This window comes from Schistocerca nitens, chromosome 2 (genome assembly GCF_023898315.1).
Source record: "Schistocerca nitens isolate TAMUIC-IGC-003100 chromosome 2, iqSchNite1.1, whole genome shotgun sequence".
Taxonomy (NCBI): Eukaryota; Metazoa; Arthropoda; class Insecta; order Orthoptera; family Acrididae; genus Schistocerca; species Schistocerca nitens.
Genome location: NC_064615.1, coordinates 993,039,163 through 993,161,058, shown reverse-complemented (window position 1 = coordinate 993,161,058; position 121,896 = coordinate 993,039,163). Strand labels below are relative to the sequence as shown.

Sequence of the window (121,896 nt, the reverse complement as noted above, 5' to 3'; positions counted from 1 at the left end):
AATGATGCATACCATATTTTGCAGAGCTGTGTGACAACATTCGTCAAGTGGAACTCAAGAAAAATTAACTTTTCATTGCCTTGAAACAAGCTCTAACATTTTGCACTGTGAAGCTGCTTGAAAATATTGGTCAATACACCATGTCACATAACACAGGAAATAATAAAATTGCCTTTTTATGGATGTTTGTACACATATTGTATCATCTCATAGCATTGTGATATAAAAATAAGTTACAAGTTAGTTAGAGAGTTCTTTGCGGCATGAAACATCAAGAGACTAAAGTGATACATTAAATTTCAGCTGTTCTTCAAAACACAACAATGAGAACACATGGAAAAGCAATTCTATCATTCAATGCTTCGTATTTACATTTATCACTTCTTTCAAAAATGAACAATTCTGAATGTCAAGCATTTATTGTACATAAATTATTGTGAGGGTGAATCAAAAAGTAAAACTACAGAACACCTTTATTTGGGTCCCATTTCATTACACAAGACCAGGGATCTGAGTACCACTTCTCCCAACAATGTGCCCTGCGTGTTGAGCATTATGCAGTCCCCCTTAGTAATTCATTAAAGAAGTTATTCAAGCTTCTGCCATACAATACTGAGCTTATTTCCATTTTCATGAGCCAAAAGTTGGCAGGTGACTCATCACTATGTTATAAAAAATTAAAAAGAACTTTTCCATACATGTTTCTTCATGTTCAGATAATTGCTGTTTCATCCAAAGATGTCAAGTCTGAGCTTAAAATGGAAAGACTATAAATAATAATAAAAAATGGTACTGAAACAAATGTCTTCTTTTAGGGAATTTACTTTTTGACTTAGCCTCATCAATAACACTACCATCACTAGTCATATATCAGTTTTTATTTGTATTTAATATGTTAACCAGAAGAGACACTTATACTTGTTTGGGGCACATGATTTTTTGTATGAAAGTGACACAGGATGCTTCTTTCATACAACAAGTATGTAAGTACTGTAAGACTACCTGCATCCTCTGATACTGTACATGACATGGGGCACATGATTTTTGTATGAAAGTGACACAGGATGCTTCTTTCATACAACAAGTATGTAAGTACTGTAAGACTCTCTGTATCCTCTGATACTGTACATGACATCTACACTGATTATCAGTAAGAACAGCATTTATAGAAGACTATGGTACACATTAGTTATCACTTTATGCCTTTTTATTTACTTTTGCAATCTATTTGCTTAAAGTATTGTGATGGTTAGGAATCCGCAGAAAATAATGGTTTGGAGTCCATAGAAAATACTTAGCACAACATTCGACAACAACTATATAAATATGTGGTTAACACGTTAAGAATTCAAAATTTAACATATTTAACATTGTTGGTTAAGGTTACAGTGTAGTTGTGTAACATCATAACAAAAGGTGTTGGCATTTAATGATACTCCAATTATTTGCTGCCGATCAACAGTAACATAAATAAGAAATATGCGCAACCCACAATTATTTTGTAGACTGCTAGGTTTCTTGATCAGTATTATATTTCAAACATATCAGTTCATTTTCTTTTACACAGCAAATTCAAAGTGTAGCACAATTTTAAAATTTTTCTTTGTTAGGCTATTTAGTTGTTTCAATGAATCAAAATAACAATACAAGTAATTTGGATCTGATGAGACTCAAATGAAAAACAAAATTCAAAAGCAATTAATAGGTAGACTACACCTACATTAAAAACCACAAATTAGTGGATAGTATGCTTGTAGCCTATATCCTGTCACAAAGCTACCAAAATCACAAAATATGTAATGCCCTTAATGACAATAACAACAGATTTCATCAGAATGCACCTGAAAACAAATTTCGATTCTGTAATAACAAATACCGATTCCATTTGCAAACTTGATCTATTTGACATTATTTCAACACTAGTGTTTAAACATTTAACCTGCCAGACTCAATCTGAAATGCAGTCCAAATTATTTCCCTCTTAGCCTGTCAGAGTGACAGAGTTATAGTATATTACACATATACTACACACAAAGGTCTTAAAAAACTTCTGAATGTTCTAAAAGTTTACTATTGATTCAAGATGAACTGATTCCACTGAGGTACCACCAGAAATTCATTTGGAAACTTTCTTATTTTTAAACTGAAAATGCAGACAGTGGTATACAACAATTAACACCACTCATTATGATAAGCACATAAGCTGCCATTACAGTTTTTCTGTACATTCTGGCAATGAAACACAAAGTCCACATGCGACTGAGGAACCATACACCATAGTACAAATACAAACAGCTTTGAATAAAACACTGAAATACTGGCATGACTAATGCAACTGCCCTACCAAGCATGATTACTGTTTTGCTAGTAATAATTTAGCCGTGTGCGTTATGAATGAAGTCTTTTCAACAGTAGCGGAACAACATTAATCTTTACCTGTCTAATTGTTTCAATGGTCTGACACAGTGAAAGAGACTGAAAACCTCCTACAATGATGCAAAAATGGAGATGACTATGGTGACCACGTATAACTTTGGATGTATGGAATGCATGGGCATATTTACACAACAAACTGTCTTAATGGTAAAAGTGAGCTTTGCAGAGTACATACTCCAGAGTTCGTGTAAAATCTGATACAATATGCCACACATTTTCCTTAATACTAAATGAATAATGAAATACTTCTGAAGGAAGAAAATCAGTCCCTGTTATATCAGTTCAAGACATGACCCAAACTATTAACCATTAAAAATGATCAATATGAAGTTGTCAAGTTTCACAGCTGTAAAGTTTATTCTTCACCCAGCTGCATTTGTTAAATACAACTGAGATAAGTAAGGCACAACTAGTAGCCTCATTTTGTCATCTTTTGCATTCCTGTTGATTTGTTTTCTTCAATATGTTTGTAAAGAGTAGAAATGTGCATGAATCATTATTATGAGCCCTCATGAACCAAGCATTATTAATTTGTGTTCCTCATGTTAGTCACTGAGCAGGGATATAACACTTCTCATCTTGAAACTGATTAAAGCTGTGGAGATGACTAGAGACATAAAAATGCAGACATATGAATTAGTCAGCTATGGCTGTACTCTTAAGTACAGCATTCCCTATGAACAGCAATGAACAGCATATCAGAAATACTGAATAACCTGCTAAGCATTATTTGTAAGAAATAAAGAAAGCACCAGATACATTTGTGTGTGTGTGCAGCATCAAATAACATAATTTGAATGTTTTAAAGCACAAGCCTTCTCAAGTAAACAACCATATTAGAAACAAAATCTCTGTCCATAATATCATCAAACATTTCATACATGCTCATTTTCTCTTCCTTACTGAATACATATAAAAAATTAGGAGCTATAAACCTGTGTTAAACATACAACATTTCAGGTCACCTTGTAACAAAAGTATGTCCAGTGCTTTAGAAGTAGCACAGCATGGTTCCAACGTAGTCAGGAAATTGCTATAAATGCAAGCAGTGTTTGAAAAGTGATTAAATCTTTGAATTTGTTAACAATATAATGAAAGTCTAACGTCTCTTCTTTCCTGTGAGCCAATTCTCCATTTTTTATAAATTAATTACAACACTCTGAAACAGTTTTTGTTTACAGTTAGCATACTCCTACAAATTTCCTCAAACTTACAACTGCTTCTGCAGCAAACTGATTCTTAACAAAATTTAGGTTTTGAGGAAGGCTATAATCAGTCTTCTTTATTGTGCTGCTTATCACTAACTTCTTCCTGTATAAAGTTTAGGCCAGCTCATTCCAAATTTCATGCACCAACCACTCATACAAAAAAGATTATGTAACAACAGAATAACCAAAATATTTGGTTCACTTTAACTGCTCCTTCTCTGCCACGAGACTTACATGACATGCATTACCTTACATGCGGAAACGCTTCACAATATCCAATATAAATATAGACATCATGTATGTCCACCTCCACAAGAAACTCCTTTTCATACACAAATTCACTATATTACAGCACCATTTGAGTTCTTTTTCATGATGGGTGGTGTGTAGCACGACCTTTCTTGCTGCTACCAAATGTAAACCAGGTGCCCATTTTTCGGCCCAGCGAATTACTTGAACTGTGACTTGTTGATGAGGATAGGTTGTGAAGACTTGCATCAAGGTTATTCACAGGGTGTGAAGAATCACGCTTGTAACTCTTCCCTAGAAAATAATACAGATACAAAATTATCGTTCATTTCGGATAAGTCAAAAATATAGTGCTCAGAAATGGTAGAATGCAATCACACTTGGCATTAGATAAATATCTTACAATTACACTATGTCTTCTAAAACATCTTTTCTGTATCAAGAATTTCTTTTTAATTTATCATTTTCAATGTGTTTATTCTAAATGTTGCCTTCATTATTTTCAACTCAGTTTACAAAACTCTTCTGTTATTCATTCTTGCATTCATTAAATGTGTGTCAGAAATGGATGCTGCTCACAATGAGATGCAATGTTTTGAGGTTTTAAATTTAAGTCCGATTTATTTTTACTTTCAACATACAACTGTTAAGGCAGTAGAATATAACTAACCTTTTTAGCATACAGCCACAGAATAAAAAACACTGAAATTCAGACCTTTAAATGCAACTTTACAGAGTTTTAGTATCTCATGATTAAAACTAACAATTATTTGCTAATACATAAAATCAACAGATCATTGGCAACGTTTTTTAAGCAATGAAGCAAAATATTCGCTATGGGTATATCACTGAATGGACCCAGAGAATGAAGTGGAAGAGCCACATTATGATATTTATCAAAATGCAGCTATATGCAAATACTATATCATAAATAAAACAAAGAAACAATATCTCTGGTACATTATGTGCACATACCTCGTGGTTTGCTCGGTGGCCGACGTCGTTGGCAGCGAGCAGCCATCCTGGCAAGTTGTCGGGCAGCTGGTGCGAACTCCAGCCCTTCACGAGCATCCTTATCTACAAGGCGACGTTCTTCTGCAAGAGCCTGCAGCCAGCGTGTCTTCTCAGCTGCCGAACGGCATGCGAAAACAAGCCCTCTCTCCCGACCCGAGCAGACTATTCGTACACAGTGTCTCACTGCTATTCCCAGCTGAGGATCTGTAAATTCACAGTAGAGCACTTCAGCTACATTTATTTCACATTACAAACAGCATAAAGTACCGGCAGTATACCTTTAAGTGAACTGCACATTTTCAGTTCATGTTACAAAGTGTACAACTTTGCTTCCGCCATTTTTTCCCCAACATCTGAGGCTTTAATGAAACAAATTGGTTACACATGTATCATCCAAAGTATTTTCCATCGCTGGCCACTACTTTCTCTGATATTTCAGGCAGTGTATGAATCCCACATCGAAAAAATTGTTCATCTTTTGAAGCGATCCAAAAATCGATCAAATTTGTGACTTCTTCATGAGATCGGAAGTGTTGGTCAGCCAGGCCAGGCGCCATTGATCTAAACAGGTGATAGTCAAGGACTTTCCATTTTAACTTTTCCAAGTACGCTTTGACCTCTTTTGCAACGTGGGGTCGAGCGTTGTCGTGCTGCAAAATCACTATATCGTGCCTCTCGCTGTATTGCGGCCATTTGTCTTTTAATGCTCTGCTCAGACACATTTATTGTGTTCGATAATGAGCATCTGTGATTGTTTCACTTGGTTTTAACACCACATAGTACACAATGCCGAGCTGGTCCCACCAAATGGAGAGCATGATCTTACAGCCATGAATATAAGGTCAGGCCGTTGACGTGGAAGCATGGCTGGGATATCCCCATGATTTTTTGTGTTTAGGGTTATCGTAATGAACCCATTTTTTGTCCCCCGTCACAATGCGATTCAGAAATCCCTTCAGTTTTTGCCTCTGTAGCAACCGTTCACAAACACACAAATGCTGTTCAATGTCTCTCTGTTTCAGCTCATGTAGGACCCAAGTTCCTTCTTTCTGAATCATGCCCACAGCCTTGAGTCGTTTTGAAATGGCTTGCTGTGCCACTCCCATTAATCATGCCAGTTTCTCTTGAGTATGACGCGAGTGTTTACTCAGCAATGTCTCCAATTCTGCATCTTTGAAAACATTCTCTCTTCCACCGCTATGCCAGTCTACGGCATTAAAATCACCGTTCTTGAAGCTTTGAAACCACTCACGACACGTTTTTTCACTAATAGCGTCCTTACCATACATATATGAGAGCATTCGATGAGACTCAGCTGCTGTTTTCTTCATATGGAAACAAAACAGTAACACCTCCCACAAATGAGAATTAGGCTCATAAACAGACATTTTTGATCTAGAACAACTTCATGATGCAGACACAAATCGACTAATGTTAGAATGAGGTTATGTTGACTGAGGTCCAAGCTAACTGCGTGATATCTGTGATCTGTTTCTTTCGACCGCTACTTACCGTTGTCACCGCCTACCGGAAGCAAGTTGTACACCTTGTACATCAATATTTTACTAATTATTACAACTACAAAAAAATGCAAGATCAATACATAATAGTTTCACGGGGGTACATTGTGTCAAATCCAGATCCACTTTGGAGATATGCAGTTGAAAATCAGAAAGCTATGCCATAATAATTTCAGACAAGTGTATGAACACCCCCTGAAATAGATTTCATGCTAATTTCACTATGTCTGGCAATACTGTAATCAAATCTGATCACAGTCTTCCAAGAATATGCAACAGTCCAGTTAGTTCAAGATGAACTTTTGCGGTTTTCCTAATCCACTTCCTGAGAATACCAGAATGATTACTACACAAGGTCAGAGCTGATTCTTTCTTGGATCTGTGCAACCTTGAAAAATCTTTACCCTTCGAAATTTCAGACAGGAAACTGACAATGTTTATGCCACAGAATGACACCACCTTCTTTGCGAGTGGTCAAATAAGTCTGGCTCTGAGCACTATGGGACTGAACATCCATGGTCATCAGTCCCCTAGAACTTAGAACTACTTAAACCTAACTAACCTAAGGACAGCACACAACACCCAGTCATCACGAGGCAGAGAAAATCCCTGACCCCGCCGGGAATCGAACCCGGGAACCCGGGCGTGGGAAGCGAGAACGCTACCGCACGACCACGAGCTGCAGACTCAAATAAGTCTAATAAGCCCTTGAGGTATTACAGGATTTGGAAAAAAATCATTCCTCATCAGCCCTTATTCGCTCCAGAGGCTACACTGATGCAATAGCTCCATACTTCACAATCCTATACAGCCCCATTTGCTCGACAAAAGATCCGAACAAAAAGACTGGAAAGTTGCACAGGTCACACCAATATTCAAGAAAGGCAATAGGAGTAATCCATTAAATTATACATCCATATTATTAACATCGATATGCAGCAGGATTTTGGAACATATGTTGTGTTCGAACATTATGAATTACCTTGGCGAGAACAGTCAACTGACACACAGTCAACACAGATTTAGAAAACATCATTCTTATGAAACACCAACTAGCTCTTTACTTACACAAGGCGTTGTGTGCTATCAAAAGGGATGTCAAATTGATTCCACATTTCTAGATTTTGACATTGTACCGTACAAGTGGCTTGTAATGAAATTGTGTGCTTATGGAATACCGTTTCAGTTATGCAACTGGATTCAGGATTTCCTGTCAGAGAAGTCACAGTTTGTAGTAAGTGACAGAACGTCACTGAGTAAAACAGAAGTGATTTCTGGCGTTTCAAAAGGTAGTTTTATAGGCCCTCTGCTGCTCATTGTCTACACAAATGGTTTAGCAGACAACCTGAGCAGCTGTCTTAGATTGTTTGCAGATGATGCTGTTGTTTATCATCTAGTAAAGTCATCAGAACACCAAAATGAATTGCAAAATAATGTAGATATCTATATGGTACAAAAATTGGCAACCAACCCTAAATAATGAAAAGTGTGACGTCATCCAGATGAGTGCTAAAAGGAAACCATTAAACTTCAATTACATGTTAAATCAATCAAATCTAGAGGCTGTAAATTCAAGTATATATCTATGAATTACAGTTGTGAATAACTTCAACTGATAACAACACATAGAAAATATTTTGAGGAAGGTGAACCAAGGACTGCATTTTACTGGGAGACTTAGAAGATGCAACAGATCTACTAAAAGAGACTGCCTACGCTATGCTTGTCCATCCTATTTTGCGGTACTGTTGTGCATTGTGGGATCCTTACCAAATAGGATTAATGGAATACATCAAGAAAGTTCAAAGAAGAACAGCACATTTTGCATTACTAAGAAATAGGGGAGAGAATGTCATGGACATGATACAGGATTTGGGGTGAACATCATCAAAAGAAAGGTGTTTTTCCTTGTGGAGGGATCTTCACACAAAATTTCAATCACCAACTTTCTCCTCTGAATGTCAAAACTCTTTGTTGATGCCAACCTATTCAGGGAGAAATGATCATCACAATAAAATAAGGAAAATCAGAGCTCATATGGACAGATTTAGGTGTTTGCTTTTTCTCTGCACTGTTCGAGATGGAATAATAGAATGGTTCAAATGGATCTGATAACTATGGGACTTAACATCTGAGGTCATCACTCCCCTAGAGCTTAGAACTACTTAACCTAAGTAACCTAAGAACATCACACACATCCATGCCCGAGGCAGGATTCGAACCTGCAACCGTAGCAGTTGCGCGATTCCAGACTGAAATAATAGGGTATTAGTTTGAAGGTTGTTCGATGAACCCTCTGCCAGGCACTAAGTGTGATTTGCAGAGTAGCCACATGGATGTAATGTAGAGACACAAGGGGCGAATACGATTCTTCAAACCCAAACCCCAGGATGACAGAGACTGACTTATAGTGAGTCCTCATTACAGGTGAGTCTCTCTCAACTCCTCTTTTTTTAACCTTACCCAGTCTGCCCCACTCTCTTCCCTGAGAAAAGAATTAATAGTTCTAAAAGCTAGGACTATGTCATCATTTTTACTTTTAGGCATATCTATCGGCAGTACTAAACATTTCATCTTCTGGAGATAAGTACAAGTCAGAAGTTTAGTCTCATATTTATCAATTGTGTAATTACTGTAGATGTGTGGATGGACCAATTCCTGAGGATTCTTCCAATGAATCATCTGGATCTCCTTTACTTGTGAATAGTTTTATGTGATCATTCCATTTTAAATCACTTTGTATGCAAACTCCTAGATTTTTTGTATGGATATAACTGCTTCCAGTGATTGTTCTGCAATCATGATATCATCCAATAACGGGGCTTCCTATTAAATTTATGTCCAGAATCAATTGCCAAGCCATGCACCAAGCATATTCTGCACGTCTTCCTGAGTTTTGGTGCAAGATTTATTGTTGCAACAATGCATATGGAGCACACAAAATAATTACATTTACAGATCAGTAGCACAAGCGGTGTTGAGGTACCAATTTTCAAACATTGAGAGTTCTCAGTATATAACAGTATCATCCACAAAAATCTGGAAAAAATCACATCTTGAGTGAAGTGGAAACCTCTAAAAGGTAGTACTATTTTTTTTCCTGGCAGTGTATATATTATAAAAAGTAATGATCCTATAACACTCCCACGGACTATGGCTGAAGTTATTTTTACACCTAAAGACTGCTCTTCGTTGGGGATAATAGGCTGTATTCCATTTTCTAGAAACTGTTCCATCCAATCACACAGCTGGTCTGAGACTTCTTATACTTGTATTTTGTTCATTTGGAAACATTGCAGAACTGTATCAAACACCTGGAGACCAGGGATTGTTGTTTCTGAAACCCATGCTGATTCCTGCAGGGGAGATTTTTGTTTTCCAGAAATGTTGTTAATACTCGAGCATAAAATGTGTTTGGCAACCGTTCTCGAAGACGAGAATGACCTGCACTTTTTTCCATTCTTTATGAACACTTCACTCCTCCAGCAACCTACCTCATACTTCTGCTAGAAGAGGAGCAAGTTATTTCACATACTCTATTTACATGGGATTGCTGAAAAATAATGCCTCAAATTTTTTTATGTGGAATCTATTAAAGATTTTTAAATAAAACAAGTGTTATTAGCATTCTAAATCTTTAATCTCCACGTCTACATATTTGCAGCCCTCTGTTGCTAGAAGGCTCCGAACTGTAGCACGAAACACAGTGGTATGCAACATAATTACGTCAGCACAAGAGAAACAGCATGCTATAATCTAGTTTTGAATCCAAAGAGTTTATCCAAACATGGAGCATCCTCTCCTTCAGCACGACAATGTGAGACAACACATCTGCAACGATCCAGCATCTGAGGTTCGCTGTTATCGATCATCTTCCATTCAGTCCTTATTCAGTCACATTCGATTTTCATCTGTTTCCAAAACTTAAAAAATACCATCAAAGACTTCATTTTGATACGGATGAAGTGATGCAAGCAGAGGTGAGGTTGTAGTTCCATCAACAAAGTCAAACATTCTATACTGAAGGTATCAACAAACTGGTCTCTTGTTGGGAGAAATGTGTTTGTCATCAGGGTGACTAGGTTGAGAAATAAATATGTAAACATGAAGAATAAAGATGCAGAATGTTGATATTTGCTTTTATTTAAAAAGCTTTAGTTTCCACATAAAAAATTTGGAGGCATTATGTTTCAGCATTCCCTTGCCGAATCATATTGGTATCCTATCAGGTCCAGTAGCCTTTCCTCTGTTGAGCAATTTCACTTGCTTTTTCTATCCTAGGGTCACTTATTTTGATATCTGTCATTTTGAAGTTTGTTTAGCAATTTAAATGACAAACGACTGTATGATCTTACACAGTGAAATAGTTCCGGAAATAAACAATTAGTGTTTCAGTTCTCTGTGTCAACCTCCGCTTTGATGTTTTTTGGGTCATGGAGTATCTGGACAGATGGCTTTGATCCATTTACTTATTTAACATAAGATCAAAGCTTCTTAGGATTTTCTGTCAAGTCAATAGATACAATTTTACTTTTGAATTCACTGAAAGCCTTACACACGGCTCTCCTTACGCTGATTTTGACTTTGTTCAGTTTTTGTTTGTCTGTGAGGCTTTCACTACTTTTAAGTTTGCACTGAAGCTCTCTTTGCTTTTGTAGTAGCTTTCTAACACGGCTCTCGAAACACAGCGAGTCTTCCCTGTCCCTCACAACTTTGCTCAGCACAGACTCATCTAATGTATATTGTACTATATTCCAAAACTTTGTCCATTGATACTCAGTATTATCAGTGCTGGACTACTTAGGAAATCTGAGATCCGTTTTCTGTTGCTCTTGTTAAGCACAAATATCTTCCTGTCTCTCTTTATATTCCTGTTTATTGCCATTAAATGAAGCTTTAATGGCTTTATGATCACTGATTTCCTGATATTGGCTAACTAAGTAGAAAGTTCAGGTCTGTTTGTCACTATGAGATCCACATATTATCTTTGCAAGTCAATTCTTTGATTAACTGCTCAAGATAATTTTCAGATAACGCATTTAGAACAATTTCACACAATTCTGTATCTGTATTACCCACTCTAATCACTTGAGTCTCCCAGGCCAATACATGAAAGTTGAAAATGTGTGCAAATTATTCTCCAAGTTTCCCTTCTAATGTTATGGAATGCTTTTAGAAAATAACAAGACATGATTTCCATGTTTGTTGACAGGGAATGAAATAAATGAGATGTAGTACAGCTGTGTGTGGTAATTCACTTGCAAGTACAATACTGACAGACAAGGTAAAATATAGTTATATGTTCTGCTTATATCAGCAGGAAATGGTTATTACAATATTACTGCATACAGATACACAGACAATTATTGCATTGGCTACATAAAGCCATCAGAAACAGAAATTTGACAACTAGCTCTCTATTCTCACTACTACAAAGGAAAAGGTCACTTTTTAATATAATGCAAGACAGGGATCTATTACAAATTAGATCAATGACCTTAACTGGATATTCACTACATACCGAGAACACCCTAAATAAAAAGGAAGACTGGTGTCTAAGATCCCACCAACAGACAAGGTCATTGGAAAGAGGGCAAATGCTTACGTAGGGAAGGAAGTCAATCATTTCCTTTTGAAGGGAATCATCCTAGCATTTACCTTAAGTGAGTTGGAAAAACGATGGAAAGGCCTAAACATGGATAGTCGGTTGGGATTTTGAACCTTCATTCTCCTGAACATAAGTTCAGTGTTCTAACCATTGTACCACCTCATTCGGTGTGTGACCAACACATCATAAAAACTCCGAAACATCATTTGAGACCCGTTTGGGTTGTATGGTGATTGTTCCTTTCTGAAAGTGACAAAATGTCATAAATCTAATTTGAATTCTTCATATGTAGCCAGAGCAGCATATTATGACAATGACAGCACTCAGGATGACATAAAAAGTGAATAATATTAGCACACAAGGGCAGAGTATGGAAAAAGGAGGTGGCATCTCTATAGACTACAAAGGTAGAAGTCATGCCCCCAAAATACTATGTGATTCCAATGTTCTTCTGACTTGAACCTATCTGTGCATACTTCATGCATTCCATTATCATCATCATCATCTACTGAAGCATATCAACATTTTCACCCAAGATATCCCTCTAAATTTTGCACAAATCTATCCGAGGAGCCAGCAGCTTCTCTCAGGGTAGCAGCTCTCCTGGCCAATTTACCATGTCAAATTTAATTTAGGAAGCAAATATACTTTACAGTAGTTTAATGATTGTTAATTATTAATGTACTTTCCAATGGCTACTGTGCTTATGACAGATAAAGGTAACAATTTACTCTTCACTGAAATATAAATAGATATCATTCAGATATTTCTTATCTGAAAAAAGAAAACTCACCTTTTCCATCAGGCACATCAATAACCTCACTTGCATCCAGAAGTATTCTACCCTTGTAGACAAAAACGTTTCTTTTCAAGATGTCCTGAAAAAAAAAAAGGGTAATAAACATGTACATTGATACAAGGGCTATTCAGAAAGTAGATTACATTTTTGCCTGCAGCAACAATGTGTGGGGGTAACACAGTCATACTGTTATCTGAGCATTTGTCTGTTCAATCAGTATCCAGCCATGCTAACATGAGGTTCATCTCATTTCCCGTTATTTCACAATAAAAGTTTTGAACTGTCTGCAATCGAAAATCTTGCAGTGCAAGTTGTTAAGTGCTCTCAGTAATGAGGTTTTTGTTGGCAAAACACTATAAACTGATTGAAATTTATCGGCAACTTTGTGAAGTGTACAAAAGTAACATAATTGCTGAAGGTGGAGTCTGCTCATGGTTCATTACGTTTAAATGTGGCCAAATTAATGTTCATAATAAAGAGCACGGTGGACGAGCAAGCATTGTGACTCATGAACTGGTTGCAAAAGTTTATGAGAAGAGTCAAAAAAATTACTGTTTCACAATGACCCAGTGACTACCACCTGTTTCCAAAGATTAAGACCTGGCTCGCAACACAATGCTTTGACGATGATACAGAACTGCGGGAGGATGTAACTAATTAGTTGAAGTTGTGTGGAGACTATATTGAAAAGTAGTATATCAGTGTTGTTTTCAAATGAATAAAACCTTTCTTGTTTCCTATAATTTTTTTAACACCAAAACGTAATCTACTTTCTGAACAGCCCTCATAGATTGCCTCTTGAGCCAAAATGCTCTTGATGATGATATTTCTCCTGCACTACATGAACTCTTACCTTCTTGCAGTAGACAAGTTGATGATCAAACAGAAACAAAGTTATGTTATTGGTCCACATTCCAGTTGTCACACGTATTACTTCACCATGGTGAATTAATTGAGAACTGACTTCTATCAGATCTTCTCCCTGAAATAAATATTATGTACTAAACAATATCAACGGATAATCCATTTTATAAAGAAAAATAATCCTATTATTTTTAGCATAAATTACACAAGTCAGCTGGATTTAACAATAGTGGCTACAGCAATGACAGAACTTGATGATGTTTCCAAATAATCCTTTATCTACAATCAGTCTCAATCTTCCTCTATGGACATCTTTTCAGAAAATACTATTAATACACAACAATATCATACAACACAACAAGTTCCTCTAACTTTCTGCTCATCTGTTACTACAGCATGCAAGAGTCACTGCTATCATTGCTACAATGTCCTGTTGTATTGATGTACTTACTTCCCAGCCTTCTACTCTCTGTTGCCAAGCAGCAAGCTTCTCCAGGCTCTCCATTCTACGTTTCCGCTCATTTATAAGGACAGCCACATTCCTCATTGCTTCAAGAGCTTCTTTAATTTTTTCATAATCAGGATGATCAACCTGCAACAAAACAAGTTTTCTTTACTTTTTGAAATAAGCTATGTAATTTAAGCAACAATTTTAAAATATCAGTAATCAAAGAAACACCCTCATCAAAGATACATACCTTGGTATACTTCAGAAGCTCTGCAAGCTGAAGAGGGTATTTGCATATCCTTTGTACTGGAGTGAGAAGGTAGCCATCCAGTGGAATTTCTATAAGACCACGCATGAGCCTACAAGCTTCAAAGAACTTGCTGTAGCTGTTGTGCTGATACAGCTCTTGAAGTGTTGCAGTAGCCATAGGTTGACTGTTACAATACTCAGAGTATATTCGAAATCCAGACCTCTGAATAACACACACACACACAAAAAAACATATTATTAGGTCAAACTCAACGGGTGAGATCGCAAGCTCAGCCTCTGCCCCTACTGCTACACATATATGTGCATGTGTACATTTTTATTCACTGTTTTAACATAGAATTCATAAAGGATGATAATTAAGGATTTTAAGTAAAGACTTAATACATAGTACAAAGCATGAGGAATAGATTAGACAACCTACCAACCAGTATGTGAAAGCAAGTGTACCTGATGTCAGTTCCAGTTTGTCAGTTGTTTTCTGCCATGTCACTTTAATTTTACTCAGATTTCTTACAGTTATTTCCTTGCACGCTAATTTCTTTGATGCCTATTTCTCAATGGGCAGTTTCTATTCCAGGGTGAATAATAATTGCAAAAAAAACTACTTACAGGATCACAGGTCTTACAAAACTGGCTAATAAGCTTATTAGACATTATTTTGTGTTTCTGCTGTCTATTCTTCAGTCACTGAAGGAAGCTGTGCTTTTTCTTTACTATTTACTCTCACCCAATTGTTGTATCTTCTACATTTATTTTACCAGTTCATCTTTCTTTTGTAATTTCTCAGGCTTTCAATTCTTGCTGGCTGCTGCCAATGCAGTGTTAATTTCGACACCATCATATCCTGCATAGTATTCTAAGACCATGGTTGTGCAATACTTGCAAAATTCCATCTCCTCCAATTTTTGACAAACCCTTTTTGTCATAATTTTATCAGTCATTTGGATTCGTTTCTCCAACAATGGAAAACCCAGGATTGAATGCAACAATATTATGGAAAGGAAAGTTGCCACTCACCATATAGCGGAGATGCCGAGTCTCAGATAGGCACAACAAAAAGACTGTCACAAATAAAGCTTTCCGGCCATAAGGCCTTTGTCAAAAATAGACGACACACACACACACACACACACACACACACACACACACACACACACACACACACACACACACACACACACACAAAACTGCAGTCTCTCAGGAACATTGGCTACAGTTGCCTGAAACTGCAGTCGTGTGTGTGTGTGTGTGTGTGTGTGTGTGTGTGTGTGTGTTGTCTATTTTTTATGAAAGCCCAGGCCTTATGGGCTGAAAGTTTTGTGACAGTCTTTTTATGGTGTCTATTTGAAACTGAGCATCTCCGCTACATGGCAAATGGAAACTTTCCTTTTCATAATGTTGTTGGAGTCATTTCTGATATTCACAAAATTTCTACCATATTGGGATAAAAATAAAATAACAATTTACAAGAATTTTTTGAATGATTCCATTCTTAATAACTGTGGAATAAGTTCACAGAAAATTATATGTAAAACTGCTTTAAATTTAGTTATAATGCACGACTTACAAGACAGAATGTGGAAAGTGTAATTTCACAGCCACTAACATCACCACCATCACTCCCACTGCACCATTCCCAATTCAAGCAAACTACATGTTAGCAGTTAAAGTAATTTTCTGCTTTTAGATTTATTTCTCCTTACAGTTTTCACATCCTGTCAGTACCAATTGAATACCTCAATTTACTACAGGAGGAAGATGTGACCAGTGTTTAACATCCCGTTGATATCAAGGTCATTAGAGGCGGCACGAGGTCAGATTAGGGTAGGATGGAAAAGGTATGCGACCCTTTCAAAGGCGCCGTCCAAGCTTTTGCCTTGAGTGATTTAGGGAGATCTTGGAAAACCTACATCAGGCTGGCCAGATGCGAGTTTGAACCGTCGTCCTTCCGAATATGAGTCCAATCAATGTGCTAACCACTGTGCTACACCACGCACTCCCTCTGATAGAGCCTATCTCCGTTTTAGGATTCTTATTCCACACAGAATCCTTAGTAACTGTGCAGAATCTGTCTGAATTCATCCATGTTCCCAACAGTGTTTTGTGACATACTGTTTGTGGCAGCACTTTAGTGCAATCCTGAACAATCTGCAGTTTTGTTTTCTTTGCAGTTATCAAATTTCAGATCTTCTCAGCTAGCCAGTAATTGTTGGCACTGCATATGTATTCATGTTGATAACTGATGTTATTGTCTTCCCTAGATATGAACTCCCTCTTTATAAACTTACTGATTGTCCCACTGTGCTCATAGGCAAGATGCTTGAACCACACTGTAATGTCTTAACTTGGCTCCAATGCTAGGTGTCTTCTTGTCGTAAAACCTTTTCACCAGATAATGGGCTCCATGTAACTTTAAGACCCTAACACTGATTTGTCCCTATTATGGCCTATCCTCCGGAATTATCACCTCACCTAAATATCTCAATTTCTTGACTTTATGTATTCTTCCATACTTGGTGCTCATACACTTGGGTTCATAATTGAGGTTTGGCACATAATAATAAGTTTGCAAACTTACATGTGTCAAAAAACATTCACCAATGCAAGATCGATGTGGAGCATCCCAGTCCACACATTGCTCAAGGTCTTCCAGAAAGTTCGACTGGAATTGTAGCAACTCTTCCAAATTCCCAAAGATGGTGTTAATCTGCTCTGGGGAAAACATATCTGTTCTCCTCTTACATTCTGCAAGATAACCCTGCAAAATAATTAAAGAATGCCAATGAAAATTTTATGCAGCTTTTCATTTTCACAAGTATAATAGTATTTTAATCAGAGACAGCTAAAGAAGTTGTATCAATCAGGCTGGGGCAAAGCCACAATGAAAAATTTTCGTAATCACCATATTTTGGAAGCAAACCTTCTGTCAGTCACAAAATGGAGGAAATGTGAGTGAATATTCTAATAGTGATTGAATACACATTCCACGTGGGAAAAATATATCTAAAAACACAGATGATGTGACTTACCGAACGAAAGTGCTGGCAGGTCGATAGACACACAAACACAAACATACACACAAAATTCAAGCTTTCACAACAAACTGTTGCCTCATCAGGAAAGAGGGAAGGAGAGGGAAAGACAAAAGGATGTGGGTTTTAAGGGAGAGGGTAAGGAGTCATTCCAATCCCAGGAGCGGAAAGACTTACCATAGGGGGAAAAAAGGAAAAAAGGACAGGTATACACTCGCACACACACACATATCCATCCGCACATACACAGACACAAGCAGACATTTGTAAAGGCAAAGAGTTTGGGCAGAGATGTCAGTTGGGTGGAAGTAAAGAGGCAAAGATGTTGTTGAAAGACAGGTGAGGTATGAGTGGCGGCAAATTGAAATTAGCGGAGATTGAGGCCTGGCGGATAACGAGAAGAGAGGATATACTGAAGGGCAAGTTCCCATCTCCGGAGTTCTGACAGGTTGGTGTTAGTGGGAAGTATCCAGATAACCCGGACGGTGTAACACTGTGCCAAGATGTGCTGGCCGTGCACCAAGGCATGTTTAGCCACAGGGTGATCCTCATTACCAACAAACACTGTCTGCCTGTGTCCATTAATGCGAATGGACAGTTTGTTGCTGGTCATTCCCACATAGAAAGCTTCACAGTGTAGGCAGGTCAGTTGGTAAATCACGTAGGTGCTTTCACACGTGACTCTGCCTTTGATCGTGTACACCTTCCGGGTTACAGGACTGGAGTAGGTGGTGGTTGGAGAGTGCATGGGACAGGTTTTACATCGGGGGCGGTTACAAGGGTAGGAGCCAGAGGGTAGGGAAGGTGGTTTGGGGATTTCATAGGGATGAACGCAGGTTAGTCTGATGGAACCAAAGGAGTTGAGGTTGGAGAGGAAATTCTGGAGTTCTTCTTCACTGTGAGTCCAGATCATGAAGATGTCATCAATAAATCTGTACCAAACCTTGGGTTGGCAGGCCTGGGTAACGCAGGTTAGGTGGACGGCGGGAAAGACACTCTTGGTGGAGTGGGGAGGATTTCATGAAGGATGGATCTCATTTCAGGGCAGGATTTGAGGAAGTCGTATCCCTGCTGGAGAGCCACATTGAGAGTCTGATCCAGTCCCGGAAAGTATCCTGTCACAAGTGGGGCGCTTTTGGGGTTCTTCTGTGCGAGGTTCTGGGTTTGAGGAGATGAGGAAGTGGCTCTGGTTAATTGCTTCTGTACCAGGTCGGGCGGGTAGTTGCGGGATGCGAAAGCTGTTTTCAGGTTGTTGGTGTAATGGTTCAGGGATTCCGTACTGGAGCAGATTCGTTTGCCACGAAGACCTAGGGACCGTTTGATGTGGAATGGGTGGCAGCTGTCATAATGGAGGTACTGTTGCTTGTTGGTGGGTTTGATGTGGACAGACGTGTGAAGCTGGCCATTGGACAGGTGGAGGTCAACGTCAAGGAAACTGGCATGGGATTTTGAGTAGGACCAGGTGAATCTGATGGAACCAAAGGAGTTGAGGTTGGAGAGGAAATTCTGGAGTTCTTCTTCACTGTGAGTCCAGATCATGAAGATGTCATCAATAAATCTGTACCAAACCTTGGGTTGGCAGGCCTGGGTAACCAAGAAGGCTTCCTCTAAGCGACCCGTGAATAGGTTGGCGTACAAGGGGGCCATGCTGGTGCCCATGGCTGTTCCCTTTAATTGTTGGTATGTCTGGCCTTCGAAAGTGAAGAAGTTGTGGGTCAGGATGAAGCTGGCTAAGGTAATGAGGAAAGAGGTTTTTGGTAGGGTGGCAGGTGATCGGCGTGAAAGGAAGTGCTTCATCGCAGCGAGGCCCTGGACGTGCGGAATATTTGTGTATAAGGAAGTGGCATCAATGGTTACAAGGATGGTTTCCAGGGGTAACAGACTGGGTAAGGATTCCAGGCATTCGAGAAAGTGGTTGGTGTCTTTGATGAAGGATGGGAGACTGCATGTAATGGGTTGAAGGTGTTGATCTACGTAGGCAGAGATACGTTCTGTGGGGGCTTGGTAGCCAGCTACAATGGGACGGCCGGGATGATTGGGTTTGTGAATTTTAGGAAGAAGGTAGGGGTGCGGGGTGTAGGTGGGGTCAGGAGGTTGATGGAGTCAGGTGAAAGGTTTTGTAGGGGGCCTAAGGTTCTGAGGATTCCTTGAAGCTCCGCCTGGACATCAGGAATGGGATTACCTTGGCAAACTTTGTATGTAGTGTTATCTGAAAGCTGACGCAGCCCCTCAGCCACATATTCCCGACGATCAAGTACCACGGTTGTGGAACCCTTGTCCGCCGGAAGAATGACGATGGATCGGTCAGCCTTCAGATCACGGATAGCCTGGGCTTCAGCAGTGGTGATGTTGGGAGTAGGATTAAGGTTTTTTAAGAAGGATTGAGAGGCAAGGCTGGAAGTCAGAAATTCCTGGAAAGTTTGGAGAGGGTGATTTTGAGGAAGAGGAGGTGGGTCCCGCTGTGGCGGAGGACGGAACTGTTCCAGGCAGGGTTCAATTTGGATGGGGTCTTGGGGAGTTGGACCATTAGGAGTAGGATTAGGATCATTTTTCTTTGTGGCAAAGTGATATTTCCAGCAGAGAGTACGGGTGTAGGGCAGTAAATCTTTGACAAGGGCTGTTTGGTTGAATCTGGGAGTGGGGCTGAAGGTGAGGCCTTTGGATAGGACAGAAGTTTCGGATTGGGAGAGAGGTTTGGAGGAAAGGTTAACTACTGAATTAGGGTGTTGTGGTTCCAGATTGTGTTGATTGGAATTTTGAGGTTTTGGGGGGAGTGGAGCTGGAACTGGGAGATTGAGTAGATGGGAGAGACTGGGTGTGTGTGCGCAATGAGAGGAGGTTGAGGTTTGCTGGAAAGGTTGTGAAGGGTGAGTGAGTTGCCTTTCCGGAGGTGGGAAACCAGGAGATTGGATAGTTTTTTGAGGTAGAGGGTGGCATGCTGTTCTAATTTGCGATTGGCCTGTAGGAGGATGCTCTGAACAGCCGGTGTGGATGTGGGAGAGGAGAGTGTAATCTGGCTAGGGCGAAGGCATGTTTGCGGAGGGAATGTAAATAAAACTTAATGGGGTCGTTGTGGGGATGTTGTGAGGGTGACATGGTATTAGAAGGTGGAAAGTGTAACATGAGGCTGAAATGAAAATGAAAATAAAAATATATGGCGAGAGATAAGGTGAACTAGAAAGCAACTGGAGATCTGATGTGAAAAAAGGCGAAAAGGTGTTGGTTATAGCTGGGCTATGTTGATCCTGTGGTGAACTTGGGTTGGTAGACAACGATGTGCACAAAGGTTATGTGGTTGTGTTGCCGCCAAAACACGTTAAAGGGTGGAGCAATTCGAGAAAATTTAGAAAAAACTACGTGTAAATGTAATGGTTTTGTGGTGGCAGATTGTGAAAATGAGGCTAACAATTGTCTGACGAAGAAATAATGACGATAAAACCTGTGGGAAGCGGCTGAAAAAGATCAGTGACGTGGGAAAAACAGAAATGGAAAAAAAGCGAAAGTTATTGGAACTGGCCAAAATGACTGTTTAATAGCTGAAAGGAACTGTTTGTGAACTTGAAACGGTGGATTTTGTAGCAGCAGTATTGTTGAAAGCGGAATACTGCTGCTTCCCACAGGTTTTATCGTCATTATTTCTTCGTCAGACAATTGTTAGCCCCATTTTCACAATCTGCCACCACAAAACCATTACATTTACACGTAGTTTTTTCTAAATTTTCCCGAATTGCTCCACCCTTTAACGTGTTTTGGCGGCAACACAACCACATAACCTTTGTGCACATCGTTGTCTACCAACCCAAGTTCACCACAGGATCAACATAGCCCAGCTATAACCAACACCTTTTCGCCTTTTTTCACATCAGATCTCCAGTTGCTTTCTAGTTCACCTTATCTCTCGCCATATATTTTATTTTCATTTTCATTTCAGCCTCATGTTACACTTTCCACCTTCTAATACCATGTCACCCTCACAACATCCCCACAACGACCCCATTAAGTTTTATTTACATTCCCTCCGCAAACATGCATTCGCCCTAGCCAGATTACACTCCCATATTTTATTTTCCCAGGCTTGTCTGACATTTGGCATTACCGCCAAAGGCCTCACACTTAAAGTTCCCATCTCTGGCTGTAATCCTTCTTTCCATCAGTCCCTATACAAGTTCCAAACTGAACAATCCATTGCCCTCACCCACCTAATCCTTCACCTACACATCAACTCAGCCAATGAACACACCCGTCAACTCCTATCCTTAATAAAAGTCCTCAATCTTTCCTCTCCCACATCCACACCGGCTGTTCAGAGCATCCTCCTACAGGCCAATCGCAAATTAGAACAGCATGCCACCCTTCACCTCAAAAAACTATCCAATCTCCTGGTTTCCCACCTCCGGAAAGGCAACTCACTCACCCTTCACAACCTTTCCAGCAAACCTCAACCTCCTCTCATTGCACACACACCCAGTCTCTCCCATCTACTCAATCTCCCACTTCCAGCTCCACTCCCCCCAAAACCTCAAAATTCCAATCAACACAATCTGGAACCACAACACCCTAATTCAGTAGTTAACCTTTCCTCCAAACCTCTCTCCCAATCTGAAACCTCTGTCCTATCCAAAGGCCTCACCTTCAGCCCCACTCCCAGATTCAACCAAACAGCCCTTGTCAAAGATTTACTGTCCTACACCCGTACTCTCTGCTGGAAATATCACTTTGCCACAAAGAAAAATGATCCTAATCCTACTCCTAATGGTCCAACTCCCCAAGACACCATCCAAATTGAACCCTGCCTGGAACAGTTCCGTCCTCCGTCACAGCGGGACCCACCTCCTCTTCCTCAAAATCACCCTCTCCAAACTTTCCAGGAATTTCTGACTTCCAGCCTTGCCTCTCAATCCTTCTTAAAAAACCTTAATCCTACTCCCAACATCACCACTGCTGAAGCCCAGGCTATCCGTGATCTGAAGGCTGACCGATCCATCGTCATTCTTCCGGCGGACAAGGGTTCCACAACCGTGGTACTCGATCGTCGGGAATATGTGGCTGAGGGACTGCGTCAGCTTTCAGATAACACTACATACAAAGTTTGCCAAGGTAATCCCATTCCTGATGTCCAGGCGGAGCTTCAAGGAATCCTCAGAACCTTAGGCCCCCTACAAAACCTTTCACCTGACTCCATCAACCTCCTGACCCCACCTACACCCCGCACCCCTACCTTCTTCCTAAAATTCACAAACCCAATCATCCCGGCCGTCCCATTGTAGCTGGCTACCAAGCCCCCACAGAACGTATCTCTGCCTACGTAGATCAACACCTTCAACACATTACATGCAGTCTCCCATCCTTCATCAAAGACACCAACCACTTTCTCGAATGCCTGGAATCCTTACCCAGTCTGTTACCCCTGGAAACCATTCTTGTCACCATTGATGCCACTTCCTTATACACAAATATTCCGCACGTCCAGGGCCTCGCTGCGATGGAGCACTTCCTTTCACGCCGATCACCTGCCACCCTACCAAAAACCTCTTTCCTCATTACCTTAGCCAGCTTCATCCTGACCCACAACTTCTTCACTTTCGAAGGCCAGACATACCAACAATTAAAGGGAACAGCCATGGGCACCAGCATGGCCCCCTTGTACGCCAACCTATTCACGGGTCGCTTAGAGGAAGCCTTCTTGGTTACCCAGGCCTGCCAACCCAAGGTTTGGTACAGATTTATTGATGACATCTTCATGATCTGGACTCACAGTGAAGAAGAACTCCAGAATTTCCTCTCCAACCTCAACTCCTTTGGTTCCATCAGATTCACCTGGTCCTACTCAAAATCCCATGCCAGTTTCCTTGACGTTGACCTCCACCTGTCCAATGGCCAGCTTCACACGTCTGTCCACATCAAACCCACCAACAAGCAACAGTACCTCCATTATGACAGCTGCCACCCATTCCACATCAAACGGTCCCTAGGTCTTCGTGGCAAACGAATCTGCTCCAGTACGGAATCCCTGTACCATTACACCAACAACCTGAAAACAGCTTTCGCATCCCGCAACTACCCGCCCGACCTGGTACAGAAGCAATTAACCAGAGCCACTTCCTCATCTCCTCAAACCCAGAACCTCGCACAGAAGAACCCCAAAAGCGCCCCACTTGTGACAGGATACTTTCCGGGACTGGATCAGACTCTCAATGTGGCTCTCCAGCAGGGATACGACTTCCTCAAATCCTGCCCTGAAATGAGATCCATCCTTCATGAAATCCTCCCCACTCCACCAAGAGTGTCTTTCCGCCGTCCACCTAACCTGCGTAACCTCTTAGTTCATCCCTATGAAATCCCCAAACCACCTTCCCTACCCTCTGGCTCCTACCCTTGTAACCGCCCCCGATGTAAAACCTGTCCCATGCACTCTCCAACCACCACCTACTCCAGTCCTGTAACCCGGAAGGTGTACACGATCAAAGGCAGAGTCACGTGTGAAAGCACCCACGTGATTTACCAACTGACCTGCCTACACTGTGAAGCTTTCTATGTGGGAATGACCAGCAACAAACTGTCCATTCGCATTAATGGACACAGGCAGACAGTGTTTGTTGGTAATGAGGATCACCCTGTGGCTAAACATGCCTTGGTGCACGGCCAGCACATCTTGGCACAGTGTTACACCGTCCGGGTTATCTGGATACTTCCCACTAACACCAACCTGTCAGAACTCCGGAGATGGGAACTTGCCCTTCAGTATATCCTCTCTTCTCGTTATCCGCCAGGCCTCAATCTCCGCTAATTTCAATTTGCCGCCACTCATACCTCACCTGTCTTTCAACAACATCTTTGCCTCTTTACTTCCACCCAACTGACATCTCTGCCCAAACTCTTTGCCTTTACAAATGTCTGCTTGTGTCTGTGTATGTGCGGATGGATATGTGTGTGTGTGCGAGTGTATACCTGTCCTTTTTTCCTTTTTTCCCCCTAAGGTAAGTCTTTCCGCTCCTGGGATTGGAATGACTCCTTACCCTCTCCCTTAAAACCCACATCCTTTTGTCTTTCCTTCTCCTTCCTTCTTTCCTGATGAGGCAACAGTTTGTTGTGAAAGCTTGAATTTTGTGTGTATGTTTGTGTTTGTTTGTGTGTCTATCGACCTGTCAGCACTTTCGTTCGGTAAGTCACATCATCTGTGTTTTTAGATATATTCTAATAGTGAGAGTCCCAAAGATGAGTGTCATGTCCTATAATCCTCTGCTGCAACACCATACAGAGGTGCATCAAATATGATAATTTTAGACTCTTTAATATGACTTCATATATTAATATAATTAAAATATCTATGCATGCATTTTTAAATTTTGTTTCAATATTCCAATGTATGTGCAATAACACATTAATAGTTAGTTACACGCCCACATTAGCTTTCAATGTGGAAAAAAAAAAAGAAGAAGAAGAAGAAGAAGAAACGGGGGTGGGGGGATTTAACTCCTGCTTGTTCTTCTGGTATTACATCACTGTATTTTAAACATTTTAACTATGACGTAATCCGTCTGTTTTGTAGGTTTCTCACTGAAACTACGTGTGATTGTTCCAGAAAATAAACCATTTTTAAAAAGAGGAAGATCCGTGTTGATGGCCTGGTCTTTTGAAGCAGAATACAAGCTTGATTTGGTAAGACTGGGAAAGAAATTGTCCAAGGTATATCAGAGGAACCATTCTAGTATTTGCTGTTATTTACAAAAACTGTGAAAAATATAACAAAGCCTGACAAAAAAAGTGAAGCACTAGAAGGGGAAGAAGGAATGAAATGAAACCTCATGGGCTGTGATGGTCTAGGATGTTATTTCAGTGGTTATAAAATCAAGAGTACAAAGAACTTAGCAATATGAGCACACTTATCAGTAGCATGCTTCCCCGACAAACTGATACAAAAAGGGACCTGAATTTCCCAAATGGTAATATCACCCCCCCCCCCCCCATGAACCATGGACCTTGCTGTTGGTGGGGAGGCTTGCGTGCCTCAGTGATACAGATAGCCGTACCGTAGGTGCAACCACAACAGAGGGGTATCTGTTGAGAGGCCAGACAAACGTGTGGTTCCTGAAGAGGGGCAGCAGCCTTTTCAGTAGTTGCAAGGGCAACAGTCTGGATGATTGACTGATCTGGCCTTGTAACAATAACCAAAACGGCCTTGCTGTGCTGGTACTGCGAACGGCTGAAAGCAAGGGGAAACTACAGCCGTAATTTTTCCCGAGGACATGCAGCTTTACTGTATGATTAAATGATGATGGCGTCCTCTTGGGTAAAATATTCTGGAGGTAAAATAGTCCCCCATTCGGATCTCCGGGCGGGGACTACTCAAGAGGATGTCGTTATCAGGAGAATGAAAACTGGCGTTCTACGGGTAGGAGCGTGGAATGTCAGATCCCTTAATCGGGCAGGTAGGTTAGAAAATTTAAAAAGGGAAATGGATAGGTTAAAGTTAGATATAGTGGGAATTAGTGAAGTTCGGTGGCAGGAGGAACAAGACTTCTGGTCAGGTGACTACAGGGTTATAAACACAAAATCAAATAGGGGTAATGCAGGAGTAGGTTTAATAATGAATAGGAAAATAGGAATGCGGGTAAGCTACTACAAACAGCATAGTGAACGCATTATTGTGGCCAAGATAGGTATGAAGCCCACACCTACTACAGTAGTACAAGTTTATATGCCAACTAGCTCTGCAGATGACGAAGAAATTGAAGAAATGTATGATGAAATAAAAGAAATTATTCAGATAGTGAAGGGAGACGAAAATTTAATAGTCATGGGTGACTGGAATTCGAGTGTAGGAAAAGGGAGAGAAGGAAACATAGTAGGTGAATATGGATTGGGGCTAAGAAATGAAAGAGGAAGCCGCCTGGTAGAATTTTGCACAGAGCATAACTTAATCATAGCTAACACTTGGTTTAAGAATCATGAAAGAAGGTTGTATACATGGAAGAACCCTGGAGATACTAAAACGTATCAGATAGATTATATAATGGTAAGACAGAGATTTAGGAACCAGGTTTTAAATTGTAAGACATTTCCAGGGGCAGATGTGGACTCTGACCACAATCTATTGGTTATGACCTGTAGATTAAAACTGAAGAAATTGCAAAAAGGTGGGAATTTAATGAGATGGGACCTGGATAAACTGAAAGAACAAGAGTTTGTACAGAGTTTCAGGGAGAGCATAAGGGAACAATTGACAGGAATGGGGGAAAGAAATACAGTAGAAGAAGAATGGGTAGCTTTGAGGGATGAAATAGTGAAGGCAGCAGAGGATCAAGTAGGTAAAAAGACGAGGTCTAGTAGAAATCCTTGGGTAACAGAAGAAATATTGAATTTAATTGATGAAAGGAGAAAATATAAAAATGCAGTAAATGAAGCAGGCAAAAAGGAATACGAACGTCTCAAAAATGAGATCGACAGGAAGTGCAAAATGGCTAAGCAGGGATGGCTAGAGGACAAATGTAAGGATGTAGAGGCTTATCTCACTAGTGGTAAGATAGATACTGCCTACAGGAAAATTAAAGAGCCCTTTGGAGATAAGAGAACGACTTGTATGAATATCAAGAGCTCAGATGGAATCCCAGTTCTAAGTAAGGAAGGGAAAGCAGAAAGGTGGAAAAATATATAGAGGGTCTATACAAGGGTGATGTACTTGAGGACAACATTATGGAAATGGAAGAGGATGTAGATGAAGATGAAATGGGAGATACAATACTGCGTGAAGAGTTTGACAGAGCACTGAAAGACCTGAGTCGAAACAAGGCCCCCGGAGTAGACAACATTCCATTGGAACTACTGACGGCCTTGGGAGAGCCAGTCCTGACAAAACTCTACCATCTGGGGAGCAAGATGTATGAAACAGGTGAAATACCCTCAGACTTCAAGAAGAATATAATAATTCCAATCCCAAAGAAAGCAGGTGTTGACAGATGTGAAAATTACCGAACCATCAGTTTAATAAGTCACAGCTGCAAAATACTAACACGAATTCTTTACAGACGAATGGAAAAACTAATAGAAGCCAACCTCGGGGAAGGTAAGTTTGGATTCCGTAGAAACACTGGAACACGTGAGGCAATACTGACCTTACGACTTATCTTAGAAGAAAGATTAAGGAAAGGCAAACCTACGTTTCTAGCATTTGTAGACTTAGAGAAAGCTTTTGACAATGTTGACTGGAATACTCTCTTTCAAATTCTAAAGGTGGCAGGGGTAAAATACACGGAGCGAAAGGCTATTTACAATTTGTACAGAAACCAGATGGCAGTTATAAGAGTCGAGGGACATGAAAGGGAAGCAGTGGTTGGGAAGGGAGTAAGACAGGGTTGTAGCCTCTCCCCGATGTTATTCAATCTGTATATTGAGCAAACAGTAAAGGAAACAGAAGAACAATTCGGAGTAGGTATTAAAATCCATGGAGAAGTAATAAAAAGTTTGAGGTTCGCCGATGACATTGTAATTCTGTCATAGACAGCAAAGGACTTGGAAGAGCAGTTGAACGGAATGGACAGTGTCTTGAAAGGAGGATATAAGATGAACATCAACAAAAGCAAAACGAGGATAATGGAATGTAGTCGAATTAAGTCGGGTGATGCTGAGGGAATTAGATTAGGAAATGAGACACTTAAAGTAGTAAAGGAGTTTTGCTATTTGGTGAGCAAAATAACTGATGATGGTTGAAGTAGAGAGGATATAAAATGTAGACTGGCAATGGCAAGGAAAGCGTTTCTGAAGAAGAGAAATTTGTTAACATCGAGTATAGATTTAAGTGTCAGGAAGTCATTTTTGAAAGTATTTGTATGGAGTGTAGCCATGTATGGAAGTGAAACATGGACGATAAATAGTTTGGACAAGAAGAGAATAGAAGCTTTCGAAATGTGGTGCTACAGAAGAGTGCTGAAGATGAGGTGGGTAGATCATGTAACTAATGAGGAGGTATTGAATAGGATTGGGGAGAAGAGAAGTTTGTGGCACAACTTGACTAGAAGAAGGGATCGGTTGGTAGGACATGTTCTGAGGCATCAAGGGATCACCAATTTAGTATTGGAGGGCAGCGTGGAGGGTAAAAATCGTAGAGGGAGACCAAGAGATGAATACACTAAGCAGATTCAGATGGATGTAGGTTGCAGTAGGTACTGGGAGATGAAGAAGCTTGCACAGGATAGAGTAGCATGGAGAGCTGCATCAAACCAGTCTCAGGACTGAAGACCACAACAACAACAACAACAATATCACCGACCAGATGATCACATACTTATATACGAGAGGTGCAAGGAGTGTATGACAGATATTAGGTCTTACATAGGGACTAAAGTCGACATAGACTATTACCTAGTAATCGCAAACTACAAACGCAGCTATTGTATAAAAGAATGAGGAACAGCATGACCAAAGGAAAGTTTGATATTGAGAAACTGAAGAATACAGAGTTGTGTCACCAGTATAATATTAAGAGTGCATAAAAAAAGATAGAAATTGTGCAGAAAACAGGAAAAAGTCAAGAAAATGAAAAGAAAAACAAATAAGACTCTGAAGACAGAGAAAATAAGTTAACAAGAAAGTATTAATGAAAAATGGGGGCTAATACAATGTCCGACAGCAGAAAAATATTTCAGATGATGAAACGTGAGGAATGGTCAAAGATATGAGGCATTACTTATTAATGATAAGGATGGAAATATGCTAACAGACAAGGAAAAGATTCTGAACAGGTTGAGGGAATATATTGAGAAACTGCTGAATGCTGAAGATCCTGACTTGCTAAGTAGGCACATGTTGATTGTGACACTCATCTGTATGTATTGCCATTTTGATGTTCATAATCGAGATCAGGCACTCCCAGTGCATCTTCCATAGGTCAGCCTCAGTATGTCAGTTTCTAACTAACTGGTTCATTCTCATGCCTGACCTACCGAGGCTGCACAAAAAGTGCCTGAGCTTGATAATGAACATCAAAATGGCAATACATGCTTTATACAGCAATCATAGGTAACTGTCACACCATGTGCTTACGTAACAAGTCAGCATCAAATACAGATCAATAAATTATGAGACAGTATTTCTGGCTAACCCTTCTCTTCAGGAGGTAAAATATTTAGTACTAATAAAGGATATGCAATAGTAGTGACCAGTAATTTTATCTCACAATTTATTTGTTTTCTTCCTCTGGTATAATAAAAATTACAGCTCAGTTGTTGCTTGCAGCCCCATACAAGAGTAACAAAGAGATGCAACTCATTATTATTTATCAAACAATGGAAAATCCAGGATGGAATGTAACAATATTATGAAAAGGAAAGTTGTCACTCACCATATAGTGGAGATGCTGAGTCGCAGATAGCCAAAACAAAAAGACTGTCGCAAATAAGCTTCCTGCCAGCAAGGCCTTCATCAAAAATAGACCACACACACACACACACACACACACACACACACACACACACACACACACACACACACACACACACATATGCTAAGACAACTCACACACACGACTTCAGCCTCTGGTGGTAGCTGAAGTCACACTGTGAGAAACATAAGCAGTGCATGATGCGAGTGGCAACTGGGTGGGGGGTAAGGAGGAGGCTGGGGTGGGGAGAGGGAGGAATATCAAGGTAGGAGTGAAGGACAGTGGAGTGCTGCTGGGGAGCATGCAAGAACGAGGTGGAGAGGCTAGGTGCAGTCTGGAGGCTAGACATAGGTGCAGTTTGGTGCCTAGACAAGAGGGCAGGGAAGAGGTGTGGGTAAGGGGGGGGGGGGAGGCCAGGAGGGGTGTAGTGGAAAAGAAGAGAAGTAAAAAGACTGGTTGCATTGGTGTGACCCACCCCTCCCACAGTGGTATTCCACCATCCACCGAACCTACATAATATACTCATTCATCCCTACATAGCTCCTGCTCCCAACCCTTTACCTCATGGATCATATCCCTGTAATAGACCAGATGCAAGACCTGTCCCATACATCTACATCTACGTGATTACTCTGCTATTCACAATAAAGTACCTGGCAGAGGGTTCAATGAACCCCTTTCAAGCTCTCTCTCTACCATTCCACTCGAACGGCGTGTGGGAAAAACGAGCACTTAAATTTTTCTGTGCAAGCCCTGATTTATTTTATCATGATGATCATTTCTCCCTATGTAGGTGGGTGCCAACAGAATGTTTTCGCAGTCGGAGGAGAAAACTGGTGACTGGAATTTCATGAGAAGATCCCGTCGCAACGAAAAACGCCTTTGTTTAATAATTGCCACTCCAATTCACATATCATGGCTGTGGCACTGTCTCCCCTTCTTCCCGATAATACAAAACGAGTTGCCGTTCTTTGTACTTTTTCGATGTCAACCGTCAGTCCCATCTGATGCGGATCCCACACCGCACAGCAATACTCTAGAATAGGGCGGACAAGTGTGGCGTAAGCCGTCTCTTTAGTAGATCTGTTGCACCTTCTAAGTGTTCTGCCAATGAATCGCAGTCTTTGGTTGGCTCTACCCACAACATTATGTGTGTGATCGTTCCAATTTAGGGTATTTGTAATTGTAACCCCTAAGTACTTAGTTGAATTTACAGTCATCCGATTTGTGTGACTTATTGCACAATCGAAATTTAGCAGATTTCTTTTAGTACTCATGTGAATAACTTCAAACTTTTCTTTATTCAGGGTCCATTGCCAGTTTTCGCACCATACAGATATCTTTATCTAAATCATTTTTGCAATTTGTTTTGGTCATCTGATGACTTTACAAGACAGTACATGACAGCATCATCTGCAAACAATCTAAGATGGCTACTGAGATTGTCTCCTATGTAGTTAACATAGATCAGGAACAATAGAGGGCCTACAACACTTCCTTGGGGAACGCTGGATATTATTTCTGTTTTACTCGATGACTTTCCGTCTATTACTATGAACTGTGACCTTTCTGACAGGAAATCACGAATCCAGTCACACAACTGAGGTGGTATTCCATAGGCACGCAGTTTGGTTAGAAGGTGCTTGTGAGGAACAGTGTCGAAAGCCTTCTGAAAATCAAAAAATGTGGAATCCACTTGACATCCCCTGTTGATAGCACTCATTACTTCACGAGTATCAACAGCTAGTTGTATTTCGCAAGAATGATATTTTCTGAATCCATGCTGACTACGTGTCAATAAATTGTTTTCTTCGAGGTACTTCATAATGTTCTAATACAGTATATATTCCAAAACACTACTGCAAATCAACGTTGGTGACATGGGCCTGTAATTCAACGGATTACTTCTACTTCCCTTTTTGATATTGGTGTGACTTGAGAAATTTTCCATCTTTAGGTACGGATCTTTCTGTGAGTGACCTGGTGTATATAATTGCTAAATATGGAGCTATTGTATCAGCATACTCTGAGAGGAACCTGACTGATATACAATCTGGACCAGAAGCCTTGCTTTTATTAAGTGATTTAAGCTGCTTTGTGACACTGGGGATGTCTATTTCTATGTTTCTCATCTTGCCAGTTGTTCTTGATTGTAATTCACGAATATTTACTTCATCTTCTTTGGTGAAGGAGTTTCGGAAAAGCGTGTTTAATAATTCTGCTTTAGTGGCACTGTCATCAGTGCATTCACCGTTGTTATCGCGCAGTGAAGGTATTGACTGCATCTTGCTGCTGGTATGCTTTATGTACTACCAGAATCTCTTTGGGTTTTCTGCCACATTTCGAAACAGAGTTTCATTGTGGAAATTATTGATAGCATCTCACATTGAAGTACGCACTATATTTCGAACTTCTGCAAAACTTTACCAGTCTTAGGGATTTTGCATTCTTTTAAATTTGGTATGATTTTTTCGCTGCTTCTGCAACAACGATCTGATCCATTTTGTGTACCATGGGGGATCAGTACAATCACTTATTAATTTATGTGGTATGTATCTCTCAATTGCTGTTGATAGTATCTCTTTGAAATCATTCCACAACTTTTCTATGCTTACATGATCAGATCGGAAGGAGTGCAGACTGTCCCTTAAAAAGGTGTTAAGAGCATTTTTATCAGCTTTTTTAAATAGATATACTTTGTGTTTCTTTTTGATGGTTGTAGCAGTTACGTATTCAGCCTAGCAGCTACTGCCTTGTGGTCACTAATCCCTGTATTTGTCACGATAGTCACTATTTGTCCAGGATCATTTGTTGCTAAGAGGTCAAGTATGCTTTCACAACGATTTACGCTACAAGTGGGCTCATGAACTAATTGTTCAAAATCATTTTCTGAGAAAGCATTCAGTACAATTTCAGATGACGTTTTACGCCTGCTGCCGGCTTTAAACAAATAATTTTTCCAGCATGTCAAGGGCAGATTGAAGTCAGCACCGACTTTAATTGTATGAGTGGGGTATCTATTTGAAACGAGACTCAAGTTTTCTTTGAACTGTTCAGCAACTATATCTTCTCAGTATGGGGGTCGGTAAACGACCCAATTAATAGTTTAGTCCGATTGTCAAGTATAACCTCTACCCATACTATTTCGCAGGAACTATCTACTTCAATTTCACTACAAGGCAAACTACTTTTGGCAGCAATAAATACTCCCACCACCAACTGTATTTAATCTATCCTTTCTGAACACTGTTAGATCGTCAGAAAAAATTTCTGCTGAGTTTATTTCCGTCTTTAGGCAGCTTTCTGTACCTATAACTATTTGAGCTTCAGTGCTTTCTATTAGGGCTTGGAGATCTGTTTCTTTCCCAACACAGCTACGACAATTTACAACTACAATACCGATCGTATCTACAACTAACTTACTGTGTTTTATATGCCCCCTTTTAGACAGACGCCCTTTCTGTGATTCCCTGAGGCCCTCTAACCTAAAAAACCACCCAGTCCCTTCCACACAGCCCCGCTACCTGTGTAGCCACTTCCTGTGTGTAGTGGTCTCCTGACCTATTAAGTGGAACTCAGAAACCCACCACCTGATGGCGCAAGTCAAGGAATCTGCAGCCTACACGGCACGGTCACAGAACTGCCTTAGCCTCTGATTCAGACACTACACTCAGCTCTGCATCAAAGGACCACACTCAGTTCTATCGACGATGCTGCAGATGGTGAGATCAGCCTTAATCTCGCAAGCAAGACTGGCAGTCTTTATTTACCACTTCTGCTAGCCACCCAAGACCAGAGAGAATCTCCTCTGATCCAAAGCGACATACGCCATTGGTACAGACATGAGCCACCACCTGCAGTTGGCTGCACCCTAACTCTTCATGGCATCCGGAAGCAGCCTTTCCACATCCAGAATGACTCCCCCCAGTATGCATACGGAGTGCACACTGGCTTTCTTCCACTCCTTGGCAGCCATGTTCCTAAGGGGCGCCTAGCACTGGAGTTGCAACTACCAGCAAAACCAACCCTCTGAGAAAGCTCAGATCTTCTGGGCCGAGATGCTTCCTCTGGAACAGGGTGGATGACTGCATCCGGCTCAGATACATCGTCAACCACAGATAACGCCCAAAACCTGTTTGTTAAACGAACCAGGGAGGCCCTACGATCAGCCCCTCGGAAAGTTGTTCGCTGTCTGCGAGACTTTGGAATGATCTCCCACTTGATAACGGGTGAGGTGTCAACCTCAGTGCAGGCAGTACCCAGGGCGGCCACAGCAGTGGACCAAACAGGGGACACGTGGGATGTGCTCAACGTCTCTTGCATACCCACGTCCAACACCCCACAGTGATGCCCCTTGGCAGCAGCCTCAAGCTGTGTGACGGAAGCCAACGCAGCCTGGAGCTGTAAGCAAAAGGTCACCAACTCAGCTAGCATCCGTACACAGCAATCACAGTTCCTATCCAATACTGCAGTCACTCCCATTTGAAGCTCGTAAAAATATACAACAAACGAACGGTGTACTCGGCTTATTAGCAACAGGAATTCGAAGTGCTCTCTCACTAACAGTCTAAATGACACTGAGCTTCATTAACCAAAACAAACAAAAGCCTGTACGATCCGAGGGTCGATAGCAGCGGTGGTGCGGTATGCTACACTGTTATTAAAATAAAAGCTTGTGCATATTAAGCACTTGAACACGCAAGCCATTACAAAAATAATCTAGTAACTACACAGGTATCTGTCGCTCCTACTGGAAGCTCATAAAAATGTACAACAAATAGTGTACTTGCCTTCTTAGCAGCAGGAACGTGAAGTGCTCTGTCACTGACGGTTTACCCTCCCACCATCACCTACTCCAGTCTGGTGACAAACATCACCTATCCCATCACAGGCAGGGCTACCTGCGAAACCAGTCATGTAATCTACAAGCTAAGCTGCAACCACTGTGCTGCATTCTATGTGGGCATGACAACCAACAAGCTGTCTGTCCAAATGAATGGCCACCAGTAAACTGTTGCCAAGTAACAAGAAGACCACCCTGTTGCTGAGCACACTGCCCAACACATCTTTCATTTCAATGACTGCTTCACAGTCCGTGCCATTATGGATCCTTCCCACCAACACCAACTTTTCTGAATTGTGCAGGTGGGAACTCTCCCTCCAATATATCACACATCCCTATAACCCTCCTAGCCTCAACCTTTGTTAGTCATCTTCACCCATACAGCATGTCAGAAAGGTTATGCAATTGTGAATCAAATTCATAAATTTAGTACAGCTGTGCAATCCTTACCAACGTCTGTTTCCTTCAGGTATTCTTAAAATCAATATATAACTGTTATAATTGTTTAGGCATGATGTTCATCACCATGTAATCACTAGAGATGTGCTATAAATCACTGACTGATAATGCAATTTAAGAGCTCTTGGTCATCCAAATGTGAGTAAGCTGTGGAGATTTGTTCAACAAAGTTTTGAGCAGTTTGCACTGCCTTAAATGGATCATACTATCACACCAATAGTGTGGGGAAAGTGAAACGTTTATTTTATTGAAGTGGCCACTATCTGAGCTATTCTGAGGAAACTGTATTATGTCTCTAGGATCAGTGGAAGCAGTGCCTTACAATGGATTATGCTTTTATGCTGCATTACTTGAAAGATGGAAGTGAAGTGAGGATTTTTGGTGGTGCATCGGCAACAGCAAACAGTTTGTGTGTTATACTGAGAGTTCAGATTGAGGAACTACACTCGAATTGTCAGCCAATGATTAACTTTGGTCTAGTTCTGTCTCCATTACTGATCCAATAATTACCAATCATAAAACAATGTAAATAAAGTTTTGCATTCTCTGAAAGGTTTAATAACATTTTCAATGCTCTGCTATACAACCAGTTCAACACAAAGATGTGTGAAGAAATTCATAAGTCACGCAAAGTAGAAACAATAAGTTTAATTCAGATTTAAACACAAAAAATAATTAGTACAAAAACAAACCTCTGCCACATCCGTCAGAATCTTCACAAAATCCCGTTCAGTGTTTATTAGCTCACGGACGACACTAGACCTGACCTGGTCATTAGACAAGAGGGAGACACTTGTGCGACGCCGAAGTTGAGATGTAGCAGCTGAACCTGCAGCCATGGCAGCAAGACAGTCTTCCACTGTATCCTCTTGACTCACACGTAACTGGAACAAATTATCATCAAATATTTAAAATTGGAACTAACTGCAACTAGGTACATTCACAGAAATGAACAGAAGCACTGTTAACTCCACAATTTCCTTGAAAGAAGTACCTTTCTTGCATGAAGGTGTTTTTATTTAAAATAAACACTTTACTTCACTTGCGATAGGCTAATTTCATCTCAATAGTCATTATCAAGTACCATAACACAAATATTACATTGTTTGCTTCCATGCTGACAAATGAAAGCATATTATAAATGTCATTTTGTTCTGATGCTTCACAACGCTATACGTGGCAAAACAAAATATCGCAAACTGAACAAAATTTCTGTTGGATTCAATGCAGCTATAGACCCAAGCAAAAAAACTGTCACTATGTTTCTTTTATTCTATACACTGGGCAAAGTATTTCAACAATTAAATATATTGCTGTGAATAATTTATCAAGACTGTAAATCAATTTGTGCAGTGTACAACATTACACATTAATTTAAGATAGCTGAAGAGAGAGACTTTTAGCTTCAGGCAGAACTCACCCTGACAAAGGCAGCTGGAAACCAGCCACTGTCTTCTCCTCTCGTCCCCCACCACCAGTCCCTGTTGACTGAGTCAAGAACTTCTATGACATCTCCTGCTCGGAAAGCCAGCTCTTCAGGTTCCATTGTTACATGATCCCACACTGCTTCTGCCAAGATTACCAGATCTTCATCCATGGCCTTATTACAACAAACATGAGACTTCATAATTATGTTGCCATGACATACATCTAAGATTATAGAGAAAAAGACACTCAACAAACACAATTTCAAGTTTTGATGATAGAAAGACAATTTAAATTTGATTTTTGCCACTCATCCTAGTAGCAAAAAATCTGAATTTTCTGAATATGGCTCTACTTGTGAATGTCCTCAAATCATTTGAGAAAAATTTGTTTTAACTATCACTTAGAATACCACAGAAAATTGATCTCAGATCTTTATTGACAACAATCTACTTCAGTTTTAATTATATTTAGCATGAATATAATGGATGGAAATCTTCTATCAGTGGCAATTTCCGTGATAATACTACCACAGGTCACAGCTTAGTTGAGGTTTCCTATAACGGCCACAGGTTTGAGACATGCCCATGTGAATTTCCCTCACAGCATAGCACTGCCATCAAAGGCTGTGAAAAATGTTTTCCGCAGGCCATATATAAGCAAGCATTCTTCAGGAAAACTACATATGTACATACACCCAATGACACATAAACTGCTTCTGTTATTCCACACTCCTATCACAATGTTCCCATTCCCATTCCCATTGTAAAAATTACTGACAATGTTGATGGATCACACATATGGTTTCCCTTCTCTCAGATCCCATTTGCGACTTTGTGAGATGCACAGTGAACTCCACAGCACTTTCTCATTCCTCAGGGATTGCAATATTTTGCTACCTAGACTGCTTTACACAGCAGGAGAATCCAAGATGTCATCATTCTTGGATGATGCACAGAGATCTAACAGATTGTTACTGCACATATGTAATATATATTTTGTGCCATATCATGTGATCTAGGCATTATCAATCCATGGTAGTGCAGTAGTTATCACGTGACCTACACATTGTGAATCCATGATAACAGTATTGTTACAATTACATACTAAATATTGTGGACTTCTATTACAAAAACTGCAGTAATTTGCAATTTGTAAAATCAATAATGAAATCTTCTTTCAGATGTATCCAGGAAATACTACAACAAACAACTCAATGAAATATTTTTGAAACTGTAAAAAAATACAGTTTATTTCTTAATCTAACTACAGAAAGGGGCATTGATACGTATCTGTGATGCAATGACAAATAATTATGCAAAAAAGATGTATCGACAATTATTCTACAACGCTAAGTCACTTGTTTGCTTTTGGGTTTTCTTAAACCATATCACACACTACCCATTAAAATAAAACAAAAAATAAATCTGCATACCAAGTTAAATAAAGGGCAAGTTTTGTGAGTGTTACGGGCTACTGACAGTATGAGAAAATAATGTTGATTCTTAGACTTCTGCAACCAGAAATTCCTACTTTGGAAATTAAAACACATGGAGAAACGGGAAGCAGTGCACCCTCTTTTATTTGAATTAGGAAACTAATTTTACATTTTTCAACATTATCATGAGATTACTCATTATCATTATAGTATCATCATCATCATTATTACCACCGTCACTGCCGCCACTGCTGTTGCTTGGAAAAACTTGTAGCTATATTATCTGTTCAGGCTCCACTGTCTCAGGTGCAAGAACCACTGTTTCCATCATTTGACAACTCTGCTTAAGAAAAACAGCTATGATAGCACTTTGTTGCAATTAGATTTAGGGTGCAGAACCCAGGTTTTTTTTTAAAGGATTTTGCCTCATGTGGATCGGTTGTTGTGTCATTTGGCCCCCTTGCAGGAATCAGCCTCATTTTCCTTTGACGAAATATCTGATTAATTGTCCTCTTATCATCACAAGCACACCCATGTTACTGCAGATATGTGGTTCACCTGTAAAGGAGACTGCGTACAGGCTGCTAGCGTGACCTATTCTTGAGTACTGCTTGAGTGTTTGGGATCTGCAGCAGGTTGGATTAAAGGAAGACATCACAGCAATTGATAGGTGGGCTGCTAGATCTGTCGCGTGTATGTTTCATCAACACACAAATATTGTGGAGATGCTTTGGCGACTCAAATGAGAAGGTGAAGTCTTTTCAAGGATCACTAATGAGAAAATTTAGAAAACTTGGATTTGAAGCTGACTGCAGAACAATCCTATTGCCACTAACATACATTTCACATAAGGACTACAAAGATAAGATATCAGAAATCAGAGCTCAAACAGAAGCACTTAAGAGTCATTTTCCTCTTGACATATCTCCGAGTGGAACACAAAAGGAAATGACAAGTACTGGTATAGTGTAACCTCTGCCACGCACTGTATGGTGGCTTGCAGAGTATTTATGTAGACATGAATGTACGTAGAGGGTGTCATTCTTTTGTTGGGTTGTGACTCCCATGGTACTGCTCCGGGCAGTCTTAACCTTGCTACATCAAGGTCGCTGGGGAGCCTCCCATACTAAACAATGGGCACGTTTTGGCCTGGTATGGCACACAGGGTGGAGCACCTCGTCGTGGCATGCTGCCAGTGTTCGAATCAACAGGTGGCACCACACACTGTACTTTCCCTAGGCCAGAACCCATGCCGACTTGGGAATGAATCCATACAGTTTCCGCTGGACCTTTATTGGAAACTTTCTGGCTGTTGGTTGTTGATGCCTTTTCCAATTTTCTTACACTATTCATTGCCTGTCTACCATGGCAGAAATGACAGTCAAGGTGTTATCAGTAAATTTTCTATCAAATGCATAGCTTTCAACATTGTTTCGGATCAAAGTCCTCAATTTGTAGCTCAATCCTTTGAAGATTTTTGTTTCCGGATTGGCACCTGCCACATCACGGTGGCACAACCACATTTTCATCCACAACCCAATGGTTAGGCAGAATGTCTCATGAGGATCTTCACAATGCAAATGCTTAAGTATGTCATGGAACTCCCGGTGGAAGAGGCTCTTATGTTCTTTCTCAGTTCTTACAGGACGACTCCAACTGTGGAAGAGTGTGCGGCTGAACTGTTGTACAGTCGACAGCTGCAGACACTGCTCTATCTTCTACTTCAGGATGGGCATTCTGCAGTAGCATCAATGTCATCACGATCTGCGCCTGGCACTTAGGTCTGGGTTTGGACAACACCTGTGTTGCCTTTGAGACATCAAACATAGCCAGCACACGTGCCATTTGTTAATGGTGTGCACTGACGAGCACCCTGTGACATGCCAACCCAATTAGCTGCGCTCTTGGTTGGGCATTGAGACATCTCAGCGGCCCATAGTTCTGGTGCCTCTTCCACGGCATTGCCTTTTGTTGACTGCCCACCCTCCAGCTGGGGTCTTCCACTGCTCTGGCAGTGGCACAGACACACATGGGTGATGCAGCTTTGCCTCTAACCGCCCCTGTAGTGCTGGATCTTGCGGAAAGGAGGGAGGGGGATGCGGAGGCTTCGTTGGCACACCCATGGGCACCTCCTTCACTTACATCAGATTTGCCATCCCCCTTCTTACGCTGCCTCCTCACCCCAAGTATCCCCAGCTCCCGGCCATGATGCTGCAGTTTGCCAGTCTCTCTTGTACAAGCTACTAAATGACCATGTTCCCTATTTACTTTGCTGTGTCTATTTACTTTGCAGTGACTCAAATAAAAGTTATCAGTTTATTATAACCATGTTTCTTATTGTGTTCAGAGTCAGAATACACATGGCAGACCTCACAGCAGATAGATCGATGAAATCATAATGGTTAACGCAAGTCATATTGTTTCATCTATTGGAAGAGGAAGTGATTAGTGTTTAACATCCCATCCACACAACAACGACAAGCTCGAATTAGCGAAGGATGGAGAAGGAAATTGGCCATGCCCTTTTAAAGGATCTATCCCAGCATTTGCCTGAAGTGATTTAGGGAAATCCAGGAAAACCTAAATCAGGATGGCCAGACACAAGTTTGAACTGCCATCCTACCGAATGAAAGTCCAGTGTGCTAACAACTGCGCCTCCTCGCTCAGTATTTCATTTATTAAAATGTAAAATGCAAGGGAATCACAGTTATGTCACAGTTTAGGCTTTATTGCAGGCTTATAAGCAACATCTGCAAATTACTGTATATAATATTACTTGTTCTGTGAATGGGAAACGGTGTTAGAAACATGGCACATATTTTAAATGTAGCTGCAAATGTTCAAATCAACAGGATTAATTAATCAACAAAACAGCAATTTTAAGTGTAATAGGGCTGGTTATTCATTTTGTCAACTGTTACTTGGGGGATTCTTCCAGGATGACAACATTTCAATGTTGTAGTTTGTTGCAGAGCAAAGCTAAATCAGCTAAGTCCGATCTTCCATTGGTACTTCAAACTGCCTGTGAGTGCAGAAATATTTGAAAGAATGATACTGTAACAGGACCTGTCATTTGTCTTGACAGAAAAGGGTAATAGTTTGCTGAGTGGAGACCAATGAGACTCAGTCTTGACAAAGTAAAATATTTCATACGGACATTTTCACAAAATTCCTTTTTTTCCTTGTTTGCCACTTCCTTTTGTACTAGTTAGTAAATGTTACTTCCCCATACAAAATTCTGTATTAGCAATGGCAATGCATTCCTTCAACAAGATTCTATGACAATAATGGAAAGTTTCAAGATAGTGTACTTTTAGAACATATGTAATAAAGCACTAACGCATTGAGATTCAAACCAACATGCAAAATCAAATTCATAAGATATTTCATCTTCAGTTAATAATCACTTCCAAGTGCTGGCAATATTGTGTATTAGTTCACTTAACTTAATTCTAACTACACTGCAAACAGTAAAGTGCAGAAACATGTAAAAGTTATATACACTGTACCTGTTCAAATGATTTCTTCCTATCTGAAAGAGATGCAACAGATGACTCAGAATCAGACATCATCTCGTCATCAGAAGTTCCAGTGCGGGCATCATGTTCATCTTCGCTTAACACATTACTGGTGGATGTACGAGGTTTTCTCCGCAGGAGTGGAGATAATTCATTCAAACCTAGGGGCTGGCTCAGAGATCGCCTGAGTTGTGGCCTCGCAGAACGCCGTTTTGAGCTGTAAAAAAAATTGTGATTGTTTTATCTCTGATCAGAAAATTCATGTATGACACCTCATGTTCGTTTTAACACTGACAACCTGAACGAAATTCAATATTGTGCAAGCACCACAAAATTTAAGGCTCTGCAATCATTTATATATAACCATATGTAATGAAAAAAGCTAACTGGTTAGTTAAAATAGAAAGAAACATTCCAAATGGGAAAAATATATTAAAACAGAGATTCCATGACTTACCAAACGGGAAAGCGCTGGTAGATAGGCACAATAAAAAACACACAAACACACACACAAAATTTCGAGCTTTCGCAACCCCCGGTTGCTTCGTCAGGAAAGAGGGAAGGAGAGGGAAAGATGAAAGGATGTGGGTTTTAAGGGAGAGGCTAAGGAGTCATCCCAATCCCGGGAGCGGAAAGACTTACCTTAGGGGGAAAAAAGGACAGGTATACACTCGCACACACACACCTATCCATCCACACATATACAGACACAAGCAGACATATTTAAAGACAAAGAGTTTGGGCAGAGATGTCAGTCGAGACGGAAGATCATCTGTCCAATGGCCAGCTTCACACATCCATCTACATCAAACCCACCAACAAGCAACAGTAGCTCCATTATGACAGCTGCCACCCATTCCATATCAAACGGTCCCTTCCCTACAGCCTAGGCCTTTGTGGCAAACGAATCTGCTCCAGTCCTGGATCCCTGAACCATTACACCAACAACTTGAAAACAGCTTTCGCGTCCCGCAACTACCCTCCCGACCTGGTACAGAAGCAAATAACCAGAGCCACTTCCTCATCCCCTCAAACCCAGAACCTCTCACAGAAGAACCCCAAAAGTGCCCCACTTGTGACAGGATACTTCCCGGGACTGGATCAGACTCTGAATGTGGCTCTCCAGCAGGGATACGACTTCCTCAAATCCTGCCCCGAAATGAGATCCATCCTTCATGATATCCTCCCCACTCCACCAAGAGTGTCTTTCCGCCGTCCACCTAACCTTCGTAACCTCTTGGTTCATCCCTATGAAATCCCCAAACCACCTTCCCTACCCTCTGGCTCCTACCCTTGTAACCGCCCCCGGTGTAAAACCTGTCCCATGCACCCTCCCACCACCACCTACTCCAGTCCTGTAACCCGGAAGTTGTACACGATCAAAGGCAGAGCCACGTGTGAATGCACCCACGTGATCTACCAACTGACCTGCCTACACTGTGACACTTTCTATGTGGGAATGACCAGCAACAAACTGCCCATTCGCATGAATGGACACAGGCAGACAGTGTTTGTTGGTAATGAGGATCACCCTGTGGCTAAACATGCCTTGGTGCACGGCCAGCACATCTTGGCACAGTGTTACACCGTCCGGGTTATCTGGATACTTCCCACTAACACCAACCTATCCGAACTCCGGAGATGGGAACTTGCCCTTCAATATATCCTCTCTTCCCGTTATCCACCAGGCCTCAATCTCCGTTAATTTCAAGTTGCCGCCACTCATACCTCACCTGCCATTCAACAACATCTTTGCCTCTGCACTTCCGCCTTGATTGACATCTCTGCCCAAACTCTTTGTCTTTAAATATGTCTGCTTGTGTCTGTACATGTGTGGATGGATAGGTGTGTGTGTGCGAGTGTATACCTGTCCTTTTTTTCCCCCTAAGGTAAGTCTTTCCGCTCCCGGGATTGGGATGACTCCTTAGCCTCTCCCTTAAAACTCACATCCTTTCATCTTTCCCTCTCCTTCCCTCTTTCCTGACGAAGCAACCGGGGGGTTGCGAAAGCTCGAAATTTTGTGTGTGTGTTTGTGTGTTTTTTATTGTGCCTATCTACCAGCGCTTTCCCGTTTGGTAAGTCATGGAATAACTGGTTAGTTATATACATTCCATGGGGCATCTTGTGATGTATTGTAACTACTGAGCGTGTCAAACAATGACCTATTTTGAACATTTTAACAGACCATTAAGATGTATGTTATACATTATTGGTTACATTGTTTGAAAGAACACTTCATATCATTTTATTAGACAAGTCAGTTGCTATAAATTATCTCCGTTAGGAGGCCGCAACTGTTGGCAATGCAATTTTCGGCATGAACATGCACACTTGTCATAACCTTGCAAAGAGCGTCGCTTGTTAATGGTTTGATTTTGGCATGAATGTTGTTTTTGAAGTGCTCCATAGTTATTGGTTCAGAAATCCCCACAGAGAGATGTCAGCAGTCAATAAATGGGATAAATGTGGTGGCTAATTGACATTACCAAAGTGGAAAACCAGACAGACTGGAACAATTCTGTGTAAGGCTGTTATGGATAATCCGGCTGGGTGACTAATTGTACAATCGTCTCAGAATGGCAGATACTGCATATGAATATTCTATCTATGTATTTCCTGCGTTACATACTGTTGCAACATAACAATATATCTACATTACTTTGGCAGTACTACCTGCACCATTCTCAGAAAAGTATTGACTGGTAACACCCAGCACAGACACAGAGTGCCTTTGGCACTTTGAACTGGCCTTCCATGTGTTTGATGACGATTGGTTGGCATCCAGTACCTAAAGTTTTGATTGCGCACACAGTCTGATTCATGAAAAAGGGCCTCATCAGACATCTTAAAATCATTGAAACAAATGGGACTGACTGTTGATCATCTGCAGAAGCTGCATACATCACTTGTGGCTTGCTTCCTGGTCGCTGGGCAATAACTGTTACATCAGTTGGAGCTTGAAAGGATAAAATAATTATCCAGATGCGTTATCCATCGCACACTTCTGTTCAAGATGTTAAGGACATGTGAATGCTGATGAAGTGATTGCACTGGGCTTCACTGAAAAGCAGCTGTCACTGATGCAATACTGTCCAATGCACAAACTGTTCATGGTCTGTTAGGTGGTGACTGATTTGTTGCAGATGCTGTTGCTCTTAACTGCTAAAGACATCTCCTAAAAGACTTCTGGGATAGAACCTAATATTATGACCAATGTCAACATGTCGCCAATACAAATGTTACATTCCTATGATACAATCACTACATTTGAAAACCGTTTCAATAGGGAACACACGTCATTCGTTTGACCAAAAACTTATACTAATTAGTGAGGCTTTGAACCACACTATGCACTGATACCACAACCTTCTCCCTCGGAAGCCGTGTTCAACAATGGTGCGCCATTTAAAACAGGTCACTGTTTCTGCCATGCCCTCTGTTTTTAATATGTAATTTGGCAAGTGGTAAATATTTTGTGACACACAATAATTTCTGTTTTGAAGGTCAAACCTTTACACAAATCTGTCAAATATCATTGGTACCCTTGCATATCTCTTTGCTGCTCTAATCTGTTTAAGACGCTTCTAATCCACTTGATGTCTTAAGCTCTTTATCTAGTTCAAACTTATTTTCTTCCTATTTGCCTAAAGGACACTCGAATTTGCACAATGTGAACACTGCGCATAAATAAATTTCTCAAATATGTCCATAAAATACTCAACAGGGTAATAAAAGTGTGAAAATGGTATCCATTGCATTGTATCTGCCCTCCAATCCTTATCAAACTGAATTTAGTCACTCACTACAGTGATGGTGAAGGGAATCCAGACAAAGTAATAAAACACAGTACAAGATACATAGTCTCAGCTTGCTGACATCATGATTAATGTATCATTTAACAAAAGAGTCTTCCCATTAAAACACAAAAACAAAAAATTCTATTTACAGGAAGGATGACCATTCTGATGTCATTAATTACCTACCTACATCACTGTTCTCCAATTTTTCAAAATTAATTGAAAGGATAATGTATAAAAGATTCTCTCTTTTTCTCAATAAAAAAACAAGTATTGGTTAATGGGCAAAACAGTTTTAGGAAAGACTTATGACCACAGCAGTTGAGTCCCATAGTGCTCAGAGCCATTTTTGAGTTTTAGGAAAAGTAAGTCAGTCACACAGCCATATATAACTTTTTAAAATTGATCACTAATTTCATATATAACAGTGAATTAAATTGTGGCCTGTTTTTTGAGTTATCAAAGGCATTTGATGTCAGTAGTCATAATTTACTGCTAAGAAAACTATACTGTTATGGGATTCATGGAATAGCATACAATTAGTTCCATGGAAGACTGAAATAGAATATCAGTTTCTTTATAAATTATGAGACAGAACTGCACTTGGACTATCCTGTTTCTTCTTATGCCACTCATAATGTTAATATTTTTTTCTGTCTTATCTCATTTTGTTAATAGTACCAATATTATGAAGAGGACAGTTGCTACTCACCGTATAGCGAAGATCCTGAGTCGTGGATAGGCACAACAAAAAGAGTTGGAAAAATTTGTTCACAATAGAAAACAGAAAAACACACAAACTCGTGCAAACACAACTCACACATACATGACCACGGTCTCTGGCAGCTGAAACCAGACTACGAGCAGCAGCATATAATGGGAGAGGCAACTGGGTGGAGGTAAGGAGGAGGCTGGGGCAGGAGGGAAAGGATAGCAGGGTACGGGTGGGGGACAGTGAAGTGCAGCTAGTGGGAGCAAGTAGGGACGAGGTGGAGAGAGGGTGGGGCAGCTAGGTGCTGGTGAGAGATTACAAGGAGGGCGGGGGAGAGAGGGGGCGGTAGCAGAAAAGAAGTAAAAAGACTGGGTGCATTGGTGGAATAGAGGGCTGTGTAGTACTGCAATGGGAACAGGGAGAGGCTAGACTGGTAAGGACAATGACTAATAAAGATCAAGGCCAGGAGGGTTATGAGAACATAGGGTATATTGGAAGGAGAGTTCTGTGCGGTTCAGAAAAGCTGGTGTTGGTGGGTAGGATCCAGAATGCACAGGCTGTGAAGCAGTCAATGAAATGAGGAATGTCATGTTGGGCCGCATGCTCAGGAACAGGGTGTTGCAGTTGTTTCTTGGCCACAGTCTGTCAATGCCGATTCATGCGAACAGACAGCTTCATGGTTGTCATGCCCACATAGAGTGTAGTACAGTGGTTGCATCTTAGCTTGTAAATCGTATGACTGGTTTCACAGGTAGCCCTGCCTATGATGAGATACGTGATGCTTGTGACCAGACTGGAGTAGGTGGTGGTGGGAGGATGTATGGAACAGGTCATGCATCTACGTCTATAACAGGGATATGAGCCACGAAGCAAGGTGTTGTGAGCAGGGGTTTTGCAGGGAGGGATGGGGATATTGTGTAGGTTCAGAGGGTGAAGGAATACCACTGTGGGAGAGGTGGAAAGGGTAGTGAGGAGGACATTTTTCACTTAAGGGCATGTCGAGAGGTAGTCGAAACCCTGGCAGAGAATGTAATTCAGTTGCTCCTTTCCTGGTCAGTACTGAGTCACAGGGGAATGCTCCTCTGTGGCCAGACGGTGGAACTTAGGGAGGTGGTGGGTGAGCGGAAAGGTAAGACACAGGAGATCTGTTTTTGTACAAGGATGGGAGGGTAATTACGGTCTGTAAATGCCTCAGAGAGACCCCTGGGTATATTTAAGAGGGGACCACTTGTTACTGCATATATAACAGCCACGGACAGCTAGGCCGTAGGAAAGGGACTTCTCGATACGGAATGGGTGGCAGCTGTCGAAGTGCAGATATTTCTGGTGGTTGGTAAGTTTGATATTGATAGAGGTATTGATGCAGCAATCTTGAAGGTGAAGATCAACATAGAGGAAGGTGGCTTGTTGGGCTGACTAGGACCAGGTGAAGTGAATGGGGAGAAGGTGTTCACGTTCTGGAGGGAAGTGGATAGAGTCCTCACCGTTTATCCAGATCACGAAGATGTCATCAATGAATCTGAACCAGGTAAGGGGTTTGGGATTCTGGGTGTTTAGGAAGAATTCCTCTACATGGGCCATGAATAGGCTGGCATAAGATGGTGCCATGAGAGTGTCCATAGCCATACCCAGAATTTGTTTGTAGGTAATGTCTACAAAGGAGAAAAAAATTGTGGGTGAGGGTACAGTTGGTCATGGCGACTAAAAAGGAGGTTGTCGGTTTGGAATCCATGGGTCGTTGGGAAAGGTAGTGTTCAATAAAGGTAAGGTAAGTTCCTGTTCCTTTACCACACAGTGCCCTGCTCGTCGCTATTGACGTCACCTCCCTTTACACTAACATCCCTAATGCCCGTGGCCTTACTGCTATTGGCTACTGGCTCGGGAAATCTGCTTTTGAACTTGGCTAGTGAGTTAATTACATTCCGTGGAGGCTGAGGTGAGAATGGTGGTTTATATACCTGGAAAGAGTCTACATCCGAACAAACAAGTTTTCCTCGAATGGTGAGACTGTATGGGAGTGAACATTTGACATGGAAAGGATGGCAACTGTCAAAATATAAGTACTGTTGTTTGTTAGTAGGTCCAATGTAGAGGTTAGTGTGTAGCTGGGCTTCAGTGAGAATTGGACCAACATCACGCAAAGGACGGCAACTGTCAAAAGTAAGTATTGTTATTTGTTAGTAGGTTTAATGTGGACACAAGTATGAAGCTGGCCTTCAGTGAAGCTGAGACCAACATCAAGGAAAGTGGCATGTGATTCAGAATAGGATCATGTGCAATTTAATTGGCAGAAGATTTTTATTTCACAAATTTTAACAGGTCATCCCCATCATGAGTCCATATGGAAAAAGATGTCATCAATGTACCTAAACCGAAGCAGGGGCTGAAGACTTATGGATCACAGGAAAGTGACCCTTGAAAAAATTGGCATAGGTAGGAGCCATCCTGGTTCCCATGACCCGTGCCCCTGTTCTGTTTGTATGAGTGCCCCTCAAAGGTGAAGTAGCTGTTGATAAGTATAAAGCTGATTAAGGTGAGCAGGAAGGGTGTCATAGATTTGGAATCAGGTGGTTGCTGACTGAGGAAATTTTCAGCAGCAGACAAACCATGTACCTGGGGGATGTTCGTATAGAGGGAGGTGGCATCAATGGTGACAAATAAGGGGTGTGGTGGGAACGGGTTGGACACAGATTTCAGACAATCTAGGAAATGGTTAGTGTCTTTAATATAGGGTCAAAGTCTTTTTACTGTGGGTTGCAGGTGTTGATCAACTAAGGCAGATATACATTCGGTGGGTGCTAGAAGCCAGCAACTATGTCGGTTGGGGCAAGAAGTTCTATGTATTAAGGTGTTTGTCCACGTGAGAGGCTTGAGGTTTTAAGGAGGGACTGCAGGTCAGTTTGTATCAACGGGATGGGATCTTGATAGCAGCTGCTGTATGTAGAGATGTTAGACAGCTGGCGTAGACCTTCACTAACATACTCCTGTCAGTCAAGCACCACAATGGTAGATTCTTTGTCTGTTGGGAGGATAATGATAGAGTCATCAGCTTTTAGGTAACACAACGCCTGGAGTTCTGCAGAGGACAGGTTAGCATCACATTGTGGGGGCCTGAGGAAGGGTTGTGGAGCAATGCTGGATGTGGGGAACTCTTGGAAGGCTTGGAAGGGATCAGGTTAGGATCACAGTCAGAACTGTTCAAGGGTCCTTCACCAAAGCAGCAAGATTAAATGCAGGTTATGGCTCAAGTGAGATCCTTGTATAATACAGATAATTCAGGAGGGGAGAGTGCTTCACACAAGAGGTTCCGAACACTGTACTGTTGTGACTGGTTCTTGTGATTATGAATTATTATTGGTCTGGAAGGCAGTGGTGAAGGCTGTGGGATGTTAACGTGGTGGTCAAGCCCGGTTTTCAGAGGAGGAGTGGGACTTGATGGTGTGGCACTTTAGGTAGCTGCAGAGGGACAGGAAGGGAAATACCACTCTTTAGGAGAAGGTGGGATGGCTTTTTGAGCTGAAGTCTGGCATTTTATTGCAGTTCGAAGTTGGCTTGGCAGATGATACCACCAAGGAAATATGAGCAGCAGATAACTGTATGATTTTGTAGGAGAAAAGTGTGATGGAGTGAAAATTGCTAGATGAGGCATATAGGTCTCAGATTAGTTGGGTACGTGTAAAAGATTGCTGTATTTGAACCTGTAAAAGATCTTGGTGTACAGTAGGATTACATCCAGAAATAAGGACTTTCATTGTTAAGCTTTTGGGAATAACTTCAAAGGACAAGCAGGTTTCAAGAAACAGAAAGTGGGACATTAGTTTTGATAGTGCAAAAGCATGTTTTTGAAAAGAATGGATGTAATATGTGATGGGTTTCATCACAACAAGAGAGAATGGTTTGGAGTCTTAGAAATGGTGGGAGTGGTGAAAAAGAGAAGCAGTGTGGAAAAGATAGAAAAACGGAAGAAAAGCAAGGAAAAAATTCGGAAAAAAATCATACAAAAATTTTAAGAACAGACAATGGTTTACAATAGGTAATGAGTGGGTGAGAATTTCTCGCCAGAAAATGGCCTATATAATGTTTCAGGCAGGTTTTAAGAACAAATTTTCAAGAAACACTTTCAGCCAGAAACCTGCATTTAATCATGTGAAGCACCTACTTTTCTTCACATGTAATGTCAACTGGAAACATCACTCTGCAACCCAGTGCCAAAACCCTTACAACAGCAAACCTGACACTGAAACCTGCCTTGAACAGTTCTGACCACAATCCCGACCTGATTCACCACCACTATCTCAAAATCATCCCTTCCAAGAGTTCCCAACGTCCAGCATTGCTCCACAACCCTTCCTCAGATCCCCACAACATGATGCTAAGCTGTCGTCTGCAGAACTCCAGGCTTTGCGTTACCTAAAAGCTGATCACTCTATCATTATCTTCCCAGCAGACAAAGGACCTACCATTGTGGTGCTTGACTGACAGAGGATGTTAGTGAAGGTCTACGCCAGCTGTCTAACATCTCTACATACAGCATCTGCCATCAAGATCCCATCCCACTGATTCAAACTGACCTGCAGTCCCCCCTTAAAATCTGAAGCCTCTCACAAGGCAAACACTTTAATACGTAGAACTTGTTGCCCCAACCAAACCATGCACCCCACCTTTTGCCTTCTTCCTAAGATCCATAAACACATCAATCCTGGCCACCCTATAGCTGCTGGCTTCAAGCACCCACCGAATGTATATCTACCTTAGTTGATCAACATCTGCAACCCATAGTAAAAAGACTTTGATCCTATATTAAAGACACTAACCATTTCCTAGATTGTCTGAAATCTGTGCCTATCCCGTTCCCACCACACCCCTTGCTTGTCACCATTGATACTACCTCCCTCTATACGAACATCCCCCAGGTACATGGTTTGTCTGCTGCTGAAAATTTCCTCAATCAGCAACCATCTGATTCCAAACCTATGACACCCTTCCTGCTCACCTTAATCAGCTTTATACTTTTCACTTCACCTTTGAGGGGCACACATACAACAAAACAGGAGTACGGTCATGGGAACAAGGATAGCTCCTTCCTATGCCAACTTTTTCATGGGTCGCTTTCCAGGGATCCATAAGTCTTCAGCCCCTGCTTTGGTTTAGATACAACGACAACATCTTTTTCGTATGGACTCACATATTTGTCCGGATGCAGACTTTTTACATCAATACACTACCATTCTCACCTCAGCCTCCACTAGATGTAATTACCCCACCACCCTAAGTCAAAAGCAGAGGTCCAGGGCTGTCACATCCAGTCCTGGTACTGCTGATCCCACTAAAAAACAACTTCATAGCACACCACTTGTCACTCAGTATTATCCATAATTTCCTAAAATTGTCTCCTGAAATGAGATTCATTCTGACATTTTGCCCACCACACCTAGAACACCTTTTTGTTGCCCTCCCAATCTCCACAATGTCCTTGTCAGACGCTATGCTCCTTCTGCACTCATCTCCCTACCCTATGGCTCCTACCCCTGTGACTTGTCCTATCCACCCTCCTACCACTTCCTATATCAGCCCTGTAACTGGAAAAAAAATACTAACAAAGGGAGAGCCATATGTGAAATGACACGTCATAAACCAGCTTATATGCTAACACTGTTCGGTCTTTTATGTCAGCATGACTACCACCAAATTATCACTTAGGGTGAGTGGGCATAGGCAGAGGGTATATACTAGCAACACACATTATCCTGTTGCAGAGCTTGTTCTACAACATGACAATCATGACCTCGATGCCTGTTTCATCACAGCACTATCTGGATTCTTCCCAACACTCCAGTTTCTCAGAACTCTGAAGGTGGAAATTACTGCCACCCACATGGTCTCAGTTTACCATATTTACTCGAATCTAAGCCGCACCTGAAAAATGAGACTCGAAACCAAGGAAAAAAAAAGTTCCCGAATCTAAGCCGCACCTGAGATCTGAGACTCGAAATTCAAGTGGAGAGAAAAGTTTTAAGCCGCACCTCCAAATTGAAACAAAGTTGGTCCATTGTAATATGGGACACAATTTAGGTCGAATGAATGACGATACAGCTACAGTAGTTTGGTTCGAGTCATAAGGTTAGCAGTTAAGCTTTACCAGGTAGCCATTGCTATGCATCAGGCACTCCATCCGTATTTATACGGGTGAAAAAAAAAAATGAAGTCCCATGCTTCTTTACAGAGCGTAGGGGAACGATGCGGGAGACCCGCACCGCCTTACCAGGCAAGGTCCTAATGGAGGTGGTTTGCCGTTGCCCTCCTCTGACCGTAATGGGGATGAATGATGATGATGAAGGCGACACAACAACACCCAGTCATCTCGAGGCAGGAAAAATCCCTGACCCCGCCGGGAATCGAACCCGGGACCCTGTGCTCGGGAAGCGAGAACGCTACCCTTCCTTTTTCACGTGCTTCGTCTGGTTTGAATCGATTGCTTATTTTTCTTTAATCTGGTGAATGCCGTTCTCTTTGTTATAGGTGTTTACGTCACTCTAAGCTGAAAATGCATTATTTTAATGTGGCATGCATTGTTTGTCACATTCTGATAATGAGTGTTTACGGCCTGTCGCCGCTTGCGGCATGGCTTGCTTTTGTGCGAGCTACTGCCGCTTCAAAAAAAAAAAAAAAAAAAAAAAAAGGCGTGAGAGAGAGAGAGGAATCGTCTCATTGGCGAAACAATGGCAAGAGACTGCTATTTGTTGGTACTTACACTGCTGCTTTCTTTGATAATGATCAACAAGAACCAAATAATAGACTGCGTATGATAGAAGATGTTCTGAACGAGAGTTTAGCGAAAAATTTTCTCCGTTTGAAAATCTCTGCAGACGCCTCTTTAGTACATTACATTCTGCACAGAAATTAGAGTCATCTTAGATTTAAAAATCTAGTCAATTGCCATGCTTCATTTCTGACTGTCTCACCATTACGCATAAGAATAATACGAATATAAACATGACATGATACGTATATTCTTCCGCATTTGCTGTTGTCTCACTCTGGATTCGTAGTTTATTAGGCAGACAGGATTTAAATGAGATAGCAGCAAACACGAAAGAATACCTGGCAAATGTTTACATTCGTATTATTCTTATGGTGAAGACAATAGGCCTACTGCATGTGATTCACAATTCATAAAAGTTCCTATTAGTAACCATCTCTTCTCACAGGTAGGAAAAAATTCAGAACGTAGAGTTGGCCATATTGACAAACATCCCAAACAGTCTTGCCAGTCGGATTTTCGTAGTACATTGAAATGCTGGTACATTCGAAGATGAGTAATATGGAATTTGTATTTATTTCTTTGGATAATGTATGAAAATGCAGTGGTCGAAACTCGGGGCGGAGAAAAAAGCTTGTTTTCCACCTTTTTTTAAATTTATTTACTGACGCAGAGGATTTGGGCCAGTATTTATCTTTGTGCCTGCAAAGCATGCCTGTGTAGCACTACATATATTTGACGGCAGAAGTTAGTTGTGGAGGCACCTACCAACATTTTTCAGAATTTCCGCTTACTTTGCACTCAATTCTAAGCTGCAGGCGGTTTTTTGGATTACAAAAACCGGAAAAAAGTGCGGCTTAGATTCGAGTAAATATGGTTCATTATTTTTTCTGTCTCAGCATATCTTCACAGTAACTACTCCTTTCTTCATTCAGTTTTAGTTTTCTACATCTTTCATTTTCTGACCTGTCTATTTTTCGCCATCTCCCTCCCACCGTTACATAATGCACTTCTCTTTTCACTCTAATCGACTCGTGCATGATGTTTTAGCAGTGACTTCTGTCTTACATATTAACCTGACTTCCACATTCAAGATTTCAAGTTTTCAAATCTCTTACGGTGCAGTCCCTAACAACCAGTCTTTCCTTCTAATCACGTTCGGTAATTCTCTCCTGACCCGGGGTTCTGAGTGGGTTTTCCAAACTCTAACCCTTTTCCTAAACCTCTCCAGTCCTTTTCCTTCACTCATACTCCCCCTTCAATCCTTCTGTGAGAAGAAGGAACCACTGGCTCCAAAAACTTACATACATAAAATCTTTTTTTACATGTATGTGCCCTGCCGCCACTTGGTGAGTAGTTTTTTTTATTTACAAATCTTTAACATATTGCAGCGTGTCAGCAACTGTGAAATGTACAACAATTAATTTTTTCAGCCTTCAGTTGCAAGGTAATTTTATTCGTTTACCTAGGTTTCGATTCCAGTAATGGAATCTTCTTCAGAACCTGTTTTCAGTATTTTATACACTATGTCCATATATCTGTTAGCTGCTTTACTTGCCTCGGCAGGTACAAATTTACAAATCTTTAACATATTGCAGCGTGTCAGCAACTGTGAAATGTACAACAATTAATTTTTTCAGCCTTCAGTTGCAAGGTAATTTTACTCGTTTACCTAGGTTTCGATTCCAGTAATGGAATCTTCTTCAGAACCTGTTTTCAGTATTTTATACACTATGTCCATATATCTGTTAGCTGCTTTACTTGCCTCGGCAGGTACAAATTTACAAATCTTTAACATATTGCAGCGTGTCAGCAACTGTGAAATGTACAACAATTAATTTTTTCAGCCTTCAGTTGCAAGGTAATTTTATTCGTTTACCTAGGTTTCGATTCCAGTAATGGAATCTTCTTCAGAACCTGTTTTCAGTATTTTATACACTATGTCCATATATCTGTTAGCTGCTTTACTTGCCTCGGCAGGTACAAATTTACAAATCTTTAACATATTGCAGCGTGTCAGCAACTGTGAAATGTACAACAATTAATTTTTTCAGCCTTCAGTTGCAAGGTAATTTTATTCGTTTACCTAGGTTTCGATTCCAGTAATGGAATCTTCTTCAGAACCTGTTTTCAGTATTTTATACACTATGTCCATATATCTGTTAGCTGCTTTACTTGCCTCGGCAGGTACAAATTTACAAATCTTTAACATATTGCAGCGTGTCAGCAACTGTGAAATGTACAACAATTAATTTTTTCAGCCTTCAGTTGCAAGGTAATTTTATTCGTTTACCTAGGTTTCGATTCCAGTAATGGAATCTTCTTCAGAACCTGTTTTCAGTATTTTATACACTATGTCCATATATCTGTTAGCTGCTTTACTTGCCTCGGCAGGTACAAATTTACAAATCTTTAACATATTGCAGCGTGTCAGCAACTGTGAAATGTACAACAATTAATTTTTTCAGCCTTCAGTTGCAAGGTAATTTTATTCGTTTACCTAGGTTTCGATTCCAGTAATGGAATCTTCTTCAGAACCTGTTTTCAGTATTTTATACACTATGTCCATATATCTGTTAGCTGCTTTACTTGCCTCGGCAGGTACAAATTTACAAATCTTTAACATATTGCAGCGTGTCAGCAACTGTGAAATGTACAACAATTAATTTTTTCAGCCTTCAGTTGCAAGGTAATTTTATTCGTTTACCTAGGTTTCGATTCCAGTAATGGAATCTTCTTCAGAACCTGTTTTCAGTATTTTATACACTATGTCCATATATCTGTTAGCTGCTTTACTTGCCTCGGCAGGTACAAATTTACAAATCTTTAACATATTGCAGCGTGTCAGCAACTGTGAAATGTACAACAATTAATTTTTTCAGCCTTCAGTTGCAAGGTAATTTTATTCGTTTACCTAGGTTTCGATTCCAGTAATGGAATCTTCTTCAGAACCTGTTTTCAGTATTTTATACACTATGTCCATATATCTGTTAGCTGCTTTACTTGCCTCGGCAGGTACAAATTTACAAATCTTTAACATATTGCAGCGTGTCAGCAACTGTGAAATGTACAACAATTAATTTTTTCAGCCTTCAGTTGCAAGGTAATTTTATTCGTTTACCTAGGTTTCGATTCCAGTAATGGAATCTTCTTCAGAAAAAAAAACCTGAAAACAGGTTCTGAAGAAGATTCCATTACTGGAATCGAAACCTAGGTAAACGAATAAAATTACCTTGCAACTGAAGGCTGAAAAAATTAATTGTTGTAGTTTTTTTTATCTATCCAGTTACATTATACTGTTAGTTTGTTAACTATTCCAATTAAAAAATTTCACTTTCTTGAAACATTTTGGCAGCCTTTGGGAATCCCTGTGTACACTAAAATCACCGTCATATAGTAGTACCTATTATTTTTATCGTTTTGTAGTTACACTAATCTTGGTTAAACAAACTTACACCACTGCCTACTGTGTCTCTGTTCCTTCTAATATCCCTGTCTTTTATATTATTAACTAAGCTGTAACAATCTTATACTCAACCAAATTGTAATTTTCCATATCACCCAAAAGCTTTAGTCAGCACACAGCAAGCTGTCATAATGGAAGTTACTAAGTCTCTGGAACTGCAAATTATTTGTGTGTCATTAAGTATTTTTCAGTTCAACTTGTTTATGCAGTCCGGGTGCAGTAGCGAAATTGCAAGTATCAGGTAGCTCTCGATGCCAAATTGTTAACGTGTGAAGCCATTATGTTTTTCAGAGATGTGTAAATTAATATGATAGTCTGCCACCTGTGAAATTTGTGACTTTTTGTTAGTGTAACTTTCTATCTGATTAAAATACAGAGATTCCTGCATGTTACAGAGATGACCATCAGAAAGGGAATATTATGTAGCAATAAATATGAAGAGATTGAAAAATCATTTACTATAGTTTTGTGTATTTTCTTTCACAAATGTGCATCATGCCCATTAATAGCACAAGGGATCCACCTGCAGTGAGCACCAAGCCTCCAGACTAACAATGCTGCCCCGTAATTTATTTATTGACTTTTCCTTCAATAAAATTAATTTCTTCATACTTTCAAAACAGAGGGAAAACTGAAAGTCTTATTCCTAAGACGGAGGGATTAAGTTGATCTGTTTTTAGCTCTGTCAGCACTTCGCAAAGTCGCCATCATCAATCACACAGTGTATTGCAATTTTAAAGGCACAGAATAGACGTACTTCCGTAATTGTACTGGCTGCTCTAGATTTGCCGGACGAGGATGAGGTGGACTAGCTCGTGGGGGCCTCATCTTGATGGGTGAAGGTGTGGAAAACATACGTCGATAGCTAGAGCGCACGTCCCACTGAAAGAGGCGCTGACCACCAAGATCGGAGTGCGCCCGTCTGACGTGTTGGTGCCGTCCCTGCTGTGCTGCACGTGTCTGTAGATCTGCCTACAAACACAGGAATAGAAATAAGTCTTACCGGAGAATTCTGTCACATACTGATAGTAACACATCAGAGCAAAAGTAACTCTTACAAAAACCAAATCAAGGAATACAATTAAAACTCCACAGGTAATAAAGTTGTTCTCTTAATATAAATCTACACAAATGATACCCATTTTTAAACAAAAGTACATAAAGATTGCAACAAATGCCTTCAGAGAGTGAAACAATAATGTAAGTAAAGAAAGGTCCTCAATTTCTGCTATCTTCTATGACAAGACCCACGCTTCACCCTAAGAGTGAATGTGACACTAGTATTTTAATGAACTCAAGTTATCCAGAAAACCTTCAAAAAACCTTGAAGATTAAGTACTTTTTTTGACATACAAATAACCGAAGGTGCGATTCGTAATTCTGAAATCATTAATCTCTTCATTTTTCTCTGGCAAACCATATACATTTATTTACATGAATTAGCGATTGCCTGTGTCCTCACTATTAGACACACATCTAAATTATTTTTAGAAAACAGTCTACCACTTTTCAAACAAATGATTGCACTAAAAATGTTACAGATATAAGTCCACTTCTACAACCCTCATTTCTTGAATTTTTTTGTTTATTTTAGCAAATGTAAAGAACAAGCAAGAAATTTGATGAAGAATGGAATTCTGAAGCCTGTGCCATCTCCCATTGCCTGTGTCATCTCCCAAACTTACATACAATTACAATATTCAAGAATTTTTCTAATGAATACGTCTGGAAATGAGTGATTGTCTTTTTCACTTATGATAAAAATTGTGCAAACAGTGATGAATGAACACAAGAGTATGATAACTCTCTGCTAGGACATACTTTCAATAACCTTGCACTGACTATGTACACAACTTCTTTGAACTTTTGTTATATCATGCACATTCCTCATCTTTAATGAGATTATCTAAAATAAATCTGATGCCCATTGATGTCGTATGATTCTTCATATGAAAATATAATCCACAAAAAATGGACAATAAGAGTATACATAACAGTTTCATTTTTATACACAAAGAACAATTAGGAATTATTTTAATTTCCTGTGTACTAAAACAGTGTCTTATAGAAATAAAAAAAAAAATTGTTCTTATCAAGAAACGAACTAGAGTTTTTGAAATTATTTCCCTCATTTTAATTTACACACAGCTTTTTTCCATCCCTAATCCTACAGTGATGCTGTGGCACCAGACACATTTGTTTCTATCACTAATGATTACAACACCAACTGAGAACACATGCACTCAATGAATTTTCTCAAAAGGCTTCATGCACTTTGGCATTTAATTCTTGTTATTTACATCATTGTTACTAGATTTGTGTGTGTTCTGTAACTAGCAGTTAGATCCCACCTTTGCTAAATACAACATATGAAAACTGAAAATTCCATTAAATGAAGCAGAAATTCTTTAGGATTAACATTTGTGATGTAATTTCTCTGCCAAAATACAAAGATTATGGAGAAATAAAAGTATGTTTAAAAGCATGGTTTAAAAAACTACCTTTTAGTGTCCTCATATTATTGTTGAATTTCATAACTGTATTCAAACTTTTATGCAAACATAATGCACATGAAAACTAGCCAATACACAATATTTCATTAAAGAAGTCTCAAAAATGACAGAATGGAGGCAGTTGTCATGCCTTATTTCCACCTCGTATGATGATTACGCCACATCCTGTTTTATTTCCTGCCTTATCTCTTAACTTATGTGCTGTTTGGATTTGTGAGTCCTGTCAAATACCAAAGCAACTATAAATGGCAGGGGAATAACACACAATTCAGCTAATACCAGGTAAATATGTAGTGAGAAACTTAACCTTACAGCCTTTGTCTTGTTGCAAGACATTTTGTTATTTTAGTAATCAATATCTATCAGTTCAGATGCAAGTGACATGAAATGCATTATGTGTGTAATATATCATTTATTATTTAGTGTTTTCTTCATTCTCCCTGAAAGTGTAAAAATCCCTTAACGGATTTCATTTTGCTTACAGCAATGACAATTAAGTAAATAAACTGATCGTCTTTTATTTATGTTCCCTGGCGCAGACACTGAAAAGTATTTGGGTCTACACACTTCAAAGATTTATTCAAATGGAAAGTGTCAGCTCACCTTAAACTTATCTATGAGGAGTTGCTGAATAACTTCTGACTGTGGTCGAGATGACTTTTCACTACTTGTTACTCTTCTTCTTACCTAAATGAAGAGAAATAATTTTGCATTGGTTTACAGTAATTCACATCTGACATGTACAAGCACTGTCATATTTTCTTTACAATGCAGAGTAGAAAAATATGCCTTTATAAAATATTAGTCTTCTCACAAAAAATCAATACTATAACAAAATGACAGATGGGAATTAAAAAAACATAATCATAATTAATGAAAGCCTTGCTACAGTAGCTGGACACTGAATTTAACTTCACTGCTGCAGAAGAATATCTACTGAAAAATGCATTAATCTACACCTGAAACTGAACTGACACAAAATTATTTAAACCTTCTTTCATTAGAATTTCAGCAACAGTACAAAAACTTAAAAAGAGAAAAAAGAAACAGAAAGAAAAACTATTAAGACATATGGAATTTTGTTCTTCTTTCTTTTCCTTCACAAGTCTCATGAAGTAATTTTTCCTATATACACAACTAGTAAAAATCAGCACCATGATGGTCAACCCAAGTGCTCATTTTTAGCTCTGACAGATATATAACTGTAAAAAGATGTCTTTCAGAGTTTTTTTTAACTCTGTTTTGGCCAAGATGGGGATCAGAATAGACAAATTTTCTGTCAACCGTGGGTCTGTGGAGAAGACAGAGGAAAGTATTATGATGTGATAATGGGCAGCATTAGCCTATGTAGTATGTCTGCCTACAAAAAAAATTAAAAAACGTTTCCCTTGATAACAAAGGGATGTGGAACTTAACTACTTCAATCCTCAATAGTGGAAACTGCTACCTAGAAATTATTTTTGAAGCTTGTTCAGTTTTCTGTTAAGTTAACTGTGTTATATGTAACTGTGAACGTATCAGAAGAACCAACATATAAGGATTGCCTCAGTGTTCACATAGAGTGGCCTAAAAACTGGATTTACAAGCATTTTTGTAGACTGTAAATTCATTCAAGCATCTTCATACCTTAACCCATCTGATTTACCTCAACAGTAATGTGCATAGCCATCTTCGTAAGTTCTGTGTTTAGCTATGATATCATAATGTGCAACTCATTCACAGGGAACAGTATATTTAACATTTATTATGGACACCAAATTCAGTTTGATAAAATTACATCTCTAATTTTCACTGAACCAATGAATTATGAATTTCACTTCTACAGAAAAAAATGTTTTCAGTACAAAACCAAATAAAAATAAATAATACTACCAGAATTTCTATATCAATTAATACAGTTTTAATTTCCATTAAACAACTTTTACTTCCTCTCTTCATCTACCATGTTTTAAAACTTTAAATTTCACCCTTTCTTTCTACTCGCTATATTTTCCTACCTCTTGATAGAGAAGCTATTTCAAAGCTTGAACAACTGCAATTACATAATTTTTATTTGAACCTTACAGCCTGGTTTCAGTTGTTCTATCTTAAACAATTAGATTTCTTTATACTAGTTTTTTGACAGCAAAATTTGTGTGACTTATTTTGTTGGTTTGTTTCTTGTTCCATTTATAAGATCGGTTTGTGACATTAATCACCAATTTCACTGTGAATAGTGAATATGCAAATCACATTTCACTACAGGTATTCACAAAATGTATTTAAATACAGTTACATGTTTGTACGCCACTATGACAGGTCCAATGTTTTTGGAAAATGAGCCCCTTCCCCTCCTAGCCTTCAGTACGAGTCGTAGAATTAGCCAATGAGTCAATTTGTCCAGTTACACATATCCATTTATTCACCAATGCTCGGGCACCTCCTGCATCTTTTCTTTGATGAATATGCTCCCTTAGTTGTGATAGTGTGTGTCTCTCATCCTCAGTGACACCATAGGAGGAGTAATATGACCAAATACCTGTCTTAATGTCTAGGAAACCATAAAAATATTTCTTCATTATGTATTAAGCACAAACCAGATATTATTATTTGGTAATGTCATCATCAGCTCCAACAACAAGAAACACTTTTCCTACTGAATAGTACAAGCAGTCAAATGCCAACACGAAAACTTCAACTTTCCCTCTTTGTGATGCTTGAGAAAACAGAAGTATGGATGTTCCATCATGCCAGCAAAACAATATAGCTTGATTATATTATTCAATAATTTGTTATCACCCTATGTGGCACAACATTTAGCAAGTAACTAAATAAGATGTTCTTTACTTACAGCTGGCGGGCTATCCATTTCATCTAGGGGCTCATCATCAACAAGGTGATCAGTGTCGTGTGATTCAGAGCTGTCACCTCCAGTAACATGAGCCGAGCCAGGCAGCATCTGTAACCAGACATATCCTCTAACGAAAACTAAATTTATTATTAATTTAATCATGTTGTTTATTGTGCTATTAATAAAAATTAACAAAACTGTTCAAATGAAACTGGTAGCTAGTCCAGCCATTGTGTTCACTGGTTCTAGACATTAAATATTTCATAGCATAAGGCTGTCATAAGCATTATGTTGAGTTGAAAGTGTTTACACTGCCATCCATTCACCTGAAAACCACTTTAAAAAAAAGGAAGGAAGTTTAGAATTTTAAGCAGAAATAATAAATGTTCATTGAAGTACTCGTGAAAAAGCTAGTGCTCGGTTGTCTCAGAAGGATGCTTACATTGTGTCTGCACCTTCGGGTTGTAATTTTTATTCTGTACTCCATTTTCCTCTAATGCTGCTTTGAGGGATGAAGAGTGCACGTTTCAACACAATGCTGACGAGACGAGTCTCTGACAAGGCTATATGAATTGCAACATTTGCACATTCACCTTCAAACACTCATAGGGACGATCGTCATGGCTGAAATTACCCCTCCAAATCTCACTGAACCCTCTGACAGCATCAGAGCACAGCTGTCAACCTAGAGAAGAGGCTATCAGTTCACATGCCAAATATGGAAGGGGGTCTGGCCCCCTGCCCCAGAAAATTTTAAAAATTAGGAGCCTGATTTAGGCTTTTAAATGCTATATACAGTATATTTCACACACAGTTCACTGACCCCAGATAAAGAAGATATATTTAACTGGCAATTTATTTATTTTTATTTATTTAATTTAATAGTAGTAATCATTTTCAATACCCCCTGCCACATCCACATTTTCTACTGACTGCTGCCTCCTATGTACACCCATGTATGTAGAAAGCATTGTCTCCCCACCCTTTCATATGATGACAGCTCACGTAATTCGCCTACAGCAAATTCTTCCGAAGTCAAATAACAAATCCTCTCGTTGTTGTTGTTGTCACTGCTGCAGTACTAAGAAATGAGAGACTTATTTTTTTGTTTACATCACTGATGGTAATGTGAAGCAATATAGCATTTTGTAGGGAGTCATGCTTCTGTTTTAATATTTTTATAACTATGACTCTGAATGTGTCAGAGGCACTCCTCTGCTTCAGAGAGAGTGACAGATTTTCAAATTTTGCTTCTTGCCCACTCCATTTCATAAAGAAACTCACATAAATACAATACCAGCACTACAGACAGAGCAACAACAAACACCATCACTGCATAGCAGCATTTAGTGGTAGCAGGTCAGGAACAATGTTCCTTTGATCAGTACTGACACAGCCATAGACTACTGGTTTTGTGTTGCCAAGAGGTCGACAACATGTTGCAAACATCAGCAGTCCAGTAATAGCCGTGAACAATGTCGCAGAACTTGTTTCGAAATCAGTGTAAACACGCCTTTAGTAAGCTATTGGTGGCATTTTGTGTTGACCACCACGCCACCTTGCTCAGTTGCATAAGCCCTAATTCAAAATGTAGGTAACGTGCTACAAATTTTGTCAGGTAAAGGAAATATCTTTGGCAACATGTAGTTCACTACACGTTCAATGGGCAATTCTTCCACTCTGCTTATTCCAGCATGGGAACGCACTCCTATTGATTCTTTAAGAGCTAAAGTTTTACCTCAATTTGTATGCCGCTGTCGCCACTGTTGCACTTTGCATTTCTGGCTGCCTTTTTTCCTTTCTTGCGTTCTTTGCTCGATCTCCATACCAGAGGGCCAAACCTACAAACAAGCAATATTTTCATGACACAGTACATCGGACTGTTTTGTTTACAGATTGTAGCAGTTTACATGTGTTCCAAGTAACGGATGATGACTTTGTTTAATCACCCAAAAGTTCAGTTAGGATTTTCAGTTTCCTCAAAACTCTGTAGGTTGTAAGATTTTACAGCCTGCAGAAATTGTTTCATTACTGTTAACTGTCACCACTCTGTGCCATGTTATGTCATTGTGTGATCACCATGAATACAAGTTCTCACAGGAACAGGCTTTGAACTGTTGTCGCTGGAACGTGGTATCAACAGGCTTTGACAGCAACAACACATGACGTTTGAGATTGGACAATTTTCACTCTATCGAACTCCTTACCTTAAAGCACAACACTGTGAGAAAGTCAGTAAAGTACTACTTTTCAACCAAAAGTAGTCAGAAACAACCGAAGCTGGAATATTCAATTTTTATCCACAAAACATGCATATTTAGATATGGATCCACACTTACATTTTTTGTAATTTAAAAACACACATTTATTCAGAATTAACAAAACTAGTGGTGAAAACATCTACAATGAATGAACTAGAAGATGATCCCAAAATCCATGCTACCCTACCACTCTAGGTTGGTTGAGCAATGAAAAGGTGGCAGGAGAACTTCTCGACAAGACCATAGCAGGTCAAGAGGTGTAATACTCAGAATGTAGGTGGTGGTCATCATAAATTAAAAAGCCACCCTTACTTTCATGTGAATCACGAATCACCAAATGCATGTTACGCTCCACTACACACACAATCATACAATAGGAAATGGATCTGGAGCCCGAGAACCCACAGGAAATTATAAGGCACCCATGATTTAAAAAAAAATTACAATTCAATGCCCTTCTTCATTTTTCCTTACGTGGCTCCAAAATCAATTGTTTCTGAAGGAGAACTTCAGACTGACTTGTAACAAAATGACCTGGAACTTTTTTCCCTGGCTATTAACATTTCAAACACCCCAGAATCTCTCCCAGAATTGCATGAGTCTTTAAGAATTTACATGGCTATTTCAATAAACTCAATTTCCTCAAGAATTCCTTGTTTTCCATGCTTCCCAAACAAGTCATCACCTTGAAGCAATCATTTATAGAGTAACATTGTAGCATACTAGCATGAGACCGTTTATCTGGGTAAGGAGACCTATACTCGTACAAATCCTGCAGTACATGGATACGTACTTCAACCTAAATTATGTCCTTTGTCAAACAAGTTGTATCAAGACACATTTATTGTCATATATGTCAAGAGTTACATTACAAAATAATGTTGCCAGTAATCAGTAACTCACAAATGAAAGTTAAATTCTCAGGTCATTAAAGGATACACAAATGAAAGGTACAAGAAAAGTTGGTAAAATATGAGATAGTCATGGGGAAGAGTCAGGGATGGTAAAACTGAGATAAAAATTATGTAATATAATAGAAAGGACATATTCAAAATGGAGAGAAGTGTTCGGGTATTAGAGGAAAATATAATGCAGAACAAAGAGATAGAGTTTAATGGCTGTAATCAGGTAGATCAAAATTCTTATATTATAGTTCCTGATACCACTAAAATTGAAGAAGTTTTAATTGAAGCAATGAAAATTATTGGTTGGTTGGTTGGTTTTTGGGGGAAGAGACCAAACAGCGAGGTCATCGGTCTCATCGGATTAGGGAAGGAAGTCGGCCGTGCCCTTTCAGAGGAACCATCCCGGCATTTGCCTGGAGCGATTTAGGGAAATCACGGAAAACCTAAATCAGGATGGCCAGACGCGGGATTGAACCGTCGTCCTCCCGAATGCGAGTCCAGTGTGCTAACCACTGCGCCACCTCGCTCGGTCAATGAAAATTATTAATAAGAATAGTAAGAAAATAAGTTGTGGGAAAGAATGAAACAATGGAGGTAGAAGAAACTGGGACAAATTATACCAACTGCATGATGTAAGATTGAAGAGTCAATGGCTGTCTCCAGAGCTCACAAGAACTGGTGCTGTGGGAGAAAAAATTAAATAAAATAAAAATAATCAATAAATTTACTCTTGTAAGCACAATAACTTTCATATTCCTCAGTGTCTATATGACAGGAAACACCAGTAACAATATAAACTTTCACATCTTTGAATTAGTCAAATAATGATATTGCTGCAATAACATTACATTCTTACAACAGCCTCATGACAGCACCAGGGAGGAGACAACAATGCCCTCAACAATGAGAATTATATCCCAAATTCATCATGAACAACATCAACTAGAATAGTAGTAGTAACAATATTATATAAGTTGTGACCATCTGTAGAAAATGTAACAAACATACATTTGTTTTCAGGAACACACAGCAATTAGCTTACTTGAACTTAGGATCTGATCCTGTTTCCTCCTTTGTGGGTTCTTGTGGTAGTTGTTCGTGTGACTGTGATGTAGCTAATTCATCATCAGCACAATTCTCCTCTTCAACGTCACCTTCACCATCTTTACTAGAGCCAAGCTCAAGGCCATCTTTACTGCCACTCTTCTTGTGAAATTTAAAGGCAAAGCTTTTGCGAAATTTCTGTAGAACACTCTCTGATGTACTGCCTGCAACAAAAAGTATAAAATATATTATCAGAGAATGTCTTCAAAATTCTGTATTTGGATGCAGATTTTGCAATACAAATTTAGAGAATCCCTTGCGACAAAAATTTAGAGTATCCCCTGGGTCTATGACAGTACACACAGGGATTATTAGAAATTGTTACCTCTAATACATGTCAACAGTCAGACTCACAGAAGGAAAGTGGAAACTGTCGCACAAATGGCATGCCCATATGAGAAACAAGGCAGATACACAAAAATTATGTGCAATTTAAAGCAAGATTTTAAACATAGCAGACGAATAAACAGATAATAATTCAAAGGTATTCGACAGATATCTGGGTGGTAAAACACTAGACATTTCAAGTCTAAACAGAACCTGTAGCAAAATAGGAAAATGCTGTAGCACTCAGTAATGAGTGAGACAGAAACATATGTAAGACAGGAGAACACTACATTAGGACAGACTTGGAAGAGCAAGTGACCTTTGACAGGAATTGAGTCTAGAGGAAAACTGCATAAGGAAAAGTGTAAGAACTGTAAGTCACATTAAGTTAAGAAACAAATGTGCACCTCCTGGAAGGCAATATAAAAAAACTGCATAGGTAGTACTAACACACAAAAGGAAGTGTAGCTTGTGCCCAAATAGGCATCAAAAATTAGGAGAATATTCAGTTAATAACTCTGGGAGGGAATGTTCTTTTTCAGGAGTGTTACTAATGGGATATGAAGGGGTGGCACTGTCTTAGATACTAAAATGTTTCATAAGGTAACGTGTGATTCATATCAAGAAAACATATCTGAAAAATATATTAATCAGCTGATTCATTTTGTGGACAACAACAAACAGTGTGGCAGCTAAAATACTGAATGCAGACTGGAACCGCATCTGGCATGAGTGTGGGTGGTGGGAGTAAGGAGGTGGCCTGGGGTGGGGAGGAGAGGGTAGCAGGGTAGGAGTGAGGAAAGGTGTTAATACTGCCTGTGAGAGCGTGGAGGGGACAAGATAAGGCTGCTAAGTCTCAATGAAACCCTTGGCATATCTGGAGAGCGACTGCTATAACTACAGATATGACTAACATAGGTGGCTAAGCTGTGCGTAAGACCCTTCTTGGTACGGAATGGGCGGCAGCTGTCAAAGTGGAGAGATTGTTGGTGATTGGTACGTTTGATATGGGTGGAGGTACTGATGTTGTCATCCTTGAGGTGGAGGTAACATAAAGGAAGGACAGGGTGGGGGTATAACTAGTGTCCTGCTTGACGCACTCAACTCATTTAAATATCTGGCTGTAACACTGCAAAGTGATATGAAATGGAAAAGCATGTGAGAACTGCGGTAGGAAAGGTGAATGGTCAACTTCGGCTTACTGGGAGAATTTTAGGAGAGAGTGGTTCACCTGTAAAGGAGACTGCGTATTAGGATGTTGATGCGACCTATTCTTGAGTACTGTTCAAGTGTTTGGGATCCGTACCAGGTTGGATTGAAAGAGGACATCGAAGCAATTCAGATGCGGGCTGATAGATTTGTTACTGGTCGGTTCAAACAACATATAAGTGTTGCGGAGATGCTTTAGGAACTCAAATGGGAACCCCTGGAGGGAAGACAATGTTCTTTTTGAGAAACACTATTGAGATACTTTAGAGAACCGGCATTTGAAGCTTACTGCCACGATCCCAATGCCACCAACACGCATTGTGCGAAAGGACCACAAAGATAAGATAAGAGAAATTAGGGCACATATGGAAGCATACAGACAATCTTTTACCCTCTCTCTATTTGCAAGTGGAACAGGAAAGGAAATGACTAGTAGTGGTACAGGCTACTCTCCACCATGTACTGTACAGTCAATGAAGAGAATGGGGAGAAAGTGTTGAAGTTCTCGAGGAAAGTGGGTAGGGTGTCCTCAACCTCTGCCCGGATCAGGAAGATGTCATCAATGAATCTGAATCATGTGAGGGACTCGGGATTCTGAATGGTTAGGAAGGATTCCTCTAGATGGCCCATGAAGAAGTTGGCTTAGGATGCTGTGATGAGGGTACCCATTGTTGTACTACGGATTTGTTCAAAAACAAATTTCTCCACCATAGCACCTCCCACATGTCCACTGTCCAGAAACAATGGAGCACACCCCTTCACTCAGTTAGTCCCAGGACTGCAGCAACTGAATTGCGTTCTCAGCCAGCCTCGCGACTTCCTCCTGCCGTGCCCTGAAATGTGGATAATCCTACCCTGGATAATCCTACCCACTATCCTTCCCACCCCTTCTACAGCCTACAGTGGCTGCAATCACTGTGCTGCTTTCTATGTGGGAATGTCAACTAACAAGCCGTCCATCTGCACGAATGGTCACTGACAAACTGTGGCCAAGACATAGCTCGACTACCCAGTTGCTGTGCAAGCTGCTCAACATGATGTGCTTCACAGCCTGTGTCATCTGGATTCTCCCTAATGACACCAGCTTATCTGAACTGAGCAGGTGGGAACTCTCTGAACAACATATCCTTCATTCCCACAACCTTTGCTAGTCTGTCCTCCACCTACCTATCCCCTTTCCTGCTCCCACTAGAGTACCATACATGCCCTGACTCCACCAACACACCCACTAGTCTATTACCCTTCTCTACTTGTCCCCTCTCCCTTTTGTGCCCCCCCCCCTCCCACCCAAGCACAGTGTCTCAATCATGCACCTAACATTCATATTCCACCCCCACGATTGTCTCACAGGCAGCACTAACACCTTACCTCACTTCTACCCTGTTATCCCTCCCCCTCCCCAACTCATGCCTCCTACTTATCCCCTCCACATACACCGGATTGTTGCTTCCATCAGATGCAGGTCCAGTCCGCAGTCAGGTCACACTGGCTGGATACAGTAACCACGGGTGTTTGAGTTGTGTTTGTGTGAAGGCGTGTGTGCTTTCTGTTTCCAAAGAACATCTTTTGCCCAAAAGCTTAAATGTGCACCACATTTCATTGTGCCTGCCTTCAACTCAATGCCTCCTCTATGTGGTGAGTAGCTATTTATGCTTTCCATAACAAACTGGCATACATGCAAAAAACTACATACTTGATATGCTGCGTTGTGACTGTGACAGCTCCTTGTTGTCAGTCAGTCGATTGGTTGAAGTCTGGGATGAAAGATAATTTGATGAACCACTTGTAGCTTCCTTATCAGCTTCAGCTTCAGGCCATGTCCTAGGAGGGGCAAAAGGTAAATCGATCAGTAAATACATTGGGATGAAGTGAACTGTAAGCAATATCTGTTGGGGTTTGCTTATGGATGTCACAAAGCTCTGAGTCAATGACAATATACACGGCTGAGTTTAATTTTTATACTGTTATATAATAATGGAACATTTTAGATTGAGGATGTATAATTTTCTGCCTCTGTTTCATTGTAAAAATAACATGATAAACAATTCACAGCTAATGTAAGTATTGTGTGAGCTATACTGTATGTTTTCATGGAATTTCAACACTTGCATATTTATATATACCGCTTAACAAAACTTGTTCTACGGAATTACTCAGTGAAATGATACGTGCTACCATAAAGCAGAAGAAAACATTCTAGTGCAATAGTAGCTGAAGTAAAAGGTTAAGAAATCAGAAATGCAACATTACCAGTTAAAAGCAAATCACACGTTTTACTTAAAATTGACCGAATGGGATAAAAACATAAAAAATTTTAAAAAGTGAGTGACTTGTTCTTATGCTGGTAAACAGAAAATAATTCGAGAAAAATATAAATGAAACTGTTAAAGTGCTGATACAAAAATGTGAAAGGTATGTATACAAACTAGCAAAGAAAAACAGTAACATGTAAAAAAAGTGCTAGGGAATACATCGCAGTGATTGAATGTGAGGACCTACCCAATCCACACCAGTTACAGCAATTTTGTCTACAATGTGCAACATATAATTATGGCTATGTATTGTTTTGTAAGCTGTATTATGTATATGTCAGAGTAAGAAAGAAGAACTGTATCATTTTTTAGATATATCCCTACTATACAGACATACATAAGTATGATCCATTAGTTTCTCTATTCACAGGCTAAAGTTTTTAGATCACCATTTTTAACTGTCAGATCAATTATTAATGTTTTAATTAATTAAAATGTGTACTGAATTTCTGGAAGCATCTAATCTCTAAAAAGTTAAAACTGTAAATAACTGTAAGAATGAGTAACTTAACAAAAGTAAGGAATGAACATAATTATCATACGAAATAACTATATCCCAGTTTGTGAATCTTCATCAGCCTGGCCAGCCACTTCTGTATTACTATTTACACCAAAGCATATTTCCCAACGGCATTACATTTTTTCATTAACACAAAGTATTTATTGCAAGATCTAAAAAACACTACATATACAAAATGAGAGAGAAGTTCTCTCTTACTGTACAGGATGTTTACTGAAAAGTCAAATAGTTCGGTAATTATTACCCCGAATTTTCTAATGGAAATACCATTTACTACCTATATTTGCACCAATTGTTTTGAAGTGAGAAAAAGTGCCCAAATGATTCTGGACTTACTCATACACATTTTGAACTGGTCAGAGAATTTATTTTATATCACTGGTGCCTTACTGCACATTATTTATGGTCTAATCTCGCCAGACAGTGCATACACTTGCGAGATTCTATTTTTCTTAAGACGTTTTCATGATTCTGCAATAACTGAAATGCTTGGCGAAAAAAGAGAAAATAATCAAAATCAGCTTCTAATTCAGTTATAAACACAGTAAGCACACAGCTGCTACATGGGACATCTCTTATTTGTACCACGGGGTGCAATATCTTAATGTAGGGTCAAACCAGGCAAGTATCTAAATATATGAAAGAATCATGAAATGATCACAAAAATTAATGAAAATTACCACTCAGCTAGAAAAGCAGAATGACCTGAATACATTAAATAAAATGTTTTTTTGTAATGATGAGATTAACAGGAAATCAGCAGGGGCAACACTCATTCCCCATTTCCTGAACAATAATCTGCACATCTTGGTCCTGGGTGCAGAGAGCTTCAAAAAATTATGTTATGGCACTTTTTTTTTTCTTCTTATCTACTTATTCTCTACCATACCACTTGCATGAAATATGCTTCCTTAGAATAAAACTTCAACAAGAAACAGAAAAAAAAAAAACATTTTAACTCACTGACATCATGATGATATCACAAAATATTGCTAGCCTGCTAACACTATTAAATATTGCAAGGCACTTCTAACAATGGGATTTCCACTGAAATAGTCTGCGCATGGCTATTTATTTGAAGATGTTAACAGAGGTCATATTTAATTTATGATAATTTTGATACCTTTCTGTCGCTCAAAGCCTTATATTTTTATATGGAGGAATTTTTGTCCAGTAGATACGACTTTACTGTAATTCTACAATAGAGTTAGTTCTTTCCACCCACTGAAGCCTACTGGATGTGTAGGTAGCTGATGTTACAGCACAGAGAATGTTTTCAACTTGACAGGTTACCAAGGTTTCAATCAATGTTACCTTAATGTTGCATGATTAAACTACAGTCTACTAAACAAGACAGCAATGCCATGGCGACACTATAGTCTTCTCATTTTGCACTTCCGCTGGCTTTTAAAAGCAATTGAGTTCCATTAAACTCTTTTGTTCTGATGGAAATTAAGTGTATCCTCTGCTTATATTACTGACAAATCATTTATTCACTCCAAAATGAAAAACAACCCAAGTTGAGGGTCTTTAATAGGTCAATTTTAGATAATCACTCACTGCGATGTTTTTCTGTGGGAGTTCCTGTAAAGAATTCAAATACGACACTTGCACAACAAAAACATTTTTGTGTTCATGATATATATTATTCTTTATACTTCATGCCACTAGTAAAAGAATATAAATTCCACTTGCGTTTTTATTAATTTTTTCTGAAATTTTTATTTTATTCTTAAATGCTATATGAATGTAAATTTTAGACAAGATATTGTCATGCTCTTTATTTCAAATACTAAATTCAAGCAATACACAAATCAACAAAAATTATATCATATACAGTTCTCACTGGAAGTAAGCTCCTTTAAACTTCTAACAAAATTTTGCCTTCAATTTACTTACAGTAATTATCTACATCAAGTGTTACTCTTGAATATTGACTTTCTGTCACTCAGTTAATAGAAGACATAAACAGAATGAGTTGTTTATTTATTCTTTGCTTGACTTAATGCAAATAATTTTAATATAATACTGACAAGCTTCTATAAAAGCTGATATTAGGAGGGCATTTTATTCCACAAAAAAGAAAACAAGATCAAAGCAGTTTTAAGGAACAGTTAATTTTTCTGGCAAGTAACATTTTTATGAGACTGAAGTCTCCGTTACATTAGGGAAAAAAATGAAAATAAGTATCATTTCATCATCTAATATTAGAATTTTATATTGGTCACAATAAGTGTACATTATTTGTGCTGAAAGACAAGTTCTTTTTCTTGTGTATGACTTACATTACAGTGGCTATATGCCCTTCTATCTAACAATAGGTTATGATTAATGCTAAGTGATAATTTAATAACAACAAACATGGTTTACAAAGAAGAGTGTGTTTACATCATTTAAACATGTAACAAGTTTGAATGTGTAATGAGGTGAACATGCTACATGAGTATGGTTACATGAGGTGAATCCACAAACCCATTTTGTTATGGTTTGGATCCACAGCAAATTTCAAGATATTTATTGGTTTAATCTTTTACTGCAGATAACTTACTTTCCTGGCTTATTTAAAGCTGTATACAGCTTTAAGCAGTTAATCACTATTACGGAAAAGCAAACAAGGAAAGACTTCACAGATATTTGCCAGCAAAGCTGTGATGTGTTATAATGTTTTCCATTAAGTAAAATAGATATTTCCTTAATAATTACAATAGATGAAAATTTTAAACATTTTTAGTTCTGCACTTGTATACAGTAAAACACCGCTCACCATTAAACATTAAAATGTTTCCACAATACATCCAGCTGTTCATTCCTGATCAGACAATTGCTTATAATTACCAAATTATGCATCTTCTCTTTTCCAAATGTAATTAAAATGTAGGTGTTGTGTTAATGAACTGAAGTAATTGTTTCTTATTTTGACACTGATTGTATCTCTTCCTTTTACTTGTTTTTACAAATGTTAACCCATTATAATGAAGAAGTTTGACAGTGTAAGTATTTATTTGTTTATTCGTTCATATAGAGCATGCATTTCAAGGCGGATAGTAAACCAGGCACATCCTTTTCTTGGATACGTTCATATGAGTACAACAAGCTCTGCAAGGCGTGCATGAAACACAAAAAAGTCATTCCTTTTAGCTTTCAGAATCATGAAAGAGAGAATAAAATTGTAAAAGCAAGACAGGCGCAGCAATATTACTAAAACAGAATGGCTGACTGGCCATGTGAAGAATATTTATGCCACCATCAAATCCAAACAACAACATTCTTATTATTAATTACTACTATCAACTAAAGTCAAAATAGACTAAAGATATTCAGAATTCTGAATACCCTAACTGCTTTCCTACATCCTGGCCAGCCAGATTCTTGCCAGAAAACAAGTTAAATATGCAGACAACACACTAAAATATGTATTGAAAAGTTAAGACAAAATAAAGTGACTGTCTGCAAGGCAATTTAATTCCAGACATCTAATATATATTAATTGTAATCATTGTTCTGCACGTTCAATAAAACTGTATCTGGCAAGAGAATAATATTTTTAAATAGAATACTGCACTATATGTGCTGCTAACAAACATTTTTCATAATAATTTGGCATGAAAAGAAACATACACTACTAAAATCTCAATGACAAGTTAAAATATGAAATTATACATGCTTGTTTTAAAAAGAAAGCTGAAGAAATGAATAAACATATACCAAGAAAGCTTTTAAATTCAATAGAATGTAACATTTAGGAAGTTGGTTCCAGTTTATCAAAATATTCTCAGTATCATGACAACAAACTGCAGAAAATTGGAGTGGCAATTATTTTCCATTCCCTTTCTTTATTACCACCCTACCTCTCCCTTATTCATTAAAATTGCGTCTAAGATGCCTGCAATGTAAAATACTTATTCCCTACTGACAATATTATGAAAGGATAGAGGAGAGGAGATGTTGATTTGTAGACAGGCACAATAAAAAAGACCCCCCCCCCACACACACACACACACGGTCACACACACACAACGACCACCACCACTGTCCCTGACCACTGAGGCTGGCCAGTGGTCATGTGCGTGTGTTTGTTTTAATGCGTGTGCTTAAGGCTTGAATGTACAGGAATCTTTTTGTTGTGCCTGTCTGTGACTCTTTATCTCCTCCATATGGTTAGTAGCAATCTATCCTTTTCATAATACTGTTGTTATTCCTTCCTAGATTTTTCCATTGTTTGATTTTATCCCCTACTGAATCAATTTATGTTTCCTAACTGCTCTCTAGAGATACTCAACTAGCATCATGTTTTGCCAAGGAATTTAACTGCAAAAACATGCCGTAAGTGGATTTTTCATTGTGTAGTTACTGAAAATATTTATGAAAGTCAAACACTGAAACAAAATACATAATGAAATTACTACCAGAATGTGTAAGTTACAGTAACCTACAGCTGATTGTGCAGTAAATGACTGCTTGGATTTTTTCTTCACTGAGAATATGAAATAATTCATAACCTACCAGTCCAGTGAACTAGCAGGGAGTGTTGATTCTAATGCTTGCATGGAATGGGGAAGAGGTGTAGAATGCAAATGAATGAGAAGATTGTTTAAAGAAAATTTTACTTGGAACCCTCTGTAGTAAGTCTGGGCAACTGATAGGGGAAGAAACAAAGAAGCCTCATGCTAAATCGGACACAAACTGAAAAATTCTATTGGTATTATGATTCAGTGTAGTTCCATTTCACATAGTGCTTACAATTTCTGAAGGAACACAATGAAATACAAATGTGAAACAACAACAACAGCATAGATATCTAGGAATAAGGATAAATATGACAGAAATAGACATAAAATGAGCAAACACAGTAAAGAAAACCATAAATACTAAGTTAACTGGAATACAAAGAAAACTCAGTAAATAGTTAAATCAATGCTAATAAAATGAAAACATATGTTAATGGAAATAAATCAAATTTTATTGAAATAAATAGAACATAACCGTCAAATGACACAGTAGTACTTGATCTGAAGTACTCCTGTCTATAGCATCAAAGACTGTCTTGGGGAAGTTCACAACACAGTGTTTTCATTTTCAGTAAAAATGTGCCAGTACAACAGTTACATGCAAAATTTGAGCAGTCAGCTATCTGACACACGAAATCAATACAGCACCAAGTAGTATCAGCACAAAATTATGTGATTTTTTGCTTACAATGTTATTCATAATTTTTGACAAGATTTAGAGAAATACAGCTTTTTTTGCAACTGCTTCTTGCTTTTAAGTGCTCAACACTTTATATGATGCAGTAGTCACGAATGGGGGAGAAAGAATTTATGGCAAAAATTGACTAAAAGAAGGGATCAGTTAATATGATATATCCTGAGGCAACAACACATCATCAATTTGGTCCTGGAAGGAAATGTGAGGGGGATGGAGATTTTAGAAAAAGATAAATGCTTGGATAAGAAAGCATGTTCAAATGGATGTAGGCTGGAGCAGCTGTGCCAATATGAAAAGGCTTGCACGGGGCAGACTGAAGTGGAAAGCTGCATCAAGCCAGTCTTCATACAAAAACAACAACAACAACAACAACAACAACAGTCATCAATAATTACTGTGGGCATAAAATTACAAGACATGATTAAGGTATATGGAATCCATGGACCAAGCTACAGCTGTGTTTAACTACTAAAACAAATGCATCAGACTGCAATTTTCTCAACAACTTGTGGTTCCATTTCTCATATAAATGTAAATGTGAGGGATAAGGGCAATTATTTCTCTATTTCAAAAGCAATGGTAGTTAGAACAGGTCTAATAACTACTTAACACAACTGAAGATAATAGATTGTTTGCTTTCAGACCTGCATCTGGTGCATTACGCACAGTCGTGAAGAGGAAAAAGTGCTAACAAAATAAAGAAAAGTTGTTTTATCAGTGAGAAGATGAGAAGACTTATGGGCTCATTTTTTATCCGTTGGTTAAGGACAGTAACTGGCTAAGTTCCTCGTGTCTAATTCTTCATCTGAGCTTCCCAACTTCCACAACATTGTTATTAGTCTTTTAACTTTCATGATTCCGTTCACTTAATATTATCTTCTCTAAGTAAGCCTCTACCATACACTTCTCTTTTTTATTGTAGTCCTCACTTTTTTGTTTGCAAACCATTACTGTTCCTGTTTACGTTTCCCTTTTCTAAAACACTGATGTGATAGGAAAAAAGCTTTATAGGAAACAAACTAATAACAGGATATTTGTGATATTAAGACATCATGCAACAGCATATCTTAGATTAATCTTCAGACACAAATATTGTTACTAATATTTTAATATATCAGCTATGTGACTATACCATGACCCCTCTAAACACCAAGAGCTGAAACTGTAAGTGCCATGCAAACTCACTCAGTGATAAGAAGTTAAAAATTACTATAACATAAAAATGACTAAAATGGTACAGCATACTTAAAAATTAACCTTATCCCACATGACATTTGTAAGGAGGATACTGAGAAAGCAAATGATGTCACCGACAGTGAGCAAAACACTGCTTCCTCCAGTTAGCACCTACTGATATCAGTAACTAAGCTACAATGTTGACAGCATTTTCACCTTTACTTTTTTATCAGTGAATGAAAAACTGAACTTTTATATTGATTTTGTTATCAGTTAAACTTGTTTTCTAGCATCATCCATCCACCTCAAGCCTACAATCATTTTCTCTACACGGTCAACATTATTAGCGGGTAAACATAGTTTGTTTCCTGTTCAGCTGCCATCAGTACTGTCACAACAAACGCAAACATTCCAAGCAGACCAACAACACACACAAAAAGCACATTCAGATTTCAAGATTTCAGAAACATTTAATAATCCTGTTACCATGAGAAAGGTTAACACAATAAATGTTAAAAAGAGAGACTATCGAGTACAGGTGCTGTGGGAATGGTAAATCACTCCAAAAAATGTTGAGACTTTTTCTGCCACTTCTTGATATGTTGCCTGTTGGCACTCATCACAGAATGTTTGCTAGATAGTCATTTAGTGGATTTTCTGACAACGTTAGCAACTGGTGCCGGTGAACACATGAAAAAATACATGGGATGAGTATAGTCTGAAGATCCCAAGTTCATTAGTTTACTAGTATTTCTGAAACCTTTCCTGCAGTCTTACAAGATCAAGTCCTTTTCATTCATCACGAATTTACCCATCATATCCCTTATTTCCCATATTTCCTACCTCTCTTCTTCGCAATGAAATACTTCTTAAAAATATGAAATCTAGATATTAAATTAGCATATTTCTTGTACCAAGACTGCTCCAGTTCTCCCTCTCTTGGCAAATCAGTGTTAGTATTCATTTTTGACTTGCATATTCCAAATTACATGTAATGTTTCTTTAATATTTGTTTCTTTAAAGAGAATTTCTTGTCATTGGCTAGCCACTAATCTTTCTCACATTCATCATCTCATATTGTTTCATTGTTACACAGAATATTAGAAAATTAAAAAATTATTATTTTTTAAATCAATGGAGGTGTATCTATACAGTCTGCACATAGTAAACCCACTGAGGAAAGACAAAACTCCAAAATTCATGTCACTTCCCATTAACAGAGAAACTGAAATGTTTTGCAATACTGTTGTCAAACTAGAAAATAACTTACGCCAAGTTCTTGTGTCTGCTTAACAGACTCATTCATTTCTAAAACTGAAGTATTGTTTCCTAAACAACACAACTCACTCCTTTTACAACCACTGGCACACAGCAGAACTGAACAGTTTGTCCTGATATCATGTCATGTCATTAAAACTTCACCAATTTCATCCCCTTCAATACAAATTTCAATGACTTTGATTTAATTCTTACACATCCCTCATGGTAGGATAAGTAAGTCTCCCACTGCCTCCATTCCACTAGGGAGCGATTTGCATACCCCTCATGGGAACCTCTGGTAGTTGTAGTGTATAAAAATACTATGAGGAAAAATAAGTGAAAATGAATGTATGAGTCAGGTGTAGGTAGTCAAATGAGGTAAGGTGTTTATTAACAAAAAAGTGGTAAATCTGGGTGTGAGTCTATCGGGCACATATATTCAATTGTCACAGCATGTCCATTCCAAATATGAAAGCCAAAATTTGTTATTAGCAGTACCTGGGACATAAAAGGAGTATTCACTTACCTGTTGCTGAAAAAGGACACAAGTGGAGAAAAGTCTCATAAAATTATTTCTTAGGTTTTTGTTTTGCCCCTATTTCTCACTGAAATACCAGCTTTTAAAGTTCAGCAAGACAGAGATTTAACAACTTTTTCCCCCTCCCCTCCTCTCCATCTGTGTGTGTGTGTGTGTGTGTGTGTGTGTGTGTCAGGCCCATTCCCACGGCTGTTTTACTAACTGGTAAGAATATACTTCATCTACCCCTTGCATTACATGTGAGTAAATCTTATTCATGTGTACTCAAGTGTAAATAGTCAACTAAATACTGTCTCTAATCCTAAAAATCATTCAATACATTTACATGCACAAATTTTGAAACATAATCTGTTTTCTCGAGAAGTAAATAGTAGATATTTCTGGCTGAGAAACAGTGTCACAATTGTGTATGACGTATTACACACTAAAATTTGCAAGCATTTGTATCACTAAAATTCGATCTTTACAACTACAAATTTGAATCACACAATTGTTATCTGTTATGTTTTTAAAAATATTACATTTGTCTCTCGACAGAACAAAATCAGTATACACATATTTATATAGTCTGAATTGATGGTTTTCCCACTTGTAATAGAAGTTGCCAAACAAAGTGATTAGGTTCAATGCAAGTATCCTCTTAACTATGTTGAAGAGTTGAAAACCAAAAATGAGGTCTGAAAGAGTTTGTTTTGCTCTGCCCAGTGTTACACCTCGCACGATTTTATCATGGTCAAACACCATAAATGAAAATTCATTTTTAAATCAGTATATTTTGTGAGAAAGACGGAACACCAGAAAAAGTAAAACTCAAACCTAAAAGTACACAAATAGCATTATTCTACTGCTGTTAACAAAAGCAAACCAATGACAAAAACAGCTTCAAGTTCAGGAACATGACTAACATTCCTTTGGTGAACAAGGTGAGCTTAAAATACTATGCCATATACAGCTCCAGTGTTCCCCTTATATTTTTGGCAATATACTGTTTAATGGTAGTATTCCTTGATTGGTGCTGCCTTTTCAGACTTATGATGTGATGCAGTGATTAGAACTGGGCACCAAATTGCTGATGACCACAAAGGCTATCTGAAGCAACAATTCCCTTTAAGATAAATGGAAGACTAAATTTCTCTTGTAAGCAATGTGATGTAAAAACTAGTAGCCTTGTCTGATGTAAATTTAAAAGAAGGAAAGAAGATTGAAAAAATTAGGTTGTAATGCTGTGTTGATAAGGACATTTGAAATGCAGCACAAGCTTAGATGAAACAAGGGTGGGCAAAAAATTCATGATAGTCTTTGGAATAATACCATTATGGGATTTGCCTCAGATGGTTTTAGGAAACCATAAGGAATCTGTATCACAGCAGCCAGGTCAGGATTTGAGCTCCAATCCATACAAATGCAAATCCAGTGACTTCAGCACTGCGCCACCTCGTCAGTAGGAAGTTGCAAATGTAATGCTTCGTGACAATGAGGTCTTTAGTAAGGGAGAGTAAATTGGGCATGAAATTGCTGGTAGCATTTTCAAATTTTCTTTTAAACGATTTATGGAACTGCAACTTTCCCTTCAAGGATGTAGCCTTTCAATCAAACAAACCACACAAAATCTCATTTTAGATTTCTGATGATGATCCCAACCTCTTTTCTTTCAAATGTGCAGTGCACGAGCCTCTTTCTGCTGAAGATAAAGACAGAAAGAGATTATTAAGAGGCAGTTGTGACATCAAACATAAGAAGAAATGGACTGAGCTTACCCAGATTGGGAGGAGACAATTCTGAGAGAAAATCATGAATTTTCCATTTGACGAATAATCAGGATTCTGGAGCTGCTTCTAGCTGAGACATGTCATTCCATCTCTGTGTCCACACTCTTTATTTTGGTATTTCCGTAGACATATCAGCATATTTATCTTTTAATTGTTCCTTTTCTTATTTATTTTCTATTATTTAATTTATAAAACCTACCAAATATAAGACCCCAGCAACTTCGCATTTTCTGCTGACTACTTGGCTCTAGCCACATAGACAATGATTTCCTATATTATTGCAGAAAGAATGTGTAAGGATCCTAATGAATAATAGTTTGGGCAAATGAGCAAAAAAATGAGAATAAAAGCTAAACCACCTTAATAAGACCTCACTTCAAATAAAAAACAGACGTATGAATGATCCAGCTAATTAGTTTACTTGTATAAATGATTGATTTTATCAATAGTAAATATACACTGCAGTATAATTATGTACAGAAGAATAGATCACAATTCGCCAAAAACAGGTGTTGAACAATGCACACACCTGCAAAAATGATGATAAACAGTTTTGTAATTCTCTGCTGACTGCACAGAATTTTCCATAGTGATGGAAAAATTTCCTGGATTATGCATAGTTTATCCTCTTTTTCTACTCTGTTTGTTGCTCTGTACCTCTTTTACTTGGTGAACAGTAATCTACCCTATTATACATAATGGTACTGTATTTGATCAATTTTGAAGTCCCCTTTAAATTAAACATGTTTTTCAATATTTTTAAGAAAAGTAAGTGACATCTTTGTTTATTAACAAATAAAAGACCAAGGACCAAGTAAAAAAGATAAATACTAAACACCTGATTCACTTCAAACAATTGTATGAGCATGAATTTTACTGAATGTTGTTTATCTGATAACTTATAGCACAACAAACACCTTTCAGCATTCTGGGGCACCTCATGATTCCTGTTTATTTATGGATGAACTCAGCAACTGAGTTTCACTTCAAAAGGCAAGATACCATGCAAGAATTGAAACAGTCTATCATAATCCAATGCGCCATGCATGCTTTCGCTGCAGAAAGAATGTATGTGCTCTCAGTGCCAAAATCTAAAACATGCACGAGCAAATTAGTATACTGAATTTTACCCACTTTGTGATAGAAAACTCAAAAATATTAAAACTTGTTTTTTTTTCTTAAATGAAAGTGTGAAAATTATGCTGACTGTGAGAAGGGGAAGGCACGCCTTGCAATTTCTTCAACACTCGTTCACTTTGCAACATGCTGTCCCTCTTACATGCATTTTGAGAGAACTACTCTTGGGATTCCACTAGACAGGCTATGGACTGACAGTTCTGGTACCAAATCCCCCTCCCCCTCCAGTGGTAAAGACCTGTAATAGTGGGATCAATGATAATTTCAAGATCATTAATTCCACACAAATAGCTATAACTATAGCAAAAACCAGTGGAGAGAGACGGACTGTCATTCAACAAGAGGTCTTTTCGTGCTGTCAGTCACTGAGCATAATTAATAGTAATTAATAGGCAGTCTACAGTGCTACTCATAGTTCAACTCTGAACACTACTGCATCAAACAGGAGAGCATAACCACAACCAAGACAAGCTCAAATAATACTTGGATCAAGCATATTTAAAATACTGGAATTGGTGAAGTCTCTGTAGTGACAATGGAGCAGAAAAAGACCACTTGTAAGTGAAAAACCTATAAATTTCAAGCAACATATTTAATAAGAAATCTTTAGTTATTTAAGGAACAAATTGATTCTGAATTAAGGAGCACAATAAATTTCTTAGGAGAGAGGAGTAATGGAAAATTTGGAAGACTACAAATTACAGGCTGACATGAGCTCACTGTTCATTTATCATGTGCAAAGATATATTCTGTATGGATATAAACAGTGCTGTACACACTGGCCAACAAAATTCAAATTTTCTTAGTGGAGACAAGAGTTAACGAGTTGGACAAATGGGTCATTGCTCATTTTGTAAAGAAAGTGTTATTATTGCTATAGCTTAACATTAAACTGTTGGCACTTCAATGTCGTATTCATACTTCCAGAACAAATTAATAACTGCACAGCTTCCTATCTTTCTCCCACATCTGTCTATCATGAAAAGGTACATGACTTAAACAATCAATCTATAAAATACCTTTTCTCAATATAAAGAGCTCCACTACTCATCATTAGACTGCTTAGTAGGAGTGCATCAGGTGAATTCAACAAATCCAAGTGAGAGAGCTAAAACTAAGGTGTTGCACATCATAATGAAGACTGCTCTCACAAATCCTGCGAGCTCTTTTGACAACAGGAGTTAAATCTTGTGACTGATTGATACATCAGAAAACATGGGGTCTGTTCTGAGGTGAACAAATACTCCACTTGCCAGGCTAATGAGGTACCATGTCTATGAAACACTTTATTTACGTTATCCACGTTAACAAAACATTAAACAATCGAAAGTCTGGGTTGGAATAAAAACAATATTATGAAATCACCCTATAGATGACACATTCAGTTGCAAAAGGTATGATGAAAAAACTGTTGCCCACTGATCTTTTGGTCAAAGCCTTTTTCAGAAAAGAAACGAACAAACACACACACAATCACGCACGCATGCACATTCACACAAGCAGGCCCACATCGTGAACACGTGACCGCTATCTCCAGCCTCTCTGGACAGACTGCGAATGTCAAGTTGAACGAAAGTGGCAACCCAGAATGGGGCATGGAAGGAGGTGGGATATTAGGGTACAGGTGGGAGGAGAGGAGAGCACTGTCTGGCAGAGCATGCAGTGACTAGAAGGTGATGGGCTAAGGCTGCCACGCACAGTGTCAGGAGATTATGGGGGAGAGGGAAGGGGGAGGTGGGAAATGGGGAGCAGGAAAGGAGAAAAGTAGAGAGGATGAAAAGACTGGTGGATGCATTAGCAGAAAGTGGTGCACAATGAGGGTGAGGGGATGTGATTTGGGAGGAGGTGATAAGACAGAGGGAATCCCAACTGTTCGGTGAAGGGTGTGGGGACAATAGGTTAAAGTAGGTTAAGGGCATGGCAATTTCGAGAATGGTGAATGTTTTTATAAGGACAACTTCCATCTTTCCAGTTCACAAAAGGTGGTAATAGAGGGCAGAATCCAGACGGCACGGGTTGTGAAGCTGCCACTGAAATCAAGCATCTTATGTTCAGCTTCACATTGTGCCACAGGATGGTCCACTCTGCTCTTGGCCACAGTTTGGGGGTGACAGGACAGCTGGGTGCTGCTACACCAATATAAAAAGCTGGTATATGCCATGATTGCTTTCATAGGTCGCCCAGCCTCTGACAGGGTAGGATAAGACTAAGATGGGAGTAGTGCTGGGTGGGTGGATTGGGCAGGTATTACATCTGGATATACCACAGGGATATGGTACCTGTGGCAAGGGGTTGGGATTGGGAGTGGCATAGGAATGGATTAGGATGTTATGAGTTTAAGTGGGTGATGTAACACCACTTTTAAGAGGTGTTGGAAGCAATCTTGGGTACGATGTCCTTCACTTAACAGCACGATGAAAGTTAATAGCGTCCTGACACATCTACCTTGTCCTGCCACCTTCCAGCTCCTGCATCATCTTTACGGTGGCTTTAGAGAAAATCTCAGTTCACTTGTATGTTAAGTTCTCCAGTCACACTGTAATCATCCAACAATCAATTGGGAAAATTACAGTTAGTTAATGGTGGGTGATACGACATCCTGAGAAACATTACCCTGCCTTCTCTGAAAACTACCTAGAACAGATAGTATGGAAGCTCACTCATGAAGGACATACGTTGGATCTAATGACAACAAAGAGAACTGATCTCTCTGAGGATATTCACATTGAAACTGATACCAGCGACCATGACATGGCTGTGGCGACAATGATTACCAAAGTACAAAGAATGACTAAAACAAGCAGAAAGATATATATGTTCAGTAAGAAGACAAAGATTAGTAGGTCATATCACAATGCTCAACGCAGAGCAACAACATGCAGAGGAACCACAGCTCAAGTTTAAAAGAATAGTTGATCGTGCACGAGCTAATTATGTACCCAGTAGAATAGTTCACGATGGGAGGGACCCTCCATGGTATACAGTCACTGTAAAGAAATTCCTCAAGAAACAGAGACTACTGCATAATAGGTGTGTAACAAAGCATAGGACTATAAACACAGAGATACTGAATGAAAAGTGTCTGGCTGTCAAAGACTAGCAATGTGCAAAGCCTTCATGTACTACCATAGTAATAGACTGTCAAATGAGCTTTCATGAAACGCAAAGAAATTCTAGTCGTAAAGGCTGTTAGTGGCACCAAACTTAAGTGTCCAGTCCTTAGCAAACAAGAGGAAATGAAACTGAAGATAGCAAAGCAAAAGATGAAATGAAATGTTTAACTCATTTTAAAATGTTCCTTTACAAAGGAAAACCCAAGAGAGATGTCCTAATGTAATCCTTGTACCACTGAAAAGATGAGCGAACTAAGTGTTAGTGTCAATGGTATTGAGAAACAGCTGAAATGCTTAAAAATCAATGAAGTTCCAGGGCCCACGTAAATCCCTATCAGATTCTATACTTAATTTGTGGCCCTTCTTCTAACTGTAATCGACCGTAGATCCCTCGAACAAAAAACAGTACCCAGTAGTTGGAAGAAAGCTCAAGTCACACCCGTCTACAAGACGGGTAGTATAAGGGATTCATGAAGCTGCCATCCATTGTCCTTACCACTGATTTGTTGTAGAATCTTAGAACAAATTCTGAGCTCAAACATAATGGGGTATCTTGAACAGAAAGGCCTGCACCATGCCAACCAGCTTGGATTTTACAAACATCAATTATGTGAAACCCAACCCACACTTTTCTCAAATGAGAAGCTTTGGATCACGGCAGACAGGTAGATGCAGTAGTTCTTGATTTCCGAAAAGCATTTGACTCAGTACCACAAATACACTTACTGTCAAAAGTACGATCATGTGGAGTATCAAGTGGAATTTGTGACTGGATTGAGGACTTTTTGGTAGGGAAGACACAGCACATTGCCTCTGATGGAGAGCTATCATCAGATGTAGAAGTAACTTCGCATGTACCCTGGGGAAGTGTGTTGAGGTCCTTACTGTTCATATTGTATATTAATGACTTCGCAAAAAATATTAATAGTAACTTCAGACTTTCTGCATATCATGCACAGATCTATAATGAAGTACTGTGGAAAGAAGCTGTGTAAATGTTCAGTCAGATCGTAATAAGATTTTGAAGTAGTGCAAAGATTGGCAACTTGATTTAATGTTCAGCAATGTAAAATTGTGCACTTCAAAAAATGGAAAACATAGTAGTGTACAATTACAATATCAATAAGCCACAGTTGAAATCAGCCAACTCATACAAATACCTAGGGGTAACACTTTGTTGAGACATGAAATGGAATGATCACACAGGTTCAGTCATGTGAAAAGCGGGTCCTAGACTCCAGTCTATTGGTAGAATACTGAGGAAGTGCAATCAGACTACAAAGGAGACTGCCAACAAATCACTAATGCAACCCATTCTGGAATATTACTTAAGTGTGTGGGTCCTGTACCACACAGGACTAACAGGGGAAATAGAACATATACAGAGAAGGTCACAGATTTGTCTGACCTGTGGGATAGTGTCACAGAGATGCTGAAAAAACTGAACTGGCGGACTGTTGTAGATAGATGTAAACTATCCTGAGAAAATCCACTAACAAAGTTTCAAAAACTGGCTGTAAACAGTGACTATAGGATTATACTACAGCTCCCTCCGTATCACTCACAAAGGGAATGTGAGAACAATATTAGAACAATTACAGCATGCACAGAGGTGTTCAATCATTCTTCCTGCACTCCACATGTGAAAGGAACAGGAAGAAATCCTAATAACTGGCAGAATGGGGTACACCCGCTGCCATGAACTTCACAGTAGCTTGGAGATGTAGGTATCTTCAACTTCAGAATAAATGATCATGGGGCAGCATATTGTTGTTGTTGACTTCAGTCAAAGAGTGGTTTGGTGCAGCTCTCCAAGTTAAACAATCCTGTGCAAGCCTTCGTCTCCTTCTACAATACCCTCTCCCTCCTCACTCAATACCAAATTGACAATTTCTGTTTTCTCCTATTCAAATCAGTACCTCTTTATCAGTTTTTCAACCCACCCATCTAATTTTCAACAGTTTTCTGTAGCATCACATTTAAAATGCTTCCATTCTCTTCTTATTTGAACTGCTTATTCTCTGTGTTTCATTCTGTATTAGACTACACTCTGTACAAATAGCTTCACAGTTTTAACAAATTCCTTATATTTCAGAAACACTTTTCTTGCTATTGTCAGTCTGTATTTTATGTCCTCTCTATTTCACTATCATCGACGCCCAAATAACGAAACTCATCAATTGCTTTTAGTAGCTCATTTTCTAATCTATGTGCATCACAGGATTTAATTCGACTTGTTTGTCTTTTATTGGTATTCACCATATAACCTTTCTTCAGTACACTAACCATTGCATTCAACTGATATTCCAAGGCCTTTGTCTTTTTTGACAATATTACAATATTATCAGCAAGCCATAGAGTCACTAATGCCACAATTTCCTAATGGACGTTGATAGTGCACACACGCAAGTATGAGGAAAGACAGTAGCGCATAAGTACGTTAGATACGTTAGTATAACGGATTAAGGTGTAAATTAATTAGCTTGATATTACCACAAAAATTTGAGATGTTTTAGTATGGATTTGGTTGAATATTTCCAGCTCATTATACTCTTTACATTTAACATACGATCAAACTCACCAGGAGCTGCAATAAATGTTAATATCTTTGGATTTATCAGGCAGAATGTCAGAATTTGATAATTATTCAAGTGAATATTTGGATTAGAAGTGTTGTCAAACAATATAGAAACTACCACTGCCTGTAATGTACGAATGCTCAGCTTTTATCACCTGCATTCTGTGCACTGCAACACGTTCTGGCGCTTATACTTAACATTCTTTAAGTCAGACTTCCTTCTTTGTTCACCAACTACATGTACTCATGCATACTAAGAAAATTTCAATAATGCAGTAACATATACACAGAGTCACAAAATTACATCCGTATTTCATGGCCGTGATTTCATATGGGAATTTTCAAATATACAGTTCAACAGAGAGAGAAAAGTGTGGAATGTACAAAAGACATGCAAGTTAATAAGTTGTTTAAATTTTCATCCTTTTCACGAGAGTTTTTCGCTCCCATCAAATAAAGGCAGAGGGAATTTAAAATTTCTGGTACATGCAAACACGCGCATAACCAATTAAAAACTCACTGAGCCCACTTTTCTCCGAGTAATTAAAATGGGTAGGAGGAGAACACACAGAAGACGAGACTACCACACAACAATGCACGACAAAATACGGCAAGTATTTTACAAACAGTGAAGGGGGAAATATGTAAAGAATAAAGTTTTTTATCGTTATATTCAATTACCTGTGGATATCCCAGTCGGATCTGCTTGTTGGTGGTTCATCAACGTGTCCAATGGTGCCGTTCTTAGTGTGCCGAACAGATTTGGAGAGTCCTGGAGAACGCCTATACTGCCCTTCTGTTGAATTGTTCGCTTCCTTTATCGGCTGTGGAAGACAAGGGAAATAAGTAACAATATAGTCGCTGGATATTCATATTCTACACAAGAGTTATCAAAGCTATTTATCGCAATCTCTACCTTAGAAATTCCATGGAAATGTATTTCTGTTGGGTTATTAAACAGATGAGTCTACGAAAACTGGTCTTTTAACACTTGACAAGCGTCCGCAAGATGTGGCTTTATGCCCACCCTAAAAAAAAAGTGTTTGAAAAATTCCGAAATTGTTGTTGGCTTATACTAACAACATACTTTTTAAAGAACTTACTGAATTACATGTACTATCCACAACATGAAAACATCAAAAACCACACTCTTAGCAATTCAATAACGTGTACTACCAAACTGGGATACTTTACCAACACAAAAAAATTAAAAAGGCTAATTTCATTCATTTCTGTTGGCTTTTACTCGGAATATAACTTTTAAAGAGTTCTGATGTGTAAGCAAGGTCGTGAACCTGAAGATATTAAATGACACTCATAATTGTCTTACAGACATAAATTTTTGGGGTCAGTTTAACCGAAAAATTCAAAACATTTAAGAATTTCGTAAAAGAAAAACAATAAATAAGTTACTTTGTTAAAATTTTAAAATTTAAAGTAACTGGCTGGATTGCAATATTTTCGAAACGTGGGCTTAAAAATACCACCCTCCCTCCTCCGTCGGTGTTGCGAAGGTTAAAAAACACCATGCGTCGCCAGAGGGTCAACGAACATTTTGTCTGTAACAAAAGTTGTTCGCAATGACGTTACCTATCACCCCTACGCGTTTCGTGCAATGAGTTTCAAACACCATATATGCAAAAGATAACAAGTAAGAAATATATCGAAACGTAACCCTGAAACGAACATATTAGTCACCTGAATTCCCGAGTAGAATTCATCAATCTCGTCTTAACATCACGGTAAAAATGGTTCAAAAATATTTGTAAAAAATGTTGAGACGAGGTCTCAGTATACTTTTTTTCTATTTTTAGCTTTATACTCACTGTGCATAACAAGCATTGCATGTAAATTACTGTTTTCGGAATTCAGATCCTTTCTTTATGATCATCAAGTGTTCGTCTTTGAAAGTTCGTAACGGCTTTCTTGGTAAATAACCTTCTGTTTCCCAGTTTATTTCCTTTGGTTTCTCATCCCGCACTAAGATAATTTTATCTAATTCATTCAGTAATGGCGAGTATTTTACTCCCGAAACTGGCTATAGGGCGCTCTTAAAACTTCAGTTCAGTCTGCGCCTAAGTCAAGCAACAAGACGTAAACATTTTCCGCTTTTAGGCCAATAGCCAACTTCAGAATACCTGATACCAGAACCAAAGCCAAATGTGTAAAGTATTGTACGAGGGTCATTCCATAAGTCATGGCAACTATGGTATATATCGTGCGAACAATAATCGCAGTAAATATAAACGAATGCCCACGGAAAACAGCGCTGAGATCAACATACATATTGCTACAGCATCCGAGGATGGCTCGCTACAGCTCCTGAAACATTTAAGTGTGACGTTGGCAGTGCTACAGAATGGATGTAAGCAGGGTAGAACAGAGAGCATACGTGAAAATTGCCTTTCTCACAGGAAGAAACACGACTCGGTGTCATGAAGAACTACGAGCAGCTGCGGGTGACGGCGAAAAAGTCCGGCACTGCTGGGTAATACAGTCATACTCCACGATAAAGATACATATCACACTGTAGATATCATCATGAATTGGTTACAGCAGTTGGGGTGGGAAGTCATCCCCCACCCGCTACAGCCCAAACAGTGCGGCTGTGACCTCATTCCACAACTGAAGGAAACCACAGCGTGCGAGGCGCTTTGCAACAGGGAAGGTACTCTCACGGCATTTCTGCGACAGCCATGGCAATGCCAATGGCATTCAACGCCCTCCCCATCGTCGGCAACGCTGTCTGTATCCAATGGGGGACTATTTTGAAGGACAATAGTCGATTTTCATTCATTTTGTTCCATATGCGCTCGTGCATAATTAGTTCCAGTGTGTGTGTGTGTGTGTGTGTGTGTGTGTTTTTCATCCTCAGCCGCGACCTCTCGTAATGGAACCCTGTTTTATGTTGACATTCAGGTACACACTGCCTTACGGATTCAACGAGCATCGTGGATTTCCGAAGTAGTAGCATTATCGTAAGATATACCACAGTTGCCGTGAGTCGTACAAGTAACGTGGCAGTAGACAAGCATCAGTAAAAAAATACATAAAAAATGAAAGAAATGTGTTCAAAGTACACTCCTGGAAATGGAAAAAAGAACACATTGACACCGGTGTGTCAGACCCACCATACTTGCTCCGGACACTGCGAGAGGGCTGTACAAGCAATGATCACACGCACGGCACAGCGGACACACCAGGAACCGCGGTGTTGGCCGTCGAATGGCGCTAGCTGCGCAGCATTTGTGCACCGCCGCCGTCAGTGTCAGCCAGTTTGCCGTGGCATACGGAGCTCCATCGCAGTCTTTAACACTGGTAGCATGCCGCGACAGCGTGGACGTGAACCGTATGTGCAGTTGACGGACTTTGAGCGAGGGCGTATAGTGGGCATGCGGGAGGCCTTCTGGACGTACCGCCGAATTGCTCAACACGTGGGGCGTGAGGTCTCCACAGTACATCGATGTTGTCGCCAGTGGTCGGCGGAAGGTGCACGTGCCCGTCGACCTGGGACCGGACCGCAGCGACGCACGGATGCACGCCAAGACCGTAGGATCCTACGCAGTGCCGTAGGGGACCGCACCGCCACTTCCCAGCAAATTAGGGACACTGTTGCTCCTGGGGTATCGGCGAGGACCATTCGCAACCGTCTCCATGAAGCTGGGCTACGGTCCCGCACACCGTTAGGCCGCCTTCCGCTCACGCCCCAACATCGTGCAGCCCGCCTCCAGTGGTGTCGCGACAGGCGTGAATGGAGGGACGAATGGAGACGTGTCGTCTTCAGCGATGAGAGTCGCTTCTGCCTTGGTGCCAATGATGGTCGTATGCGTGTTTGGCGCCGTGCAGGTGAGCGCCACAATCAGGACTGCATACGACCGAGGCACACAGGGCCAACACCCGGCATCATGGTGTGGGGAGCAACCTCCTACACTGGCCGTACACCACTGGTGATCGTCGAGGGGACACTGAATAGTGCACGGTACATCCAAACCGTCATCGAACCCATCGTTCTACCATTCCTAGACCGGCAAGGGAACTTGCTGTTCCAACAGGACAATGCACGTCCGCATGTATCCCGTGCCACCCAACGTGCTCTAGAAGGTGTAAGTCAACTACCCTGGCCAGCAAGATCTCCGGATCTGTCCCCCATTGAGCATGTTTGCGACTGGATGAAGCGTCGTCTCACGCGGTCTGCACGTCCAGCACGAACGCTGGTCCAACTGAGGCGCCAGGTGGAAATGGCATGGCAAGCCGTTCCACAGGACTACATCCAGCATCTCTACGATCGTCTCCATGGGAGAATAGCAGCCTGCATTGCTGCGAAAGGTGGATATACACTGTACTAGTGCCGACATTGTGCATGCTCTGTTGCCTGTGTCTATGTGCCTGTGGTTCTGTCAGTGTGATCATGTGATGTATCTGACCCCAGGAATGTGTCAATAAAGTTTCCCCTTCCTGGGACAATGAATTCACGGTGTTCTTATTTCAATTTCCAGGAGTGTATATCCTCACTCAGTTTCTAGATGCTCACCACTTCCGGTATTTAGGGAACCTAGTAAGACACTGATCACATACGTAAGAAAAGCGATCGTTACGAGGTAACGCCTGATGGGTATGCAACACACAGAACATACAGCTAAAGCGGGTACAACCTTAACTGACCAGAGGTACTTGGAAAATTGCCGTAGTCTATACTTAGTTATGGCAGCCTACGACAGCTACTGACATCACTACAGACACACCGAGGCTACAAAACCATTGTGTACATGCATACAAACTACAAGAGTAATGAATGAAAGAGGAATTGAATCTGTAACGTAATTATAGTTCCTAAGAATAGTGTTTCAAGCAAGTTTAACAAATAACAATTCCTATTTATTTATTCGCAGTTATCTGTGAAGATATGCAGATTAACTAGATGCCACTGTTGCTAAGCACAGCAGCTGATTTTCCTTAGCAGACCCTGACAAGGTGGCAGGGACGTTCGAAATACTGGGCGGTGTCGAAAGAAGAACGACTGGTTGCAGGCGATAGCGCCAGCGATCCGCCACTCATGTGTTGGATCCTTTAGTAGGGATGGTGGTTATCGATGACACAACCGGTTTTCGGTTATATCGCTCTTTTTTTTTCAAAGACACTTTAATCGTACTACTAAAACCGCTCAAAATAACCGTTTTCTAAAATAACCGATTTTGAAGTTTTTATTCGTGTTATTTCCTGTAACAACGTAGATATCGAAAGAAGATTGAAGGTATTGCCTCCTTCAGTTCGAAGATACACAGAATGAAAATATTAAATTAGAGAGCAAATAAAACTTGATCCATCTACCGTTTGCTGCTTTTCTCGAAAAATGTAAATGGTAGAATATCATATAAAAATCACTTGCTTTCTAGTATTGATTCTAATTTTTTAGAATTCTGCTCAAAAGTCACGTTGCATTGGAGGATCATTTTGGACTTAACATTTGTTTGCAATGAAAAATACAGTGGAAAATATATTTATAAAAGTTGATGAAAGTGACCCCTTGCGACATCAATGCACAGCTGCGCACTTCTAAGCATATTCAGATAGACCCGGCGTAAATTTCGGATTTCGATTGCGGCAGCTTCATGGCTGATGTCTTGCAGTTCCTGTACTGTGTAACAGTCAGCGCTGAAAGGTAAAAACTAAGGTTGAAGAATTTTTTTTTTGTTAATTTGTCCGTTTTCAAGGGGTACAAGCAGATAAAGGAATATTATGTAGATACTCGCAGCAAGACAGCTACTTTCTGTTTTTATTACTTTTCTCCTTATACACTGAAGAGCCAAAGAAACTGGTACACCTGCCTAATATCGTGTAGGGCCCCGCGAGCACGCAGAAGTGCCACAACACGCCGAGGCATGGACTCGACCAATGTTGGAAGTAGTACTGGAGGGAACTGATGCCATGAATCTTGCAGGGTTGTCCACAAATCCGTAAGAGTGCGAGGGGTTGGAGATCTCTTCTGAACAGCACGTTGCAAGGCTTTCCAGATATGCTCAATAATGTTCATATCTGGTGAGTTTGGTGGCCAGCGGAACTGTTGAAATTCAGAACAGTGTTCCCGGACCCACTCTGTAGCAATTCTGGACGTGTGGGACGTCGCATTGTCCTGTTGGAAGTCCTTCGGAATGCACAATGGACATGAATGGCTGCAGGTGATCAGACAGGATGCTTACGTACGTGTCACATGTCAGAGTAGTATCCAGATGTATCTAGGGTCCCATATCACTCCAACAGCACACGCCCCACACCATTACAGAGCCCCCACAGCTCGAACAGTCCCCTCCTTACATGCAGGGTGCATGGATTTATGAGGTTGTCTCCATAGCCGTACACATCCAGCCTCTCGATACAATTTGAAACAAGATTCGTCCAATCAGGCAACATGCTTCCTGTTATCGACAACCCAGGCGGAGCGTAAAGCTTTGCGTCGTGCTGTCATCAAGGGTATACGAGTGGGCCTTCGGCTCCGAGGGGCCATATCGATGACGTTTGTTGAATGGTTCGCACGGTGACACTTGTTGATGGCCCAGCACTGATATCTGGAGTAGTTTGCAGAAGGGTCGCACTTCTGTCACGCTGAACGATTCTCTTCAGTCGTCGTTGGTCCCGTTCTTGCAGGATCTTTTTCCGGCCGCAGCGATGTCGGAGACTTGAGGTTTCACCAGATTCCTCATATTCACGGTACACTCATGAAATGGTCGTACGGGAAAAATCCCCACTTCATCACTACCTCGGAGATGCTGTGCCCCATCGTTCATGCGCCGACTATAACACCACGTTCAAACTCACTTAAATCTTGATAACCTGCCATTGTAGGAGCAGTAACTACTCTAGCAGCTGTGCCTCATACTTGTTGTCTTATATAGGCGTTGCCGACCGCAGCGCCGTATTCTGCCTGTTTACATATCTCTGTACTTGAATACGCACGCCTATAACAGTTTCTTTGGCTCTTCAGTGTATGCTATCGCAAGTTAATTATGGTTCCTCTAGTTTGAAATCTTTTAAAGGAAACGGAGCACTGTAGTTGATTGATTCCATACTTTGTAGAATATTTCCAGACTAGGGATGGTGCCCATCTGTAACACAATTTATTTCTGACGATGACAGTGAGGAACTGCCATTAGGCCAGGTGGGGCAAGTCTCGCACACTGCACGTACACGCGTACCATCTAATATGCCACATGGTAATACGAAGGTCACTCCAAAAGAAATGCACACTATTTTTTTAAATCCATCTTTTATTCTACATGATGGAAAGTTTTACAGTGTATAGATACATCCTTTTAGGAACAATATTTTCATTTCTCCATATAATTTCCAACCCTCTCAACTGCCTTACGCCTTCTTGGAACCAGCGCCTGTACAGTAAAATTCTGGACCAACCTGTTGGAGCCACTGTTTGGCAGCGTGCACAAGGGAGTCATCGTCTTCAAACCTTGTTCCACGGAGAGTGTCTTTCAGTTTCCCAAAGAGATGATAGTCACATGGCGCCCGGTCAGGACTGTAAGGCGGGTGTTTCAGTGTTCAAAAATGGTTCAAATGGCTCTGAGCACTATGGGACTGAACATCTGTGGTCATCAGTCCCCTAGAACTTAGAACTACTTAAACCTAACTAACCTAAGGTCGTCACGCACATCCATGCCCGAGGCAGGATTCGAACCTGCGACCGTAGCGGTCACGCGGTTCCAGACTGAAGCGCCTAGAACCGCATGGCCACACCGGCCGGCCCGGTGTTTCAGTGTTGTCCATCCGACTTTTGTGATCGCTTCCATGGTTTTTTGACTCACATGTGGCCGTGCATTGTCGTGCAACAGCAAAACATCCTGCTTTTGCCGATGTGGTCGAACACGACTCAGTCGAGCTTGAAGTTTCTTCAGTGTCGACACATATGCATCAGAATTTATGGGGGTTCCACTTGGCATGATGTTCACAAGTAAGAGTCCTTCGGAATCGAAGAACACCGTAGCCATAACTTTTCCAGCAGAATGTGTGGTTTTGAATTTTTTTTTTTTTTCTTGGGTGAATTTGCATGATGCCACTCCACTGATTGCCTCTTCGTCTCTGGTGAAAAATGATGGAGCCATGTTTCATCACCTGTCACAATTCTTCCAAGAAATTCATCTCCACCATTCTCGTACTGTTCCAAAAGTTCGCTGCATACCGTTTTTCTTGTTTCTTTGTGAGCCACTATCAACATACTGGGAATTCACCTGGCACAAACCTTTTTTAACGCCAACACTTCCAGTATTCTGCAAACACTTCCTTCCCCTATCCCAAAGTAGCGTGACAGTTCGTTCACTGTGATCCGTCTGTCAGCAGTCACCAATTCGTTAACTCTCTGCACATTGTCTGGAGTGGGTGCAGCACGAGGCCTGCCGCTGCGAGGACAATCCTCAATATTGCCGTGCCCGCTTTCATCACGTAACTTGCTTGCCCACCGACTAACTGTACTGCGATCGACAGCAGCATCTCCATACACCTTTTTCAACCTCTTGTGGATGTTTCCCGCTGTCTCGTTTTCACAGCACAGGAATTCTATGACAGCGCGTTGCTTCATCTGACGAACGTCAAGTGTAGCAGCCATCTTGAAGACATGCTGTGACGCCGCCACTCACGGGAACAAGTTGAACTAAGTTAGAAAACAAGCGGGAAGGATGTATCTACACACTGTAAAACTTTCACACGTGCAGAATGAAAACTGTATTTTTACAAAAACAGTGTGCATTTCTTTTGGTGTGACACTCGTAGGTACATTATTGTCTCAGGAAAGCTGAAGCAATTCTCACAGCATGTGTTTTTTGCTCATTTCTGTCGGCTTTGTCATTAAAGTAACACTGACAGTTTTTCCCATTTTCTATAATAACGCAGTATTTCAAAGCAATGGAAATTTTACGACTAAAAATTACTCGTTGTTTTAAAAAAAAGGTTTACTTAAAAACCAAAACTCCTAACGCCGCTGCTAACGGCTAACTGACATTTTTATTTTTATCTGGTTATTAGTAAAAAGTAAAAAAAAGTACCTGTGTAAGTAGGCTGTTTAGGTTTTTATGTTGGTAACGACACGTAGCGCTCTATATGAAAATCACTAACTGTCCTGTGTGAAGTCTGTGGCTGGTTTGCATTGTTGGAATATTTGATATTGTAGTGTTGGGCAGTTGGATGTGAACAGCGCGTAGCGTTGCGCAGTTGCCGCCAGCAGTGGTGGATGTGGGGAGAGAGATGGCAGAATTTTAAGAGCGGACGATCTGGACGTGTGTCCGCCAGAAAGAGTAAATTTGTAATACCGGATATCATGAAGTGATATATATATATAATATGACTTTTGAACATTATTAAGGTAAATACATTGTTTGTTCTCTATCAAAATCTTTCATTTGCTAACTATGTCTATCAGTAGTTAGTGCCTTCAGTAGTTAGAATCTTTTATTTAGCTGGCAGTATTGGCACTCGCTGTATTGCAGTAGTTCGAGTGACGAAGATTTTTGCGAGGTAAGTGATTCATGAAAGGTATAAGTTATTGTTAGTCAGGGCCATTCTTTTGTGGGAATTATTGAAAGTCAGATTACGTTGCGCTAAAAATATTGTGTGTCAGTTTAGTGATGATCAGAGTAAGTAAAGAGAGAAATGTTTGAGTACGTTCAGTTTTGCTCCGCTGTTTGAAAATCAAATAACGTAGAGGTTTTCCAGCACAGTCATTCATAATTTTCAAAGGGGACGTTCTACCTGTTACAGCCTAGACGAAGCAAATAGCGAAAAATACCGGTTATTCAGAACTGAAATATCGGTATGGGTTTCCAGCGGTCGGTTTTTCCCATCCCTACCCTTTAGTGGGTTTGTTCATCATCGGGAAGCTACGTGGACAGTGTGCAAGGAGGAAGGGTGCAGCATAAAGGTACCCTGCGCGCATGCGCAGTGCGTGAGAGCGAGTGAGTGTTGGGTACTCACGGTGGCCGGGGCGGTCCTGGCGGCGTCCGGCGTGGCGGGCCGCAGCGCGGAGGCGGCGGCGGGGGCGGCGTGGGCGGGCGAGGGCGACGGCGGCGGCGCGGGGCTGTGCGCGCGGCTCTGGCTGGGGCTGGAGCACGGGCTGGCGCCGCCCGCCGTCGCGCGCCGCCACGGGAACACGCCGCTGCAACACACGCACAGCCTCCGTCAGCAGCCTCTCCACACCACTCTACCCTTGTTGTTGTTGTGGTCTTCACTCCTGAGACTGGTTTGATGCAGCTCTCCATGCTACTCTATCCTGTGCAAGCTTCTTCATCTCCCAGTACCTACTGCAGCCTACAACATTTTGAATCTGCTTAGTGTATTCATCTCCTGGTCTCCCTCTACGATTTTTACCCTCCACGCTGCCCTCCAATACTACATTGATGATCCCTTGATGCCTCAGAACATGTCCTACCATCCGATCCCTTCTTCTTGTCAAGTTGTGCCACAAACTCCTCTTCTCCCCAATTCTATTCAGTACCTCCACATTGGTTATGTGATCTACCCATCTAATCTTCCGCATTCTTCTGTAGCACCACATTTCGAAAGCTTCTATTCTCTTCTTGTCTAAACTATTTATCGTCCGCGTTCCACTTCCATACATGGCTACACTCCATACAAATACTTTCAGAAACGACTTCCTGACACTTAAATCTATACTCGATGTTAACAAATTTCTCTTCTTCAGAAACGCTTTCCTTGCCATTGCCAGTCTACATTTTATATCCTCTCTACTTCGACCATCATCAGCTATTTTGCTCCCCAAATAGCAAAACTCCCATACTACTTTAAGTGTCTCATTTCCTAATCTAATTTCCTCAGCATCACCGGATTTAATTCGACTACATACCATTATCCTCGTTTTGCTTTTGTTGATGTTCATCTTATATCCTCCTTTCAAGACACTGTCCATTCTGTTCAACTCCTCTTCCAAGTCCTTTGCTGTCTCTGACAGAATTACAATGTCATCGGCGAACCTCTAAGTTTTTATTTCTTCTCCATTGATTTTAATACCTACTCTGAATTTTTCTTTTGTTTCCTTTACTGCTTGCTCAATATACAGATTGAATAACTTCGGGGAGGGGCTACAACCCTGTCACACTCCCTTCCTTGCCATTGCCAGTCTACATTTTATATCCTTTCTACTTCGACCATCCCTATACTCTACTCTCATTTAAATTATCAGTGGCTACTGCAGATATCGATCAGCTCGGCTTTAGGAAAGGTAAAGGCACCAGAGAGGCAATTATGACGTTGCGGTTGATAATGGAAGCAAGACTGAAGGAAAATCGAGACACGTTCATAGGATTTTTCGACCTGCAAAAAGCGTTTGACAATGCAAAATGGTGCAAGATGTGCGAAATACTGATAAAAATAGGGGTAAACTATAGGGAGAGACCGGTAATACGCAATATGTACAAGAACCAAAAGCGAATAAAGAGTGGACGATCAAGAACGAAGCGCTCAGATTAAAAAGGGTGTCAGAGACGCAGAGACGGATGTAGTCTTTCACCCCTACTGTTCAATCTGTACATCGAAGAAGTAATGATGGAAATAAAGGAAAGGTCCTGGAGTGGACTTGATATTCGAAGTTAATAAATACCAATGACACGATTCGTTGATGACATTGGTATCCTGAGTGAAAGTGGAGAAGAATTATGGGATCTGCTGGATGGATTGAGAGTAAATCGAAGAAAAACGAAAGTAATGAGAAGTAGCAGAAATGAGAACGCCGAGAAACTTAATATCTGGATTGATGGTTACGAGGTAGATGAAGTTAAGCAATTCTGCTACCTAGGCAGCAAAATAAATAATGACGGGACGGAGCAAGGAGGACATCAAAAGCAGACTAGCACTGACGAAAAGGGCATTCCTGACCAAGAGAAGTCTACTAGTATCTAACATAGGACTTAATTTGAGGAAGAAATTTCTGAGAACGTACGTTTGGAGCACGGCACTGGATGGTAGTGAAATATGGACTGTGGGAAAAGCGGAAGAGAATCGAAACATTTGAAATGTGGTGCTACAGACGAATGTTGAAAATTAAGTGAACTGATAGGGTAAGGAATGAGGAGGTTCTGCGCAGAGTCGGAGAGGAAAGGAACATGTGAAAAACACTGATAAGGAGAAGGGACAGGATGATAGGACATCTGTTAAGATGGAATGACTTCCATGGTACCAGAGGCAGCTGCAGAGGGTAAAAACTACAGAGGAAGGCAGAGAGTGGAATACATCCAGCAGATAATTGAGGCCGTCGGTTACAAGTGCTGCTCTGAGATGCTGGCCGCATCAAACCAGTGAGAAGACTGATGACTCAAAAGGGGAAAAAAAAGACCTGTGCGAAACGACTTAGCTTACCTGTGGCGTGATAAGAGGATTGTCTTTGCCACCTTTTAATAAAGGTACCGTAAACCGGGTATACTTTGACTGCAGTGGTAACTTTGACCACTAATCACCAAAAGTTTTACACCTTTCTGCTGGCTCTCATTTGGGCATTTAGTATATGATGTTACTCAAAAGTTTGCGAACCTGTTGCGACTTTAATTGCATACAAAAACAGGCCACTGACCAGTTTATTGTTCACATGTATATATCCGCCGCTACTTTACGATTACTGAGACAATGTGCACGAGTTCTCTGTTTCGGGGTTGCTTTGACCACTGATAATTGTTACCCCAAGATTACAGATACGCAGTTTATTCAAAAATGTTGATGCCAATGACAGTGTGAATCTAAGGAATAGATACATTAACACACAAAGGAATTACAGACACTGGCTGCGAGTGAGCATTGATTGAAATCAATGGGGAGAGTTCAAAATTTGCGCCAGACCATGATTCGAACCCGGCTCCAGCTTACTAGGCAGATGCGCTGACCACTACGCCATCCGGACACAGTGCTCACAGCAGCTGCACGGACTATCCTAGAAGGTGTCTGAAAGAACAGAACCCTTATACATGCGTACAATTAAGGCGAGACGGCCAATGATCTCTTCCGTGCAGATGCACAACGGACTCTAACTATTACGGGAATCGTCGAAATGCCGCGAGCGATAAGTATAACAGGCAAGGGGCACAACATTAGTAATTGTGTACAAGTTGAGAATTTGGGTCTGACCCGGAGGTGTGCTAGGGTAGTCTGTGCAGTTGCGACGACCACTGTGTCCAGATGGCTTTGTAGGCAGAGGATCTGCCTACTAAGCAGGAGACCCGGGTTCGAATCCTGGCCCAGCACACATTTTCAACTTTTCCCATTGATATCAATCAATGCACGTCCACAGCCAACGTTTGTAATTCCTTTGCGTTTTAATTTATAATGTCTATGGCTGCTGAATCAAAATGGTGTCTGTTCTTTAGGACATGCAGAGGTACATTAACCATCGATTTATAGACAAAGACTCACATGTAATTGTTAATGTGTCTACAACTAAGAAAAGCAAATGTCGATCATATATTGCTAAAACTGTAAGCTGTTGTGGTACAGGCAGTGATTCGTGGGTAACATATAACGCCAAATATCTTGAGAAGCAAGGAATGAAGTTGGTTTGGCAACAAGTTCTAGATACAGTCTCGATAAATGAAGACCAGATAACCTTAACTCCAACTACAATGGATATTTTGAAACGAGGATTGAGGTGTAAGATGGATGAAATTGGAGGTATTAGGCACAGCTAAATTTGAGCTATGTGTATGGTATTCTATTTTAGAACTTTCCATTAAAATTAATATTTTGATCTTGGATGACACTGATTCATTTACCATAATAAGTTTTTCATGATGTTTAATAAAGCACTTAAGAAAACTCTCGATCAATTTATTTATTTCTGGTTGGTCAAAGTCTTATTGTGGTTTTCAAATACTGGTCACAAATGGAGTGGTAGCTGACAGTCGTGGTGGAAGTATAAGCCAGTCAATGTATACCCAAGTCCATGGTAACTTTGACCACCTACAGTTTTTCCATTACTTCGTTTTAGTAAATGTATCGTACTACTTCACATGTACACCATTCATACAAGCCCCTATGTTCATTAACATTAGCATCACAAAAGTTATTAAACAACAGTCATGATCATCACATTTTAATCGGAAAGTCACTAAAAGTATGCCCGTATGCCCTGTGTGCTGTACCAAATTCGCCAAATGAACAGGTCGGTACCATATTTATTTGTTACTACTTGACACAGCTTTAGACTTGTAATTCGCGATGAATCACTCGATACATTTGGACCACTGAAAAGTATTTGGACCACTGAAGAGCGTTCAAGAGTAATATTATCGACTGTGATTTTTTTCGTCATACATAAAATAATGTTAAATAATCAAAGTCTGTCACTCATGCTACATCGGTCGGATAACGTCGAAGAATTAATTGGACACATTACATTTAGTGGTAAGTCAACTGTTCACTTAAATGGTAAAGTTAATAAACACAACTATAGAATTCGTGTCAGTGAAAGCCGACGACAAACCTTCGAAGATGGTCGTGACAGTGAAGTTTACTGTCCTTTCTTCATCAAAGAAAAACAGTCAACTATAGTTAGATGTGCTGATACTGCTACGCTCTGAGCTACCAACGAATTCATTAAGAGAGTACAATTATTTTTCATTTAACAGCGCTCGTAAATTTACTAATCTAGGAAGTTGATTTTTTTGGAGATTTGTCTTTGTTTTTTATTTACCTCGTAGTGCTTTAGGAAACTGACATCCGGCAGCTGGCCTTCAAGTCGTGTAAGTATGAAGGAAATCGAAGAGGACCAGTCCGTAAGGTCCTCTTAGTGGTAGGAGTACATCAGTGTTCAACGCCCCGTCGTCAACGGGGTCATTAGAGACGAAGCACAAGCTCGGATTAGGGAAGGAAGGAGAAGGAAAGCGGCCGTGCCCTTTCGAAGGAACCACCACGGCATTTGCCTTAAGCGATAAAGGAAATCACGGAAAACCTAAATCAGGATGGCCGCACGCGAGTTTGAACCGTCGTCCTCCCGAATGTGAGTCCAGTGCGTTAACCGCTGGGCTACTCTGTTCGGTCTTTTGAAAGGTAGTCTAGAAGAATTCGGGTTAGTAACAGATATAGAGCAACTCCAGTTCTTTTAATAAGTCGTTCAATACAACGAAAAAAAGTACAGCGTGATTACGACTGGCCACTCTTCCGCTAAAAAGCCTTTTTCGAAGTTGGATTGTTCTTCAATGTCACCACAAATCGTCGCTCTTCACTGTCGTATATTCATGAAACTTGCGTTGTTACTATATAACTACACGTGTTCGGTGTGTGTTCTGACGGACGAGTCTACCGAACAGCACACAGTACATCTGTACGCGTGACTGCCTTCAAAACTTCAGTGCGGATGCACGAGAGGGTCCAAGCCTCTTTCGGGAATACAGGACCCGCTGCGTGCAAGTACGTCAATGGACAGTGGACAATAGTAACATGTGAGCAGCTGAGAATTTGGGTCGCGCGGGAAGAGTGTCCGGATGCCCGAGATGGTTAAGGCAACCGCTCACGTTAAGCGGGAGAAGAGGGTTCGAGGCCCGGTCCGGCACAACTTTTCAACTTTCACTGTCGAATAATTTCGATGCCAGATTGCGGCTGGTGTCGGTCTTTCTTCCGAAATTTTGGTAGTTGTTCCAGTAAGTACGGAAAGTGCGCACGATAGCCGACGGTGTTGACGAGCAGTTCTAGGCGCTTCAGTCTGGAACCGCGCGACCGCTACGGTCGCAGGTTCGAATCCTGCCTCGGGCATGGACGTGTGTGATGTCCTTAGGTTAGTTAGGTTTCAGTAGTTCTAAGGGACTGATGACCTCAGATGTTAAGTCCCATAGTGCTCAGTGCCATTTGAACTATTTTGCGAACGATATTCGCCAGGTTCTCCTCGAGACAGGTAGCACTCCTCCACATGCGTTCAGCGTCATTTTAATAGGCAAATCCGCAATGTAGGACGGCTCTAACAAGGGAACCTCCCCATCGCACCCCCCTCAGATTTAGTTATAAGTTGGCACAGTGGATAGTCCTTGATAAACTGAACACAGATCAGTCGAGAAAACAGGAAGAAGTTGGGTGGAACTATGAAAAAATAAGCAAAATATACAAACTGAGTAGTCCATGGGCAACAAATACAACATCAAGGATGACGTGCGCACAGGAGCGCCGTGGTCCCGTGGTTAGCGTGAGCAGCTGCGGGATGAGAAGTCCTTGGTTCAAGTCTTCCCTCGAGTGAAAATTTTACTTTCTTTATTTTTGCATAGTTATTTGAAAATAAGAAATTAAACTTTTCACCCGATGGTGGATTTGAACCTAGAACCTTTCGTTCCGCAGCTGCTCACGCTACCACGAGACCACGACGCTCATGCGTTCCCAGTCTCCTTGATGTTGCCTATCTTCCCATGAACTACTCAGTTTGTATATTTTGCTTATTTTTTCACAGTTCCACACAACTTCTTCCTGTTTTCTCAATTGATCTGTGTTCAGTTTTTTAAGGCCTATCCACTGTGCCAACTTATAACTAAATCTGAGGGGGTGCGATGGGGAGGTTCCCTCGTAAGTATGGAAATGTCGTGGCACCAGTGACGCCAGAAACTGACGGAAGAAATCGGACGTCACTAAGCACACGGCCGATGTTATCGGGCGACCTCTGGCAATGTACTCGGCAGTCTATGCCTCGAGTGCCGAAGCAGAAACACTGCGCGACTGGCAGCGAACACTGCAGGGTAATTGCTATTGACATCTACGAACCACCGAAGCGACGCAGATACGCTGACACAAGTGATGTAATATAAGACACATGGGGGTCGCAAATGGCGGAAAATACCCTAAAAATGGATGAGAAATGTGACGTCATCAGATGACGTACCTCCCCTCACGTGCAGTGGCTTGGGCGTGAATGGACGATTGAGCGATGCAATATTTGCATTCGAGCACCTGTGAAAATTTCGAATATCTTTTGTAAACGTGATCTGTTGTAAACGCAGAAGTTGCAAAATTATTGTCCTCGCTGTAATCAAGCTAAAGTTGTTCTTGTTTGGTGTCTCTTTCCTTTTGTCCCTTCTGTTCCTGCAGACATTATTTAGTAAAGAAAACGTACTGGTAACGACGCAGTTCGGAAGCTTATAGAGTGAGGTAAGGCAATTTGGCAGTACTTTCTAAGAAACATATTGTTTCATTAGAGCAAAATAACAAAAATCTTGCAGATAATTTTATTAAGTAACCACATATGTGAGCCACATTTTATAAACGTGTTACATTCTTCTTATTATTGGCACTGTTCGTAACTAGACATTATGTTTAAGCATACACAGGAAGGTAACTTTGCAACAGGTAAGGTTATTTAGCAGTAGCGGTAAGATAACATCGCAACACACAATTTCGTTCATCCTATTGCATCAGTCCTAATCTTCAGAACTTGAATGTTCGCAATAATTGTCACACATGCGGATAGATCCTTAGTCAGTTGTTTTTGGCAGCAGTCATAGTAGGGTATGAAGCAAAACGACCAGTGTGTCCGTGATGCACTTGTTTTATCTTCACATCGGTTACGTGCGTGAAATACTTGCCTTCAATAATATTTGCTATAATCGTCTTGCAGAAAGGTGTAGAAATGATGTAAGAGCAACGCTCCAAATGAGTAAACCGAGATGGAATTCGATTGTCGTAGCGCTAACGTTAACTTCTTAAGGCCCCTGTCTTCACATATTTCACAAAATAAATAAGCCAAATTATTTGTAAGTCTCATAGTACCTACTGTGTATAAATAAAATGTACATTGCTTGCGTATTACAGTCCCAAAATAGACTGACAAGTGGCCGGCCAGTGTGGCCGAGCGGTTCTAGGCGCTTCAGTCTGGAACCGCGCGACCGATACGGTCGCAGGTTCGAATCCTGCCTCGCGCAAGGATGTGTGTGATGTCCTTAGGTTAGTTAGGTTTAAGTAATTCTGAGTTCTAGGGGACTGATGACCTCAGATGTTAAGTCCCATAATGCTCAGAGCCATTTGAACCATTTTTGATTCACAACTATGAAGATAAACAGTCACTTGACTTCACCGTGCTGTGTGCCACACAACAGTTACTTGTTCAGTCCGCACATGTAGCGCTGCCGGAGAATACACTGTCATGCCATCTGTTGGTACGACCAGGAAGCACTACACTGAATAGGATCATCGCAGCTAGCTTATAACAAAATACTGCTAAATTAGCTGTACTGCGAAATTACCTTCCTCATTTGCTTGTAACACAGTACGGTAGGTTTTTATTGTACCGCATTTTGCAATAAACCAGCAGAGATCATGAGACCAGTAAATAAAACAATCCATCTTACCTCAATGTAAACAAATACCTGTCAAACGCAATGAGGAAAATACTGCCTGCCAGACGCAAGACTCGAACCCAGAGCTCCATGCTCTAAACTTGCGCACGTGGGTCCCGAGTCACGCCGACGAGAAGACTTGGGTTGGGATGATCAGGTGAGACAGATTGATACGCTCAATCACTGAACGTGTGACGTGGTATGTCATCTAGTGACATCACATGTTCAACAATTGCCATCCATTTTCGGGGCTGATGAAACTTATATCTGCGGTGTGCTCCCCTCCACCTGTCTCCGGGAGGCTGGGTATTGAGAGGCAGGTGGACGGGGTGGGGGGTGAAGTCGCGATGGTGGGGATAGCGGGCGCGCCGTTCGCATCTCTGTCAGAGCATCCTGGCAGTTCGATGCGCCACCCGCGCCACGCAGTCTAGCCACGTAGCGTCCACGGCACCAGCCCACGCACCGCCTCCTACGCTGCCACTCACAGACGTCAGCCGCTTCACTTACCAGCCCAAGGCAAAAATGCCGGAGAATAATCGCATTACGTCTACTGCTATGTTCGCAGGCCCTTTGCGTCTCCATATCTGACGGTGCATCGCTTCCTTGTTAATGCTGCTGTAACTGCTACCGGCTCAGGCAGAGATGCGAACGACGCGCCCGCTACCCCCACCACCGCGATTTCACCCCCACCCGTCGGCCTCTCCTACCCAGCCTCCAGAAGCCAAGTGCAGGGGGACACACCGCAGATATAACTGTGGTGGCATCCGCAAAATCTCGACAGTTGGCCACGCGCTAGAAGATGATATTTCACTCGTCCAAAGGTCGCGGTTTCATAATACCGCCACCCGCCTGGAAACCCTATAGCTTTTCATCAATTATATACGCCGTGAAAATACACCACTGACCATTAAAATTGCTACACCACGAAGATGACGTGCTACAGACGCGAAATTTAACCGACAGGAAGAAGATGCTGTGATATGCAAATGATTAGCTTTTCAGAGCATTCACACAAGGTTGGCGCCGGTGGCGACACTTACAACTTGCTGACATGAGGAAAGTTACCAACCGATTTCTCATACACAAACAGCAGTTGACCGGCGTTACCTGGTGAAACGTTGTTGTGGTGCCTCGTGTAAGGAGGAGAAATGCTTACCATCACGTTTCCAACTTTGATAAAGGTCGGATTGTAGCCTATCGGAATTGCGGTTTATCGTATCACGACATTGGTGCTCGCGTTGGTCGAGATCCAATGACTGTTAGCAGAATATGGAGTCGGTAGGTTTAGGAGGGTAATACGGAACGCCGTGCTGGATCCCGACGGCCTCGTATCACTAGCAGTCGAGATGACAGGCATTTTATCCGTATGGCTGTAACGGATCGTGCAGCCACGTCTCGATCCCTGAGTCAACAGATGTGGAAGTTTGCAAGACAACCATCTGCACGAACAGTTCGACGACGTTTCCAGTAACATGGACTATCAGCTCGGAGAATGTGGCTGCGGTTACCCTTGACGCTGCATCACAGACAGGAGCGCCTGCGATGGTGTACTCAACGACGAACCTGGGTGCACGAATGGCAAAACGGCATTTTTTCGGACGAATCCAGGTTCTGTTTACAGCATCATGATGGTCGCATCCGTGTTTGGCGACATCGCGGCGAACGCACATTGGAAGCGTGTATTCGTGATCGCCATACTGGCGTATCACCCGGCGTGATGGTATGGGATGCCATTGACAACACGTCTCGGTCACCTCTTGTTCGCACTGACGACACTTTAAAAAGTGGACGTTACATTTCAGTTGTGTTACGACCCGTGGCTCTACCCTTCATTCGATCCCTGCGAAACCCTACATTTCAGCAGGATAATGCACGACTGCATGTTGCAGGTCCTGTACGGGCCTTTCTGGATACAGAAAATGTTCGACTGCTGCCCTGGGCAGCACATTCTCCAGATCTCTCCCCAACTGAAAACGTCTGGTCAATGGTGGCCGAGCAACTGGCTCGTCACAATACGCCAGTCACTACTCTCGATGAACTGTGGTATCGTCTTGAAGCTGCATTGGCATCTGTACCTGTACACGCCATCCAAGCTCTGTTTGACTCAATGCCCAGGCCTATCAAGGCCGTTATTACGGCCAGAGGTGGTTGTTCTGGGTACTGATTTCTCAGGATCTATGCACCCAAACTACGTAAAAATGTAATCACATGTCAGTTCTAGTATAATATATTTGTCCAATGAGTACCCGTTTATCATCTGCATTTCTTCTTGGTGTAGCAGTTTTAATGGCCAGTAGTCTATGTCTCTCGTCGAAAGGTCGCGATTTTATAATACCGCCACCTGCCTGGAAACCCTATAGCTTTTCATTAAGTATATACGCCGTGAAAATAAACATTTACATACACTTTTAGGGTATCTCCCGCTATATATCACCCCTTTTTTCTAATATTACTTGTCTCAGCGTCATTTGCGTCGTTTCAATGGTGTTTAAACGTTAGTAAGAATGACCCAGCATGTGTTGACATACGGTTCTCGCAACGAGACGGTACGTGGCCGCCTATCGCGCTTCATGCGGCGCCTTTCTGCCTTGCACGCGGCGCCCGCCCGGTCCCACGGCACGTGACATATTGAACAACAATGAGGCACGCCACGCAGAGCCACTCCGCTCGATACGCCACCCGCGCCACGCCGTCTGCCCACGTGGCGCCCGCTGCACCGGCCTACGCACCGCCTCCCACGCTGCCACCCACAGACGTCAGCCGCTTCACTTACAGCCCAGGGAACCAATGCGGGAGGATACTCTACATCTACTTCTACATATATACTCCGCAATCCACCATACGGTGCGTGGCGGAGGGTACCTCGTACCACAACTAGCATCTTCTCTCCCTGTTCCACTCCCAAACAGAACGAGGGAAAAATGATTTCCTATATGCCTCTGTACGAGCCCTAATCTCTCTTATCTTATCTTTGTGGTCTTTCCGCGAAATATAAGTTGGCGGCAGTAAAATCGTACTGCAGTCAGCCTCAAATGCTGGTTCTCTAAATTTCCTCACAAGGGAACCTCCCCATCGCACCCCCCTCAGATTTAGTTATAAGTTGGCACAGTGGATAGGCCTTGAAAAACTGAACACAGATCAATCGAGAAAACAGGAAGAAGTTGTACGGAACTATGAAAAAAATAATCAAAATATACAAGCTGAGTAGTCCATGCTCAAGATAAGCAACATCAAGGATGGTGTGAGCTCAGGAGCGCCGTGGTCCCGTGGTTAGCGTGAGCAGCTGTGGAACGAGAGGTCCTTGGTTCAAGTCTTCTCTCGAGTGAAAAGTTTAATTTCTTATTATCTGTCTTTTTTGGGAGTGATTATCACATCCACAAGAAAACTTAAATCGGACAAGGTAGAAGAATCTTTTTACCCATTCGCCAAGTGTACAAGGTGGGTCGACAACATATTCCTGTGGCGCACATGCCATCACCAGTGTCGTATAGAATATATCAGACGTTTTCCTGTGGAGGAATCGGTTGACCTATGACCTTACGATCAAATGTTTTCGGTTCCCATTGGAGATGTACGTCCTTTCGTCTACTAATAGCACGGTTTTGCGGTGCGGTCGCAAAACACAGACACTAAACTTATTACAGTGAACAGAGACGTCAATGAACGAACGGACAGATCATAACTTTGCGAAAATAAAGAAAGTAAACTTTTCACTCGAGGATAGATTTGAATCAAGGACCTCTCGTTCCGCAGCTGCTCACGCTAACCACGGGACCACGTCGCTCCTTAACTCGTACTATCCTAGATGTTGCCTATCATGCGCATGGACTACTCAGTTTGTATATTTTGCTTATTTTTTTCATAGTTCCACACAACTTCTTCCTGTTTTCTCGATTGATCTGTGTTCAGGTTTTCAAGGCCTATCCACTGTGCCAACTTATAACTAAATCTGAGGGGGTGCGATGAGGAGGTTCCCTTGTCAGTAGCGATTCACGAAAAGGTCTCCTTTCCTCCAGAGACTCCCACCAGAGTTCCTGAAGCATTTCCATAACACTCGCGTGATGATCAAACCTACCAGTAACAAATGTAGCAGCCCGCCTCTGAATTGCTTCTATGTCCTCCCTCAATCTGACCTGATGGGGATCCAAAACGCTCGAGCAGTACTCAAGAATAGGTCGTATTAGTGTTTTATAAGCGTTCTCCTTTACATATGGACCACATCTTCCCAAAATTCTACCCAATGAACCGAAGACGACTATCCGCCTTCATTACATGCTTGTCCCACTTCATATCGCTCTGCAATGTTACGCCCAAATATTTAATCGACGTGACTGTGTCAAGCGCTACACTACTAATGGAGTATTCAAACATTACGGGATTCTTTTTCCTATTCACCTGCATTAATTTGCATTTCTCTACATTTAGAGTTAGCTGCCATTCTTTACACCAATCACAAATCCTATCCAAGTCATTTTGTATCCTCTTATAGTCACTCAACGACGACACCTTCCCGTGCACCACAGCATCTCAGCAAACAGCCGCACACTGCTATCCACCCTATCCAAAAGATCATTTATGTAGAGAGAAAACAACAGCAGACCTACCACACTTCCCTGGGGCACTCCAGATCGCAATAAGTCTACTGCTGTGTTAGCAGGACCTTTGTGCCTCCGTATCTGACGGTGCATCGCTCTCTTCTTAATGCTGCTGTAACTGCTGACGGATGTTATTCAACCTGCTCTCCGAGCATGTGGTAAAGGAAACCTGGGAGAAATTTGGAAAGCATATTGAGATTTGTCAGTCTAGGCGGCCGGAGTGGCCGAGCGGTTCTAGGCGCGTCAGTCTGGAGCAGCGCGACCGCCACGCTCGCAGGTTCGAATCCTGCCTCGGGCATGGATGTGTGTGATGTCCTTAGGTTAGTTAGGTTTCAGTAGTTCTAAGTTCTAGGAGACTAATGACCTCAGAAGTTAAGTCCCATAGTGCTCAGAGCCATATGAACTATTTAATTCTGTCTAGAGATGGGCAAACTCGTTCATCCTTGGGAACTAGTTCATTGGTGATCGCCCGTTTTTGGGAACCGTTCATTTTTACTCGTTCGCCGTTCATTGTGTTTGGTATATGGTTCTTATGAAAAACTAAAAATTAGCATAGATGACTGAAGATGGAAGGCGCCAAGAGGGGGCACTTGCCTCTCCCCTGGAGTACAGAATTTTTATTCATAACAGAATTCTCACACACTTGTAGTTTTCGTGATTCTGCTAAAAATCTCGTTTAGCCAACTGCAGCGTTATGTGGCTGATCGCAGTGAAACAATATAAGGTGGCGCACGAAAATCGGCCCCAAGTACAGACTGCTCGCCAATTACGCACGATTTGTTGACCGCTACGAGCAGAATAGATAAACATGTAATAATTAGGCAGTGAAGAACTAACAAATAAACTAATGCAAACAACTTCGAAACAACAGATGGCGATCGGTAAGCGACAATGAGCAGTCTAGTACTCGGGGCCGATTTTTCGGGCGCCACCCTGTACAACTGAAATAATATGTAGGAGTTATACTCTCTTTACAAAAAGTGACACCATACACTCGATTACGAAGCGCTGGCTTCATTCGGTTGTAAGTCTGCCTGCCTTCCATAACAATGAACATGTTCTTTTACCTTGGATAAAAAAAGACGGAAAATTGCCGTGCCGACGTCCTTTGCATGAGCAATAGCAAAAAATCTTGCCTTTTTACAAGTATCTCTTCTGCTGTTTATCGAAATAGTGAAGTAAGCTGATACGCCGATTTGTTACCTGAAATACCACGTAATTTTTATGTAATTTACGTAATTATAAAATACATTTTAATTACCAGTCGTGGACTCTGAATAGAATACGAAAAGAACCAGAAATTCAGAGCTCAAAGAAGGTTTATCTACAATGCGCGTACGAAACGAACAACTCGATACTGAACTATGAGAAGTCGGCAGTGGAACTGCGACGAGTGGCCACGCGAAGAAGGACGAGTCCGGCCGAGCGAGACCGAGACCGAGATAGGCGGGAACGGGACCGAGGCTGGAACGAGACCGGCGACGTGCCGTTGCGGGAACGAGACCGACCGTTTACCGTTCCCGGGAACTATAAGCAGAAAGCCGCGACCGAAGTGAACTATGAAAGACCGTTCCTTAGACTTCGTTCCTCGCTCGTTCCGTTCGTCTTGGTGAATTTTTCCTTTGGACCCGTTAGTTCGCGAACGACCCATCTCTAATTTTGTCAGACACACCAGAAGACTTGGAAGAGTAGTTGAACGTAACGGAGAGGTCTTGAAAAGAGGTTGAAAGGTGAACGTCATCAAATATAAAACAATGTTACTGGAACTTCGTCGAATTAAATCAGGCAATGTTGAAGAAATTTGATTAGGAAATGATTTGTGTGGTGCTCGGCTCTTTAATCATATCTCACCATCATATGCACAACTATCCTGGCTGCGTGTCGACAAGCGCAGAGATTTCCATAGCCTCTGTCCTCTCTACTATGAAAGATCCGTCCCCATCAGATTTAAAATACTTTCTGTACCACTCCATCGCTCAGCCAAGTTCTCGACGTCCTTCTCAGTAGCAGGAACCCGGCTCTGGAATAGCCTCCCTTATAATATTGGAGAACTGAATAACATCCCCAACTTCAGAAGACAGTTAAGGACATATGTACTAAAGCAACTATAATGATTGTCATTGTCGTTGTACGCACTTGTTACCCCTGTACATTCTTCTTTTCAATTAGACCTTCCGTCTTTCCCAGTATTCTTAACTAGTGCAGTAACCTTAAATTTCCTTTTCTAGACCTCGCTACATGAGAAAGCATCTATTTTGTGCAACTAGACATGCTTTTTATACCTGCCGCTATCATCATTGTTATTAATGTCATTATTATTATTATTATTATTGTTGTTGTTATACAAGCACTGCCAGCATTAGCTTTAGTAGTTCACAGACAGTATTATTTACTCACATTGTCACTATCGATACTCAAACCATTTTAATACTATTTGTCATTTTAAAACTGTTATTTTTTATGTAATTATGGTGTTACAAGCCTGAAACCCTGGTACGATGTAAATAAGGGTTTGATGCCCCTAATCAGATCAGGTTTAATAAATAAATAAACTAGATAAATAAACTAAAAGTAGTATTTGAGTTTTCGTATTTGTGCAGCAAAATAACTGATGATGGCTGATGTAGGGTAGATATAAAACGCAGACTGGCCATAAAAAGAAAAGCGTTTCTGTAAAAGAGAAATCTGTGAGCGTCTAGTATAAGCTTAAGTGTTAGAATGTCTTTTTCTGTAAGTATCTGTCTGCATTGTAGCTTGCACAGAAGTGAAACTCGATGATAAGTAGTTCAAACAAAAGAGAATACAAACTCTTGAAATGTGATGTTACAGAACAATGCTGATCGAGGCGATGTACTGAATACAAGTGGAGAGAAAAGAAATTTGTAGTACAACTTGAGCCTTGCACAGCATGGGCTAGCATGGAGTGCTGCACGAACCAGTCTTCGAACTGAAGACAACGACCACCACCACCGACGACGACGACGATGACAACAACAACAACGAAAACAACAACAAGCGCGGCCGTCCAGCACATCATCCAGCACATCATCCAGGACCTGAAATCTCGGGACAATATCGGGGCTTGCCTCCCAGATATACATGTGTTGTCGGAGGGAAATGAAATACCATGTGCATATAATTAAACTGACAGTCTCGAGTGCTGGAGTGCGGGCTTATACATCGCAGGATGCTCAAACAAAGTATGCTGAAAAAGAAAATAGTAGTTCCACTTTCTTCCACCAGGTGAAAGTATGGCGCTGTAGCCTGTCAGAATGTGGAGTGGGTGCAGAAAAAGGGAGACACGGTACCCTTTACACCAACAGTCAAATGGTTCAAATGGCTCTGAGTACTATGGGACTGAACTTCTAAGGTCATCAGTCCCCTAGAACTTAGAACTACTTAAACCTAACTAACCTAAGGACATCACACACATTCATGCCCGAGGCAGGATTCGAACCTGCGACCGTAGCGCCTTTAACCGCATGGCCACTCCGGCCGGCACCAACAGTCACTTCACAAAGTAAATCAACACACATCGCCAAGCAACATATAGCATGATGACGTCTAGGAGGGCAACATTTCACATTCTGTCTGCTTATACTGATATATTTTCACCTGGTGGTAGAGGGTGGGACTATTATTTTTTCAGCATACTCCACGAGACCGGTTACTGAACGTACCTCCGTTTTTTCAACATCCTGCAAAGTATAAGCCCGCACTGCAGCCCTCAGAACGCCGTCAGCTTAATTACATCACCCGGTACGTCCCTAACAGACATCAGAAACACTGATCTTCAGCAGGCGGTTGAAAAAGACATCTGCACACGATGTTATGGGCGGCCTTCAAAGTTGCGAAAGGCTACAGACCCCGAAGTCAGATTGTTTTACCTGCACAACGTAGTCTCAATTTTATCTGCAAAATATAGATTCCTCTTTGAAAGTCTAAAGATGATGTATCAGCAGGTATGTTAATTCTGAGCATAGCCTGCGTTTCCGATAGGCACGGACACTGAAGGGAAAGGCGAGGCCAAGCCTTCAGCATTTCAAGTGTGATCACTTATACCGACTCCAAATGAAAATATCTTAATGTAGTTTGGATATGTAATTCTGAGCGTTATTACATGGATGAATTCTTTGTGGTGAAGTACAGTGCTTCGTAATTATTTGGAACGACAGTGGAAATCAATGATGATAAAAAATTCGTTTTGTCCATGGTAAACGAAAATAAACTTTGAAAATTGTCTGATATTCCCAGTGCAACCGCAACAATATTGTGCATAAAATAAAATCACCAGTTGCAATGAACGACAGACCTGCTTTCTTGGTGAACATGAAACTATGATTGATGAGGTTCTTGTTCTTTTCTGTTTTTTACGTAAATCTTGTTTATAGACGTTTTTACTTCATGTAATTTTAATATCGAAACTTAACCCGCATGTCATTTTTTCAGCGTTTTGTTAAATGTTCTGTAGTTACCAACGTTTATATCTCAGATGTCAGTAACCGCCATCCCAGCCAACTTACCGCAGGGGTCTGCCAAGTTGCTCCACGTCTGGAGTATGATGGCATAGTCTGGACACGTGCGTACATCATTTTTTACGAATTCACCTCACAGTTTTATTTGATGTTTCCATAATAAATTAATAACGAAAGAGAAATTCAATCAGCAGCACCGGTTACATAAGCAGTAAGTATTAGAGGGAAAAATATAAAAATCAAAACTGATACGCCAACTCTCCTCGTCTCCCCTCTCTACTCAACATTACTGATAATACTGACAGACATTTCTTCGACCCTGCTGGAATGAAGACAGTAAGTGCGCCGGGTACGCGTAGACGTGAGATGAATGAAAGGGTGACGTGGAGGGTTGTGAAAGAGAACTCGAGGCAGTGGCGCAGTATAAAGAACCCCACACGTGAGGCACATGGGGGAGGCGTGTGTCTCGGCTGCTGGGGAGCGAAGGACCAGGAGTAATCATACGAGGGGAGGGGGGAAACCATTCCGAAATTGTTTCCTCCCTCTTCAAATCCAACATGTGCTGACGTATTAATATAGGCTGAAAGAGCTGACGCTTTCCTCTTCTACAGTATCGTGCAAGTTACAAATCTGCGATTCTGAATGAGATGAAAACAGCGCGCTGGTGTTGGACGAGATAAGCTAAAGTAAAAAGACCGTATGCAAAGCAAGAGAGAGGAGGAAGGAAATCATGTCAGGGGGCCGTATCCAGTATACTGCCCTAGTTCTAGACGTCTAGCACTACGCGGACACAAACTGTTGATGCAATTACAGCATCGTGCCGCGTATTACAGAGGAATCGAAAAGAAAGAACTGTCAGCTGACGATCACTTTCGCTTTCGGAAAGCTAAAGTCCCCAGATAGTTTCGACGTTGTACTTGATGACGGGAACCAGACTTCTAATAATTGAGAGACGTTCATAGGATTTATCGACCTATAAAATGTAGAAGTGCCCCAAGATATTCGATTTCTGCAAAAAAAAAAAAATAATAATAATAATAATAATAAATAAATAACTTTAAGCTTCATGGTTGTTACGGCCTAAAATCAAGCGCCGTCACGCCAGTCGGGAAGGAGAGAGCGGACAGGGCTGCGAAGAAGAGTCAGCCAATTGCACGCCGATCGGCCCCCTCTTCACGACAACAACGCGACAGCAGCGGCCTCTATGCAAAGAGGACATAATCGCCACGCCCGACTGGCTGCGGTCCAGTTGTAGTGAAGCCTCAACTGTATTATGTAAGTCTGCAGTCTGAATTCTAACCAATACTATCACTTCTCCAGCACGAACGCCAAAAAACTCCCCCTTTATAAGTGGACGCGACACTCGTCTCTGACAGTGTTCTAGCAGTAGTGGACACCAGAAGATCCTGAGGAAGATCCCAACAGAGGGGTCGAAACGCCGAACATTTTAGAGGAAACATGACGCGGCCTAATAACCCAAAAGATTTTAACTTCAGTCTCAACTGTATTACTTCACTTGTATTAGGCATTGTATATTCTGAAGAAACTTGTTTATTTTGTCTATCGCCCTTTGCTTGCGACACATATGTATAATTCTCAAAGTTAGGTATTGTCATTTACTTTCTTGTAACAAAACACATTAATACGATTTGCTGGAATTGTTGTCTAGCGATCCGAGAAAGAAGACAACCCATATTCGACGACTAGGCAGGATTTAACAACGGATAGACAGGTAATATGCAATATGCACAAGAACAAAGGGGGAACAGTAAGAATGCAATACGGAGAGCGAAGTGCTTGGCTTGGAAAGGTTTAAGACAGGGATGTAGTCTTTCGCCCCTTCTGTTCAGTCTATACGTCGAAAAGGCGAGCCGGCCGGTGTGGTCATGCGGTTCTAGGCGCTACAGTCTGGAACCACGCGGCCGCTACGGTCGCAGGTTCGAATCCTGCCTCGGGCATGGATGTGTGTGATGTCCTTAGGTTAGTTAGGTTTAAGTAGTTCTAAGTTCTAGGGGACTGATGACCTACGATGTTGAGTCCCATAGTGCTCAGAGCCATTTGAATCGAAAAGGCGATGACGGAAATAAAATACCCGTTCAAGCGGGATCAAAATTCAGTGTGAAATGATATCGTTTGTTAGTTTCGCTGATGGTACTGGTATCCTCACTGAAAATGAAGACGACTTACAGAACCAGCTGAATAGAATGAAGAGAGTAATGAGCACACAGTATGTATTGAGAGTAACCGAAGAGACGCGAAAGTTATGAGGAGTAGCAGATAGGATGCGATATTGCAGTGCGTGTGTTATTCCGAATTACGGCGCAATGTTTCTTTGGAAATGCATGCATGTCCGATGGGACAGGCACTGCGGCAGCTACAGCCGTTATGAAATACATTAAATGTATTCGCAGTTCCGAATATGAACAATATCAGCTGCATAATGGAATGACGACAGTGAAACTTGGTGCCGGACCGGGATTCGTATTCGGATTTCCCACTTATTGTGGGTGGTCGCTTGATCATTAGACTATCCGAGCAATTCCATATGTCGTGCACCATTTGTCTACCAACTGTTATCGGACATCCATTATGTATATTCCTGCACAGTGGAGATATTTTACGTGAAAGTCGCTTACTCGGTGTCGGTGGATAAATAAGATATTATATTGCCTGGGTTATTCCGAATTACGATGTAATGTTTCTTCGGACTTTAAAGTAAAATGTCTCACCTGTACGGGAATATACATAATGGATGTACGAGAACAGGTTGTAGACAAATGGTTGACGACATATGGAAGTTTGGGTGTGGCCGTGAATCGTGCTCGGATAGCCTAATGATAAGGCGATCCCTCCCGATAAACGGGATACACGGTTTAGAGTCCCGGTCCGGCACAAATTTTCAATGTCGTCATTCCATTATGCAGCGGATAGTTCTTCATAGTCGCAACTTTGAATACATTTCGCGTAATACATTGGGTTTCATTAAATAAGATTGGTGATAAACTCAAAATTTGTGACCGCGAAGAAGACTAAATTAAGTAAATCTGCTACCTTGGAAGTAAAATAACACAAGATCGGAAGCAAGCGAGGAGGATGTAAAAAGCAAACTAGCAGATGAAAAGGCGATATTCCTGGTCGTAAGAAGTTTACTAGTATCAAAAATCCTACGTTTGATACTTGAAGCTTCTTTTGGCCAGGAATACCTTCTTTACCTCTGCTACTCTGCTTTTTATGCCCTCCTTGTTTGCTTCCGTTCTTGGGCTGTTTCCAAGGAATAAATTTCCGATAATGTTCTTACGGAGCACAGCACTGCATCTTAGTGAACTAGGGACTTGAACTTGTTCAAAAAAGCGTTTGACATGTGGTGCTGTTGAAGGATGTTAAAAATTAGGTGGAATGATAAGCAAGTAATAAGGTTGTTCTCTACAGTACCGGCAGGAGAGGGAAATGTGGAAATAGCTGACAAGAGAAAGGCGCAAGGTAATAGAACAAGTGTTAGGAATTAGAAAATAACTTCCATGGGACCAGAGAGAACTACATAGTGTAGAAACATTATGTGAAGACAGACATTGAAATATATTAAAATAATAAAGGAGGATAATGGTGCACGTGCTAGTCTAAGATGAAGTTGGTAGAGGTGCAATATTCGTGGCGTGCCACATGAAACCATTCAGAAGACGGAGGAAATTGGATAATTTTTTTTATTTCGTCTGTCTTAGCTTCACTGATATAAAATTCAGCTGTAGTGGTTACCGCTTTCGGGCTGACTCGCCTACTAACCGCAACTATTCATACAACATGCCGCCAAAATGGCACAGCAAAGTGTACAGTGGGCAACGAGTATCCTCATTAATTTTACACTATGTATCCGTTGCTACTGACTGACACAACCAAACTTGCCAGTAGCAACGGATGCGTAGTCTAAAATCAATGAGGTACTCGCTGCCCACTGTACACTTTGCTGTGCCCTTTTGGCGCAATATTGCATGAAGTTCATCTTTGGCACATACGTACATACTCTCTGAAGTATCAGTCCCGTTATTTTACAGCCACAGCTCGTATATGTTCGTTCGAAACTGGCAACGACGCTTTTTTGTGTAAATAATAGCATTATTATCACAATTTAGAACTCCAGAGGGTTGGCCAACTAGGCACAAAGACCATATGTCATCTACTAACGCATGTTTGAAAGACTTTTTCTATGACTTGGCACCTGGATCAAGCGTTGGGACGTACTACAGAAGCTGAACTGACCCAGTGGGATATACGAGCCGACAAAGCCATACGATATTTACATTTACATCCATTATACACAACTGCATATTTTTTTTACAGATAAATGACGCTCATAGGTGATAGAACAGGTACAGCTCCGTATTTTAGAATTTTTTAAATTCAGTTTTATCAGGGTAGCTGTAAAATTTTCGTTATTATTGTTGTTGCCTTCAGTCCGAAGACTGGTTACTTGCAACTCTTCAATTTAGCCTGTGCTGTGCAGGTTTCTTCATCTCTGAATAACTACTGTCACTTCCATTTGCACCTTCTTACTGTACTTAAGCCTCGATAACCCGCTACAATTTTTACCCGCCATACTTCCCTCCGTTAACAAACGAACAATTCCTTGATATTACAGGATGCGCCCTATCAACCAGTCCCTTCTTTTGGTCAAGATATGTCATAAATTTCTTTTCTTCTCCAGTTCGGTCTACATCCTACTTGTTAGTTATTCGCTCTATCCACCTAACGATCAGCGTTCATAGGTAGCACAATATTTCAGGAACTTCTATTAACTTCTTACCAGAAATGATGCTATATGGTTCCAGAGACGTTTTTAAGTCTCCAACATCTACGAGGGTAAGTCAATTATTTTCCGCAAAGTAGTTATAAAATGTTATTGTAATCAAATAGGAAACTTACAAGAACATCATTTTTCGACATTGTCTCCTCGCGTTTAAACGTACTTGGTCCATCGTTGTACAACCTTCCTGATGCCCTCATAAAAGAAGGTTCCCGGTTGAGCTGCGAGCGAGGAATGCACCGCTTCTTTCACTGCTTCGTCCGAGGCAATTCGACGGCCCCTTAATGCCTGTTTGAGTGGACCAAACAAGTGATAGTCAGGGCAAGATCGGGACTATATGGAGGATGATACAGTACTTCAAATTTGAGTTTGTGGAGCGTTTCAGCAGTGTGGGCAACAGTATGCGGGGCAACGGTATGCGACGGGCATTGTCGTGCATCAACACACCACCTTTTGACTGCAATCGTCGGCGTTTGCTTCGAATAGCAGGCTTTGGCCTGGCAGTAAGCATCTCACTGTGACTTACACTGTTTATTGTTGTGCCCCTTTCCCCATAATGTTCCAGTACTGGATCTTGTGCGTCCCAAAGAAACCGTAAGCATCAGTTTTCCTGCGGACGGTTGGGTCTTAAACTTTTCCTTGGACGGCGAATTTGGATGTTTCCATTTCGAACTCTGCCGTTTACTCTCCGGCTCGTAATGATGGATCCATGTTTCGTCACCAGTAATGAACTTGTCTAAGAAGTTTTCTCCTTTGTTACCATAGCGATCCGAATGTTTTTTTGCAGATGTCCAAGCGCGTTTGTTTATGCAACTGTGTGAGTTGTTTTGGGACCCATCTTGCACAAACTTTATGAAACCCAAGTCTGTTGTGGATGATTTCGTAGGCAGAACCGCGACTAATTTGCAGATGATGTGCCACTTCGTCAATAGTTAATGGTCTGTCTAAGAGAATCATTTCACGTGAACGCTCAATGGTTTCTTCATTTCTGGCGGTAAACGGCCGTCCGGCTCCTTCATCGTGTGTAACACTTGTGCGACAATTTCGGAATTTTTCAATCCATTCGTAGACACTCCGTTGTGGCAAAACACTGTTCCCGTACTGTACCGAAGTCTTCGATGAATTTCGGCCCCTGATACGCCTTCCGACCACAAAAAAACGGATCACTGAACGTTGCTCTTCTTTGATGCAAATAGACAGCGGAGCAGCCATGATTAAAAGCACGGCAGCGATGACGAAACTAACGTAGCAGCTTAAAAATTGCAAAGATATAAGGAAAAATAAACAAAGCATGCGCCATCAACGTAAAAGGACTATACTACCAAAATAAGCAAAAATACAGGGTGATTCAAAAAGAATACCACAACTTTAAAAATGTGTATTTAATGAAAGAAACATAATATAACCTTCTGTTATACATCATTACAAAGAGTATTTAAAAAGGTTTTTTTTCACTCAAAAAAAAGTTCAGAGATGTTCAATATGGCCCCCTCCAGACACTCGAGCAATATCAACCCGATACTCCAACTCGTTCCACACTCTCTGTAGCATATCAGGCGTAACAGTTTGGATAGCTGCTGTTATTTCTCGTTTCAAATCATCAATGGTGGCTGGGAGAGGTGGCCGAAACACCATATCCTTAACATACCCCCGTAAGAAAAAATCGCAGGGGGTAAGATCAGGGCTTCTTGGAGGCCAGTGATGAAGTGCTCTGTCACGGGCTCCCTGGCGGCCGATCCATCGCCTCGGGTAGTTGACGTTCAGGTTTATACCAACGTTTAATACACCACCTATCAGGAGGTTTAACACCATACTTCGTTCGAAATGCACGCTGAACAACTGTCGTCGATTCACTTCTGCCGTACTCAATAACACAAAAAGCTTTCTGTTGAGCGGTCGCCATCTTAGCATCAACTGACGCTGACGCCTAGTCAACAGCGCCTCAAGCGAACAAATGTACAACTAAATGAAACTTTATAGCTCCCTTAATTCGCCGACAGATAGTGCTTAGCTCTGCCTTTTGTCGTTGCAGAGTTTTAAATTCCTAAAGTTGTGGTATTCTTTTTGAATCACCCTGTATAACTAAATTGCGGATAATAATTTACCCTCGTATAATGAGACTTAAGTGACGAATTAAAATTTGTACCAAGGCCAGTATTCGAACCTAGGTCGGCCGCCACTAGCCAGATGCACTAACTAGTACGCCACCCCGGCACAATGGCTATGCACATCTGCGCCGACTATCCTAGCACGCCTGACTCCTCAGTTCAAATTCCTATTCACCTCTCAGCCCCCCACTCGTTATTCCCCCTAAACTGGAACTGCATTGCAGAGGCTCTCCAACTGTAATGGAATAGCATCTCAGAATCGAACGAAACGGGAGATACTGCCTGAAACCCAGGCATAGGTGCTTCAATCAAATGAAACTGCATGGTTCGAGAGACCTCTTCAAGTCTCAGACATGTGAATCGTTAATCGACAAATGCTGTTGGACAAGTTCACCGAGCGGGGTGGCGCAGTGGTCATCCTGATTTAAGATTTCCCTAAATCGCCTCAGGCAAGTGCCACAATGGTTCCTTTGACAGAAAACGACCTCCTTCCTTTCCCATCTGTCCCTAATCCGGTGGGACCGATGACCTCGCTGTTTGGTCCCCTCCCCCAAATCAATCAACTAGCCAACCAAACAACAAGTATCATCTCGAAAAAATAATTAATTTTGTTTCTTTG

General features: G+C 40.7%; 1 protein-coding gene across 1 annotated transcript; it reads right to left on the bottom strand.

Annotated features, from left to right (window-relative positions):
• Positions 1–858: 858 nt before the first annotated feature.
• Positions 859–105,843, bottom strand: LOC126235492 (spermatogenesis-associated protein 13). Its single transcript, XM_049944211.1, has 20 exons — positions 105,809–105,843; positions 97,082–97,149; positions 96,969–96,994; positions 87,681–87,823; positions 69,085–69,212; positions 65,794–66,019; positions 63,324–63,426; positions 61,586–61,693; positions 59,359–59,442; positions 57,000–57,214; positions 41,499–41,724; positions 36,547–36,726; positions 35,819–36,010; positions 16,995–17,174; positions 14,397–14,618; positions 14,150–14,290; positions 13,688–13,816; positions 12,829–12,913; positions 4,869–5,111; positions 859–4,187 (listed from the first exon to the last, which is right to left on the bottom strand). The coding sequence occupies exons 1-20, from the start codon at positions 105,841–105,843 to the stop codon at positions 4,015–4,017; spliced, it is 2,907 nt and encodes a 968-aa protein (XP_049800168.1). The 3' UTR covers positions 859–4,014.
• Positions 105,844–121,896: the final 16,053 nt, after the last annotated feature.

Bases quoted from the DNA above. Each gene is read 5' to 3' on its own strand.
- LOC126235492 (XM_049944211.1), bottom strand. From the start codon at position 105,843: ATGCGATTATTCTCCGGCATTTTTGCCTTGGGCTG. The intron at 97,150-105,808 runs GTAAGTGAAGCG...CGTGTGTTGCAG, and splicing joins GGCATTTTTGCCTTGGGCTG to CGGCGTGTTCCCGTGGCGGC. The intron at 96,995-97,081 runs GCGCGCACAGCC...CCGCCACGCCGG, and splicing joins CTCCAGCCCCAGCCAGAGCC to ACGCCGCCAGGACCGCCCCG.